General features: G+C 46.7%; 8 protein-coding genes across 11 annotated transcripts; 4 read left to right on the top strand and 4 right to left on the bottom strand.

Annotated features, from left to right (window-relative positions):
• Positions 1-10,118: 10,118 nt before the first annotated feature.
• Positions 10,119-11,122, bottom strand: LOC309570631 (olfactory receptor 10AC1-like; the record flags this gene model as incomplete). The annotated part of the gene is given in 2 exon segments (XM_082277603.1): positions 10,119-10,166; positions 10,169-11,122. Coding segments are annotated over 2 exon segments (1,002 nt in total).
• Positions 11,123-29,118: 17,996 nt separating this feature from the next.
• Positions 29,119-29,649, bottom strand: LOC309570769 (epidermal differentiation-specific protein-like; the record flags this gene model as incomplete). Its single annotated transcript, XM_082277783.1, has 1 exon — positions 29,119-29,649. One exon carries the CDS (start codon positions 29,647-29,649, stop codon positions 29,119-29,121), a length of 531 nt encoding a protein of 176 aa, XP_082133909.1.
• Positions 29,650-51,143: 21,494 nt separating this feature from the next.
• LOC309570768 (epidermal differentiation-specific protein-like) lies at positions 51,144-51,674 on the top strand (the record flags this gene model as incomplete). Its single annotated transcript, XM_082277782.1, has 1 exon — positions 51,144-51,674. One exon carries the CDS (start codon positions 51,144-51,146, stop codon positions 51,672-51,674), a length of 531 nt encoding a protein of 176 aa, XP_082133908.1.
• Positions 51,675-79,437: 27,763 nt separating this feature from the next.
• On the bottom strand, positions 79,438-90,624 carry PEX5 (peroxisomal biogenesis factor 5). 3 transcript variants are annotated; one of them, XM_082279052.1, is made up of 16 exons: positions 90,601-90,624; positions 90,125-90,328; positions 89,652-89,687; positions 89,327-89,459; positions 88,500-88,634; positions 87,370-87,475; positions 86,110-86,200; positions 85,627-85,743; positions 85,169-85,261; positions 84,873-84,992; positions 84,148-84,291; positions 81,986-82,056; positions 81,601-81,816; positions 81,297-81,462; positions 80,943-81,100; positions 79,438-80,581 (listed from the first exon to the last, which is right to left on the bottom strand). In XM_082279052.1, the coding sequence occupies exons 2-16, from the start codon at positions 90,272-90,274 to the stop codon at positions 80,380-80,382; spliced, it is 1,938 nt and encodes a 645-aa protein (XP_082135178.1). In that variant the 5' UTR covers positions 90,275-90,328; positions 90,601-90,624; the 3' UTR covers positions 79,438-80,379. The 3 variants fall into 3 exon arrangements, with proteins under 3 accessions (XP_082135178.1, XP_082135179.1, XP_082135180.1); XM_082279053.1 differs by lacking the exon at positions 90,601-90,624 and having other exon boundaries at positions 79,438-80,233; positions 80,333-80,581; positions 90,125-90,409; XM_082279054.1 differs by lacking the exons at positions 85,627-85,743; positions 90,601-90,624 and having other exon boundaries at positions 90,125-90,409.
• Positions 90,625-95,063: 4,439 nt separating this feature from the next.
• Positions 95,064-103,258, top strand: LOC309571565 (solute carrier family 25 member 33-like). 2 transcript variants are annotated; one of them, XM_082279190.1, is made up of 7 exons: positions 95,064-95,149; positions 99,291-99,467; positions 100,004-100,081; positions 100,381-100,481; positions 101,077-101,143; positions 101,344-101,627; positions 101,729-103,258. In XM_082279190.1, the coding sequence occupies exons 1-7, from the start codon at positions 95,109-95,111 to the stop codon at positions 101,926-101,928; spliced, it is 948 nt and encodes a 315-aa protein (XP_082135316.1). In that variant the 5' UTR covers positions 95,064-95,108; the 3' UTR covers positions 101,929-103,258. The 2 variants fall into 2 exon arrangements, with proteins under 2 accessions (XP_082135316.1, XP_082135317.1); XM_082279191.1 differs by lacking the exon at positions 95,064-95,149 and adding an exon at positions 95,433-95,562.
• Positions 103,259-103,757: 499 nt separating this feature from the next.
• CLSTN3 (calsyntenin 3) lies at positions 103,758-118,476 on the bottom strand (the record flags this gene model as incomplete). The annotated part of the gene is made up of 18 exons (XM_082278143.1): positions 103,758-103,928; positions 104,013-104,230; positions 105,611-105,746; positions 105,870-106,015; positions 106,598-106,768; positions 107,864-108,090; positions 108,541-108,689; positions 108,870-109,027; positions 109,810-109,866; positions 110,916-111,078; positions 111,158-111,270; positions 111,553-111,822; positions 112,420-112,605; positions 113,263-113,412; positions 113,719-113,927; positions 114,394-114,589; positions 115,555-115,677; positions 118,392-118,476. 18 exons carry the CDS (start codon positions 118,474-118,476, stop codon positions 103,758-103,760), a joined length of 2,928 nt encoding a protein of 975 aa, XP_082134269.1.
• Positions 118,477-119,349: 873 nt separating this feature from the next.
• RBP5 (retinol binding protein 5) lies at positions 119,350-120,966 on the top strand. The gene is made up of 4 exons (XM_082278214.1): positions 119,350-119,461; positions 119,722-119,900; positions 120,374-120,475; positions 120,842-120,966. The coding sequence occupies exons 1-4, from the start codon at positions 119,389-119,391 to the stop codon at positions 120,893-120,895; spliced, it is 408 nt and encodes a 135-aa protein (XP_082134340.1). The 5' UTR covers positions 119,350-119,388; the 3' UTR covers positions 120,896-120,966.
• Positions 120,967-126,557: 5,591 nt separating this feature from the next.
• On the top strand, positions 126,558-133,150 carry C1R (complement C1r; the record flags this gene model as incomplete). The annotated part of the gene is made up of 10 exons (XM_082279214.1): positions 126,558-126,821; positions 127,057-127,249; positions 127,433-127,576; positions 127,705-127,901; positions 128,380-128,527; positions 128,612-128,733; positions 129,310-129,388; positions 129,779-129,919; positions 131,734-131,808; positions 132,036-133,150. The coding sequence occupies 10 exons, from the start codon at positions 126,558-126,560 to the stop codon at positions 132,836-132,838; spliced, it is 2,166 nt and encodes a 721-aa protein (XP_082135340.1). The 3' UTR covers positions 132,839-133,150.
• Positions 133,151-134,451: the final 1,301 nt, after the last annotated feature.

Raw genomic sequence — 134,451 nt, 5'->3', positions numbered from 1 at the left:
GTTGGATGGGGCCCTGGAGCAATCTGGTCTAGTGGAAGGTCTCGTTCCAATCCCCATGGCGGGGCAGTTGGAAACAGATGATCTTCAAGGTCTTCTCCAACCCAAACCATTCTGTGATTCTGTGATCTGTGATAATGGGGCTAATACCACTGAGCCATCCTCACTGCATATGTTTAGGAAATCAATCGGTACACAGGGACAGCGGCCCATTTCATTCACAAGTAGGTCACAGAGCAACAGCGATACCACTTTGTCTGGCAGAATCGCTGTTTTCCATTTAGCCAGCTCCTCAGCATTGATGGACAGTGCCTGCTTTTCAGCAAGAAAGAAATCATGGGAGAGGAGGCAAGATAGAAGGATTCTTTTTCTCTGTGTAGGAAGACCTCATGGGACTCTTAGTTTTCTTCCTGAGGGACGTAAATATGAAAGAACTTGCCTTTGTTCTGTCTCTTCTGCCATCCATCAAGGATGTTACTCCCACCCATACAAAACTATTGCACCCCTCCCCACAAAATACAGGTGGTATTATTACACTTACACTTGCTGTATGGCTGCATTCCTCATGCTCTCTTCCTCCTCCTCCTCCCCATGGAAGGCTAAAGAAAGGACCTTGTCAGGTTGCTTAGAGAAGCTGGGGGATCTCCACCCTTGGAGATATTCCAGATTTGCCAGGACACAGCCATGAACAACATATCCACCTCTGGAATCAGCCCTGCTCTGAGGAGCATTTGGGACTATGGACTCTCTGAGGGCCTTTGCGTCTAATCTTTCAGTGAATTCTGTGATTCTCAAACCATACATCTTGAGAAAGCAAGACCTGTCCCAAGATGTCTGAACACAGGCAAGAGAAATCTCAGAATAAATGGTTGCAATACTAAGCTTTATATTTTACATAGCATATGAAGCAAAATATAGGTACAAATAATTCAAGTGTTAATGGCATTCACAGTAGTTATATCTTAAATTTTGTCCAGTTGAATCCTGTCTAAAGTTCTCTTTACCAGTCCACAGTCTAAGTCTCAAACTTTTATGTCCATGTTTCCCCCACATTTGAATGAGTCATACAAGATTTTCTGGTCTACAACCCATACCTTGAGTTTGCACTGGGGGAATGTATCCATTTCAGTCTTCATTTGTACAATTCTGTGCCTTCTTCAGTCTGTGATGTAGCAGTGGGGCAGACAGACCCACAGCAAACTTCTGTGTGGTGGGACAACAGAGGCGATGTGAAATGGGGAAGAACTATTTGCAGCTGCGGGATATGGCTCCAGGGCAGGCCAGGAGCTCATCTCCTCATCTCCTTCCTCAGGCAAAAAAAAAAAAAAAAAAAAAAATCAGTGTTGAGGCCTGACACTTGGTTCCTCAGGGCTAACAGAGTTTGCATCTGTAAAATCTCAGAAGTGACAAGTTCTGGAGTGAAGAGCCTCAGGATGCTCTTATCTCCCTTTTGTTGGTGTGCAGATACTGAGAACATTTGATCTACGGAGTAGGCAGGAAGAAATTTACTAGGGCTTACTGGAGAAGATGGCCTAAAAAAAAATTATTTTCTTTTTCTCCCCCTTGTAATGTTGGCAGATGGGGATCAGAAATTGGAGTTTTCCAAATAGTGGTGGTCAGAAATCATATGTATTGCTTTGTGGTTTTTCAGATTGGAGATCACCTAGTGTAGCTCACAGTCAGAATGTGTACAATGATAGTGAACCATAATATGATCTAATGTTACAGCAGGATCAGGATCTGAAGAAAATCTATAAACAAGTGGGAGCACACAGATGTAAAAACACCAAATGCCTAGAACTTTGCTGATATCTGTAAAAGCTCTGCTAGATTGCTTTCCCATGTGTCCTCTGCACCAAAATGCAGATCCAAAGGGAAAAAGGTGGAATATACACAGAGACTGTAGCCGGTAGAGTGAGTACCACATGTGCACTTTCATACAGCTCTGCTGAGTATTTCATTGACAGTGTTACTCTGTTTGTGCATCACAAGTTTGGGCTTTGTCTTTGGAAATTGCTGGGCAAAACTGATTCGCTGAGTGTCTTGTAAAAAACCACAAACAAACAAAAACACAAACAACAAGCAACTAAAACAAACAAATTCCAAACAAACAGCAAATAAACAAAACTGAAAGAACTTAATTATAAAATCTTTTTATGTTTTGTTTACAATCATATTCTATGATTCTGTGATTTACATCTCCACAGCCTCTCACTGTGAGCATCACAGGCTTCCCAGTGAGCATCCTGTCTCTGGCATGCATTTTGGTGGTAAGAAGATAACTGCATCTTTTCAGCTCACTCTCAGCATGTCTTTGGGCTGAATCTCATCCTGTCTTTCTTGTCCCTCTGAGTATTTCTGAATTGCAGTGCATATTTTTTCCTTCCATTTCCCAGTATCCTGTTTTGAGTATCACTGTGATTAGGTATCTAGCTGGAAAATATCACCACACAACACACCTGGGCTTTCCTCCCACAGCTATGTGGGCTTGTGGTGAGGGAAGTGAGGAGGAAGGCTGTGCACCAGGTCTTGTTTTGATGCGCTGTTGGGAAAGTCAAAGGGCACTCCCAAGGCTGAGTTGGGACGTGCTTCTTTTGAACTGCAGTTCAGACAGAACTGTCTCATATGATTCTTATAAATTGTTTACTGTGTTTGCCACTCCTCATATTTTAGAAAGAGTTTCAGCATTGTGCTGGTAAATGTCCTTACAGATGATGAATGAAACAGAACCTAGAAATAATCGCTGGAGTTTCTTACTTGATGCTACTCCCCAAATTATCAAAGCATACCTTTGGTACTGATAACTTGAATCTGTGCATCCTGAACTGGCTTTCAGTAAGGTATCATGGTAATATAGATGTATAGGTCTTCCAGAAGTCTCAAATACATTTTGAGGCAAGCCCCATTTCAGTCTAAAGAAGGAACTTGCTCTTGTTCTGTGGTCTCTGATTCACTCCTTTTATCCACTATCTACAACTCTAAGAATAATCTATGACAGCTCTGTAGAGCGTAAGACATGCTCTGTTTCAATGTTTTATTCCCTGTAGAGAATTCGTGCTTTCTGTCCTTTATTCTCACCTGCATGACGACAGTTAAATATTCTAGTGTTTTCATTTTTATCTTGGAAGGTTTTCTGGCTCTACTCCACCAGCAATTATTTTAGAATATTTCAAACAGCTGACTTCAGACTGTTTTTCTGCAGAAAATAGACTCCTGCCATTTAGTGGTTTAAGCTGTTGAATTAGTTTTGTATATGGACATTTTTCATTCAGAAACTCAGATTTTATTTTAAACAGATATTTTGAACTCCAGTGAAGGATTACAAGTGACTCCTCTGGATCAAAACGCAGCCATCCCTATCTTAGAGTCCTGAGGACCTGACTGCACAAAGTAGTCAAGCTGGTTATCTTTCTCCCTTGAGAAGAATTACAAGGGCAAGGGAATGAATGAAGCTGATAGAGACAAGGCGTAGATCTCAGTTTCCATACACAGAAGAAGCAGGGGACACTCCCTTATTCTTCCTCACATATGCAGAGATAAACACCCTTGGAGATGTACAAGCTTTGCCTGAAAGGCCCTGAGCAGCCTGATGCAGTTTTGGTGTTAACCCTGCAGTGAGCAGGTATTTGGGCTAAAGACCTCCAGTCATCCCTCCCTAGCTTAATCATCTTCTGCTCATTCAGTTCATCCTTGGTAGATGAGCAATCACATCTTCTTCCACCAGGAATGTAGACAGTTCTTTACCTGGGCTCCAGTCAAAGCAGGAGGGTAGCTTCCCAAATATATTCTCCACCTAACAGAGATGTCATACAGTACATGGACTAGAAGAAGTCCAGTATTCCTGAATAAAACTCCACTTACTTGATCATCGGCGACATATTAATAGGTGTTTCTCTACCTACTGTTGCCGTGGCTGGACACCTGACCAGACAGAGGAGCGTGTTTGTACTGCTGCCTAAACTGCAGGCTTGCTGGCTTTTGTCTCGGGATAAGCTTATCCTGCACATGGTCTGCCATGCTCTTATTTGGCTTGCAAAACAGGGCTGAGTTAAATTATTACATCATCCTGCAAACGAGGGGGAGGACCTTGCTTTTCCGCAGAAATTATCCGCGATAATTCTCTTGCCATATTATCCCAGCTCTGCTCCCCCTCGTGGTCCAGTGGCTGTGGAGCCCCAGAGGTCCCGGCTGCCTCCAGAAGAGCAGCCGAACAGGGCTTCACTTATGCTGAGGTGTGACATTTTGTATAGACAAGAGGGAAGCAATGAAGACCAAGTCATAACAGAATCTGATTCATGCTCCTATTCATAAAACTTCCCTAAGTGGTACAAATCTGGGTCACAAGAGTTAGTTACTTTCTATTAAACTATTACAGCACATTATATACTTATAAATCCAAAAAGTGCAGTTCTACACTTAACACTCCTCTTTGAGAGCACATTCTTCTGGGGCACCTTTGAAGATACTTATTTATCTTGGTGGCATTAAGATTTCACAAGAGGACCCAATTTCTCCTTGAGCATTAATAACACAACAGCATATGTATGATAAACATAAAATTTGACCCAGATAAATTTGATTTCTGGTAGAGATGCTGATGACTTATTCAACTACATTATAGAAAAGTAAGATTATAATACTTTTAGTAGTTGAATCAAAGCTCAAAATATAGCAACAGTAGCCTCTGCATGGCAAATACATACCTCTCTGTAATTTGTAATTTGTTCATATTTTCTAGCTGTTCTTTCCCACTCTTGGATTAATTATGTTCAAGCATGGAAATATCTCACTGACACTGAAAAGGCCTTACTAAGATACAATAAAAAGCCATATCACTAGTCACTTTGATAGTGTGATTTTAAATTTATTTTTTCTACTCTTACAGCTGAATGTGTGAGTTAATCAATCTTTTATTTTCTGGGGGTTTATAAAAGGTGTTTTAAAGCTTTTATGTCTATTTCTAATCTGTTTTTTCAATATATTTTTATGGTCCTCTTCTTAATAAATTACAGTTGCCCCCACAATCTAAACACAATAAGCTTGCCCATATTTGTTGCTGCTGTAGCTTGATCCTGATGTTGAAGAGTTGCTGTCCTGTGCAGAAATTATATAATTTCCACTGGTCACTGTGTTAGCAAGTGGTGTTCTTCCTGAGAGGTTTCAAGGAGGATGTCAGGAGAAGGTATTTGAAACAGACACCTTGCAGGTGGGAAGAGGGCATTGAATGTGTTAACATCTTCCCAACTCACCGCCAACTCTACTCCCAGTTAAGCCTCCCACTTGATTTTTTGAAACTTGAACTCTTTAATTAAATCAAAACATGAAAACTAAAATGAATGCTGAGAGCAACTGTACACCAAAACCACAATGAAACACAGCACGGATTTTAGGAGACCTGATTTTCAGCAGTGACTAGGCTAGAGGCCATATGCTGCTGAGCCATCAGTCTTCCTTCAACTTTACATGCCAATTTGTAGAACCAGACGGTCTTACATCTTTACATACCTATTTGTAAAACCAGACTGTCTCATATTCTTGCACTTAGGCAGGTGAAGCCAAGGGTACACACTGGGTGGGTATCGACCTTCCCATTCTCACTTTTTCCTGGACCTGCTTGGAAGACAACTGAGCACAATAGGATCTTTAAAGCCAAGAGCTTTAGGTTAGGGATACAGTGTTGGAATTATTAATAACACCTTCAGTCAGCTTTTTGATGTGGAGGTGCTTGTAAGGCAAGGTGAAACTAATTCTGAAACCAACCAGCTGGCAGGAACTTCACTTCATTCTTCAGCTCTGCTTTGGTCTCCTGATTAGTTTTTGTTCTATGTTCCTGGTTGCTTCCTGAAACAATCCATTAGAGGAAACTTAAGGCCTGTGCAAAAACCCAGTTGGTAAATAAAGAACTTGTAGAAATGTTTAATTCTGGGGAGAAATGGCAGATTATTTCAGTATATTTCTTTCCCATGAGCTTGTTTATGAGGGTGTGCACTGTATTTGTTTGATATCATATAGGAACCTATCCGATTTTATATGCTGGGTACGTAATTTCATATAATAGTAAAAAACAATCTCAGGAAGGACTCATCTCTCTTCTTTTGTAAGTCTTCAGTCTATAAATATCTGCAAGAGAAACTCCTGTAGCATTCTAGCCTTTATCATAGTAAAGTGTGTAAATAGTAAAGCACAGTAAATATTACTCCTTTGACATGTTCATAATGAACATGTAAGCAGAGGCCTTTTCTCAATAAAGCAAATGTTTGACAACCTTTCACCCTCATGATATTAACATCTACTTTCTAGGTTTTCTACTAAGCCCACATCCATTTCAGTTTACAATTCCATTGTTGTAAGTACCTGTATTAATTTCACCTTCCTGCTTCAGATCAAATGGCAAAAAAAAAAATCTGTTTGGGTAAATATAGGATTATTTGCAGGTTTTCTAAGCTTTTAAGGAATGTGAAAGAAAGAAAGGCTGGTGGACTCACTTTCCATGTAAGCCAAAATGGATAGGAAGGGATAACATGACTTTGTCAAAGGGAGATAAGTACACTGAAATTTCTTCTGAGCTCTTAAAACTGGACTTTTGCCAATTTTTCAACTTTCCTTGCCCATAATAAAAGCAAATCCCCTAAATAAACTTTTTATTTATACTCCTAGGAAAACAAAGAATTTTTTTTATGTAAGTGCACTTAATTCTTTAGGAGGTTGATTATTTGTAAGAACAACTTTTAGGAAATGTCTTACCCGGATTGCCAGCAAAACATAATAGTGTGAGGAAAAAAAAATTTTTAAAGCATTTTTTTCACTGGTTTCTCTGTATACTGAAAGGGCAGTTTCACTTGTATCCTTCCAGTATCACTGGTACTGGTAGTAGCTCTCAAGGAGGCACCTTGAAGTATCTCCCTGAGCAGAGGAACCTCTTTCAGTGGCATGTACCATTCAAGGTGCTGGACCTTGAGTACCCTGAATGCTGCTTAAAGTCTCTGCCATCAGCCTCCAAACTCTCTTCATTTTTGAGAACGTGGACAGCACTGATCCGATCTTACAGGTTGAGATCTTACAGGCTGGGCTCTGGTGCTCCACCATTGATAAGATCTGTGTTCTCACACAGTGTTTGCTCAGAGCCGCCTTTGCAAAATTAATTGCAGGGGTGAATACTCTGTTTTTATGGCTGTGTAAACCATGAAGTGGTTCTTAGTGATGTCCTAATTGGTTTCACTGGAAAACTTCGTGACATCTGTGTTTGCCAGATCTCAGGTGTCTGCAAATTTGGGAATGCAAGCATTCTTCTTCCAAGAAAGGACAAGACCATTTGTGAAATGTAGGTACCCAGCTGTACTCATTCACTGGGGAGTCTTGAATCCCTGCCCAACCCAAAAAACTACAACACCCATGGAAAGATCTTTTCCATACCCATCTTTGGTTGGAGGTAGAATGTGTACTTGTCCAAATCTGCCCTGCCTGATTGGGTCCTGCTGTTCCCTGTGAAGTTCTGAAAAGAACTTAGAAATTACCTTTTTAAAATTATTATTCTGTGCTTATGCCCTACATCAGGGATGGTGCTGCCTTACTTCACTTGAGCACTCTCCAGCTCTCAGCACACAGTGTACTGAGTCAACAGGACTGAAACAGCCTCTTGTTGAGTGGAAAAGGGACCTCAGGCCGGTCCAGTCAATTAAAAGATAACATTTTAGAAAGGAAGTTGTTCTGATATCTCTTATACATTGCTGCTGCTCTTACCTCATAAGCTACCCCTCTTCCCACTCTTACCCCTGAGTCCTTTCTACAAATCTGTACAATGCTCAACACAGCTGGCATGGGACGAGGGGAAAGGGTGCTGTGAATGGGTGTGGGAGTACTGATGGGGCTAGTCTTGGACTAATGGGTGTGGGAATACTGGTGAGAATGGTCTTGGGCTCTGGAATATCTCCTCACCCCACTCATCTGCAAGGACATTGGATGGAGAAAGTGTCTCCGCAGAAAGCCTCCACTGCTTGTTATAGTTCCCACATGTACCTCCGAACGAAAGAGCTGGGAGTCTAACCTGGCTGCTGTTTCAGTCATGTCAGCCCTTCCAAAGGCATTGTCTGTATCTCTGGAGTGAGGAGAGGTCTGCCAGGTGCCTCCGTTCCGCAGTGGTTCACGAGGAACATACTAGTTCAGGACACAGCCGTGCTATCTTCCCACAGCTGGCAGCAGATAACAGTTATCTCTCTGCTATCCCATGCCCACAGCTGCCAGAAATATGTGAGGGCTTCTACCAAGGCTTTGTTCAGTATTATAAACCTCAGTGTCTTTCTGTACTTCAGTTTTATTGCCAGGCATTTGGATATATCAGTACCTCCTAAAAGGCAGGTTAGAAACTTCTATTGTAAAATCCAACTAATCTCAGGAAGGACCTCTGGCTGTCTCAAGTCCAGCCAGCTGTTTGCAGCCGGATTAACTTCAAAGCTTGATTGGACTTGACAGGATTTAGAATTGATGCTTCATATTTTTCCTGTGCTCATTACAGTTGCTTAATAGTATTTGATAGGTACTTCTCTAATGTAAGCCTGAAGTACTTCTCTATCAGTAAGTAGTGGTCTTTCATTGAGACCCTCCCCTTCTCACTTTTGGAAGAGCTGGCAGGTGATTAAAATGTTCACTGCAGCTTTGATAATTTCAAATAACGCACCTCAGTGTTTGCCCACAGAGTAATTAGGTATTCATTGACATGAGAGCCAATATTCTGTGTTAATGTTTTAGGCAGGCTAGACTGTCAACTTGAAGAAGCTTTTAATGTCAATTTTAAATTCCACATTTCTCTTTTTTTCAGAAGGCTCCAAGTTAGCTTCCTTAGTTACAGTGCCAATTTCTTACATTTGTCAAATCCACTTACCATAATTTTTAATGACTGTAGCCCAGAGAAAGCAAATACCACTGTGCTCTCTCAATCTGCCCAGAGAGAGAGCTGAGGGCAGCTGGGGTGCTGAAATTCCTTTGGATTAGACAGAGGAACAGAAGCAAACATTTTAATTTTTTCTCAATGATAGGCTGTGTAAAGATGGATTCTGAATCATAGGGTCGTATGGCCTTTAAAGAGACACGGGGGAGGGAAGTATTAAATAAAATAATGAAGTTGCTTCTTTCCCCCTTCTTCCTGGCCAAAATTGATCTTCCCTAATTTGTCTGAATCACCCTGTTCCTCCTACACATAGGAAACCCATAAAATAACACTGCTTTGCACCTTCAGACTGATGCCTGCTGCAATCCAGCCTGTGCTGTAACACTCACTGGTTTTGCTATAGAAATTGCAGTAACTGTGGCAGCAGTATTATTACTCTTAGAGTTACAGATCTCAGCACTCCCCAGGCATTCTTACTTATATGGTGCAGTCTTTCCTCATAAAAGTCATATGATAAGGCAGGTATCTTAGCCTTTGTGTTGCCATAGGAGCAATCCAAACCTAAAGCATCTCCCTATAAAAGGAAATCGTGCTTCCTGCAAAACAGGCATAGGAAAGTCATACTCTTGTCAGACCGAAGGCATTTTAACTTTCAATATCTAGAATCATTCAAGGTTAGATGAGTTTGCACTAACAATCTTTCCATTTGTCATGGGATGGCAGAGTGCAGCCTTCTGCTAAATTTGGGGGAAACCACAGCTATTTTACCCTTCTTTCTAGCCATGGACCTTCTTCTTCTAACCTTCCTTTTAGCCCCTACAGATTTATTGTGCTATCAAACTTATCAGTCTAAAGTTTGTATTGATTACCCACTTTCTACTGTCATCTTGATAGAAAACTAATGAAACCAATACTTTAATACTGGTTTATTTGCTTTAAAAATTTTTGTGTTGATCTTCTGATTGTGCTGGGATGACTATGAATGTAAGCATGAATCTGTATGTGATCAGAGAAGCGAGACCACTGGTTGATCAAAGCTCTTCATCCTCACAAGTCACTAAAGCATTTTCCTTTACATCAAGTGTTACGTTTGGGATTTTTTTTGAGCAGAGATATCTTTTTCTCATAAATGTAGTGATGCATGTAGAATTCTGCCTGGATATTTGCCTCAGTGAACTCTATTGTGATCTGGTTATGGGGCTGTTTTCCAACAAGCACGTGCTTGTTCTACTAAAATTTACCACACACACACATCACGACTCTGGTAGTATCCCAGTTCACCCGAGCTATTTTTTTCCTCCTCAGCATTTTCCTGAGGATCCCTCTGATTTCCTTGCTCCTCAGGCTGTAAATGAGGGGATACATTAATGGAGTAAGATTGGTGTAGACCAGAGACACCACCTTGTCTCGAGCTGGTGAGTAACTGGACTTGGGACGAATGTAAATGAAAGTGGCACATCCGTAGTGCAGTAAGGTGATGGCCAGCTGTGAAATGCAGGTGGAAAAGGCCTTGCCCCTTCCCACAGAGGAGGCGATGTGTAACAAAGCCACAGCGATGCAAACATACGAGACCAGGATTAGGAGGAAGGGCAGCAGCAGGAGGAGAACGCAGGCAGCCAGCAGAGGCAGCTCGGGGGTGTAGCTCTGTGTACAGGCCAGGTGCAGCACGGCAGGGACATCGCAGAAGAAGTGGTCGATGCGGTGTGACTGACAGAAAGGCAGGCGGAAAACAGCCGCCGTCAAGCCCAGGGCAACCGCGAAGGCTCCCATGCCGCACGTGAGAGCCAGCCTGAGGCACAGGCCCTCGCTCATCACCGCCGCGTAGCGCAGGGGCTGGCAGATGGCCACGTAGCGGTCGTAGGACATGGCCGCCAGCAGGAAGCACTCAGCCCCCCCGAGGGCCACGAAGAGGTGCATCTGAGCAGCACAGCCCAGGAAGGAGATGGTGCTGCCGTCCACCGCTATCAGGCTGAGGAGCGCCTTGGGGACAATGACTAAAGTGTAGCAGAGCTCGACGGCAGAGAGTTGGCAGAGGAAGAAAAGCATGGGAGGACGTGAGGGCTCCATGACCACTGCGGCGAAGATCATCATATTCCCTGCCAATGTGAGCAAATGAACAATGAGAAAGATAAGGAAGAGCAGGACCCGCAGATGGAGCAGCTCAGAGAAGCCGAGCAGGAGGAATTCCATGGTTGCGCTGGTGCTCACATTGTCCCTCTCCATGCAGCCTTCACATGGCATCTACAGGAGAGAAACAGAAGAGAAACAGCTGAACTCGACCTGATGCCTGGCAATCAATTCCATATTGGAAATAATGTTGCAGTACTGTAGAACCAGTGTAGTAAAGCTTATTGGGTAGGGAGGAAGGCAATTTCATTGAAAAAAACCCCAAACTTCAAACCCGATTTCACTCAGCCACATTCAGCACACTCTCAGACCCATATTCTCCCAACTACCAAGGTTCTTGTGTCCAAATGATCTCCTTAGGATTCTTTGCCATGACATTGGTGACAAAGACTGTCAGCTGTTGGGTCCTCCTCTCTTCTGAGTTGTTCTTAGGTTTGTGACCATGTGCAGGTTTTGAACATGCACTAGATACCCTTTAGGAGTTGACACTGATTAGTGTCTCTGTCCTGTCCTGCTTTTAAGAGTCTTTATTGGACTGTCCCTCTTGATCTGAGTGTCCTAAGAAGGCATTTGGATATTGATGACCACCAACACCTAGGTCCTGCAGACATTGTGCTGCTGCTGCCTCTTGTGCGTCCACTCCCAGGCAGACCTGTTCATTCTCTATTCAGATCACTACTGCAATCCTCCACATCTGTGTCAGAGATGTACAAGGACAACCAGACAGTGAGCTGGAGCTTCTGTGCTACAGCCTGACTCCAGTTAAGTGGGAATTTGAGGTGTTCTCTGACTGGCTTTTCTCCACAGTGGATCTGCCTTAAGGTTCATGCAGAAACAGGGTTTCAGTGATTAGACATGAGGGTTCCAAAATTAGGGCTGACATTTTGGCTGCTTACATCTTTATGCCTGGCTCAGCCCTATGGCATCAGAGTTGAAGTAAACAAACTTCCATTCCCAAAACCAAAGATGTCCATGGCAACATACATACTCTATAACAGTCTGTTAAGGGAAACACAATGCTAATATCTTGGACTTGGAGACTGAGATCTTGCTTCTCACAGGAAGAACAGAAACCTCCTAGAAATGTGGAGTGATACAAAGCTATTTGAGCTGAAAAATCTCAGAAAGATAAGGATGTAGAGAGACATACAAAAATAAATTACATATACTGGTCATGGTTGAACAGTATTCATTGCTCACATATGCATCATTGAATACAATATTTACTACAAGGAATAATTCCAACTCTTTCTACATTTTGCTGTAAAACAGGAATAAAATCAGAGATTCCTTGAAGACTTATGCTTATATAAAAATCCCAGCAGTATTTAAGTGTGAAACAAACTGGAAAATTACATGAAATGTCATCAAAGACTAATAGAAGGAATGTGAAATTGCCATTAATAGACATGGGGATTTTCCTGCAAAAACATATTTCAAAAGAACTCAAGAAAAAATAATCAATACAATTGAGGAGGTGAATCTGTTTAAGCCTACAGACCTTTGCCTTTATTTTTGCCGCAAGGTTTCCTTGTGATTCAGTATCTCAGCAGGATTCAAAACATCTGGGGACTCAGGTGAATATGAAAATATCCGCAATGATATTACCTCAGGTGCAAAACTAGGAATTAATCTCTCTGCCTCAGAGCATAAGTCAGCAAAATTAACAAGCTAGGAAGAAAATACCAGAAGCTCCAAGACTAAAAAATAATGGACAGTCAGTGAAGACCAAGAAGGAGCTCTTTAGAGAACACAGAGAGAGCAGTGATCCTGCAAAAGCAGGTAAAAAGTGCTACTGCTAGACACAGTTTCCAGCAGTTATAAAGCCATGGTTAACTCCTACATCCACATTTTGCTGCTGCAAGACCTCCCCAACAGCAGTTCTAAGCAGTCTGGCTGTAAATCTTTCTTAACACTCTATGCAAGCAGAAGGTCTTCACTGAAAACAGGAGTAATGGGTTGGTGCATGGCTGTGGACTCAGTCACTGAGGACCAGCTGGGGCTCCCCTCACTCCAATTACTGAGGCTTTAAGAGAATTCTATTAAATACAACAGGGCTAAGAAGTGGGGAAGAAACAGAGGTTTCCCTTCCTTTCATTTGGAGCTGTTTGCTCCAGTGACAACCTACCTTCTCTGGGTTAAAAGGTAAGAAAACAGAGACTTTTTCCTCTTGATGATGTGTGCTGTTCAGTTTGGGCTGAGATTCTGTTTCTTGCCCAGTCTGGGGTCCCTCTGGCTGTGGGCCAAAGTTTTTTTTCAGTATCTCATAGCCATCCTCTGCTCTTCTGCAGGACCCAGCTCCTTATATACAATATGACACAGAAGTCTGTCCTGTTCCCTGCTGCCTCTGCCCTCCCTGCACCAAGGACAGGCAGTTCCATTCCTTCCAAGAAAGGGGGAGTTGCAGGTTTTCTGTAAATCAAGCAATAGGATGTAATTGCATCTTCAGAGGATGGCAGGGTTGCAGCACCCTCCTCTCTTGCTCTTTTCACTGAAGCAATTGGAAGTAGCTGATTATTGATAGGACTGTTTTGCACCTGGCATGGCAACATTTTAAGTAACAAAATGCATTGCTGCTCTTCTTAAATAAAAATAACTCTGTGGGTCTTTAAGTAAGTTTAAACTAAACTCACACTTAGAGGCAAAGCAAAACAGATATAAAAACTTTAAACGCATCTGTGTGTGGAGTTTTCACGCGTTCCAGTGACCCACTATTTCTCACTGACTCAGATGACATCACCATTCAGCAGTTGATAGGACTGAGATTATTTGAGCCCAGTTTATTTTTATTGCCATTGTTACATTCCCTCCTGGCCACTTACACTGAAATAATTAAAGACATCTGTAGCCTTATGCGAGTAGAAAAGAGAGGCCGAGTCAAGATTTTTGACTGCTAAAATGGATCTGCTTGGCAGAAGCATGTAAATATGGTACCTCAAGATTTTTCACAGGGCTTGGTTTAGAAGGAATCCTTTCAAAATATTCTTCTATAATATTTTATCTATGTGGCATAGTTATTTTGGAACAAAACTGCCTCATGCATCAGTCCAGTCTGGGACTGACTGTGTTGGGAAAAGGACTTGGGCTTCCAGTGGACAGCAAGAAACAGGAGCCAGGAAGAAGCAACAAAGACCAACCACTTACTGGGCTGCAATAGTAAGAATGTGTCCAGCAGGTGAAGGAAAGTGATTATTCCCCTTTGTCTGTCTTACATGTAGCCACATCTGGAATACGAAATACAACTAAAGTTGTATTTAAGTATTTTTACTCTATTTTAAGCCTGTCATTTAACTTTTTGGAATTAAAGCTGTGCCGGTGGAGTCTATCCTCTTTAGTTTCTCAACTCACTTCCTTAAATTTCAGATTTTTTTTTTTTTATTTCAACTTTCTTCCTTACACTTCTTACTGTTTAAGGTTCTGCAAACAACTTAGGGCACAGAATGTCATTTACAAAACTGAATTCTGAATCTGAATTGAATTCTAGTCACTGTTGTATAATACTGAACAAAAGAGCAACCCTGAAGCCTCTCTCGGTGACACGTTGTCTCTGCAGCTGTAACAGGAGCAAAATCGAGGTGCTGGTTATTTTCTAATTACACCTAGCAAATTGGGCGGATTATAAATGGAAGCAAATCTTTACAGTGAAGTCTATTTTAGTCAAATGCTTTGCAGAGTAAGACTGCTCCCTCTAGTAAACTCTGTGAGAATTTCAGAACACCGGCTGATTAATTAAACTCACGTAGAGTTTATCTTTGTGTTACAAAAGAAAATTGGGTGGTTCTGGGCCATTTCTTACTTTATACTCTTCTCTGACCCTAACTGCAGGAGACAATCTGCTGCCTTGGTAACAATGCAAAAGTAATTATCAGGAACTACTTTGACAAGTCTGTTCCAACTTTCTCATCTTCAGATGGTCCTTTCCTCCTGCTGGACTGGAGGTGAACCGAGGTGAGTCAGCACGTACCCAGTAACCAATACCACACAGTCAGCAGTTATATGCACTAATTTTTTTTTACCATAGTGCCCAGCCTTCCACTGAAATAAGTCAGGCAAATTACTGTTTCAGTTTGTGTGTGTGTGCAGATAAGCCATCATTTATTAACATGCAACTTACACCTACCCGCAACGTTTCAACACACTCCCACACGTTACCTCCAAAACACAGCTCCCCAAAGAGGGGAGTGCTAGCTGGAGTGAGCTGTGCAGCCCAGTGCCAGAACACACAGCAACCAGACAAACAACAAGCAGCAGAGGATGAGAATATGCATGTCAAAGCGACTCCGTACTTCCTCCTCTAGCCCACACCTTTCAGGTTCCCAGCATTTCCATTGCATCAGCTTACAGCCAAATTCATAATAGATTATTAAAAGCTGCACGCTGGCATTAGTGTTTGCATGTCTTGAGTCTGCAGCATGTTATAGAGCTGTATGTTCTGCCTTGCTGCAGAGTTCAGCCCTGCTCTCCTCCCCCGCACTCTTAACTGAGTGCTTTTTTTTCAGTACGTGCCTGCAAGGCTTTGGGACTGGCCTGCCTTAGCCCGAATTTGTATAAGGAGTTTCTTGGAATCCAGCTACGGTTAATGAATCACATCATATCAGCTTCTATCAGCAATTGCAACATACTTCAGAGGATATTCCCCTTGGTCTTCAGAAAAAGGGCCAGTGCTAGGCTTGCCCATCCACACCCGTGAATCGCCAGCCTGCTCCAAAGAAGGCAAGAGAAACTGGGAACCTCAGCGTAATCTGGAGCAATCTGGGCAAAATGGAAACAGCTGAGAGTGGTACCAGGAAAACTGGAGGAGAGGGACAGCTGGTCCCAGCAGTGGCCAGGGAAATGGCACTCTCAGCCCAGACAGCCCCGCAGCTCTGGCCTGACAGAGACACAAAGCTCTTCAGCAGGCTGAAAACAATGTTCAAGCAACATGAAGTAACTGGCCAGTGGTAAAAGAAAAGAAAGAGGATAAGAAAGATCGCAGATCTTTTTTGCATGCAAAAGCATGCTGATATTGATCCTCTGGGGGTATCATACTGCTGTAGAAAGCAAAGATTTTAGCTTTCACAGCTGCACTGATGTTCTGCTGCAGGTATGTTCAGTAGCAGAAGCTACTGTGTTATTCAGAAACATCATGGTGACTTATCTGATTAGAGAACTTAAGGCAGTTTTAAGGTGGATTGCTTGAATTGGTTTTGGTGGTTGATGAAATGTAAGATTCACTCTAATGAAAATGTTAAGAGCGGCAATGTAAAAATAAATGCTAATATCTTTTGAGAAAGTGCATTTGTGACTCCAGCAAGGCTGATTATGATCCTAACATGGCAGGGCTGAGGGCTGAAAATTACAGCATCTTGGCAGAGACTATTTAACAGGTATGGGATCCCTATTCTGTAGTAAACAGGAGTCAAGAAATGTTGTCTCCCACAGAGGCAAGACACTGAAACAGTTGGGCATAGCCTTTAGGAGGAGCAGTGAATCCTTATTCCCACAATGTTCAGAGTTTTCTAGAAACTGGGAACTGAAAGTGGCTGAGGTGGTAACAGCAGGATGGCTGGCATCAATTTGCTGTGGTGAGAAGAATCATCACGCTGCTCTCCTCAAGTTTCTGTTGTTTGGCTTGATAAACCATGCCTGGGAACTCAGTCTGGGAAAGATGCTCGACCATACACCAACCAAAACAGTGTTTTGCCAAAAAAAGGGCGGGCAGCCTGGCAGCTGACTACTCCTCATGATTTGTTAAAGGTGGGGCATTTCTTTCACCTCGTTGTACTTACTCATAGTCTAACCCAGCCAAAGGCATTGTCCTGCATCTCTGCTAAAAAAAATGTTTGTACAGATCAGTTAATAGTATCATAAACATGCGAGCTTTTCCCATTTGGAAAGAATTGAGTTACTAGAAGAAAGCTAGTTTAGAACTAGAGAGAGAAAGGAGAGAAAGGACAAATCTAAAATTGGAATTTATGAATGAAAGGATGAAAATATTTAACCTGAGAAGAACAAGTAAAAATGAAAAAGACAGACAAACTGAAAATTAGGCTACAGGCCCTGGAAAAGATTAACTAGAACTCCAGTAGTTAAGACAAGAAAGAAGGTGAGGGTAGTAAGAAGAATGATATTCTGAAGACAGATCTAAGTTTTCTTCTTGTATCTGAAGTTATTTTCAGATTCATTTGGACAACTTTGTGGATGTCTCTGTGGATCCAATTAAAAGTTTGGGTTTTAAGTACCTGCAGCCAGAAGGGCTCATCTGGAAGGAAACAGAGTAGCTGCAACTCTCATGGTCTTTGAAGGAGCTGAGCAGTGCTCAGCCCCTCTTGGGGCAGGGATGACAACAGTCTGGGGCCTTGCTGAGAGTCACTGGTGTTGACTTCAGAAAATCATGTATTTATTGTTCCCTATGCAAAGGTAAATGAGGCATTGTCTCACCTGCGCTCTTCCTTGGGGTGGCAGTGGCAGACACTCCACCTGGGGACATAGTTTGTTTTTACCTAATTTGTTCTGATGCAACTGCAGCCCTTGGGAGAAAAGCCAGAAAAACTCATTCTCTTATGAACTTCTCCACAGGAGACACCATCCCAAGCTGATGCTGCACACAATTCATCCTCAATGTACCCAGCTACCACTTATTTAAGCCTCCTCCTCCCATCTCATATTTGGTCATCTAGATTGACGTTTTTCTTCTGTGTCACTTAGAAGCCCAAATCTCATTTTCAGAATAGTGAGGTAAATAGCTATTAGACCAACACACTTTTCTGAAGAAGCTTATTGCAGAAAATAAACTCTGGAAACCAGCATCCCAAACTGAATGTACAAACTCCAGATGAACTGGAGCTTGTTCAGACAGAAGACCTGTAATAGACACTCAGTATGTGTGGTCAGAGACTGCAGATGGGCTGCAGGATCCATTCTGGCACTGAACTCAGGGGGTTGTTTCAAGCTGTGTTTCAAGAAAGTCAATTGGAGGTGAAAGAAAAGAGCAATCTGTCCCTAATTGTGGACAGAATCTGTGTTTTAGAAAACATAAATACAGCAGCTTGCTGGACTGGATAGCAGGGGAGCAGGTGCATCCAGCTGTTGCCTTCAGCATTCTTTAGCATCATTTCCACTTATTGTCTCACACAATGATGTTAATATTATCTACTTCTATTGTTTTGTTTCTTGTGTTCACAACATCTCTATATTCTTACGTAACGTTAGAGCAGAAGCTAAAACAACTCAGTGAGAATTCAGCAAACTATTCTTAGCACAAAGCCAAGCATTGCAGCACCACTGCAGAATACAGGATGAGATGCAGTAAAATGTTACTGGTCCAGGTGTCCATGAACACAGAATTACAGGAAATAGTTTCAGGACAAGTGGATGCAAGAGAGAAAGATTTTTAATAGCTTTTCTGCAAGAGGACCTGCTAGACATAGAGAGAGACTTATCAGCCTGCAGGGATCCCTGTCTACAGATATGTCATATATTAAATTTCTTCATTGTGCTTCATGGGTGACCAAAGCCCTTATCTGAAAGGAGACATCACATAGCACAACAGAATCATGAGCTGCTTGAAAGAACAGGGGAAAGAAGAGGACAGTAGGTCACAAGGGGCAAAAAGATGAGGCCCTTACCACCTTCTGTGAGTCTCAGTGAAGACATGGCAGTAACAGAGGACTCATGCTTGGCTGAGCTCTCTGGAAATCCCAGGAGCTGCACTTGATCCTTGTGGGGTCCCTTCCAACTCAGGATATTCTATTCTATTCTATTCTATTCTATTCTATTCTATTCTATTCCATAACCTTGTGTGGCACCATGCATTATAGTGCTGGCAAATGCCCTTCAGCTGTCAGTCCTGAGCCCTGTCCTGGGCAGGGGAACTGTGGGCACACCTGTAGTTATCAAGTACTGGTTGACCAGTACAACAGATCTAGGCCTTGGATGGGTGATATAAAGCCTGATACCTCTGGTGCCCCTAATGATTTCCAATCTGTATTTTCATGGATCTATTTGGTGCAAAGGCTTTTATTCAGAAATAAGCTGTTTGTTAGAGCACATGCCAGCTGATCAGCATATTTATGCCTTTTTCCTTTATATTCAAACACTGAGAAGAGCTTCCTCCATATTCCATTTTAGCAACTTTCTTTTATTAGCAAAACCTAATTTCCCCTGATTAGGGAACATAGGCTGAAGACCCTGTGACAGCCTGAGCAACAAACCAAGCTAAGTACTCAGCTGTTCTTTCAGGCTGATGAATGGGAAGTGTAATGAAACTGTGATCCCACAATGTTCTCCAGTGCTACAAAAGGTCTTCACTGAATCACAGAAACGTGGAACACCCAGCCTCCTGCTCAGAGCTGGAGTATCACTAACGCTGCATCCCATCATGATGGACTTTTCCAACAGAATCCTGGGAGCCTCCAAGGCTGGAGACTCCTTCACCACTCTGGATGTCAATTCCAGTGCTGTGCTGCCTGTTGGTGAAAAATTTTCCTAATTTCCAACCAGAATCCCCTGAGATGTGATTTAGAGCTACTGACCATTACTGTTGGTTTAATGGAGCTGTAACAAACCTCTGGTATTTGGGACTGGAAGTAGGGGGGCAAAGGGGAACAGGACAGAAAGGAGATAAAACAAGCTCAAGACAGTGAAAACAGCCTGTTAGCACAGCATAGAGACAGAGTAGCCTTCTTTAATCTTTTTTTGCAGAAAGTCACAAGGTGATAGAGTTGAAGGAACATAGGCACTGAAGACCTTCTTTGCAGTAAGCACCACGTAAATGCAATGCCTTCCTTTGAGCTGCTGTGCTCATTAGCCAGTGGTCTTTGTGCTAAGCAACTGCATTTGAGCTGGTACTGAAATGAAAAGCATGAAATCCACTGTCTTCTGTGGTACTAGGCAAGTGCTCAGCAGGCAGAGCCTTTAGCTATTGCATTGCTGATGCCTTGAGCTGAGCTGGCAGTAGGTATTGTTATTTGTTGGAGGTTTTGATGAGGAGTCTTTTGCTGCCTAAAATTTGGAACAGTATTAGTGTTGAATAAGTTAGGTCACTGAGATAGGAATCTTGATATGTGTTTCTCAGCACTACTACTGGACATTAAAATCAGAAGAACAACTTAACTGGAATTAAGTAATGCATGTAGTTGTATCTAAGAATTAACCTTTTTTTTCCAAACCAAGGCTTTACCCAACTTTACCCAAGATGGAGAAAAAATATCCATATTTTTCAAATCACTACTATGGCCTTGAGAAACCACAAGTCTCCTTTCAGAAGCTCCATGACTATTCCCAGTTGCTTTCCCAGACAACAACCTTCCTACAGATTTTTCTTTTCAGGGGTTCATATTAGATTCAATAGTACCCATTTTGTGCACAGAAACTGAGGACTGTGGAGCAATGGAAATGCCTGCATGGCAGGTGGAATGCAAGAAGGAAAATATAGCTCTGCTTGTCAATTAGTTACACATGCCAGGAAAGTACAAAGGCACAAGGCCACCCTGAAAAGCGTGAAGTCACTGGTAATAGAGATTTTTCATCATCCCCCAACATTAGGCCTTAGTCAAAAGTGGGAGCAGACCAAGCCTCTACTTGTCTCATGGAGTACTTCTTTAGAAGAGAAAACCTGTGGAAAAACATGAATTTTGACTATCCTGCTGCAGTGGAAGGTCAATAGTCTGAAAGGTGTGCTGACATCCAGGCAGATAAATGGGCTAAAAGCACTTTCTGCTACACTGAGGAAGAAAAAAAAATAGAGTCTGAAAATTCAGATAATAAGACAAAAGCAGAAGTATTTCCATGCAGTCAGATGTGTCTGTGATGTCTGATGTACTGACAACATTAGGCCAGCATTTACATCTCTACCCAGAAACAGTCTTCTCCGTTACGCTGAGTTTTTTTGAGATTCACTTCATTCCAGGAATGGCTTTGAAAGAGTGTATTACTTAAAACTGTAAACACAAGCTTTTTCTCCCCAGTGAAACTTAAAACCAAGCTGAGGCTGGCGGTAGGACTGGTAAGTATCTTAGCCACCACTGTGAAATACACATACATTGTTCTTGATGTCGCAACTCTGCAGTGCTGTAATTCTATTGCATTCAGATGGAAGACTTGGCAGTCTGTACTTGTTTTATGTGAGTGCTGGCAGTGTCAGCTGTGGGGGCTGAGGGCAGCCCCTGGTGCGTGGCAGCCGGTGCACTTGGCCGTGGCCGTGTCCTTCCCGTGCACATGTGCGTGCCTGTCTCTGGCTCACACAGCCAACCTCAGCACGGGCTGCCCCTGCAACCTGGGCAGCAGCTCCGGGAAAAGCAGCCCTGGGCAGAGACCCTGCAGCCTGGGCTCCAGCAGCCGAGCAGGAGGAGCTCCTGGGGCTGAGCCCTGCTCATCCTGACCTGTCCCTCCACATGGCACTCCTTGGAGAGTGGCTTGGCCAGAAAGAAACTCTGCAACTGGGGCTTTTCCACAAAGAAAACCACCCTCGTTTAACTTTAGTGCTCTTTCCTTTTACTTTCAGTCCTGGTCAGCTGCTTGTAGGAACTCTCATGGGCTTTCTTGGAAAAGCATCTTGTGTGCTGAAATCCACAAATCCTACAGATCAGCAGACATTATCTCAGTTCTCTTTTTCTTTCAGTTTTTGCAGGACCTTATTCTATTTTGCCATGTAAAAAGCAATGAAAAAGATCCTGAAAAAATTCCTTTCAAAAAGGAGAAAAAATAAGAGATTTACAGAAAAACGTAAAGAGCAACCACTGAAGGCCTCTAGCTCAATCTCCTGCTGACAACAGGGCTAACTCTAGTTAGGTGAAGTTCCTTAAGGCCTTGTCCAGGTGAGTTCTGTACACCACATCATAGAATCAGAGGATGGTTTGGGGTGGAAGGGAGGTTTGAAGATCATCTAGTTCCAATCCCCTGCCATGGGCACGGACACCTTCCACTAGATCAGGTTGTTCAAAGCCCCGTCCAACATGGCCTTGAACACTTCAGGGATGGGGCATCCACAACTTCTTTGGGCAACCTGGTCCTGCGCTTCACCACCCCCATTGTAAAATATATTGTCTGTGTATCACACCTAGATGTATTCTCTTTCTGTATAAGACCACTGACACTACAGATCGTGGTAAAAATGTCTCTTTCTCTCTTTCTTAGAAACCCTCTTTATATACTGAAAGGTCTCAATAAGATCTCTCCAGAGCCTTCCCTTCTCCAGGTGGAACAACCACCTCAGATTTTCTTCATAGCAGAAGTGTTCCAGACCTCTAACCATTTTGGGGGCCCTCCTCTGGACTTGTTGCAACGAGTCCATATTTTTCCTGTGCTGGATTCCAGAGCAGGACACAGCACTCCCTGTGGAGTCTCTTGAGAGCTGAGTAGAGGGGCAGAATAATCTCCATGACCTGCTGGCCACATTGCTTTGGATGCAGCCCAGGGTACAGTTGGCTTTCCGGGCTGCAAGTGCTCATTGTCAACTCATGACCAGCTTTTCATCTACCAGTATTCCCAATTCCTTCTCAACCATGCCACTTTCAGGTTCCTCAGTTGGTCTTTACCCTCATCTTTTCTGATGGTGGGAGGGACTTCATTCCCCCAGTACCTGTCTTGAATTTCAGAGGCTTCAGAGAGGTGGGAAGAGGGAACTGAGGAAAAGAAATTTTTGAGTACCTCAGCCTTCTCCGTATCAGTTGTCACCATTTCTCCTGTCTTATTTATTGGAGGGGTGGGATTAATCTTCCTTTTCTGGTCAATGTAGTCATAAAAGCCCTCCTTGTTATTCTTTCTAAATTCAGTTTCAGCTGTGCCTTGTCTTTCCTGATCCCATCCCTTTGTGTTTAGAGAACAGTTACATCAGTTAGGAACATGAAAAAACTCAGGGGACTCCTGAAGGAGATATCTTTTCTACACTTTGTACCTCTCTTTGGAGGAGTCAAAAAGCTGCATCTACTCAGCCATTGGTAGTGTAGGGAAGTCCTTAACTAAAGTAATGCATTGCTGTGACATTGCTGTGTCATTGCTGGACAGCCCCACACATGCTGGCTTCTACCAACTGTGCTCATTATAATCTCAGTAAATACATGTCACTCAACAATCTCACCCTTTAGGTGTTTGCACAAGGCATTATCCATCTTCATAACTGTCCTAGAATGATCTGTGGTTTGGGAGGTTTGGACACAGCATTGAGGGGAGATTTTTCTCTAGGAGTCAGTGCAGCACCGGACCAGGTGTGAGATAGTGACTTCTTCATCAATATTTTCAGCACTTGGCCAGATAAAGTCACAGTGACCTGATGTGGTGTTGAGGAAAGTCCCCCCCAGAGCAGAATTTCTGAGCAGTGCGCCACTGATTCAATGACACGGGTATCTGTGAACAACTGATAAATAAGAAGTGAACGCTTACTCGTGCTTACAGCTCTGGCTTCTCACACAGAGGGTGTCTTAATGTGCTTCCCTTCCCAGCTTGACCGGGAGCTATTTCCATCACCAATCCTTTATATTCCTGTCATATTCATTCACTGTCAGGTGAGAGCCTTATCCAATGGTAGATTGAAGTTCAGACCATGTCATCTTTGCTTAGTGTCAGTCCTTGACATCTTGTTAATTGTAATGGCAGTGCAATAGAGAGTTCTGATGAAATTCCAGGCAAATATAGCAGTTTTGTTCAAATACTGCAAGGATGGATTTAAAAAAATCCAACTGATAAAGACCTTACCATCCCCTCTCCTTCCCATTCTTTTTAGGCTATCCAGGAGCACAGTAAAAAAAAAAAAACTAACAAAAAAAAAAACCCACCGAAAACATGATGTTAGTGATTGCTAAAATTTATTTTTCTAGGAAGCAGATATTTAGGCTATAGTGACCATAATCATCTGATAACAGCCACGGCAGTCTGCAAGTAATAGTCCAGGTAAGGACTAATAATGCCAGCCTTCCATATAACTATATTCTTGAAGTGTTTGGTTTGCATTCTAACTTCTCTTGCAAGGACTGTGAGTAAAAGGAGTTTCTTGTTTTAAGTCTTCCCCTTTGTCTAAAACCTTCTTGCTACTGGCACTGCTGTCCCAGGGCCGAGGGCACAAGGCTGTTGCACATGATGGCAACCATTTCCTCAGGGCACACTGGTCCCAGCTTCACTGCCCACAACTTTCCAATCAGGGCCACCATAGCAGAGTGTCCCGTTCCCTCCCCACAACCCAAATTAAGGCCAAGTTTTGTTACTAGCAGCAAACCCACCCAACCATACAGAGGAAGCCCATTCAGGGTCAGCTCACTACAGCTGCGCCTTGGCCCTCTCCAGAGGATGGCAGCAGAGCACAAGCAACACTGAAGGACCTTTTCCCCCACCCTGGCTCATAGAAACACAGAACGGTTCGAGTTGGAAGGGACCTTAAAGAACAGCTTGTTCCACCCCCCCAAAGTTCAGACTCTGCTGAGCTCCCTGCTATTTCCAGGCTTGACCTAAGCAAGTTTTCCAAGGGATCCAGACATGACAGGATAAAGTGGTACTGACGAGTACAAAAAATCTGGATGCAATCCCAGGTAACATCAGGAGAAATTAAAGTGAGCAGTGCAAGAGGAGCAGAACCACCTCCAGCCACACGGCTGTCCCGGTGGATGCCCAGGGCAGGGGGGCTCCTTAACTGGGTCCCATCTCATTTCCCCAGCCCTGCAACTCCCCAGGCTATGCAAGGAGAGCTACTTTCCCACTTTTCTCAGAAAAAAAATGGGTTTTCAAGGGTTTGGAAAGGCTGACCTGACGCACCACAGGACTGCCTGCTGAAAATAAAATGTATTTATTTCAGCAAGCAATGGAAAGTGTGTTATGGATGATTAGACCAGCATAAAACAGGGGCTGGGCAAATTTGTGAGATAAGGAGCTTTCAGTATTAAATAAAGGTGAACATGCCTTGTACTGGTTGTAGATTGTTTTCCTTAAAGTTATCCCTTTTATAGTAAGCTATTTCCAGAGTAAAATGAAAATGCTATGTTTATAAATAATTACGACTGTATCAACAAAAATATGTCTACAACGGGGTTGCAGGATTGGTGGATAGGGGAAGAGTGTTTGACCTTATCTACTTCGCTTGTGCAAAGAGTTTGAAGCTGTATAGCACGACATCCTTATCTCTAAACTGGAGAGATATGAATCTGGTGGATGGACTGCTCTATGGATAAGGATCTGGCCGCATGGTCACACTCAAAGAGTTGTGGTCAAAGACTCAATGTCCAAACAGAGTGATAAGTAGCGTTCTTCAGGGGTTGGTATTGGGACTGGACTGTTCAACGTCTCTGTTGGCAACATGGACTGTGGGATTGGGTGCATCCTCAGTCAGTTTGCTGATAACGCCAATATCTGCGGTGCTCTCAAGATGCTGTAGGGAAGGGACACCATCCAGAGGGGTCTTGCCCGACTGGAGTGGTGAGCCTGTGTCAACCTCATGAAGTTCAACAAAGCCAGGTGCAACATCCAGCATGTGAGTTGGGGCAATCCTAAGCACAAACACGGGCTCAGCAGAAAATGGATTGAGCAGCTATGCAGGGAAGGACTTGGGGGTGCTGGCTGAAAAGAAGCTCAATGTGAGCTGGCAGCAAGCAGTCACAGCCCAGAAAGCCAAACATGTCCTGGGCTGCACCAAAAGCAGCGTGGCCAGCAGGGTGAGGGAGGAGATTCTGCCCCTCTATTCCACTCTGGTGAAACTCCAGCTGGAGTGGAGTGCTGCATCCAACTCTGGGACCCTGAGCATAAGAAGAACATGGACCTGTTGGAGAGGGTCAGAGGAGGCCATTAAGATGGTCAGAGAGTTGGAGCACCCCCACCATTAAAACAAGCCAAGACAGTTGGGGCTGCTCAGCCTGGAGAAGAGGCAGCTTTGGGGAGACCTTACGGCACCTTTCAGTGCCTAAAGGGATTACAAGAAAGCTGGAGAGTGACTTTTAAAAGGACGTGCAACGATAGCACAAGGTGTAATGGCTTTAAATGGAAAGAGGCCAGGTTTAGATTAGATATTAGGAAAAAAATTCTTTACTGTGAGGTGGTGACACACTGGAATATGAGAAGTTCTGGATGCCCTTTCCTTGGAAGTATTCAAGACAATGTTGGATGGGGCACTGAGCAATATGATTTGGTGGAAGGTGTTCCTGCCCATGGACTAGAGGATCCTTAAAGGCACCTTCCAGCCTGAACCATTCTGTGAGTTTATGATTCTATTAGTTACATGCTTATTTAGCCAAGGTACCCTTGCCTTGGACTTCCTCAGTCATCTTGATCTCCTAAGGCAGCAGTTTTACTTCCCATACTTAAATAATTGGCACTTGTCCACAGGCAACAGTGATTTTCCAGAGTATTCCTGTCACTCACACCTCCTGAAAGATGGTGTTGGAGATGTTTGCAAGATTGTGAGTCCATCTGATGAGCATTTCCAAGAGAAGATGTGCTGAGTACAGGATTCCCAGCAGCAGTTCATCACCTGTGTTCTTCTCTGTACACTTGTGGTCACTAACTCTGTTAGTATCTCCTGCCCTTGGTTCCTGAGTGACCACAGAAAGAGGGGGAGCATAAAGTGACAGGTAGACACCTGCCTTGCTGTCACTGGTCATCTCTTAAACATGCTAGAGATTTTCCTCTGGTATACATTTGCTATGATTTCCTGTGGGGAAGAGCCTTGATGGTGGGCTGTGGCTTCACTGATACTATCAGAAAGTTTGTTCCCAGCCTTTTCAGAGACATTTGACTGGGTTTGCTGCCTTGTTTATCACTTTGTCAGATTTGTGAGGTCTGGTAGTGCGCATGAACAACAGCGCATTCCATCTTGTGCTGCTGTTAAGGTCACCTCAAGATGCATTATTTTTGGGCCCGGGTGTCACTGCACTGGGAACTGCTCTAGATCAATAAGCTGCTTTATTCCCCTGTGTTGGGTTTGCACAGCCTGGTTTTTGTTGGGGGGGGGGGGGGTGGGCACAGAGGTGGATTTTGTGAGAAGCTGCTGGAAGCTTCCACCATGTACAGCAGAGCTAATCCCTGATGGTTCTGAAGATGGACAGGCTGCTGGCCAAATCTGGGGCAATGAGAGATGGTGGTAACACCTCTGTGATAACATATTTAAGAAGAAACCAAAACAAAGGTGGGGGAGCAGTTTTAATTCCAGCCAGAGAAGAGGAGGAGGTGAGAACATGTGAGGGAAAACAACAGGCCGACACCCAGGTCAGTGGAGAAGGAGGGGGAGGAGGTGCTCCAGGCATTGGAGCCGAGGTTCCTCTGCAGGCCATGGTGAGGACCATGGTGAGGCACCTGTGCCCCCGCAGCCCTTGGGGATCCATGGGGGATGCAGAGATCCACCCACAGCCCCTGAGGGAGGTGCCCATGCCAGAGTGGGTGGATGCCTGGAGGAGGCTGTGATCCAGTGGGACACGCGGTGGAGAGAGGGGCCCTTGCTTCCAGGCTGGAGCAGCCTCTCCTTGGAGGACTGCACCCCGGGGAAGAGCGGCCATCGCAGCAGTTTTGGGAGGGCTGTGTGCCTGTGGGGGAATTCACATTGCAGCAGGTGTGGCAGGACTGCTGCTTGTGAGAGTGGACCCACGTCTGAGAGTTTCTCAGAGAACTGTCTCCCGTGGGAAGGACCCCACAGTCTCACAGGGGAAGGACTCCTCTCCCAGAGCAGTGGAAGAAAACCACGGATGACGAACTGACCAACCCCCCATGCCCTGTCTCCCTGCACTGTTGGTGGGAAGGAGGGAGGGGTTGGGGGAAGAAAAGGTATTTGTAAGGGCTTATTTTACTTCTCATTATCCTGCTGTGATGTTAGAAATAAACTCACTTTGTACCTCTAAAAGTTTTGCCCTTGGAGTGTTTTCTCCCGGTTCTTAACTCATGAACCCTTTGTTAAATTTTTCTCTCCTCTGTCCAGCTGTTGCAGGGGAGGTTGCATGATCGGCTTTCATGGGTGCCTGGTGTTTGGTCAGTGTCAAACCATGACATCCCCACAGTTCACATTGCACTGAGAGGGTGTCTCACAGCACCAGGTCTAGTTTGAGTGCACTTGCCTCTGGGGCATAGAAGTCATAAACAGGCCAAGGGCCTGGGGGATCTACGACCAGTCTGTGCTGAGCTCTGGGGATGATGGTGTTTACCTAAGTGAGCTGCACTCTGCTAATCCGTGGGACTGTGTGAACAGGGATAGGCCATTGGGACCACACAAATGACAAAGGCAAGTTGCTCCAAGGAGGGGAATTCCTTATAGGAATAATCTGCTGCAGCTGTGCACATTTGACTGTGTCACTTTTATTTTCCTGACGACCTCTACAGGTCCCTGAAAGAAGAACTCTCATTACTGCTTTTGTCAGCAATATGCTTGGCATTTTTTGAGATTTGATTTACCAGGATAGGGAATCTCATTTAAGTTTTGCCATAGTATTGCTCTGTTGAATCCATAGGTCAAATAAGGAACTTCCAAGAAAATACAGCAGCAGAAGGGGGAGGAATACTCTGACAAATAAAACCAAGAAGAAATTAAAGGAAGCATCAATAACTGAATTGAAAGTGAGGCAGCTGTTTAAAAAAATCAGACAAGTTTTACCATTGGGATCAAGCATTCGGCCAATTCAAATTTATGAAAAGAGTTTGTTTGGTTATGTAATTTGGGCAGTAGAAGACTGTATCATCGGTATGATCAATGTCTTGAGATACAGTCAAACATGATGTTTAGGTACAGTCTGCAGGTACAATCTGCAGAGTTTGGCCAGGATCACAGCAATAATCAACATGCTCACCAAGACTTCAGCGCTGGTTGAGTCAAGCCTGGACCCACTGTTAATGAACAGGGAAACTGGAAGATAAATCCTTTCAGGAGACCTCTGCTGAAAACATCTAAAAGTGACTGCACGGAACATTCTCTGGATACGCAGAGACATCTCATCATGAAAGGGCAATATTTATCTACATGAAACAGTACATAAAACAGACCCACTGTTGCTTGCAAGAGCTTCTTTAATGGCACCAAGACAAAATGGATTACAGACAATGGCAGAAGCCATGGTATTGCAAGGGCATTTTAAAACAAATCACAAAGAAAGTGAAAAAAGCAGAGGCAGAGATCTAGGTCTCAAATTTCTTGCCAGGGATGCATCTTTCCTCAGCTTTAGGAGATTTGCATTCTAATAAGAACGGCCAGGACGAAGGGGACGCAGGAAGGAAAGCTTGTCATTGAAATTGATTGCCTTGTAATTTGGAAGGTTTTCATGATCTCGAGCAATGTATTGAATTCCACTTCCATCACTGTGCTCACACAGCAGCCAGGCACCTCTCTGGACTTTGTGGGAAGACATGATGTCATTGTCATGTCCTGCAGCCAGGTTAGTTGCTTCTGTTATGACTCTGCTCTTCCCTTGATAGTTGGTATGCTCATAGAGAGTGATCTGGGGATTGCTCAGATCTTCAGTGATCATCTGCAGAGAACTGATCCTGTTATTCATCCTTGAACTAAAAAAGCTATGGTCTCCCTCCTCAAGTACCAGCAATTGGCCTCCATAGTTTGAATGCTCATAAGCCACCCAGGGCTGGCCAATGACTTTTGCCGAGGAGGCAATATCATTCCAATCAGCATCTCTTAGATTGGCAATGTCAGAGGTGAATTCTTTGGACAAGCCCTGGAAGTTGGCACGCTCATAAAGGATGATTTTTCCCATCTCAGTAAGACTTCTAGAATTTTAATTTCTTCCTTTAGGAGCTGGATGACAGCCTGAATGAAAGGAAGACAGAAAACAAGCAACGCTTGTAAAGAAGCCTTTTGGACCTCGAAACAAAATAATGGACAGCCAGGATGGAGAAAGGGAAAAAGGAAAAATAAAACATTTTGAACAAAGAATAAACATAGAAGGAGCTGGAAAAGAGTGAGATCATGACATGTGTGTGTTGGTTTAGGTGTATGCCCAAGAGTAAGTTGTAAAATACTCTCACATTCACCCCTCACAATTGTGCATCGCTGGCCCCCTCCACCCTCTCCCTTGGTAAGGTCTGTCTGTCCTGCAGCAGCCATCTCCTCATCCCCTGGAAGATGGGCTCAGTCTCTGCACATGCAGACAGCAGACCCTCATGGATGTGCTGCAGCTCTCACCCAACTCTGAAGCCTCCTTCCCTTCCCCTGCATTTCACAGCAGCTGCCCAAGAAACCCTTCCAGTTCTCCTGCACAGTGTGCCTCTCACCTGGATGTCAGCTGCAGGGCTGGGGAGAGCTGAGGGTGATTCCTCCAGTGCAGGGCTGTGTTTGTGAAGGGTGTCTCACCTGCCTCCATTTATAACTTGCACAGGAGTCTTGTGCAACACCCCACTCCAAGGAACTGAAAGTGTCTAATATTACCCCCAGGGATCAAAACTCATTATCCGGTGTATTTTAGTTTCGGTGGTCCTACAAACAGACATCTTCTTCCTCTTGTTCAAAAGTCTGTTGAAGCATGAGAGACTTGATGACATGGGGGAAGTTCAGTTCTTGTTTGTCCTTCTCCTCCAGAAGACAATGGAAGCAGAGTAATAAAAAGTTATTGAAATAGCTTGTGACACAGGTGGTGTAGAATGTTTCTGCCTGCTGCTGTTTACATTTTTGCTTTTTTGGGAAGAACATTGAACACACAAACTTGGTTTTCCTAAGAGTTTTTCTGGGAGATATCCGGGTGGCAGAGAGGGCATTTAGGTAGCTTTTTTCTTTTTCAATTCCCTTTTCTCCTTAGGATCCCCCGTCAATATTGTTGGAAAAGGTCTCCAAGATCATCAAGTCCGAACTTCAACTGAATGCCACTATGCCCACTAATCCATATTGCAAATGTAACTTCTACTTGTGTTTTGAACACTTCCAATGGTGGTGACTCCACCACTTCCCTGGGTTGCCCATTCCAAAGCTTAATCACTCTTGCTGTGAGGAAATTTTTCTTAGTATCCAACATGAACCTCTCTATGCACAACTGGAGGGCATTTCTCCTTGTCCCTCCCTTGCCTGGGAGAAGGGCCAAACCCCTATCTTGCCATAAGCTCAGGTATTGTCAAGAGAAAACATATCTCCCCTCAGCCTCCTTTTCTCCAGGATAAACACCCCAGCTCCCTCAGCAGCTCCTCATCAGACCTGTGCTCCAGACCCTTCACCAGCTCCATTGTCCGTCTCTGGACTCGCTCCAGAACCTCAACATTTTTCTTGCAGTGAGGGGCCCGAAATTGAACACAGGATTCCAGGTGTGCCCTCACCAGTGATGAGTGCAGTGCAACAATCACTGCCCTGGTCTCTCTGGGCACACCGTTGCTGATACAGGCCAGGATGCCATTGACCACCTTGGACACCTCAACACGCAGATGGCTGATGTGCAGCCCTCTGAAACTTTGGATGCCCCATCCCACAAAGGGTTCTTCAGTGCCCTTTCCAACCCAGACCATTCTTTGATTCTGTGACATATGTAATCACATATATATTTATGTAGAGTAATAGATGTACATGGTACTATCATATATAATAATCAAAACCACCAATATTATCTCAAAACCACACAGAAAGTCACAGTTTGAAACCCAGAAACATGATGTAAATAGAGACCTTCTGGCATGATGTAAAACCAGCTTCAGAGTCAGAGTTTTAAAGCAGAAGCATAGCAAAAGACCACCACAGATCTTTGCAGACATTTATTTTGTACTACATACTGAATATTGTAAATGGTGCTTTCTACTGTCAGTCTTGAATTTAAACACTTGAATATGGTTAGACATGGTGTTTTTTTCACAGAGACATCAAGCTGTAATCGTGTTGTCCTAAATTTATCTCAAAACATTCTCCCAATTCAGTCTGAAGTAAATGCTTCAGATAATATTTCTTTCTAATGTTTTTCCTGTATCAACTGTTTCCATTTCTGTCTACGGACCACCAATATTGTTTCTCCTCATTTCCCCATCCTCCTTTATTTTCTTCTCTGCATGGGTACAAATTATCTCTGACATCAATTACTGGTTCTCCCAAATGCCAGATTATGCTTTCAGTGACTCCTACTGGAACTCTGCTTTGGAGAAAACAGCATCCCATAAACTCCTCTGCAGGGAATTCTGTAGTGTGTGTCCCCAGGACTCAACCCATCCTCTCTCTGGTCACTGTCTTTCAAGGGGCTTTGATTCCACTCGTTCTGCTCTGGTCTACCTGACCAATTGCCAAGCACAAGAAAGGTCATCTAATGAGTTATTGAACTGAATTAAACTAACAATGAACTGTAGAATTTGCTGTATTTCTGCACTTTCCCTGTAAAACTGCCTTATCAGTAGGACTTTACTTTGCAAGATCATGCTAGTGAAGATTGTGCTTCCTCTCTGCTGGTTTTGAAATTAACTAACGGGCAGCCTGGACAAGATTACAAAGTCATCACTAGAACACTTCCCAGAGACAACTCTGAACCCTTGTTCCTTTTTCACTATTAAAAATAGTTCTAGTTTATGTTTTCACAAAATGTTTTAGGCTGTCACTTAAAATTTTCATGAAAATCTACATTTGCATCAAATGAATTTTTAGCACAAAAGTAACACAAAATCAAGCTGGATTGTTTGTTTGTTTGTTTGTTTGGGTGGTTTTTAATTTCTGCTTGCCTTTTTTGTTGTGAGACACTACAATGTCCACTCACAGGAAACTGCAGTAGCCCGACCACTATCACAAATGGAAGGCAGGGAAAAGTTAGAGAGAACTCTGAGACCTGGCTCACTGGGTGGTCAGGATGGGTCTAAGAGCATCTTCCCCAAGCTTTGAGTACTGTGTGGCACAGAGCAGTGTGTGGTGTTTAGGCAGGGAAGCCATGGCTGGACTTGCATTAACACCTCAGCTACAACAGAGGCAGGGACACGTGGTAGAGAGGCTGCTACAGGACATGGGGTCTGCAAGACCAGATTGAAGAGGCGTGGATCCTGCAGAGGCCTAGACCAAGATGGATTGTTCTGTTGGGCCTTGCTGTCCCTTCTCCTTCAGTCACCAGCTCTACAGGTGTCTCCTTCTGTCCTGCTGAGACAAACCTTGCTCTTCTTGTCTGCAGGCTTCCAGCACTTTTGATATTTAAAGTGTGGGAAGGCAAGCTTGTAAGAGTATGTGGAGTATGACAGCCTCTGTTCCATTCACTTTATCAAACAAAGACATTTTCAGCTGAAGAAGAGTCATAACGGTGTGATTGGTCGGCAAAGTTCAAGCTGGAGTAGGCAGCAAGTAGGGCATGGATGCGGTCAGGGATTTCAGACAGGCAGGAGACTCGTGCTGGGATTCAAGGCAGCCACGACTGCCAGAACAGCAAGGAGAGCAGTGTGTGGTGTGTGTGTGGGCTGGCTGCAAGCACCAAGCTGCACTAGCCAGGGAGGAGAAGACACCAAAGTGTCCTTTGGTCAGAGAGCCCAGGGGCAGGTATGAGAGTGGACAGGCTGAGGGCTCTCAGTCCTGTTGGAAGCACCTGTGAAGGTGCTTGTGGCTGTGGAGAGTGAGGGTGTGCAGGTCTCCTCTAGTGGGCTTCCGTGTGGATGATCTGCAGAGGAGGAAGGAGACGGGGCTGTCTGCTCTTCCATTCAGTGGGAGTGCTGGCAGTGTCAGCTGTGGGGGCTGAGGGCAGCCCCTGGTGCGTGGCAGCCGGTGCACTTGGCCGTGGCCGTGTCCTTCCTGTGCACATGTGCGTGCCTGTCTCTGGCTCACACAGCCAACCTCAGCACGGGCTGCCCCTGCAACCTGGGCAGCGGCTCCGGGAAAAGCAGCCCTGGGCAGAGACCCTGCAGCCTGGGCTCCAGCAGCCGAGCAGGAGGAGCTCCTGGGGCTGAGCCCTGCTCATCCTGGCCTGTCCCTCCACATGGCACTCCTTGGAGAGTGGCTTGGCCAGAAAGAAACTCTGCAACTGGGGCTTTTCCACAAAGAAAACCACCCTCGTTTAACTTTAGTGCTCTTTCCTTTTACTTTCAGTCCTGGTCTGCTGCTTGTAGGAACTCTCATGGGCTTTCTTGGAAAAGCATCTTGTGTGTTGAAATCCCACAGACCCACAGATGCTCTCTCAGTTCTCTTTTTCTTGCACTTGTGGTTGGCTGCTATTCTACTTCTATTCTCTCAAAAGCAGCCAAACAGCTTCCTGAAAAATTCCCTTCCAAAAATCCCAAATTCACTGAGAAACCCTGAACACTAAACAGAGGAGAGACAAATTGCTGGGACGCATGAATCAAATCTCTGAGTGCAGGGACAACACAAAGGAGCTCATTAGACCCATTGAGTCAATGTCAGTGCACAGAAATCCCCATCAGGACAGCGTCAGTCTGACACGGCTGAATAGAAGGGATGGACAGGGGACACTGATCATCTTCACTTGTAGCAAGATTCCTCAGGAGCAATCTGGCTCAGGAAACACTGGGATTTGCCAGTCTTGGTCCTTATGTGATGAGCTTGAATGATCCAAGAAGCCGGGAGAATTGTAGGATTGCTGGACAATTGAAGTTGGAAGTGACCTTTGGTTGCCATTGGGTCCAGTCTGCTGCTTAACACAGGGACAGCTGTGAGGTGAATTATGTTTGCTGGTGGCTTTATCCACTCAGGTCTTGAAAACCCCTGAGTATGGAGACAACCCAACTTCTCCAGGTGCTGTGATTTAAAATTTGCTGACCTCATTGTGAAATTGTTTCTCAGGCATGGAAGAGACAAGGCTAAGGGTTCTCCGAGGTGCACAGCAAAAGGACATCTGGAAAGAGTCTTAAATGGCAACAGGGAAGCTCTAAATGAAAATAAGGGGGGAAAAAAAACCCTAAGTGTTTTTCAGCATTGGTTGGCAGATGGGCCAGAGATCCTGGGGAATCTCCACTCTTGTAGCTGTTCAGAAATGAACATGGCCATGTGTAACCTGGTCATGTTTCCAAGTAGCTCTGCTGTGAGTAAGAGCCTGGACTAGGGAAATCCCTTCCACACTAAATCTTGCTGTCAGTGATTCTAAGGAAGATTTAGAGGCCTTTGTCACTCTCTGCCTGATTTCATCCTTTGTTCAATTTCAATGAAGAAGTGTCATCATCAAGTCATGTGTACAATAACTTGGGGATTACTTGTTGGACATTTATGAATTCCGTTTCTCCAATGTCAGACTTCCCTCCCCGTTTCTCCACAGGCTCTCACCTGCTCTCTTGTCAAATGTAATCCCCATATTGAAGGCTCAAAGTCCTTCTCCACCTTCACTTCATCCTCCTATTACTGAAAAACTTTCAAGAATCCTTTGCTAGAATTTTGGACCTGACACTTCCGCATTTGTTTAGATGCTGTCTTTGATTAATAAAACCCAAACCTCTGCAATTGCAAATGCAAATTTCCTGAAATATTCCCTTCCATATCCCTCCTTAAACCTTTTCTGTTTTGTAGGATTGCACTCCTCTCTGGTGCATGGGTAGCTGTGACTAGGACATTCCAAGGAGTGTGTATGGACTCCTCGAAGAATTTAGGCTGGAAGGAACCTCCAGGGTTTTCTACATCAGGCTGCTGCTCATGGCAGGATGGAGAATGGGGAGATTGTCCCACTCTGGTTATGAAGCCAGAGGAGAGAAAGCAGTGTGGAACAGGAAGGTTTGTTACTGTAGTGTTGTGGAAACACTTTCTGCAAGGGGCTGAGGGAAGAGGAGATGCTGGGAAGAGGCCACGGCTGTGTCGGTGGGAGAGAACGAGAGAAGAGAGGCTGCAGGAAGGCAATGGGAGCTGATAGAGGCAGCAAGTGTCACCACAGGTAACACAGTTGGGCATGGCAGCCACAGACACACAGACAGACGGACAGAACTGTCCTGAGCTGATGGCGTATTACTGAACCAAGGAAGGGCAAGCATGTGGCTGAGCAAGAGCCTCTCCAGGGGGACAGACTGTAAGACAGTCACAGATGTTTGGAATTAAGCATTGCATGTTACCTTATTTATCTTCTATTCTGGACTTCTCTTTTCTTCCTTTGGTAAGAATAGGGTTCCCTCAGCCGTGTCTTTCATGCCTGCAGGTATGGGCAATGAGCTACCTGACCACCCAAAAGCTTTAGTGACTTTTCCAGGTTTCCAGGTAAATCTCATGCTCATAGCAACTCCTTCAAGATTTCACCAGGATCTTGCTCATCTTGGCAGAATGGTCAAGTTTACAAATTGAAAGCAATGAAAACATGTGAAAGAAGTAAGGCAGGTAACAGGAGACAGCTGTAGCAATGCATAACAAGCCAATCACACAGGTATTCGTAGATATTTTTATTTGAATATAAGTGACTGCCTCCTGGCATTTATCCAATAAGCAAAAATATAAGGAATCATTATAGGGGATAAATGCAAGTGACAGAAATCTCTATGTCCTTCTCTCCCTCATTCACTAATGTTTTCTGAACTTTCTTAGACACTGCAGTGAGAGTAGTTAGTCTTTTGCAAGTATAGTAAACTTTATGAAGTTAAGATAGCCAGGCTCTGATATCCCTGAAGAAAAAGAAATCCCTTTACCTGGATTTTCCAAGGTTAATAGTAACTCACTCCTTTGGGCATTTGTATCTTCCACTTAAAAGAAGGAGAAATAAGCCCAAGGCACCAATTTCAGGGCAGTGTCTACTACCAAGAAAAGACAAAAGATTAACTGAATGCTTACAAGTTACACCCTAAAGTGAGACGTTGCAAGAATCTTCAGGTCATAGTGTCTGTGACAGTGAACACATTCATGTATTACCCACTCTATAACTAATACACAACAAATCAGAGAGCCTGACCTGAAACGAGGGCAGAGTGAACTGTATTGCTAAATTTGTACAACCTAACATCACAAAATCACAGAACAATTTGGGCTGAAAGGGATCTTAAACAGCATCTAGTGGCAACCCCCTGGTTCAGAAAGGCCAAGTGCAGCTCCTGTGTGACCAACGCAGTGACCAACGCAAGGAAATCGGGGCAAAGAGGAGCTCAGCACCGAGGCAGATAAACACTGCAGTGCAGAGCTGCCGTGTGACAGCTGCCACAACACCCAGCTCGGGGCGTGCAGCTGTCATTAGACAGTGATGGAGGAGGGCTGAGACTCTGCTCGTCCAGGTGAACTTGCACATGGCCACACAGATCAGGGAATACCCTGTCATTCCTCCTCCCTTACCGAGATACTACCAGTTTAAAAACACGAGGCAGTTTTTTCCACTGGGATCAGCCAATCAGGCAATTCAAAGTTATGAGAACCTACTGTTTGATTATGTGATTAAGAGCAGTAGAGGACTTTATCACCAGCATGATCCATCACTCTGATTGACTGTAGAAGATACAATCAAAAGTGTGATATTTAGATAACACTGCATGGGAGAAATTGTCCAGGACCACAGCAATAATCAACATGCTCATCAAGACTTTAGCACTGGTTGAGTCAAGCCTGAACCCACTGTTACTGAACTGTGAAAATGGAAGGAGACAAAACTGTCCAGGAGACATCCAGAAAAAATATTTGCAAGTGACTGCATGAACCATTCTCTGGGTACACAGAGGCATCTCTTCATGAAAGAGCAATATTTATCTATTCTATAGACACATAAAACAGACTCACTGCTGATTGCAAAAGGTTCTTTAATGGCACCAACACAAAATGGATTACAGACAATGGCAGAGATCACAGTACCAAAAGGACATTGTAAAGCAAATTAAAAAGAAAGTGATGCTGGCCCTGCACTTATATTTTCTGTTTCACTTAGCAGCAGAGACAACATGCAATGCTACAGCATTCCATAGCACGGGACTCTGGGATGCCACCTGAGGGTGCATTAGGTTACACATCCCTGGCATGCCTCTTAACTTGGACACACTTTCATACGACCAAGTGTGATAATCCTTTCATTTATGGGGCAGGAGAGGAGTGCAAGGCAGGATAGAGAAGTACAGATTTACAATGCAGCACAGCAGAAAGCTCCCAGGGAAAAAAGGCCACACAAGCAGAAGTAGAAACCAAGATCTCAAATTTCTTGCTGGGGCTGCATCTTTCCTCAGCTTTGGAGGATTTGCATTCTAATAAGAACGGCCAGGACGAAGGGGACGCAGGTAGGAAAGCTTGTCATTGAGGTAGATTGCTGAGTAATGTGGAAGGTGTTCATTTTCTCGTGCAATGTATTGAATTCCACTTCCATCACTGTGCTCACACAGCAGCCAGGCACCTCTCTGGACTTTGTGGGAAGACATGATGTCATTGTCGAATCCTGCAGCCAGGTTGGTTGCTTGTCTTATTACCCTGCTCTTCCCTTGATAGTTGGTATGCTCATAGAGAGTGATCTGGGGGTTGTGCAGATCTTCAGTAATCATCTGCAGAGAACTGATCCTATCATTCATCGTTCTACCAACAAAGTTGTGATCTCCCTCCTCAAGTACCAGTAACCTGCCTGTATAATTTATGTGCTCATAAGCCACCCAAGGCTGGCCAATTACTTTCACTGAGGAGATAATATCATTAAAATCCAAATATCCCAGACTGGAAATGTCAGAAGTGATTTCTCTGGACACACCCCTGAAGTTGGCATGCTCATAAATGATGATTTTTCCCATCTCAGTAAGATTCCTGGAGATGAGAGTTCTTGCTGTAGGCTTTGGATGACAGCCTGCATGAAAGGAAGACAGAAAACAAGCAATGCTTGTAAGACTTTACACAAAATGATGGCAAGAATGAGGAAATAAAGCAAATGTAAAATATTTTTAACAATTAATAAATGTAACAGCAGCTGGAAAGAAGTGAGGGCATGACATAGAAGCTTGTATTTGGAGGGAAAAAGTAAAATGAGATATGTGCCCACAACTTCCCAGTTTGAAGTAGTTGTGTGTGTTGGTTTAGGTGTATGCCCAAGAGTAAGCTCACTCACATTCATGTGCACTCTCACATTCACCCCTCACAATTGTGCATCACTGGCCCCCTCCACCCTCTCCCTTGGTAAGGTCTGTCTGTCCTGCAGCAGCCATCTCCTCATCCCCTGGAAGATGGGCTCAGTCTCTGCACATGCAGACAGCAGACCCTCATGGATGTGCTGCAGCTCTCACCCAACTCTGAAGCCTCCTTCCCTTCCCCTGCATTTCACAGCAGCTGCCCAAGAAACCCTTCCAGTTCTCCTGCACAAAGTGTGCCTCTCACCTTGATGTCAGCTGCAGGGCTGGGGAGAGCTGAGGGTGATTCCTCCAGTGCAGGGCTGCTGTTTGTGAAGGGCATCTCACCTGCCTCCATTTATAACTTGCACAGGAGTCTTGTGCAACACCCCATTCCACAGAACTGGGAAGTGGTATCATGCTCAGGGATCAAAACTCATTAACTATTTTATTTTAGTTTAGATGTTCCTACAGTCAGACATCTCATTGCTCTCATTCAAAAGTCCATTGGAATGCGAGGGACTTGATGACATGGGGGAAGTTCAGTTCTTGTTTGTCCTTCTCCTCCAGAAGACAATGGAAGCAGAGTAATAAAAAGTTATTGAAATAACTTGTGACACAGGTGGTGTAGAATGTTTCTGCCTGCTGCTGTTTACATTTTTGCTTTTTTGGGAAGAACATTGAACACACAACCTTAGTTTTCCTAAGAGTTTTGATGGAAGATTTCCAAGTGACAGAGGTGGCATTTATGTAACTTTTCAGTTTTTCTTTTCCCTCTTCCCCTTACAGTCCTTGTACCATTAATGCTGGAAAAGCCACCAAGATAATCAAATCCAGCCTTCAACCAAATGCCACCATGCCCACTAAACCATATTGCAAAGGGCCATTTCTATTTGTGTTTTGAGCATTTTTGGGGATGGTGACTGTACCACTTCCCTGGGTAGCCCATTCCAAGGCTTAACCATCTTTCAGGGAAGAAAAGTTTCCTACTATCCAACATCAACATCTCCATGCACAACTGGAGGGCATTTCCCCTTGTCCCACCACTAGTTGCCTGGAGAAGAGACAAACCCCCATCTTGCCACAAGCTCCTTTCAGGTACTGTCAGAGGAAAACATATCTCCCCTGAGCCTCCTTTTCTCCAGGATAAACACCCCAGCTCCCTCAGCAGCTCCTCATCAGACCTGTGCTCCAGACCCTTCACCAGCTCCACTCCCCTTCTCCGGAGTCTCTTCAGAACCTCAATGTCCTTCTGCTAGTGAGGGACCCAAAATGAACACAGGATTCCAGGTGCAGACTCAGAAGTGCTGAGTACAAGGGGATAGTCACTGCCCTGCTCCTGCTGGCCACACCGTTGCTGATACGGGCCAGGTGCCATTGGCCTTCTTGGACACCTGGGCACAGCTGGCTCATGCTCAGCCATCTAAAGCTGTGGATGCTCCGTTTCTTGAAGGGCTCTTCAGTGTCCCTTCCAAGACAAGCCGTTCTCTGATTCTGTGACATATGTATTCATGTGTATATTTATGAATAGTTACAGATGTACATGGTCCCATCGTAGATGATAATCACAAGCATCAATATTGTTATCTCAAAATCAGACAGAAGATCACAGTTTGATACCCAGAAAAGGAATGTGAATCGAGAGTTACTGGTATGCTCTAAAACCAGCTTCAGAGTCAGAATTTTAAAGCAGAAGCATGGCAAAAGACCACCACAGATCTTTGCAGACATTTATTTTGTACTACATACTGAATATTGTAAATGGTGCTTTCTACTGTCAGTCTTGAATTTAAACACTTGAATATGGTTAGACATGGTGTTTCTTTCCATATGATTGTGCTAAATATGACTCCAAACATTCTCCCAATTCAGTCTGAAGTAAATGCTTCACATAATATCTCTCTCTAATATTTTCCCTGTATCAACTGTTTCCATTTCTGCCTATGGACCACAGACATTTCCTCATCCTCCTTTATTTTCTTCTCTGCATGGGTACAAATTATCTCTGACATCAATTACTGGTTCTCCCAAATGCCAGATTATGCTTTCAGTGACTCCTACCGGAACTCTGCTTTGGAGAAAACAGCATCCCATAAACTCCTCTGCAGGGAATTCTGTAGTGTGTGTCCCCAGGACTCAACCCATCCTCTCTCTGGTCACTGTCTTTCAAGGGGCTTTGATTCCACTCGTTCTGCTCTGGTCTACCTGACCAATTGCCAAGCACAAGAAAGGTCATCTAATGAGTTATTGAACTGAATTAAACTAACAATGAACTGTAGAATTTGCTGTATTTCTGCACTTTCCCTGTAAAACTGCCTTTGGTCACTTATCAGTAGGACCTTACTTTGCAAGATCATGCTAGTGAAGATTGTGCTTCCTCTCTGCTGGTTTTGAAATTAACTAACAGCCAAGCAGGAGGAGCTCCTGGGGCTGGGCCCTGCTCATCCTGGCCTGTCCCTCCACATGGCACTCCTTGGAGAGTGGCTTGGCCAGAAAGAAACTCTGCAACTGGGGCTTTTCCACAAAGAAAACCACCCTCGTTTAACTTTAGTGCTCTTTCCTTTTACTTTCAGTCCTGGTCTGCTGCTTGTAGGAACTCTCATGGGCTTTCTTGGAAAAGCATCTTGTGTGTTGAAATCCCACAGACCCACAGATGCTCTCTCAGTTCTCTTTTTCTTGCACTTGTGGTTGGCTGCTATTCTACTCTCTCAAAAGCAGCCAAACAGCTTCCTGAAAAATTCCCTTCCAAAAATCCCAAATTCACTGAGAAACCCTGAACACTAAACAGAGGAGAGACAAATTGCTGGGACACATGAATCAAATCTCTGAGGAGCTCATTAGACCCATTGAGTCAATGTCAGTGCACAGAAATCCCCATCAGGACAGCGTCAGTCTGACACGGCTGAATAGAAGGGATGGACAGGGGACACTGATCATCTTCACTTGTAGCAAGATTCCTCAGGAACAATCTGGCTCAGGAAACACTGGGATTTGCCAGTCTTGGTCCTTATGTGATGAGCTTGAATGATCCAAGAAGCCGGGAGAATTGTAGGATTGCTGGACAATTGAAGTTGGAAGTGACCTTTGGTTGCCATTGGGTCCAGTCTGCTGCTTAACACAGGGACAGCTGTGAGGTGAATTATGTTTGCTGGTGGCTTTATCCACTCAGGTCTTGAAAACCCCTGAGTATGGAGACAACCCAACTTCTCCAGGTGCTGTGATTTAAAATTTGCTGACCTCATTGTGAAATTGTTTCTCAGGCATGGAAGAGACAAGGCTAAGGGTTCTCCGAGGTGCACAGCAAAAGGACATCTGGAAAGAGTCTTAAATGGCAACAGGGAAGCTCTAAATGAAAATAAGGGGGAAAAAATAAAAGCAAACCCTAAGTGTTTTTCAGCATTGGCAGAAGGGCCAGAGATCCTGAGGAATTTCCACCTTTGCAGTTGTTCAGAAATCTCTTGAAGATGGCCATGAATAACCTGATGATGCTCTGCTGTGAACAAGGGCTTGGACTAGGGAAGTTCCTTCCACACTAAATCTTTCTGTCAGTAATTCTAAGGAAGATTTAGAGGCCTTTGTTGCTCTCTGCCTGATTTCATCCATTGTTCAATTTCAGTAAAATTTTCATTGTCAAGTCATATGTACAATAACTTCAAATTATTTCTTGGACCTTTATAAACACCTTTTCCCAACATCAGACTTCCCTTCCAATTCCTCCACAGGCTCTCAATCATTTCAAATGTTTCTACTACCAAGAAAAGACGGAAGATTACGTTATGCTTGTATATAATACCTTGAAATGCAACATTGCAAGAATCTTCAGGTCATAGTGTCAGAAACTGGGAAATGACATCAACAAGGATATTCTTGCATCTTTATTTTTTTTCCATTGTATGAAACCACTTCATAATCTTGAACTCTTTCCATATATGTGGTGTTCTTTCACTGTCCTTCACAATATTCAGGTGTTATCCACTATGTGCCTAAGAAGCAGCTAGAGAGGCACTATTCTTCTACCCTTTAATGCCACAACCATAAACCATCCAGCCTTAGCTGTAAAAATGTTAAAGCTTTAGCAGAGACTTCTGTTTACACAGCCCTCCACAACAGAATAGGGTAGATTTCCTCCTCAGTCACCCTTGGAAAGCACAGGATTTTGTGGATACTTGGAGATATATAGACTCATTGTGCTGATGTTCAAAATTTAAGAGTATTGCAGAAGAGGTACTGCAAATGTGAAAAAAGGCATATGAAACTGAGAGACTGAAACTGGGATCTGAAACCACAGCAAGGTTCACTGTATTGCTGAATTTGCACATCCTAGAATCACAAAATCACAGAATGATTTTTGGCTGGGAGAGATCTTAAACACTATCTAGTTGCAACCCCCTGCCATGGGCAGGGATATGTTCCACTAGACCAGGTTGCCCAGAGCCCTGTCCAACATGGCCTTTGAGAAATGGAGCACCCATAGCTTCTCTGGGCAACCTGTATCAGTGCCTCACCACCCTCATCATATAAATATTCTGTCGAATGTATAATTGAAACCTCCCCTCTCTAGGTTTCAAAGATCCCTCTAAAAATCTGCAGAGCTGCATGCAGTACTCCAGGCAGGATCTCACCATAGTGGATTACAGGGGAAGAACCTCCTCCCTTGACCTGCTGACTACACCCTTTGGCAGACCAGGGTGCGCTTAGCTTTCCAGGCTGCAAGCTCACAGTTCTGGTCCATGTCCAGTTTTTCATCCAGCAATGACCCCAGTTCCTTCTCAGCAGTGCTGTCCCCAGTCCACTCATCCCCAGACTGATCTGATCCTGCAGATCAGGAGGTGAAGGCTCTGCTGAAGCTGTGCTGGCTGTCTCCAATCACCCCCCTGTCCTCCATGTGCCTACAAATACCACTGCAGAAGTAATTTGAGATATGTGATTGTTGGCCACCCACACATGAATGGCCTTGTCAGGGTGAGTGGAAACCAGTAACAAATGGTGTCCCCCAAGGGCTCCTGCTGGCACCAGACTGCTCCATGTCTTCATCTGTGGCACAGGCAGTGGGATCGAGTGCACCCTGGGCACGTTTGCAGATGACACCGAGCTGAGGGGTGCGATTGATAGGCTGAGGGAAGGGACCACGGAGAGGGACCTTGGCAAGCTCCAGCACCGGCACCATGTGCACCTCGTGAGGTTCAGAAAGGCCAAGTGCAGCTCCTGTGTGACCAACGCAGCGACCAACGCAAGGAAATCGGGGCAAAGAGGAGCTCAGCACCGAGGCAGATAAACACTGCAGTGCAGAGCTGCCGTGTGACAGCTGCCACAACACCCAGCTCGGGGCGTGCAGCTGTCATTAGACAGTGATGGAGGAGGGCTGAGACTCTGCTCGTCCAGGTGAACTTGCACATGGCCACACAGATCAGGGAATTCCTCCACCTCCCTTATCAAGATACTACCGGTTTAGAAGCACAAGACTGGTTTAACCATTAGGATTAATGAGTTCAAATTAGTGAAAACATTCTGTTTGATTGTGTGATTAAGAGCAGTAGAAGACTGTATCATCTCTCCAACTACTGTCTTGAGATACAACCAAGCATGTGATATTTAGGTACAATCTGCAGGTGAGAGTTTGGCCAGGATCAGCAATAATCTACATGCTCACCAAAACTTTAGCACTGGTTGAGTCGAGTCTGAACCCACTGTCACTGACCAGGGAAAATGGAAGGAGATAAAACCTTTCAGGAGACCTCCATGAAAAAGATGTCAATTTTCTGAATTTTTCACATTTTCCGAACACATTTCCTGAACACACAGAGACATCTCTCCATGACAGGGCAGTGTTGTTCTACACCAATCAGACCATAAAACAGACCCACCGTTGCTTCCAAGAAAATCTTTATTGGCACCAATCTAAAAGACATTACAGACAATGGCAGAGGCCAGGGTACCAGAAGGGCTTTGTAAAGCAAATCACAAAGGAAGGGACACAAGCAGAGGCAGAGAACAAGGTCTCACATTTCTTGCTGGGGCTGCATCTTTTCTCAGCGTTGCAGGATCTGCAGTCTAACAGCCACAGCCGGGGCGAAGGGGACGCAGGAAGGAAAGCTTGTCATTGAAATTGATTGCCTTGTAATTTGGAAGGTGTTCGTTTTCTCGTGCAATGTATTGAATTCCACTTCCATCACTGTGCTCACTCAGCAGCCAGGCACCTCTCTGGACTTTGTGGGAAGACATGATGTCATTGTCATGTCCTGCAGCCAGATTGGTTGCTTCTCTTATTATCCTGCTCCTCCCTTGATAATCAACATGTTCATAGAGAGTGATCTGGGGGTTGTGCAGATCTTCAGTGATCAGCTGCAGAGAACTGATCTTATCATTCCACTTTTCACCAACAAAGTTATATTCTCCCTCCTCAAATAACAGAAATTGGCCGCCATAGTTGACATGCTCATAAGCCACCCAGGGCTGGCCAATGACTTTCACTGAGGAGACAATATCATTCCAATCAGCATCTTTTAGATTGGAAATGTTGGTGTGGAATTCTTTGGACAAACCCTGGAAGTTGGCATGCTCATAAACGATGATTTTTCCCATCGCAGTGGGACTTGGGGAGTGTGGATTCCTTGCTGTAGGAACTGGATGACAGCCTGCATGGAAGGAAGACAGAAAACAAGCAATGCTTGTAAGAAGCCTTTAGACACCAGGCACAAAATGATGGGAAGCGTGGTGGAGAAAAGGAAAAGCAGAACATTTTTAGCAGAGGATAAACATAGCAGCAGCTGGAAAGGAGTGAGGGCATGACATAGAAATTTCAGTTTGCAGGGAAAACATAAACTTACATATGTGCCTACAACTGCCCAGTTTGAAGTAGTTGTGTGTGTTGGTTTAGGTGTATGCCCAAGAGTAAGTCATAAAATATTTTCATGGTCACCCCTCAGAATCACAAATCACTGGCCCCCTCCACCCTCTCCCTTGGTAAGGTCTGTCTGTCCTGCAGCAGCCATCTCCTCATCCCCTGGAAGATGGGCTCAGTCTCTGCACATGCAGACAGCAGACCCTCATGGATGTGCTGCAGCTCTCACCCAACTCTGAAGCCTCCTTCCCTTCCCCTGCATTTCACAGCAGCTGCCCAAGAAACCCTTCCAGTTCTCCTGCACAAAGTGTGCCTCTCACCTTGATGTCAGCTGCAGGGCTGGGGAGAGCTGAGGGTGATTCCTCCAGTGCAGGGCTGTTGTTTGTGAAGGGCATCTCACCTGCCTCCATTTATAACTTGCACAGGAGTCTTGTGCAACACCTCAACTGACAGAATGAAAAGTGACTGAAACCCTCCAAAAGCCAGATCAGCCACAGTACTTGAAACGCACCAAAGCACATTGTGACACATGGGCTGTGGAAGTTTCCTGCTTGTGGCAGTTTATATACTTGCTCTCCTGGCATGTGCTTAAAATTAACAAGGAGTATGTATGGGAGACATCCAGGTCACAGAGATGGCATTGAAGTACGAGATGTGAAAAAAAAAACCCTTTTTTCCTCAAGATCATGGTATCATTAAGATTGGAAAAGGCCTCCAAGATCACCAAGCCCAGCCTTTGCCCAAATATCACCATACCCAATACACCGTATTGCAAATATCACTTCTACTTCTCTCCCCTGGTTTCATAACCAGTTTGGGACAATCTCCTCAACTCCTCAAGGTTCCTTCCAGCCTAAATTCTTCGAGGAGTCCATACACTCTCCGTGGAATGTCCTAGTCACAGCTACCCATGCACCAGAGAGGAGTGCAATCCTACAAAACAGAAAGGAAATTGTTTGAGGAGGGACACAGGTGGGAATATTTCAGGAAATTTGCATTTGCTATTGCAGAGGTTTGGGTTTTATTAATCAAAGACAGCATCTAAACAAATGCGGAAGTGTCAGGTCCAAAATTCTAGCAAAGGATTCTTGAAAGTTTTTCAGTAATAGGAGGATGAAGTGAAGGTGGAGAAGGACTTTGAGCCTTCAATATGGGGGATTACATTTGACAAGAGAGCAGGTGAGATCCTGTGGAGGAACGGGGAGGGAAGTCTGACATTGGAGAAACAGAATTCATAAATGTCCAACAAGTAATCCCCAAGTTACTGTCCACATGACTTGATGATGACACTTCTTCATTGAAATTGAACAAAGGATGAAATCAGGCAGAGAGTGACAAAGGCCTCTAAATCTTCCTTAGAATCACTGACAGCAAGATTTAGTGTGGAAGGGATTTCCCTAGTCCAGGCTCTTACTCACAGCAGAGCTACTTGGAAACATGACCAGGTTACACATGGCCATGTTCATTTCTGAACAGCTACAAGAGTGGAGATTCCCCAGGATCTCTGGCCCATCTGCCAACCAATGCTGAAAAACACTTAGGGTTTTTTTTCCCCCCTTATTTTCATTTAGAGCTTCCCTGTTGCCATTTAAGACTCTTTCCAGATGTCCTTTTGCTGTGCACCTCGGAGAACCCTTAGCCTTGTCTCTTCCATGCCTGAGAAACAATTTCACAATGAGGTCAGCAAATTTTAAATCACAGCACCTGGAGAAGTTGGGTTGTCTCCATACTCAGGGGTTTTCAAGACCTGAGTGGATAAAGCCACCAGCAAACATAATTCACCTCACAGCTGTCCCTGTGTTAAGCAGCAGACTGGACCCAATGGCAACCAAAGGTCACTTCCAACTTCAATTGTCCAGCAATCCTACAATTCTCCCGGCTTCTTGGATCATTCAAGCTCATCACATAAGGACCAAGACTGGCAAATCCCAGTGTTTCCTGAGCCAGATTGTTCCTGAGGAATCTTGCTACAAGTGAAGATGATCAGTGTCCCCTGTCCATCCCTTCTATTCAGCCGTGTCAGACTGACGCTGTCCTGATGGGGATTTCTGTGCACTGACATTGACTCAATGGGTCTAATGAGCTCCTTTGTGTTGTCCCTGCACTCAGAGATTTGATTCATGCGTCCCAGCAATTTGTCTCTCCTCTGTTTAGTGTTCAGGGTTTCTCAGTGAATTTGGGATTTTTGGAAGGGAATTTTTCAGGAAGCTGTTTGGCTGCTTTTGAGAGAATAGAAGTAGAATAGCAGCCAACCACAAGTGCAAGAAAAAGAGAACTGAGAGAGCATCTGTGGGTCTGTGGGATTTCAACACACAAGATGCTTTTCCAAGAAAGCCCATGAGAGTTCCTACAAGCAGCAGACCAGGACTGAAAGTAAAAGGAAAGAGCACTAAAGTTAAACGAGGGTGGTTTTCTTTGTGGAAAAGCCCCAGTTGCAGAGTTTCTTTCTGGCCAAGCCACTCTCCAAGGAGTGCCATGTGGAGGGACAGGCCAGGATGAGCAGGGCTCAGCCCCAGGAGCTCCTCCTGCTCGGCTGCTGGAGCCCAGGCTGCAGGGTCTCTGCCCAGGGCTGCTTTTCCCGGAGCCGCTGCCCAGGTTGCAGGGGCAGCCCGTGCTGAGGTTGGCTGTGTGAGCCAGAGACAGGCACGCACATGTGCACGGGAAGGACACGGCCACGGCCAAGTGCACCGGCTGCCACGCACCAGGGGCTGCCCTCAGCCCCCACAGCTGACACTGCCAGCACTCCCACTGAATGGAAGAGCAGACAGCCCCGTCTCCTTCCTCCTCTGCAGATCATCCACACGGAAGCCCACTAGAGGAGACCTGCACACCCTCACTCTCCACAGCCACAAGCACCTTCACAGGTGCTTCCAACAGGACTGAGAGCCCTCAGCCTGTCCACTCTCATACCTGCCCCTGGGCTCTCTGACCAAAGGACACTTTGGTGTCTTCTCCTCCCTGGCTAGTGCAGCTTGGTGCTTGCAGCCAGCCCACACACACACCACACACTGCTCTCCTTGCTGTTCTGGCAGTCGTGGCTGCCTTGAATCCCAGCACGAGTCTCCTGCCTGTCTGAAATCCCTGACCGCATCCATGCCCTACTTGCTGCCTACTCCAGCTTGAACTTTGCCGGCCAATCACACCGTTATGACTCTCCTTCAGCTGAAAATGTCTTTGTTTGATAAAGTGAATGGAACAGAGGCTGTCATACTCCACATACTCTTACAAGCTTGCCTTCCCACACTTTAAATATCAAAAGTGCTGGAAGCCTGCAGACAAGAAGAGCAAGGTTTGTCTCAGCAGGACAGAAGGAGACACCTGTAGAGCTGGTGACTGAAGGAGAAGGGACAGCAAGGCCCAACAGAACAATCCGTCTTGGTCTAGGCCTCTGCAGGATCCACGCCTCTTCAATCTGGTCTTGCAGACCCCATGTCCTGTAGCAGCCTCTCTACCACGTGTCCCTGCCTCTGTTGTAGCTGAGGTGTTAATGCAAGTCCAGCCATGGCTTCCCTGCCTAAACACCACACACTGCTCTGTGCCACACAGTACTCAAAGCTTGGGGAAGATGCTCTTAGACCCATCCTGACCACCCAGTGAGCCAGGTCTCAGAGTTCTCTCTAACTTTTCCCTGCCTTCCATTTGTGATAGTGGTCGGGCTACTGCAGTTTCCTGTGAGTGGACATTGTAGTGTCTCACAACAAAAAAGGCAAGCAGAAATTAAAAACCACCCGAACAAACAAACAAACAAACAATCCAGCTTGATTTTGTGTTACTTTTGTGCTAAAAATTCATTTGATGCAAATGTAGATTTTCATGAAAATTTTAAGTGACAGCCTAAAACATTTTGTGAAAACATAAACTAGAACTATTTTTAATAGTGAAAAAGGAACAAGGGTTCAGAGTTGTCTCTGGGAAGTGTTCTAGTGATGACTTTGTAATCTTGTCCAGGCTGCCCGTTAGTTAATTTCAAAACCAGCAGAGAGGAAGCACAATCTTCACTAGCATGATCTTGCAAAGTAAAGTCCTACTGATACGGCAGAGAAATGCAGGGGAAGGGAAGGAGGCTTCAGAGTTGGGTGAGAGCTGCAGCACATCCATGAGGGTCTGCTGTCTGCATGTGCAGAGACTGAGCCCATCTTCCAGGGGATGAGGAGATGGCTGCTGCAGGACAGACAGACCTTACCAAGGGAGAGGGTGGAGGGGTCAGTGATTTGTGATTCTGAGGGGTGACCATGAAAATATTCTACAAATTTATCTCGGCCATGGGATCTTTATGTTGCATCAGCAAAATTCAATGGGTTGTTATTAATACTTTTCTACAGGTAGAGAGTCATTACAGTAGTGCTTGGTCAGTGAGTCCAAGTTCAGGTTCCCTCAGCTTCCATAGGTGCTTTTATAACTGTGAAAAAATACATGGTTTTAATCACATAATGGGGTTTTTTTAAGTGAGGTTTAAGTGATTCAGGTTTGTAAATTATGATGCACATGTCTTGCAGTATTAGTATGGCTTTTAATCTTGCTACGCATATCTGTCTTCTCCCATCCCTTCTCAGAATCAGCTAGAGGAATGGCTTCTTTTCTCCCATATATATTTGCCCTGCAATGTAAATCTTTGCCTCAGTAGCTGTTACATGATTTAGAGAGGGAGCTGTTACCATAACTGACTGTGCATTACTATTCCTGCAGCTGGTACTAATAAACACTGTGGCTTTTTAACCAAACCCGGATGACTGTGTGGAATTAGATGTGTGTACTGGTAATTGTGTCAGAAAAAGACATTTCAAACCTGAAACTTAGTCTGATTTAAAGAGCTGATGCTTACAACTTGATTGCTTCTCAGTGTATGTCAAGAGCCGGAATCTCTTGATTTCAGTAAAATTCCATATAAAAAGAGAAAGAAGGTGTTTCAGTGAATTTAAAGTTCATTTCTGCCTTTAAAAAATAGGTTATTTCCCCCTCTTTGAAATGAAGAATGCACTTTCTTTTAGACATTAATTGCCTGTCTCACTACTTTCATATTGCATTCTATGTGGCGCATGAAGCCTAGTCCAAACCATGAGTGCCAACTCCTAAGGTATTTCTCAAGTGCAGCATCAATTATCAGCTGAAAGATTTGTCACTAGTTGTATATTTTATTTCATTTATATATTTAAGTATTATGGGTATTCCAATAAGATGTTAAACAAAATGCTCAGGTGTCACTTGCATGTATAGCTATTAAATGAAACTGGACTGTTTTGGTGTACAAGCCTCATTTTACTTTTTTCCTCCAAATTGAAACTTCTATGTCATGTCCTCTCTCCTGCGCAGCTGCTGCAATTTTTATCCTCTGCTAAAACTGTTTTACGTTTCCTCTTTACCTTTTCTCCCATGTGTCTGCAGCATTTTGTGCCTGGTGTGTAAAAGCCTCTTACAAGCATTGCTTGCTTTCTGTTTTCATTTTCTGTAGGCTGCCATCCAACTCCTACAGCAGAAAATCCAAACCCCAGAAGCCCTGCTGAGATGGGAAAAATCATCGTTTACGAGCATGCCAACTTCCAGGGTTTGTCCAAAGAATTCCACACCAACATTGCCAACCTAAAAGACGCAGATTGGAACGATTGCATCTCCTCAGTGAGAGTAATCGGCCATCCTTGGGTGGCTTATCAGCACGAAAACTATAAAGGACAGTTACTGGTACTTGAGGAGGGAGATCACAACTTCATTGGTAAAAAGATGAATGATAGGATCAGTTCCCTGCAGGTGATCACTGAAGATCTGCACAACCCCCAGATCACTCTCTACGAACATGCTGATTATCAAGGGAGGAGCAGGATAATAAGAGAAGCAACCAACTTGGCTAGGGGACATGACAATAACAGCACATCTTCCCACAAAGTCCAGAAAGGTGTCTGGCTGCTGTGCGAGCACAGTGATGGAGGTGGATTTCAGTACATTGCTCGAGAACACGAACACCTTCCAAATTACAAGGCAATCAAGTTCAATGACAAGCTTTCCTTCCTGCGTCCCCTTCGCCCCGGCTGTGGCTGTTAGAATCCAAATCCTGCAATGCTGAGAAAAAAAGCAGCCCCAGCAAGAAATGTGAGACCTTGTTCTCTGCCTCTGCTTGTGTCACTTTTTCCCAGTGTCACAGGACCACCGAATGTGAGAGCTCTCTGCCATGCTGCACTGCAGATCTGTGCATGACTATCCTGCCCTGCACTCTTGTCCTGCTCCACAAATGGCCTCTGCCATTGTCTGTAATCCATTCTGTGTTGGTGCCAATAAAGAATCTCTTGCAATCAGCACTGGGCTGTTTCATGCACTGTTTAGTGTAGATAAATATTGCCCTTTTAAGATGAGATGTCTCTGTATGTCCAGAAAATGTTTTGTGCAGTCACTTGGCAAACATTTTTCATGGATCTCTCCTGTAGAATTTTGTCTCCTTCCAGTTTCCCTGGTCAGAAGCACTGCAACCAGACTAAAGATCTTGGTAAGCATTTGGATTATTGCTGTGATGCTGCCCCAACTCTTGCCTGTAGCTTGTATTTAACTATCCCATGAATTCTTGTATCTCAAGGCATTGATCATAGAATCCAAGAATCCTATGAAGTCTGGGGGTGGAAAGTTCCTTAAAGATCATCTCATTCCAACCCTCCTGCCACAGGCAGGGACACCTTCCACTAGACCACCTTGCTCAAAGTCCCATCCAGCCTGGCCTTGAATACTTCCAGGGATGGGGAATCCACAACCTCTCTAAACAACCTGTTTCAGTACCTCATCACCCTCACAAGTAAAGAACTTCTTCATAACATCTAATCTAAATCTCTCCTCTTTTAATTCAAAATCATTCCACCCTCATCCTATTACTGGCTGCCCACTTACAAAGTGGCTCCCGCTCTTTCTTATAAGTCCCCTTCAAGAACTGGAAGGCCACAAGGAGGTGTCCCTGGAGCCTTCTCTTCTTCAGGCTGAACAAGCCCAGATTTCTCACCCTATCTTCATGGGACAGGTGCTCCCACCTTCTGACCATCTCCCAGTCTGTGCTCATGTCTGGCATTGACCCAACCCAGGTGCAGCACCTTGCACTTGGGCTTGTGGAACCTCAGGAGGTAACTATGGAATCACTTCCCAAGTCTGTCCAGGTCCCTCTGGATGGAATCCCACCCTTTTGTTGTGCCAACTGCACCCCTCAGCTTTGTGTCATCTGCAAACTTGCTGAGGGTGTCACTGATAAAGATCTTAAGAAGCACTGGTTCCAGGACAGAGTCCTGATGGACACCAGTAATCACTGGTCTCCCCCTGGACATAGAGCCATTGACCATAACTCTCTGGCTGTGTGGCCATTTCCCAAACAGTCCACCCTTCAAACCCATGTATCTCCAGTTTGGAGATAAGGATGTCACATGGGACCACATCAAAGGTCTTAAGCAAGTCGAGGTACATGACCTTGGTTGCTCTCCCCTTGCTGATGGCTTCAATCCCTCCATCACAGATGGCCACCAGATTGGTCAGGCATGATCTGCCCTTAGCAAAGCCATGCTGGCTGTCTTTAACCTTCTTCTTGCCTTGCATGTGCCTTAACAGTGCTTCCACGGGCATCTGCTCCATGATCTTCCCAGAAGCAGAGGTGAGGGTCACGGGTCTGCAGTTCCCCAGATCTTCCTTTCTTTACTCTTTAAAAATAAGAGTGATCTTTCCCCTTTCTCCATTCACCAACGATTTTATCTGAATGCCATGACTTTTCAAATATGATGGATGGTAGCTTGGCAACAATCAGCCAGTTCCCTCATGAATTTCCAGGACCCTGGGATGCATGTCATCTGGTCCCATAGACTTGTGTCTGTTCAGTTTTGTCAAGTGGTCTCAAGCCTGCTCTTCACTTACAGTGGAAGGGACTTTGCTCCCCCAGTCACCACCTGCAGCTTCAGTGACTCCAGAGACATGGGAAACCTGACTGCCGGTGAAGACTGAGGCAAGGAACCCATTGAGTACCTCAGCCTTCTCCATACCCATTGCCACCAGTTCTTCCTTCTTGTTTATTGGCGGGGAGTGGGGGTTACACTCCACTTGGCCTTTATTTTCTGCCCAGCGTTGTTAGAGAAGCCCTTGAGTGGGAGTCTGCACAGGCAGGCAACTGGGACAGCTCCAGGCTTGTGGCTAGAACACCAAGAGTAAAGTTATTTCCACTTCAATTGGCTTATGAGCACCCAAATTACACAGGCCAGTTATTATTGGTGCCTGGGGAGGGAGAACACAGCTTTGCTGGGGAAAAGATGAAGGATAGGATCAGCTTTCTGCAGCTGATTGCTGGAAATCTGCACGATCCGCACGTGAAGCCCAGAACATGCTGTGCTGTCAACTGCTGGGCTTTGTCCCACTTGGAACCAAACACTGCAGGCTGTGCTGACGTAGCAGCCACTCGTGCTCCTCTGCTTGGCTCGGGTGGGCACATGCAATGGGGATAGCTCAGAATCCATGTGTTTTGGGACACTTCTTACTGCTTTCAAGCCACTTTCAGGCTTCCGTGCTCTGCTCACCAAAGCGGGATTTCCAAATTCAATTCCAAAAGCATCTGGCATTCCCCCTACTCTAGAACACGTGTTTTATAGTGGCAAGTCAAGTGGCAAATGTTGCCTTCTGCCCAAAACCATTTGTGGAAGAAATGATTTTGGAAGTCCTGTTGAAGTGCCTTGGTCAGGTCTGAGAGATCCCTTTTAGAATCTCAGCATGATAATGATGTTACATAGGCACTGTTAATAGGAGAGAGGTTATTTCAGGTGTCTCAATTTATATTTCCTAGGAAATACACTTAATGATACTTCCTTTGTGAAAACCACCATTTCTTAGAGAGGAAAGAAGGTATTCTCTTATTTTCTTGGCAGATGTAACTGAGAAGTTCCTTACAGCCAGGAGGTCTCTGAAGCAGAGATCTCGGAGTTTTCCCTCTGTTTCTTTTGGGCAAAGAGAATATGACATTACCTCCCAAAGCTGCTGTTACTCTGATTTTAATCAGTTGACATTCCCATCTGGCTCTGTCTCTCCTGGTCACCAGAGGGGATTTTCTTCACTTTGGGGGTTGTGAGGAGGTCATCTAGTTGCACTTGGGATGCAGTGCACTGCAGGCCAGCTGGCAGTTTCTACACTGCTCAGGTAGCAGTAGCCTTGGAATCATGTTCTCTGGTCATCCTCACCCCTCACCCTCATGGCAGACTTCAAGAGGCCTCTCAGAAGGATACATCACCAACCCTGGCATCCCCTGCTGTACTTCTCACCTGATGTTTATCCCATAAAAACACGCTGTGCAACAGTCTTGCCCAGGAAAGACTAGAGCACTGTCACCTCCATCTGCCTGCCACCCCAGGGATAAACTCTATCTGGCGGTCCCCAACCCTGCTAAACTACACACGGTGTTAAAAAGACTAAAACGACTGCCTGCAAAACCAACAATCAGCAAAAACCTTCTCAGAGGGGACTATTAATCCACAGAGCAAAAGGGCATTAGAAAAGAATGCAGTGGAAGGAAGGCTTGTAACTAGTGGTATTCCAAAAGGAGATGTCTAGAGGAGAAAGCTCAGACACCATGGCTGTAACAGAGAGGTGATACACACACAGACTCAACTTTTGTCAGCTTGATCAGAAACGTTGGCAGAACAGGTTCAGGCATGTTTGGGTAAACACGGAATATAAAACTTGGGCTTAAAGTCAGACCTTGTATGCCCAGAAGAAGGTGATGTTACACTTTAACCACTTATGTTATTTCTTGATGATGCCTGTGTTCCTGTGTTTCAGGGCTCTGGCGCAGCTCCTTTGGATCAGCCTTGCGAATGAGCCGCTGTGACTCTTCACCTGCAGTGGCAGCTCCATCGCCCAAGCAGCCCACCATCAGAGGAGGGGAGGGAAACCAGCAGACAGGATATTCTGCTGTCTAATTTATGGGTTTTTTTGGCTGCATGATTTAACATTCACTTGGGGAAGCTCAAGCTGTTTTCCATGTACAGAATTCTCAAACTTGCCGTTTGCAAGCTAGCAAGTTTTCACTGTGGCTTTCTGCCCCGCTCATTTCATCTGGCACTGGAATTCCCACAGCATGAATTTACAGCATCTTTTAATGTAGCCAGCACTGAAAAGCCATTGTGAGAAGCAGGGCTGAAGCAACTTGGTTTTTTTCCCCATACGCATCTTCAAACACATCTTCTCTTTACCCAACAACACAGCTGCCCCACTTTCAATTCAGTTGCTGATGCTTCCTTTCATTTCTTCTTGGTTTTCTTTGTCAGAATATTCCTCCCCCTCCTGCTGCTGTGTTTTCTTGGCAGTGCCTTATTGACTCTGGGTTAATCAGAGCAATACTATGGCAAAACAAATGAGATTCTCCATCCTTGTAAATCAAATCTCAAAAAATGCAAAGCTTGTTGCTGACAAAAGCAGTAATGAGAGGTTTTCCTTCAGAGATGTGTAGAGATCATCAGGAAAATAGTTGTGACACAGTGAAATGTGTGCAGCTGGTTGTTCCTGTAAGGAATTCCCCTCCTTGGAGCAAACTTGGTTTTGTCATTTATACGGTCCCAAAGCCCAATCCACTGAGCAGTCTCCCCACCAAATCCACATGTTTCTAATTTAGAGAGAAGGATGTTGTGGGGGACCATGTCAAAGGCCTTGCAGAAATCCAGGTAGATGACATCTGCAGCCTTCCCTTGTCCACTGGAATAGTCACTCCGTTGTAGAAGGCCAGTAGGTTGCTCAGACTGGACTTTCCTTTGCTGAAGCTGTGCCGGCTGTCTCAAATTACTTCCCTGTCCTTCAGGTGCCTACAGATACAAACACAGAAAGAGATAACAAGCAGGAAGCAGTTTGATTATTTAATTGTTGACACATCTCCTTGCTGAATCACCCTAACTGAGCAAGTCAATGGTTAAGTGAGTAGGTGATACTCTGATAAAAATAAGAGATCTTTATAGACCTCTTCTCCCTTGAGGAAGTACCATCTCTTGGAGCAGTAGTGCTATGCTGCTGGCATGTAAATGCCTGCGCTGCCATGCACACAGTGAGTACATGATCAACCTTACCAGCATCAATGGAAACCATGAGCAAATGGTGACCCCCAAGGGTCTGTACTGGCACCAGTGCTGTTAAATACCTTCCTTGATGTCACACACATGGGCTCAGACGCACCCTCAGCAAGTTTGCAGGCGACACCAAGCTGAGTGGTGCACTGCTGTGCTGGAGGGAAGGGACTCTTAAGAAGGACCTTGAGAAACTTGAGAAATGGCCCAAAGTGGGCCCCCATAAATTTCAGCAAGGCCGAGTGCAAGACCCTGCAACTGGATGTCAGGGCAATCACTGGGAGCAGTGCAGGCTGAGGAATGAATGGGCTGAGGGCAGCTCTCTGGAGAAGGAACTGAGGACGCTGGTGGATGAAAACCTGGACATGACCTGACAATGAGCACTTGGCACCTAGAACACCAACAGTATCCTGGGCTGCATAAAGTGTCGTCTGCAGGAGGAGCAAGGTGATTCTTCCCTTCTAATCTGCTGTGGTGAGACTCTACCTGGAGTGCTGCATGCAGCTGTGGGGCTTCCTGAACAAGAGAGATACAGACCTGTAGAGCAGGTGTGGAGGTGGGCCATGAAAATGGTCAGAGGGTTGGAGAACCTCCTGCAAAGAAAAGCAGAGATACTTGATGTTGTTCAGCCTAGAGAAGACAATGCTTCTGGAAGACCTTCTTGGGGCATTTCAAACTATAAAGGGAGGGCTTATAAGAAAAGCAGAGAGAGAGACATATTTCCTATGGCTTTTCAAGATGAAAGAGCGAAGGTTTAGGTTAGACATTAGGAAGAAATTCTTCACTGTGAGGGTGGTGAGGCACTGGAAAAGGTCGTCTAGAGAAGGTGTGGATGCCCCATCCTTGGATCTTCCCCCTCCATCAGTTTGTAGGCAACACCAAGCTGGGTGTGAGTGTTGATGTGCTGGAGGGTAGGAAGGCTCTGCAGAGGGATCAATGGACTGAGGCCGATTGGATGAAGCTCAACAAGGCCAAGGGCTGAGTCCTGCCCTGCGGTCACAAAAACCCCATACAATGGAAGACAGCAACTGAGCATGAGCCAGCAGTGCCCAGGTGGCTGAGAAGGCCAATGGCACCTGGGCTGTATCAGAGATAGAGGGGCCAGCAGGAGCAGGGCAGGGATTGTCCCCTGTACTCAGCACTGGTGAGGCCACACCTCGAGTGCTGTGTCCAGTTCTGGGCCCCTCACTGCAAGAAAGACACCGAGGTGCTGGAGTGAGTCCAGAGAAGGGAACTGTTCAAGGATATGGAGCATGGGTCTGATGAGCAGCTGCCAAAGGAGACAGGGGTGTTCCAATTACTGTGGTTCAGAGGGCTTCCGGAGGAGAAGGACAAACAAGAACTGAACTTCCCCCATGTCATCAAGTCCCTCGCATTCCAATGGACTTTTGAATGAGAGCAACGAGATGTCTGACTGTAGGAACATCTAAACTAAAATAAAATAGTTAATGAGTTTTGATCCCTGAGCATGATAATGACCATCTCCCAGTTCTGTGGAGTGGGATGTTGCACAAGACTTCTGAGCAAGCTATAAATGGAGGCAGGTGAGACACCCTTCACAAACAGCAGCCCTGCACTGGAGGAATCACCCTCAGCTCTCCCCAGCCCTGCAGCTGACATCAAGGTGAGAGGCACACTTTGTGCAGGAGAACTGGAAGGGTTTCTTGGGCAGCTGCTGTGAAATGCAGGGGAAGGGAAGGAGGCTTCAGAGTTGGGTGAGAGCTGCAGCACATCCATGAGGGTCTGCTGTCTGCATGTGCAGAGACTCAGCCCATCTTCCAGGGGATGAGGAGATGGCTGCTGCAGGACAGACAGACCTTACCAAGGGAGAGGGTGGAGGGGTCAGTGATTTGTGATTCTGAGGGGTGACCATGAAAATATTTTATGACTTACTCTTGGGCATACACCTAAACCTTGAAAGCATTTTTCCTGAATGTCTCCTGGACAATTTTGTCTCCTTCCAGTTTCACTGGTCAGTAACAGTGGGTTCAGGCTTGACTCAAAAAGTCTTGGTGAGCATGTAGATTATTGCTGATCCTGGCCAAACTCTCACCTGCAGATTGTACCTAAATATCACATGCTTGGTTGTATCTCAAGACAGTAGTTGGAGGGATGATACAGTCTTCTACTGCTCTTAATCACACAATCAAACAGAATGTTTTCACTAATTTGAACTCATTAATCCTAATGGTTAAACCAGTCTTGTGCTTCTAAACCGGTAGTATCTTGATAAGGGAGGAGGAATTCCCTGATCTGTGTGGCCATGTGCAAGTTCACCTGGACGAGCAGAGTCTCAGCCCTCCTCCATCACTGTCTAATGACAGCTGCACGCCCCGAGCTGGGTGTTGTGGCAGCTGTCACACGGCAGCTCTGCACTGCAGTGTTTATCTGCCTCGGTGCTGAGCTCCTCTTTGCCCCGATTTCCTTGCATTGGTCACTGCGTTGGTCACACAGGAGCTGCACTTGGCCTTTCTGAACCTCACGAGGTGCACATGGTGCCGGTGCTGGAGCTTGCCAAGGCCCCTCTGGATGGTCCCTGAGGACAGTTCTGTCTGTGTGTCTGTGGCTGCCATGCCCAGCTGATGCTGTGTTACCTGTGGTGACACTTGCTGCCTCTATCAGCTCCCATTGCCTTCCTGCAGCCTCTCTTCTCTCGTTCTCTCCCACCGACACAGCTGTGGCCTCTTCCCAGCATCTCCTCTTCCCTCAGCCCCTTGCAGGAAGTGTTTCCACAGCACTACAGTAACAAACCTTCCTGTTCCACACTGCTTTCTCTCCCCTGGATTCATAACCATGGTGTGGGACAATCTCCCCATTCTCCATCCTGCCATGAGCAGCAGCCTGATGTAGAAAACCCTGGAGGTTCCTTCCAGCCTAAATGCTTCTAGAAGTCCATACGCTCTCCTTGGAATGTCCTAGGCACAGCTACCCATGCACCAGAGAGGAATGCAATCCTACAAAACAGAAAAGGTTTAAGGAGGCATATGGAAGGGAATATTTCAAGAAATTTGCATTTGCTATTGCAGAGGTTTGGGTTTTATTAATCAAAGACAGCATCTAAACAAATGCGGAAGTGTCAGGTCCAAAATTCTAGCAAAGGATTCTTGACAGTTTTTCAGTAATAGGAGGATGAAGTGAAGGTGGAGAAGGACTTTGAGCCTTCAATATGGGGATTACATTTGACAAGAGAGCAGGTGGGAGCCTGTGGAGGAATGGGGTGGGACACTGGAGAAATGGAATTCATAAATGTCCAACAAGTAATCCCCAAGTTATTGTCCACATGACTTGATGATGAAACTTCTTCATTGAAATTGAACAATGAGTGAAATTAGGCAGAGAGTGACAAAGGCTTTTAAAACTTTCTTAGAATTCTTGACAGCAAGATTTAGTGTGGAAGGGACTTCTCTAGTCCAAGCCCTTGTTCTCAGCAGAGCTACCTTGAAACATCAGGTTACTCATGGCCATCTTCAAGAGATTTCTGAACAGCTACAAGAGTGGAGATTCCCCAGGATCTCTGGTCCTTCTGCCAGTGCTAATAACAACTTAGTGTTATTTTTTTTCCCTTATTTTCAGTCAGAGCTTCCCTGTTTCCAGTTACGACTCTTTCCAGTTGTCCTTTTTCTGTGCCCCTCTCTGAGAACGGTTAGCCTTGTCTTCTCCAGACTGAACAGGACCAGGCCCCTGAACCTCTCCTGGTTCATGGGATGCTCCAGTGCCATCCAGTGGCCTGTATGGGGCTCTCACCAATTTGTTCGCATTTATCTTTTAATGGGGCATCTAAAACAGCTGCAGTATTCCAGGCATGGCCTCAGTTCAGAGGAGATAGGAGTAAACTCTTCCCTTCTCTAGTCCCCCAGTTCTCATGCCGTGCAGCATGTAACTGCCCTTCAACCTCTTGTCCACCAACAGAATGGAGTGAGAAAGAGGCCATTCAGACACAACTAAAATTAATTTCTCAGTGGTTGTATATACTAAATATTGTCATGCCTGAGGTAGGGTAAAACCTTTACAGAAAGAGTGACTAGAACAGCTGCTCTTTAAAATGAGTCTAAAAAAGGAGTAAGTTGGGTTGAAAAGAACCAAATCAGGAGAATCCTTTGCTCAGAGACTACATAAAAGTTGGAATTAGGTGACCAGGATGCTTTTCTGCTTCCTCAGAGCATGCTCCAAAGAGTTTAGATGTGTGAATCAAGTGAGTCAACCCTGTGAGTGTGAGAGGGCAAGTGACTGAAATCATTAGGAAAGCAAGGATGGCCAAGCAACAACCTCAGTGTTTAGAGAAGCATGTGAGATAAGATCCATGAAACACTAGACCACTCCTGCAGCTTCACTTCTTAACAGAACCAATTTGGAATCTTCTTATGCTTTCCTTGGTTTGGCAGCAAACTCTTCTCCTAACTGGCAAACCTACAGTGAAATTTTGCTTAGAGGTTGCAGTCACTGATGAGACAGGACAAAGAAAGTCAAGAAATGGGGCAGACCTGTTGGATCTCAAATACTTCAAGCAATTAATTGTTCTCTGCAGTTAAATTCATAATAAAGCTGCTGCATGCAAACAGAAATACGGTAACTTTTCTATTTGGGGGAAGCAGGGAAAGTTCTTGTGAGAGGCCAAAGCTACAAAGCTCTGATCTTTTCTCAACACTCAGGATACATTTTCTTTCCCTGATAGACAATTTTTCAGGAATTCAGAGAAAGGCTGGACCAGGAATGAAATAGTGGATGGCACCTGTGATGTGTCCTAGATGTGATTCTTACCCTAAATGAGACAGAAATCTAGAAGTCATTGGGAGCAGTATGTATGTGTGTTGCAGGAGGGAGAGGCATCTGTGTGTTTTTCCTGAGAAGCTCTGAAGAAAGAGGGAGGGGAAGAGAGTGGTATTTCCACAACAGACTCACCAATAAATCTGTTGAGAGCATGCACATCTGTAATGTGAGGTAGACAGCTGAGACCCCTTATTTATAGCAAGATTCCTCAGGAACACTATGGCTCAGGAAATACTAGGATTTCCCAGTCTTGATCCTTAAGTCATGAGCTTGAATGAACCTGCGAGCAAGGAGGATTGCGGGATCATAAGACAATTCAGGTCAAAAGTGACCTCTGGATGCCATCAGGTCCAGACTGCTGCTTAACAAGGCCAGAGACCCTGGGGAATCTCCACTCTTGTAGCTGTTCAGAAATCTCTTGAAGATGGCCATGTGTAACCTGGTCATGTTTCCAAGTAGCTCTGCTGTGAGTAAGAGCCTGGACTAGAGAAGTCCTTCCATGCTAAATCTTTCTGTCAGTAATTCTAAGGAAGATTTAGAGGCCTTTGTCACTCTCTGCCTGATTTCATCCTTTGTTCAATTTCAATGAAGAAGTTTCATCATCAAGTCATGTGGACAGTAACTTGGGGATTACTTGTTGGACATTTATGAATCCCATCTCTCCAGTGTCAGACTTCCCTCCCCATTCCTCCACAGGCTCTCACCTGCTCTCTTGTCAAATGTAATCCCCCATATTGAAGGCTCAAAGTCCTTCTCCACCTTCACTTCATCCTCCTATTACTGAAAAACTTTCAAGAATCCTTTGCTAGAATTTTGGACCTGACACTTCCGCATTTGTTTAGATGCTGTCTTTGACTGAAAAAAAAAAAAAAACCACAACCTAGCAAAACTTTGCGAGAGGAAGTGCAAATTTCATGACAAATTCCCATCCATATCTCTCCTTGAACATTTTCCTTTCTGTTTTGTAGGATTGCACTCCTCTCTGGTGCATGGGTAGCTGTGCCTAGGACATTCCAAGGAGAGCGTATGGACTTCTAGAAGCATTTAGGCTGGAAGGAACCTCCAGGGTTTTCTACATCAGGCTGCTGCTCATGGCAGGATGGAGAATGGGGAGATTGTCCCACACCATGGTTATGAATCCAGGGGAGAGAAAGCAGTGTGGAACAGGAAGGTTTGTTACTGTAGTGCTGTGGAAACACTTCCTGCAAGGGGCTGAGGGAAGAGGAGATGCTGGGAAGAGGCCACAGCTGTGTCGGTGGGAGAGAACGAGAGAAGAGAGGCTGCAGGAAGGCAATGGGAGCTGATAGAGGCAGCAAGTGTCACCACAGGTAACACAGCATCAGCTGGGCATGGCAGCCACAGACACACAGACAGAACTGTCCTCAGGGACCATCCAGAGGGGCCTTGGCAAGCTCCAGCACCGGCACCATGTGCACCTCGTGAGGTTCAGAAAGGCCAAGTGCAGCTCCTGTGTGACCAACGCAGTGACCAATGCAAGGAAATCGGGGCAAAGAGGAGCTCAGCACCGAGGCAGATAAACACTGCAGTGCAGAGCTGCCGTGTGACAGCTGCCACAACACCCAGCTCGGGGCGTGCAGCTGTCATTAGACAGTGATGGAGGAGGGCTGAGACTCTGCTCGTCCAGGTGAACTTGCACATGGCCACACAGATCAGGGAATTCCTCCTCCCTTATCAAGATACTACCGGTTTAGAAGCACAAGACTGGTTTAACCATTAGGATTAATGAGTTCAAATTAGTGAAAACATTCTGTTTGATTGTGTGATTAAGAGCAGTAGAAGACTGTATCATCCCTCCAACTACTGTCTTGAGATACAACCAAGCATGTGATATTTAGGTACAATCTGCAGGTGAGAGTTTGGCCAGGATCAGCAATAATCTACATGCTCACCAAGACTTTTTGAGTCAAGCCTGAACCCACTGTTACTGACCAGTGAAACTGGAAGGAGACAAAATTGTCCAGGAGACATTCAGGAAAAATGCTTTCAAGGTTTAGGTGTATGCCCAAGAGTAAGTCATAAAATATTTTCATGGTCACCCCTCAGAATCACAAATCACTGACCCCTCCACCCTCTCCCTTGGTAAGGTCTGTCTGTCCTGCAGCAGCCATCTCCTCATCCCCTGGAAGATGGGCTGAGTCTCTGCACATGCAGACAGCAGACCCTCATGGATGTGCTGCAGCTCTCACCCAACTCTGAAGCCTCCTTCCCTTCCCCTGCATTTCACAGCAGCTGCCCAAGAAACCCTTCCAGTTCTCCTGCACAAAGTGTGCCTCTCACCTTGATGTCAGCTGCAGGGCTGGGGAGAGCTGAGGGTGATTCCTCCAGTGCAGGGCTGCTGTTTGTGAAGGGTGTCTCACCTGCCTCCATTTATAGCTTGCTCAGAAGTCTTGTGCAACATCCCACTCCACAGAACTGGGAGATGGTCATTATCATGCTCAGGGATCAAAACTCATTAACTATTTTATTTTAGTTTAGATGTTCCTACAGTCAGACATCTCGTTGCTCTCATTCAAAAGTCCATTGGAATGCGAGGGACTTGATGACATGGGGGAAGTTCAGTTCTTGTTTGTCCTTCTCCTCCGGAAGCCCTCTGAACCACAGTAATTGGAACACCCCTGTCTCCTTTGGCAGCTGCTCATCAGACCCATGCTCCATATCCTTGAACAGTTCCCTTCTCTGGACTCACTCCAGCACCTCGGTGTCTTTCTTGCAGTGAGGGGCCCAGAACTGGACACAGCACTCGAGGTGTGGCCTCACCAGTGCTGAGTACAGGGGACAATCCCTGCCCTGCTCCTGCTGGCCCCTCTATCTCTGATACAGCCCAGGTGCCATTGGCCTTCTCAGCCACCTGGGCACTGCTGGCTCATGCTCAGTTGCTGTCTTCCATTGTATGGGGTTTTTGTGACCGCAGGGCAGGACTCAGCCCTTGGCCTTGTTGAGCTTCATCCAATCGGCCTCAGTCCATTGATCCCTCTGCAGAGCCTTCCTACCCTCCAGCACATCAACACTCACACCCAGCTTGGTGTTGCCTACAAACTGATGGAGGGGGAAGATCCAAGGATGGGGCATCCACACCTTCTCTAGACGACCTTTTCCAGTGCCTCACCACCCTCACAGTGAAGAATTTCTTCCTAATGTCTAACCTAAACCTTCGCTCTTTCATCTTGAAAAGCCATAGGAAATATGTCTCTCTCTCTGCTTTTCTTATAAGCCCTCCCTTTATAGTTTGAAATGCCCCAAGAAGGTCTTCCAGAAGCATTGTCTTCTCTAGGCTGAACAACATCAAGTATCTCTGCTTTTCTTTGCAGGAGGTTCTCCAACCCTCTGACCATTTTCATGGCCCACCTCCACACCTGCTCTACAGGTCTGTATCTCTCTTGTTCAGGAAGCCCCACAGCTGCATGCAGCACTCCAGGTAGAGTCTCACCACAGCAGATTAGAAGGGAAGAATCACCTTGCTCCTCCTGCAGACGACACTTTATGCAGCCCAGGATACTGTTGGTGTTCTAGGTGCCAAGTGCTCATTGTCAGGTCATGTCCAGGTTTTCATCCACCAGCGTCCTCAGTTCCTTCTCCAGAGAGCTGCCCTCAGCCCATTCATTCCTCAGCCTGCACTGCTCCCAGTGATTGCCCTGACATCCAGTTGCAGGGTCTTGCACTCGGCCTTGCTGAAATTTATGGGGGCCCACTTTGGGCCATTTCTCAAGTTTCTCAAGGTCCTTCTTAAGAGTCCCTTCCCTCCAGCACAGCAGTGCACCACTCAGCTTGGTGTCGCCTGCAAACTTGCTGAGGGTGCGTCTGAGCCCATGTGTGTGACATCAAGGAAGGTATTTAACAGCACTGGTGCCAGTACAGACCCTTGGGGGTCACCATTTGCTCATGGTTTCCATTGATGCTGGTAAGGTTGATCATGTACTCACTGTGTGCATGGCAGCGCAGGCATTTACATGCCAGCAGCATAGCACTACTGCTCCAAGAGATGGTACTTCCTCAAGGGAGAAGAGGTCTATAAAGATCTCTTATTTTTATCAGAGTATCACCTACTCACTTAACCATTGACTTGCTCAGTTAGGGTGATTCAGCAAGGAGATGTGTCAACAATTAAATAATCAAACTGCTTCCTGCTTGTTATCTCTTTCTGTGTTTGTATCTGTAGGCACCTGAAGGACAGGGAAGTAATTTGAGACAGCCGGCACAGCTTCAGCAAAGGAAAGTCCAGTCTGAGCAACCTACTGGCCTTCTACAACGGAGTGACTATTCCAGTGGACAAGGGAAGGCTGCAGATGTCATCTACCTGGATTTCTGCAAGGCCTTTGACATGGTCCCCCACAACATCCTTCTCTCTAAATTAGAAACATGTGGATTTGGTGGGGAGACTGCTCAGTGGATTGGGCTTTGGGACCGTATAAATGACAAAACCAAGTTTGCTCCAAGGAGGGGAATTCCTTACAGGAACAACCAGCTGCACACATTTCACTGTGTCACAACTATTTTCCTGATGATCTCTACACATCTCTGAAGGAAAACCTCTCATTACTGCTTTTGTCAGCAACAAGCTTTGCATTTTTTGAGATTTGATTTACAAGGATGGAGAATCTCATTTGTTTTGCCATAGTATTGCTCTGATTAACCCAGAGTCAATAAGGCACTGCCAAGAAAACACAGCAGCAGGAGGGGGAGGAATATTCTGACAAAGAAAACCAAGAAGAAATGAAAGGAAGCATCAGCAACTGAATTGAAAGTGGGGCAGCTGTGTTGTTGGGTAAAGAGAAGATGTGTTTGAAGATGCGTATGGGGAAAAAAACCAAGTTGCTTCAGCCCTGCTTCTCACAATGGCTTTTCAGTGCTGGCTACATTAAAAGATGCTGTAAATTCATGCTGTGGGAATTCCAGTGCCAGATGAAATGAGCGGGGCAGAAAGCCACAGTGAAAACTTGCTAGCTTGCAAACGGCAAGTTTGAGAATTCTGTACATGGAAAACAGCTTGAGCTTCCCCAAGTGAATGTTAAATCATGCAGCCAAAAAAACCCATAAATTAGACAGCAGAATATCCTGTCTGCTGGTTTCCCTCCCCTCCTCTGATGGTGGGCTGCTTGGGCGATGGAGCTGCCACTGCAGGTGAAGAGTCACAGCGGCTCATTCGCAAGGCTGATCCAAAGGAGCTGCGCCAGAGCCCTGAAACACAGGAACACAGGCATCATCAAGAAATAACATAAGTGGTTAAAGTGTAACATCACCTTCTTCTGGGCATACAAGGTCTGACTTTAAGCCCAAGTTTTATATTCCGTGTTTACCCAAACATGCCTGAACCTGTTCTGCCAACGTTTCTGATCAAGCTGACAAAAGTTGAGTCTGTGTGTGTATCACCTCTCTGTTACAGCCATGGTGTCTGAGCTTTCTCCTCTAGACATCTCCTTTTGGAATACCACTAGTTACAAGCCTTCCTTCCACTGCATTCTTTTCTAATGCCCTTTTGCTCTGTGGATTAATAGTCCCCTCTGAGAAGGTTTTTGCTGATTGTTGGTTTTGCAGGCAGTCGTTTTAGTCTTTTTAACACCGTGTGTAGTTTAGCAGGGTTGGGGACCGCCAGATAGAGTTTATCCCTGGGGTGGCAGGCAGATGGAGGTGACAGTGCTCTAGTCTTTCCTGGGCAAGACTGTTGCACAGCGTGTTTTTATGGGATAAACATCAGGTGAGAAGTACAGCAGGGGATGCCAGGGTTGGTGATGTATCCTTCTGAGAGGCCTCTTGAAGTCTGCCATGAGGGTGAGGGGTGAGGATGACCAGAGAACATGATTCCAAGGCTACTGCTACCTGAGCAGTGTAGAAACTGCCAGCTGGCCTGCAGTGCACTGCATCCCAAGTGCAACTAGATGACCTCCTCACAACCCCCAAAGTGAAGAAAATCCCCTCTGGTGACCAGGAGAGACAGAGCCAGATGGGAATGTCAACTGATTAAAATCAGAGTAACAGCAGCTTTGGGAGGTAATGTCATATTCTCTTTGCCCAAAAGAAACAGAGGGAAAACTCCGAGATCTCTGCTTCAGAGACCTCCTGGCTGTAAGGAACTTCTCAGTTACATCTGCCAAGAAAATAAGAGAATACCTTCTTTCCTCTCTAAGAAATGGTGGTTTTCACAAAGGAAGTATCATTAAGTGTATTTCCTAGGAAATATAAATTGAGACACCTGAAATAACCTCTCTCCTATTAACAGTGCCTATGTAACATCATTATCATGCTGAGATTCTAAAAGGGATCTCTCAGACCTGACCAAGGCACTTCAACAGGACTTCCAAAATCATTTCTTCCACAAATGGTTTTGGGCAGAAGGCAACATTTGCCACTTGACTTGCCACTATAAAACACGTGTTCTAGAGTAGGGGGAATGCCAGATGCTTTTGGAATTGAATTTGGAAATCCCGCTTTGGTGAGCAGAGCACGGAAGCCTGAAAGTGGCTTGAAAGCAGTAAGAAGTGTCCCAAAACACATGGATTCTGAGCTATCCCCATTGCATGTGCCCACCCGAGCCAAGCAGAGGAGCACGAGTGGCTGCTACATCAGCACAGCCTGCAGTGTTTGGTTCCAAGTGGGACAAAGCCCAGCAGTTGACAGCACAGCATGTTCTGGGCTTCACGTGCGGATCGTGCAGATTTCCAGCAATCAGCTGCAGAAAGCTGATCCTATCCTTCATCTTTTCCCCAGCAAAGCTGTGTTCTCCCTCCCCAGGCACCAATAATAACTGGCCTGTGTAATTTGGGTGCTCATAAGCCAATTGAAGTGGAAATAACTTTACTCTTGGTGTTCTAGCCACAAGCCTGGAGCTGTCCCAGTTGCCTGCCTGTGCAGACTCCCACTCAAGGGCTTCTCTAACAACGCTGGGCAGAAAATAAAGGCCAAGTGGAGTGTAACCCCCACTCCCCGCCAATAAACAAGAAGGAAGAACTGGTGGCAATGGGTATGGAGAAGGCTGAGGTACTCAATGGGTTCCTTGCCTCAGTCTTCACCGGCAGTCAGGTTTCCCATGTCTCTGGAGTCACTGAAGCTGCAGGTGGTGACTGGGGGAGCAAAGTCCCTTCCACTGTAAGTGAAGAGCAGGCTTGAGACCACTTGACAAAACTGAACAGACACAAGTCTATGGGACCAGATGACATGCATCCCAGGGTCCTGGAAATTCATGAGGGAACTGGCTGATTGTTGCCAAGCTACCATCCATCATATTTGAAAAGTCATGGCATTCAGATAAAATCGTTGGTGAATGGAGAAAGGGGAAAGATCACTCTTATTTTTAAAGAGTAAAGAAAGGAAGATCTGGGGAACTGCAGACCCGTGACCCTCACCTCTGCTTCTGGGAAGATCATGGAGCAGATGCCCGTGGAAGCACTGTTAAGGCACATGCAAGGCAAGAAGAAGGTTAAAGACAGCCAGCATGGCTTTGCTAAGGGCAGATCATGCCTGACCAATCTGGTGGCCATCTGTGATGGAGGGATTGAAGCCATCAGCAAGGGGAGAGCAACCAAGGTCATGTACCTCGACTTGCTTAAGACCTTTGATGTGGTCCCATGTGACATCCTTATCTCCAAACTGGAGATACATGGGTTTGAAGGGTGGACTGTTTGGGAAATGGCCACACAGCCAGAGAGTTATGGTCAATGGCTCTATGTCCAGGGGGAGACCAGTGATTACTGGTGTCCATCAGGACTCTGTCCTGGAACCAGTGCTTCTTAAGATCTTTATCAGTGACACCCTCAGCAAGTTTGCAGATGACACAAAGCTGAGGGGTGCAGTTGGCACAACAAAAGGGTGGGATTCCATCCAGAGGGACCTGGACAGACTTGGGAAGTGATTCCATAGTTACCTCCTGAGGTTCCACAAGCCCAAGTGCAAGGTGCTGCACCTGGGTTGGGTCAATGCCAGACATGAGCACAGACTGGGAGATGGTCAGAAGGTGGGAGCACCTGTCCCATGAAGATAGGGTGAGAAATCTGGGCTTGTTCAGCCTGAAGAAGAGAAGGCTCCAGGGACACCTCCTTGTGGCCTTCCAGTTCTTGAAGGGGACTTATAAGAAAGAGCGGGAGCCACTTTGTAAGTGGGCAGCCAGTAATAGGATGAGGGTGGAATGATTTTGAATTAAAAGAGGAGAGATTTAGATTAGATGTTATGAAGAAGTTCTTTACTTGTGAGGGTGATGAGGTACTGAAACAGGTTGTTTAGAGAGGTTGTGGATTCCCCATCCCTGGAAGTATTCAAGGCCAGGCTGGATGGGACTTTGAGCAAGGTGGTCTAGTGGAAGGTGTCCCTGCCTGTGGCAGGAGGGTTGGAATGAGATGATCTTTAAGGAACTTTCCACCCCCAGACTTCATAGGATTCTTGGATTCTATGATCAATGCCTTGAGATACAAGAATTCATGGGATAGTTAAATACAAGCTACAGGCAAGAGTTGGGGCAGCATCACAGCAATAATCCAAATGCTTACCAAGATCTTTAGTCTGGTTGCAGTGCTTCTGACCAGGGAAACTGGAAGGAGACAAAATTCTACAGGAGAGATCCATGAAAAATGTTTGCCAAGTGACTGCACAAAACATTTTCTGGACATACAGAGACATCTCATCTTAAAAGGGCAATATTTATCTACACTAAACAGTGCATGAAACAGCCCAGTGCTGATTGCAAGAGATTCTTTATTGGCACCAACACAGAATGGATTACAGACAATGGCAGAGGCCATTTGTGGAGCAGGACAAGAGTGCAGGGCAGGATAGTCATGCACAGATCTGCAGTGCAGCATGGCAGAGAGCTCTCACATTCGGTGGTCCTGTGACACTGGGAAAAAGTGACACAAGCAGAGGCAGAGAACAAGGTCTCACATTTCTTGCTGGGGCTGCTTTTTTTCTCAGCATTGCAGGATTTGGATTCTAACAGCCACAGCCGGGGCGAAGGGGACGCAGGAAGGAAAGCTTGTCATTGAACTTGATTGCCTTGTAATTTGGAAGGTGTTCGTGTTCTCGAGCAATGTACTGAAATCCACCTCCATCACTGTGCTCACACAGCAGCCAGACACCTTTCTGGACTTTGTGGGAAGATGTGCTGTTATTGTCATGTCCCCTAGCCAAGTTGGTTGCTTCTCTTATTATCCTGCTCCTCCCTTGATAATCAGCATGTTCGTAGAGAGTGATCTGGGGGTTGTGCAGATCTTCAGTGATCACCTGCAGGGAACTGATCCTATCATTCATCTTTTTACCAATGAAGTTGTGATCTCCCTCCTCAAGTACCAGTAACTGTCCTTTATAGTTTTCGTGCTGATAAGCCACCCAAGGATGGCCGATTACTCTCACTGAGGAGATGCAATCGTTCCAATCTGCGTCTTTTAGGTTGGCAATGTTGGTGTGGAATTCTTTGGACAAACCCTGGAAGTTGGCATGCTCGTAAACGATGATTTTTCCCATCTCAGCAGGGCTTCTGGGGTTTGGATTTTCTGCTGTAGGAGTTGGATGGCAGCCTACAGAAAATGAAAACAGAAAGCAAGCAATGCTTGTAAGAGGCTTTTACACACCAGGCACAAAATGCTGCAGACACATGGGAGAAAAGGTAAAGAGGAAACGTAAAACAGTTTTAGCAGAGGATAAAAATTGCAGCAGCTGCGCAGGAGAGAGGACATGACATAGAAGTTTCAATTTGGAGGAAAAAAGTAAAATGAGGCTTGTACACCAAAACAGTCCAGTTTCATTTAATAGCTATACATGCAAGTGACACCTGAGCATTTTGTTTAACATCTTATTGGAATACCCATAATACTTAAATATATAAATGAAATAAAATATACAACTAGTGACAAATCTTTCAGCTGATAATTGATGCTGCACTTGAGAAATACCTTAGGAGTTGGCACTCATGGTTTGGACTAGGCTTCATGCGCCACATAGAATGCAATATGAAAGTAGTGAGACAGGCAATTAATGTCTAAAAGAAAGTGCATTCTTCATTTCAAAGAGGGGGAAATAACCTATTTTTTAAAGGCAGAAATGAACTTTAAATTCACTGAAACACCTTCTTTCTCTTTTTATATGGAATTTTACTGAAATCAAGAGATTCCGGCTCTTGACATACACTGAGAAGCAATCAAGTTGTAAGCATCAGCTCTTTAAATCAGACTAAGTTTCAGGTTTGAAATGTCTTTTTCTGACACAATTACCAGTACACACATCTAATTCCACACAGTCATCCGGGTTTGGTTAAAAAGCCACAGTGTTTATTAGTACCAGCTGCAGGAATAGTAATGCACAGTCAGTTATGGTAACAGCTCCCTCTCTAAATCATGTAACAGCTACTGAGGCAAAGATTTACATTGCAGGGCAAATATATATGGGAGAAAAGAAGCCATTCCTCTAGCTGATTCTGAGAAGGGATGGGAGAAGACAGATATGCGTAGCAAGATTAAAAGCCATACTAATACTGCAAGACATGTGCATCATAATTTACAAACCTGAATCACTTAAACCTCACTTAAAAAAACCCCATTATGTGATTAAAACCATGTATTTTTTCACAGTTATAAAAGCACCTATGGAAGCTGAGGGAACCTGAACTTGGACTCACTGACCAAGCACTACTGTAATGACTCTCTACCTGTAGAAAAGTATTAATAACAACCCATTGAATTTTGCTGATGCAACATAAAGATCCCATGGCCGAGATAAATTTGTAGAATATTTTCATGGTCACCCCTCAGAATCACAAATCACTGACCCCTCCACCCTCTCCCTTGGTAAGGTCTGTCTGTCCTGCAGCAGCCATCTCCTCATCCCCTGGAAGATGGGCTCAGTCTCTGCACATGCAGACAGCAGACCCTCACGGATGTGCTGCAGCTCTCACCCAACTCTGAAGCCTCCTTCCCTTCCCCTGCATTTCACAGCAGCTGCCCAAGAAACCCTTCCAGTTCTCCTGCACAAAGTGTGCCTCTCACCTTGATGTCAGCTGCAGGGCTGGGGAGAGCTGAGGGCGATTCCTCCAGTGCAGGGCTGCTGTTTGTGAAGGGCGTCTCACCTGCCTCCATTTATAACTTGCTCAGAAGTCTTGTGCAACACCCCAGTCAACAGAACTGAGAAATGGCCAATAAGTGAACAAAAATCATTAACTATTTTATTTTAATTTTGATCTTTCTATGAGCAGTCATGTTATTGCTCTGGGTCAAAAGTCTATTGACGCATAAGCCCTTCATAAAACCCTAGAACTTTGGTTCTTGTTTGTCCTTCTCCTCCAGAAGCCAGATGAATTACAGTAATAAAAATGTATCAAAGTACTTTGTCACGCTGAGGCTGTAGAATTTTTCTATCTATTGCAGTTTATGTTTTGTTTACCTTTGAAGTAACTATAGTAAACAACGTTAATTTTCCAATGGGCTTTGTTGGGAGATATCCACTTGACAGAGATAGCATTTAAGTAGGGTTTTATTAAATTCTCTTCCTCCTTCTCACCTACATAGCCATTTGAGCAGCTACAGGGATGCAGAGCTGCTAAAGCAGGGCCAGGAGGCTCTGGCAGAGCTACAGTGGCAATTTTTTTCTTTTTGTCTCGTTGCAGGTTCACTCTGTAATACATTTTCAGGCAGGTTCATTGGCTAGCATGCCAGAAAGCTGTTCTGGAGCAGGAGAAAGCAATAGGATCTTCATTAGTTCACTTGGGGCACCCCTGCTCTGTCAGATAGGAAGTAACTGGAGAAGATGGGGAGCTGGGAAGGGAGACGGTTCATCCCTGCAAAACAAGCAGCCTGTACACCAAATCCAGCCAAATCCTCATGCTGAATCTCTTCCACTGGTGCTTGGTGTGCCAGATAACAAAACTAAGGCCAGCATAAAAATACTTGAGGCTTTGGGTTTTTTTTCCTTGGGGTCCATTGTTTTTGCTGCTCTGAAGAAGCTGGAAGCAGAGCAGTCGAAATTTGCATTTTGAGGTTTTGAAGAGAAGCAGGCCCTCACTTTATAGCAACAGCTAGATGAGAAGTCCCTTCTCTAAATAGGCAAATCACACCTTTAGAGCATGTTTTTGTGTGCTGCAGTGACCTCAGCCTACAGTTCAGTGCTGCCGGAAAGGGGAAAGACTCATTCCACTCCTGAACCATTGTGTCCACTGTCTGGTAAGGGAAGGGAGGAAGAATAAGCACACCAGTGTAAGGAATTCTTGAAAGAGGAACTAAAACATGCTAGACTAGAATGGATTTATGCTGCCATTGAACAACATTCGTTCTTCTTAGCTTGATAGTATGTTTTACTCACTAAATTATTTAGTTGTGTTTCTGAAAAAAAAAAAGAATCATGTGTAATGACATAATTAATCATGAACTAAACAATCCCATCTTTTTCAGCACCTGCAGACTCAGAAAAGCCCTTTGACCAATTATATGAGCCATGAAGGCGTCACAAAGACCGAGTCTGAGTGTATCTCAACTCTGGTACAGAGTGATGCAGTCAACCATGAACTCCTGAGTCCTCCACGTACCCCCTGCAGAGCACCAAAGCTGGCAGTGGGACTTTTCAGGACTTCAAGGAAAATCAAAAGGCTATATATGATGGAATGATATGTGATGGAATCCTTTACCACATTTTTTTGTGCTAAAACAAAAACATGGTAAAGGATCTCTGAACAAATACTCCCAGATTCACAGAAAGAAATGAGTTCCTGGTTCTAATTGACCATCTGTCCTAGTGTTACTGGATTGAAAACCAAATGGGTTTTAATGTCATTAATCTCACCTATATGGTGCTTTATGCACAAGGAAGTAAGTCACTGCACAAAGCAGAACACCACAGGGTGGGGCTGGGGGGTTGATTGGAAGTATTTATGGAGTTTTCTTTGTGGGTTGGGTTTGTTTGCTCTTTTTCCTTATGGATCACAGCATGGTTTGGGTTGAAAGGGTCCATAAAGATCATCCAGTTCCAACTCCCCTGGCATGGGCAGGGACACCTTCCACTAGAGCAGGTGCTCAAAGTCCCACCCAACCTGGCCTTGAACTCTTCCAGGGATGGGGAATTCTGAACTTCTCTGGGCAATGTTCCTGTGCCTCACCACATTCACAGTAAAGAACTGTTCCTAATATCCAATCTAAACCTGCCCTCTTTCAGCTTGAAGTCATTCCCCCTTGTCCTCCCACTGTGTGTCCTTGTCAAAAAATCTCTCTCCAGCTCTCTTTTAGCCTCCTCAGGTACTAAAAGGCCACACAGTAAGGTCACCCCAAAGCCTTGTCCAGGCTGAACAACCACAACTCTCTCAACCTTTCCTCACAGGAGAGGTGCTCCAGCCCTCTGATTGTCTTTATGTCTCTCCTCTGAACTCATTCCAACAGGTCCAAGTCCTGGGACTTGTGCTGAGATCCCCATAGCTGGACACAATACTTCAGGCAGAGCAAATTTATGGGAAATGATGTTCCCCAAAATTCCTCTTATCCTGTTCCTGCAGAAACAGCAGTATCTCAAAATCTGAAAAAGAAAGCAAGTGACAAAAATGGAAAGGTAAGAGGACAATAAACCCCTGCTCCTCTATTGCCCTCAGCAGACAAAAAGCAATAGAAGGAGCAAGATTAATGATGACACACTGATTCTTTAAAAATGTGCAGTTATGCAAAAAAACACTTCAACAAGTGAAGAATAAAGACTAAAATATTTTTATCTTTTTCATAAAACTGGGTTTTTTTTCGGGGGGGGGTGTTTCTTTCTTTCTTTGTTTAGAGGCTGTTTACTACTAGATTGCAGGGTGATAAAACAATTTCACTTAAAGTTGTGGATGCCACATATGCACCCACTTCACAGTGCTGGAAAAGGTTAAATGGTGGAAAAATCTAATTAACAACAAACTCCTTCACCCACCAGATCCTGTTGTGTTCCTGTCCTACTCTACCACAGCAGATACCTTAGTTTGTATCTCAGTAATTACTTGTCTGTTTTTACTCTTTACTTTAAAACAAAAAGATTTTTAAAAAATAAATTCATATGTGAAGTACACCTCCCCAGTTTCTGTTTGTTATTTTTGTCTGGCAGTTTTGGACTCAAGGCAGCAGAACGCGGGTTCCTTTATTTTGGAGGGTGTTTTGTGGTTGGAGAGGGTGGTTTTTTGGGTTTTACACACAGCAGTTGTTAGAGCTAGTTATGTAATTCTTCATCACAAAAATAAAGGTTTTTTCCCTCTTTTCACTCTCCAGCTTCTGTTTCTCAAGCAAAACAGCCCCCAAAAATGCAATATAGGAACAGGCCACCAGACCACAGAACCCAAAGTTGTGGACAGCCCACACAATAATTAATGCATTCACTACCAAGCACTTCAGGGAGAAAGAAAAAAAGGTCTCTTTTTTTGCCTAGCCTGTATCTCACACAAACTCCCTTTTTTTTTCTTTCCTCTCTTTGCTGCACTTCCCAACTGCTAATCTTCAGTAAAGCAAACTGAACACCACTTTTTCAGCAAAAAGAGAGATGATAGAATCCTATTGGATGAATGCTGCATATTCAGTCACAACACTGGGAGTGAGCTCCACAGAAATTGTGCTGGAAAGAGAGGCGCAGCAAAAACAGACTAACAAAAGCCTTGTAAGTCCCACTTGACAACACACAGATGTCAGAAAGCAAAGTGAAGATCATTTCTAATTATTATTTCCTTTCCCAAGTCTCCTCTTCCCAGATGAAGGAAAAGGAAACAGTTTGTCTATGAATAACTGCTAGTTTAAAACGTCAGAAACCCAGCTGGGTTGTTTTCTGGGTTTTTAAAATAAACGTACAAATGGTTTTCCATGGAATGGTTGCTAAGCTGGACTCCACGAAGACCCATGCTCTGTACCAGGGAGAAGCCAGGGGAAGGCATCACAGACTCCCAAAAGGTTCTAGCTTCACAGCACCACGTTTTGCGTCTACAGCTGCACGTTTAGGAAGTTCCTCGAGCACTTTGTTCCTTTCGTGTTTAATTAGCAAGACGTGCTCCTAAACCCTTTAGCGTCCCGGTCCCAGCAGGTGTGACAGACACGGACCTGCTCTCCACTCAACGCTAGGTGTCACTTCTGCTTCAGAAATGCAACGGAGCAACGGCAACACTACCAAAAAACCCCAACCCACCCGGCACCAGATTTTTCAGGGGATCTCTGTGCCTACAACTCTTCCTAAAGTCGCGGACAGGTACAGAGTTTTAAAATTTTACGTCAAACTACGCATCTAAAAAACATCAGGAAATACCAGACAATGCTTTGCCATACTCAGCACGGCAGTGACAGAGAAGTTTCTCTTCTCTCTTATGGGTGCTAAGGAACATTTTCCTACATGAACAAGGGACCACCACCTGGAGAAGCTGCCAGAGCCTGCTCTGACAAAGAGGCCTGGCTGGCGAGCCTGTCTCTGGTGCCGCTTTGCTGCTGCAGGTGGGAGAGCTGCTGTGCTGCTTTCTGTCCTTCCCTGCCTGCCAAAAGATCTCTGAGCATCAGGGGCCGACTCAGAGGAGAGAAAGTGGCAGAGTGTGTGTGGTCCCGGCTCTGAGGCAGGCTAGGGTATGAAGGAAGTGCTGGCAAGAACGCAGTAAAAATAGAAAAGATACAGAAGTGTGGGGTACAGAGGTAGGGAAAAGGGTTCCCCCCTGGGGACACGTGGACTGTAGTAGGACCATTTTATTTGCTATGTCTCACAGGACCTGAAGTAGGAGACCACAAAGGAAGAGACAGCAGGCTTAAAAAACAAAATAAAATACTTTAGGTATTTAAACACAGTTCTCGTGTGCATCCAGACGACATGGTAAAGACCAAAGGCACCATGTAGCTTAAAAATCAGCAAGTCGCAGGCTGGGAAAAAATTCACCAAAGGCTCTTAAACAAACATACTGATGCAACTTCTGAGTCAGACAGTATTTCAAACAACAGATTCCTAGAGAGTATGAGAATTTCTTGCTTGCCTGATGCTCTTTCCGTGAAGCCTCACTTCAGGTCACCACCCCTAGAGCATTCCTCTAGAGACAGACTGGTCTGAACACACACTTTCCAGACCACAAAGACTTCAGCACACACAGGCACAATAGCTAGGAGCCTGGGACCCAAAACCTGAACTCACAGAAAACTCAGAATCATAATGAGGCTCAGCAGCTCAAGAGAGGAAACTGCAGTGATGAAGCAGAATAAACAAGGACAGCACAACCACTTCCTTGACAAGGATGGAAGCTAATGAGGAGCGCTGTGGCTAGAGGTATAGGGACCTGAAAGCACATTTTCATTTCCTGGCTGGTTGCTAAAGCCATCACCAAGAGATTCTATGACTTCTTGGGGTCTTAAGCAGCAAATAAATAAAACACTGAAGGAAGAAATACAGCAGAAACATATCAAGATGCATGGGTGGAAAAACATGTTCTGAATGACCCTCTGACCACTCACTTATGGCCCTATGAAAGGTTAATTTGTGTCCTGTAATGCCCAAGAATTTGGTAAAGGTCATGCTGCGATCTCTTACAAATTTTTAGAGCTGATAGGCCCTGCAACTGTTCTGTGCATTGGGAAAAGTGAAAAAATTGGAGAGCACAATCATTTATAAGGCCCTTAGCTCCCCGATCTACCACTAGGGTTAGGCCTGTTGTGAGCAGGGGGTGGAACAGGGACATGCAAATATCCATCACTGTCTTTATGTGAATCTAAAATGTTTGGTACCTGCTACCCCCCCTGCTGTACAACTGGACTTGGTAACAGAAAACACAGATGTGGCTGGAAATGCAAACTAGGATCATGATATGGACAGAGCACCAGCACAAGCTGGGTTTGGACACCAGAGGCAGGGTTGCAGAACAGACAAAAACTGTGCACTGGAACCAGAATGCAGATCCAGTCAGCCAGCTGGTGTTCATTGCATCAACACTCCACTTCCAAAGGCAGCTCTTAACAGGACAGTCAGACAGGACCTGGACAGAGGCAGCTCAGTCTTCACTCAGCTCCCCTGGGAGACAGCCTCAGCAAAACGTAGCTGTGAGATGATTTAACAGGGACAGGGGAAAAAGTGAGAACAATTTCCAGGGAAAGTGAACAAATGGTAACAGCCAACCCACCTGCAGGGACAGGGGGAAATGTGGGATAGGGAAGGACACCAACACAAAGTCAAGAGGTTAAGCGACACTGCAAGGGAAATTGAGGCAACTAGGAAACCTAGGAGAGGAGAAGCACTAATGAAATCAGGATGAGAAAAGGGGAAGGCCAAGCAATGGTAATGGGAACATGAACAGAGAGGAATGTGCTGCACCAAAGAAGCAAAGGAAAACAATGGTGAGAGCAACAGCAGAGAACTGGGGAAGGCAGAACACCAAGACAGCAGGTGAGGCACTGCATAGGCATTAATGTTTTCTTTCACCAAGAAAGAATCTGGCACGGGACTGCGATCAGTAAAAACCAAAACACATCTCTGACCAGCAGTGTGGGTGAGCAGGACACAGAAGCAGTTTCCCTTCCTTTCAGACAGCAAAAGCAGCAAGTTGTTTTGCATGCACTACAGCAATGTCAGAACAGTGCATGTAGGCCTCAGTGCCCCAGGGCTGGATGGGAGATACAGGGGAAAATAAAGCTCAGAAAACATGCAGCAAATACTACTCTCTGCACACACTTTCTGCTCCAGCCACAAAACAAGCCTGTAGGTGGAGGTATGAAGAAACAGGTGCTGATGGAAGAGGAAGGGGCAGCACTTCCGGCTTAAGCCCCCAGCCTTGGCTACTGCAGCAGTCAGATTCCTTACAGAGGTGATAAAATGTAACACAACTTCCCTCAGAAGATGAAAAAAAGTGCATCACTGACCTCTAAACCTAAGCAAAGAAAAAGAGAGCTTTTGGCACAGGGAAGCTCTTCTGCTGGCTCACTGAACTGAAGCCTAGGGCTACAGCAAAATGAGGCCCTTTAAGCTTCACCTGGCATGCGAGCTGCCAATAAAGCAAAACCCGGGTCAAAACGGGAGACAGAAACAGAGAGAGACTCTAATCTATCTTTTGAAAAGCAGTGGGCTTGTACCTTTATTATACAAAATACTTTACAATTAAAAAACAATTTTCCCCAATAGAATCATATACAGATATTTATAATTAACAAGATTCAGTTACACACAAGATGGGGGCTTTTGCACAAAGGAAAACAATGACAGATGAGCAAGAGAAAATTAAGACTTGACCCCTTCCCCCACCGTATTTTGGGAGAGGTTACATTTTAGACTTTTATTCCCATCACTTTCTCTCAAGCCAGAACTCTGGGATCTCCCCTTACCCTGACAGGGTAAGGGCCTCCCCCATGTCCCCAGCATCAGTACAATACTCTTGTCTTAAAAGGTTCATGAAGAGACACTGAGAAAGTAGCATCTGGCTGTACCATGAAGTTACCAGTGGCCAGAAAAGGGGACTACTGCCCCAGTTTTCCCTAGCAACCCACATATACACACATGCAAGCACATACATGGGGAAGCATGCTCAAACCCCAGAATTTTTCACCCTTTTGGGTGAAACAGCAATCCCACCCTCCAAAGCAGCCTGAACTCAAGACACACCCTTGCAGGCAGTCTCTGCAGAATGGCTCTCACAGCCAAGGTCTCACAGCCAAGCTGGGCACTACTGCAAATGCAGCCTGGCAAGAGGGCGGGATGCTGCTGCCTTCCTCACTTTGATCATCTGTGAACCAGCAGTGTCAGTCGTCATGGAGGTCATGGAGGTGATAATGTGAACCGCTCAGAAATGCTCAGGCCACAACAGACAGGTGGGGGAAGTTGGGCACTTCACCAGGGGGGGTACTTGAAAAAAAAAAAAACAGTTGTCAATGATCTGCCCTACCAGGGCAAAGATGTGTGTGAACCCTTGTGAACATTTTCTCCCTAAGAAAGGTCACTCACTGCTGGGCTAGGCAACTGCTGCACTCGCAGGGGAGCCTATCCCAGAGTCACTGCTGGAGGCCAAATGCCTGAAGCAGTGTGGGCAGGTCACGGGCATCAGCTGCCCCATACAGGTCACTCTGGCCCAGCATGGAGAGGGCCATGCGCAGGGTGCTCCAGATGTTGTCAGACATAGCTCCTTGTTGCCCCCGCGGACCTCGGCTCTTCTGCTGCATGTGCAAAGCCTCTAAGAAGTGCTCCACAGCCTCGCTGTCAACAGAACACACACATGCTTAGTGGAGAAGATGGTACATCTCATACTCTCTTCCCCCTTTGCTTCTAAACTATTTCTCCTCCAGAACAGTTTCCTCCTCTTCACCAGATCCTACCCTGCTCCAGAACCAGAGGTCCCCCTTTTCCCTCTAAAAGAATCCCGAGTCCAGATGGCCTCTACTCCACCTGTAACTGCATGACACTTGGATCTCTGGGCAGAGTCCACACACTCACTCTGCTCTCCTGCGCCAAGAGAAGGCTGCAGGCAGTGTGGCCCCACCTTCGTAACCTACGGCCATCTGTCTCCCACAAGCACACAAACTCGTGGGCCACAGCAGAGCTGCCATCCTGTGCTCACCGGTGGGCACCTAAGTTGATGCAGCTGATGCCCAGGTTGTAGCGAGAGCGGATATATCCCGGCTGGAGCTCCAGTGCCCGACGGTACGCGGCCACAGCTTCTTCACTCCGATTGCCGTTGGCCAGGGTGGCACCGAGCTTGTTCCACAGAAGGTGGTCCTGGAGGAAGGGGCACAGAGAAAGGGCTGAGATGAATTAGATCTCTTTAAGCTCCAAGTCAACGCTTCCTTCCACGTGTTTGTGTTATTCTTCCACTCCAAATATGCACCTCTCGTACACGCAGCACCTCCACCCAAACCTTCACCCATAAATCTCCAAGTACCTCCAGCACCCCCCAAGTCTGCCCCTTTCTTACATTGGGGCGCACACTGAGAGCAGCACTGAAGCAATCCACAGCCTTCTCATACTCGCCACTGAGGTTGAAAAGAACACCCAGGCCACACTGGACATCAGGATCCACAGCTGAGGGGTTGCTGCGCACAGCTGCTAAGAACAGCTCCTTCACCTCCATGAACAGTGAGCTGGAAAAGCACAGAACAGGATATTGGTGTACTGTGGAGAGAGCTGGCCTTGGGTTGCTCACTCTGCTCCTGCCTGGACCAGTCTGAGCCTCCAAGAAGCCTTTCAGACAAAGGCTGAAATTTGTAACCATAACTCACTCAGACAGCAGGGAACTTAGGACATGCTTGGAAGGCCCCAGGTTTGTCCCCGAGACGCTCTCCTCTGGTTCCTTGTCCAGCAGGTGGGCATAGTCCGGTTTATGGCGCAGCCAGTCCCGCAGGGTCTCACACGCCTGCTTCTGCAGGGACTCGTTGGTGAAGCTGACTGCTAAAGCCATAAGTGCTGTGAGGTTCCCAGGCTGCAGCTCCAGGCACCTGCAGGGCGAAGAATGAGAAGTGACTGCGGTATTAAATCAGTGTAGGAGACACGCAGAGAGAGGAGGTGACACAATCGAGACAGAGCACCCTGTGACAGCCGTATGGTCCTTGTGGCACCATGCACTCCACAAGGAGCCACACTCAGCAGCTCTGCAGCAACACTCACCGTCTGAGGGCACTGATCGCCAAAAGCTCCTGTTCGTTCTCTGCTTGGGTGGTTCCCAGATATTGCCAGGCCTGGGGAAGACATAGATGTACAAAGTCAGACTTACAGAGGAAAAAATCAGCCAATAAGTCACAAACACAGCGATTAAATCCAGTATATTATCCCACACAGTTTTAGAGTGAGATCAAATAGACCAAAGTATACACATTAGCCACAGGTGTAAGTTCCTCTCAAAAGATACACAGATGTCATGGCACATAGGTCCTCAAAGACAATAAAATTGGCATTGGTATAGTGAACAAAAGTGAATGTCTACCTGGAAATCTATCATAAAGCAACTGCTGGTAGTTTTACATTTTTAAATCACAGACTCTCCACTTTTTAACTTCTAACTGTGGTCAAACTGCAGAGGAAGGAGGAAAATGCAGATCTCCTATTTCCCAAGAACAAAATGGCATAGCAGCAGTGCTAATAATGAGACCCCCGAGGCAGGCAGCTGTATGTACTTGTGCAGTGGTCCACTAGCAAGTAGTAACCTTGCAGAGTTGACTGTCAGACCTGAAAGTAGAAGCACTGTTACTTTACTGAATTTCCAATCATCATGACACCAGTACATGAAAATGACTTCCACCTCCAAGAAGCTGATAAAAGGAATATTTAACTAGGCACTAAATCCAAAGTATCTGTTCACTTTATGTTGTTAACCACACCCCTGGGTCCAAAATAGGCTAGATAGGTGGTGGGACTGTCAGTACGATGGACCTGCTTTGTGAATATAAGTCAGAAAATGAGGTATACACTGCCTCAAGAAAGGAAATTGTTTCACTAGCAAAGACACAGAAACCCTGCACAAGCCACCACAAGCAGAAGGCAATCTACTCTCTTGAATCTCTCATGCCTCACCATACATAGCTAGCTACAATTCAAGCAGAGCTGAGCAGTGGTAACTGCAGTGTTCTGCCAGCAGCAGACCTGATGAGATTCAAGGTAAAGTTGTGACTTGGACCAAAGCAAACATGACATTTCCTTCAGAGCAATTGTTCACGTCTATTTGATCACTGTACCATTTGTGAAGTCTTGACTTCTCCTGTACTTTTTGTAGTCACAGTAGAAGAATTCAGAATGTTTCCAATACAGCTAGCCAGAACTGGCCCAAGATTCTTCCCCTAAGGTTTCAACTACCTCTCCATCATGCTCAGCCTGCAGCCCACACTGCCTATGAGAAGAAAGCGACAGTGCTAAGAGACTAACCCCACCTTTTGACCACTTTAAAGCTAAAGCAGATCTTCAAACCTTCTGCTTACTTTTCACCTATTACCAGTACCCTAGAAAGTTAGATGCCTATTCCCAGAAGCCAAGAACCTCGTTCCAAAATGCCACTCTCATTTAAGTCTAAGGGTAATCAAATTATGTATGTCCAGTCATATATAATTAGCAGGGCTTGAACAAGACACACTGAAAATTCAGCAGCCCTGTATCCCTGAGGCAGGCACTCCAGAAACAGACAACATGCATGTATTTATGTTCTTGCTGAGAATATCCACGTCCTCTACCCCTGGAAAAAGGCACATGGACTATTCCATTTCCCAATTCATCCTGCAGAAAATGAAGTGATTTATGGAAAAAAGTATTCACTTAGCAAGGAGCTGGAACTCTGTCTTCAGTGTAAAAATCCTTCTTTGGCTCACAACGTCAATTAAGGCTGTGAAAACACCCAAGCCACCTCTCTCAACCCTTTTGGGTCACATCTTCATCTAACACCTAGATGAAAGACTTAGTCAGAACCGCAGTCTAATGAGCTTCTCAGAATTAGAATTTAATAGATACGGAAAGCAGTGACCTGCCATAAGCTTACAATGCCAATAAAGACTTTCACAGAAGCCACTTGAGAGATGAGAACTCCTTGTCTTGGCTCCATGCACAGTCTCGTGTGCTCCAAAGATTTTACACGGCTCTGGGCCATGTGACTTTGTGCTTCCTGTAACAGATCTTAAGTCAGAAACCTTGCTCAGAGGCTCCCTGAGGATTCACACACATCAGCTAGAAACTCAGAGCCGCAAAAAAATGAGGCATTTTCATATACCCTGCACAGGTCCTAACACTGAAGTGAGATTTCTACACCCACCCTGACAGCTCAGCCCGTTATCTCTGCTGCCACTCACCTCCATATGATCTGGCTTCTGTTGCACTGCAGCCTCAAAGAGCAGGACAGCATTGGGGAGGTCCCCTTCCTCCAAGCGCTTCCGCCCCTCTTCAAATGCATCCGGGTGATCCCTCATGGGATTATCTTCCTCAAACTGGTAACCCTAGCAGGGCAGACACACAGGGGCTAAAGCTAGGAGACAGGCTTAGGGAGAAGTGCACTCTCTACAGCACAGCAGTCTAGTCTTGCTGCATCAGGAACACTCCAGCTGCAGACTAGCCAGCACCTAGTCCTCATTGCTATAAGGCAGCAGATCAGAGAACAGTGGTGGTTCTTCCTGCTTGCTCTGTGCTGGAGAAATCCCCCAAACCAGACCTGGAATAAGTTGCTAGAGAGACAAAACATTTAGTGTGGATCTTATTAGCTTGGAGGGGCATGGGGGAGGGGGGCAGGGATGGGGCCAGGGGACACAACACTTCAACTCATTGTGAGGAACCCCTGTATTCACTGGTATTTGGTGCTGGACAAGAACCAGACAGCATTTGCAGACAAGCCCAAGTGAAAACAGTATTTAACCCCTAGCTGATCTGGGACGAGAGTGCAAGTGACAGCAAAACATCAGTGTGAGAAGGAACCCCAGCAGCATTTAGGGTCCGTGGAACTCACAGCGAGGCAAACACACTGCCAGTCTCCCCAAGGCAGCCCATCACAGTGCTAGGGCTGAGAGACCCTGTTCTCCCCTACCTTGTCATATGATGAGGAGTTGAGGTCTTCATATTCAGAGAGCCAAGGGTGAGCCTCTGCATCTCTCTTGGCCATCTCCTCACATTCTGCCTGGAGTTTGTCCCAGAACTCCACATCTGACTGAAGGGAGAACAAAGTGTGACTGGAATACCTCAGCCATAAACTCAGGTCTATAGACATGCCAGAGAACTCCCTCTTGAATGTTTCCAGCCCTCCTCAGAGCATGCAAAGGAGAGAGATAACCCTACCACGGGCTCTCAATTGGCACCCCAGCCCTCCTTCTCAGCCAGCTTTACCTCCACAGCAGCCTTTGCCTGCTCAAATTCCGTATCAAGAGTTGACATGTTCCCAGATCGCGCAAATTGATCCACCCAGGCATCGGATGCCCCCTGGGAGTTTGGAAACAGAAACACACCTTTCTTTTTAGAATTTGGCAACCTCAGGGCACATCCCAAAACAGCAGGAGGGTGTGTGACAACCCTTCCTCCCCATCAGTAAGAACTGATGGCCTATGAAGTGGAAACGAATTCATCTCAATCTCCTCTTCCTCCCAGATGCTGTGGGAGATGAGAAAATTCCAACTGTCCAAATACATTCCCAGCTTCTGGCTAGACTCTACTAAGAGCCCAACAGCCCCTCCCTTGTCTCCCTCAGCACTGCTGAGAGCTGGACTTGCCATTTTCCTTTGCTCCCAGACTGTGCACTGTGGCAAAATGCTTTCTTCCTTCAGAGCATACAGGCCTGGGGCTCCTACCTGCTGCTGTATAAACTCAGCTGCCCATTGCTCTGCCTGATCTTGGTCTCTGTGGGTCACCTGATTAGCTTCGATCGATACCCTCCCATCTCCGATCTGGCGGACAAACTTTAGGAACTGCAGCAGAGAAATGAAACAAGGGTGGAGCTGGGCAGGTGCTGTGCCCACAAGCCCTCTGCCCATGCCCCCCTCCTTCACTAAGAGGGCTTCTCTCTGCAGAGCGAGCACAAAAGGCCCGGAAAGGTGGGAAGGACTGGACTTCACAAGAGTGGAGATGGATAATATCTAAAGTGTATTGTAGGGTTCAACTCCCAGGAATCAGGGAAGAAATGGAAACATGGGACAACAGGAGGCTTTATTCCTTTACTGTCTTCACCCTTCCCAATTCCCCACACCCCTTATTCACAGTAATATAATTATTACTAATTACATAATTACTAATTCACAGTAATAATTAATCTCAGCCCCAGTCAGATTTCTCACCTCAGTGTTCTTGAGTTTCGGATCATCCACTTTAGAGAGGAAATCAGTAACAGTTTTCTTAAGATCATCCTCAGGTTGGTATTCCTCATACCTGTGTTCCAAGGCAGTAAAAAGGGAAAGAGATAGTCTGATACCAGGCAACAGCAAACTCTTTCACTAACAACAGTCTACACAATGGGCCAGACGAGTACTGAGGGACACAACCCCTCCTCAAAGATTCTGGACTTCTCCTAAGTGATTCAGTAGCATTATCCATCTGCAAAAATTCAAAATTACTACTAAGTTAACTGTGCAAGTGACTGACCCAAACAGCAGCAGAATTAAACAATTACAGAGTCAGCACAGTTCTGCAGAGCAGTCTGGATTCCTTGCCAAGCTCACATGCCATCAGACACTGCAAGTTTTAGCACTACCAGAAACAAGGTCACATATCCAGGAACAAAGAAAGTAGGTCATGCCCACTGAAGAGGAAAACAGTGTCTTGGAAAAGCATCAGCTCTGCAGAGCATTGAGGGCTTACAGCAAAGACACAACTCAATATAATTTGTCTGGCTTACAGCAGGATAGGACCAGTTCTAGGTGTTACCACTACATTCAGCCTTGGGAAAGTCTTTGGAACTGATGGCAATAACTCAGGAATGTCCAATATTTGCAGAAAGCTATCAGAGAAGGCAAGAGACAGGAGGCTCCAACCCAAATACACAATTTTTTTTAAGGAAAGATCTAATTATTCTTGTGTGTTTTGTTTCTTTAATCAAAAAACTTGACTGTACTCAACATACACCTACAGAGAGATGATCCATCTTTAATCTACCACAAAAAAACACATTAAAATAGTATGTAGAAGGCTGAGCCTAGAAATATGTCAAGGAAAGGCTGGAAGTAGTTTGTCAGATAGGAAGAATTACATTATGAAAGTTTACAATCAGTAGAGTCCAGTAAAAAGCATCTGTTGCAGAAAGAAAGTTTCTGAACTCACTCCTGAAGTTACTTTAAGGAGCTTTGCATTAGGCATGAGATTAAGTTAGCCTACATGATCGAAGTATCTTCCTGGAATGAGAGAACAGAAAAGCTACACTCTTAAAAACTTCAGTTTGCAAGCATTGTTTCCTCCTCTCTCTGAAACCAAAGGCCTGAAAACACCAGTCTAGGTTAAATGACTCAAAAGCATTCAGGCCACAGCAGATTTCTATCACCTCTCCAAACTTCACCCACCCAAGTGCCTAGCAGCAACAGCTGGTCTTGAGAAGTCAGACTCACCATTTATCTGCCAAAGACTGATCTTCTGATTCCCCAAGCCACAGCTTCTCCTCTGACTGCTCTAGGTACTCTTCTGCCCACTTGGCAGGAGACACAGACAATGGATCTGCATGGGAAGAATGGGGAGAGAAGTAAGACAGGCAGACCACCACACCTTTGTTTATGCTTGCTTCTTCTACCTTTGTTTATTCTGATCTAAAAATCAAGCCTTAGGTTCAGACAGTGAATTAATACAAATGCCACTGTGTTGACAATAAACTTATGGTTTTCTACTTTAATATCACAACTTATTCATCTGCTCCCTGTGGGACACTATGTAGGTCAAGAAAATTAGCAATGCATTACAAGTCTCCGTCAAAAGCACAGCCTACAAAGCATTAGGTTTTCATGAGAACTTTCTCACAGACCTTTGTAGATTCTAATTGATAGCCCCAGAGCTATAAAGAGTGAAGGTCAAAGAGTGGGAGTACCCAGCCTTCTACACTGGCCACTCCTGGAGAAGAGAACAGCATCTACTTAAATCTTGTCCATAATTTCCAGATTAGGGCATGGATGGCAACAGGACCCTATTCCAGACCCAGTTCTATACACAGTGCAGGATGGTTTTTCAAATAAAGCTTAACCTTTGGGCCAGAAACACTCACTTTGCACATTTCCAGGCTGTAACATCCCTCTACCTCCATGCAACTGACACAAAATATTTGGCCAAAACCCACTAAAGAGTATTTACCTTTGTACCAAAGGCAAATTTAGCCTTACAAGAGGGAATTAGAAAACATGTAAACAAGAAGCAGCACCAGGCCATCTCCGACTTGCATCAGTTGAATCATAACTTTCATAAGAGCAGTTTAAATACCATGCTTCTCCTAAATAGTCTAAGTAACCAAAGCTAAAACCAGAAGACCCTTACACCTAAATAAAAGCTTCCATGCCACATTGTTCATAATTTGACTTAACCATGACACCATCACAAAGCAGCTTTCCCACCCTCCACCCCAGTAAAGCTGCTACAGGAAACACTGACTGCTGGGCCCAAAGCAATACTCCAATTTCACATTCAGTAGCTCTTCACTGTACACAGGCATGTGACTGGACATATCTTGACAGTAATTCCGAAAAGGACACATCACCTGTCACTTCAGCAATGAACTCCTGTGACCAGTCAGCCTCATTGTAATCTGAAGAGACATCACCAGCATTATCTGCTGCAGCCAAGAATTCCTGGGTCCAGTTTTCAGACAGTGCCAAGGCTGCCACACCTGGAGCTACACGAAGAAAAAAAAACAGAAGTGAGGATTGGAGCACTCAAAGGCACCATTTATGTGCTCCAGGCCAGCCCTAATCACCACTGATCCTCCTCTTTGTTGTAATAAAATCACAGAAATATTTCACTTGGAAGGAGTCTCTGGAGGTTGCTAGAGTTCTCACAGCAGATTAACGTGAAAGCTAGAGATGAAGTTGCTCGGGGCATTCATCAGGTAACTTCTGAATTTGTCCATGGCTGGCAATTCCCCAGCCTCCCTAGGCACCTGTTCCAGTACTGAACTACCTCCTCCATGGGAGGAAATGTTTCCACATACCTAGTCAGTTCCCCTTTCCACAAAACGTGTCCATTACGCCTTGTCCTTCTCCTGACTGTTGCTGTGTAGATCCTGACCACGGCAGCTGAAGACAGCAGCGAGACACTCCACCCCTGCCCCTCAGACTCCTCTTCCCCAGGTTAAAATGTCCAGTTCCCTCAGCCTTAATTCTTACAATATGTATTCCTGTCCCTGACTATTTTACTGATCTCCGATGAACTTGTTCCAGTAGATCAGTGTACTGGGAAGCCTAAATCCAGAAACAATACCCCAGATACAATCTCAGAAGGGCTCAATAGATAGGAACCACCCTGCTAGGAGCTCAACCACAACATCAAGATCTTTTCCAGCTCTCCACCTACTTCAGCTCCCCTCACCTCGCTGAGGGGCCTGTCGGAAGCTTGACTGTTCAATCTCTTGCATCTCAGCCAACAGGTCATCCATCTTAAAGGTCTGGGGTGCACGGGACAGCAAAGGGGCATTCTGCGTTTGCAGAAACTCTCCAACCAGCTGCCAAAGACAGAGATGGATTACAAACACTGCACAGAAGATGAACAGGCAGAGCCATGGAGCGTGAGAGAAGGGCACGTCTAAAGGAAATATTAGCATCAGGTAAGGGGTAAAATAACAAACTGTGTTGACAAGAAAAGCTTTAAGAAGATTAATCAAAAGCTATAAGGCGATGAACCAATCTGTTCTTACCTCATCTTCAGTGGCTACTCCCAGTGGTTTGGATACCTGCAGGGAATAGTGGGCAATTGCGTCAACATTTTTGATCCCATACCCCTCTCCACACACACAGAGCATGACCCAATTAGATTATATCTTCCTCTTCCTTGAGCTTAGGCTGTCAACATTTTCTTGCATTAGCTGCCTGCTAAAGGAGCAGGAACACTTTGAGGGATCCTGTCCAGCCCCGTCCCACTACTGTCTGGCTTAGGGCCTGTGACAGCAAGGCACACAGCTCCCCACAGCCACCAACACCCGCTGCATGCCTACAAACATGCCCTCACCCCACAGCCCTGCTTCGGGTGACCCCTGGGCCTTTTTCCGCAAAAAAAAACCACAACACGACACCAACTGCACCGACAGTCCCCCTCCCTGCTCACCCCCAGCCCGAGCTGACCGACCCAGCACCCGGCAGGACCCAGCCCAGCAAGGGGAGCAACACTCACGGCTGCGGCTTCGGGCGCCCCGGGGGGCCAGGCCAGCGGGCCCTGCAGTCCTTCCTGCCGCAGGGCTTTGTCCTGGGTGAAGTGCCCCGCCAGCTTCATCAGGGGGTTGGAGCCCCCGCACTCCGGCTCCACCAGCTCCCTCATGGCCATGGCGCCGGGCAGGGAGGGAGAGAGGGTCGGCGCCGAACCCCGCCGCGCCTGCACCTGGCGCCGGGGCGGCACAGGCAGCGGGTGAGCGCCGGGCGGAGCGACCGCCTGACCCCGACCCGGCTGCCACCCGCCAGCGCCGCCTCCCCCGCGGGCCCGGCCCGGGAGAGGACTGACACCCGCCCGCCGGGACAGCAAGGCCCCGACCCCGAGCCCCGCGCCCCGAGCCCCAGCCCGGCCGTCCCCAGGCCCGCTCTGCCCGGCGCCGCCCGCCCCGCGCCCGCAGCCGGGCCCGCAGGGGCCGCGGGGCTCCCCCGCCCGCTCCGTACCTGGGGCCGCCGGGGCGCGCTCGGCTCGCGCGGCGGGGCGGGGCGGGGCCAGCCTTAAAGGGACAGGCGCCGGAGCGCCTTAAAGGGGCAGAGTGCCAGCGCCGCCGCGCCGCCGCCGGGATCCGTCCCCGGGACGCGTCCGCCCGGGGGCTATACGGCCGCCGGCCTCGCCTCGCACTGCTCCCGCAGCTCCGGAGCCGGCTCCCGAGGGATGTGCCCCTCTGCTGGCCGTGAAACAGTGTGTAGATATATATGGTGCGTACTATACGCATCTCTTTGTATTCGCGAATATACATAAATATATACATACATATATATATATATATATTCCACGAGATGTGTATGGCATGTAGGTATGAGATATGTATGTATGTGTATCTACGAGATACGTATATGGTATGTACCACATACATCTCGTTGTATTTGTGAGTATACATAAATATATATATTCATCTATATATTCAACGAGATGTATGTGGTATATACACGTATATATGTGTAGATGAGCATATACTGTATTAGCACACGTTTGTCCAGCTGATGGACTGATATTTTACTGTCTGCTCTGGGATCACTAAAATGTTGCAGCTGGCAGCCACAGGTTGAAAGTGCGCGCATTTAGCTGAAAAGAATGTGATAGCTTCAGATAAGCCATAGAAATGTCAACTCCTTCTCAGCCTTGATCCTTCCACATCCATGGTTCCAAAGGACAAACCACCTGGAAAATCAGAGCTCATTTGTGTATAGCCTCTGAAAGAATAGGAAAGGCACAAAGAGGGGGTTGCATGATGTGTTCTGCCTCCCGTGACATTAGAGTGCTAGAAATAAATTGTTTTCAGAATCAAATCCCATCTTCTCCTTTTCAAAGGAATATGCTTCTCTGCAGAGTCCTCTCCAGATTTGTCATGTTCACTTCATCTGTCCAAAATGTGACATCTGGTGCGGTTTTAGACACAATTCTTTGACAGTAGATCTTCCTGCCTGCTCTCCTTACAGCTTTGAAATGCATATGACATCTACAGCCAGTTCTGTGCTAGCAAGTAGTATGTATTGCTCAACAGGAGTTTCTTTCAAGTTATAAGAATGGGGGCTGGAAATACAACATCCACACCAAACATGTTTGGGGAGCTTTACTTTGGATTGGGTCTTCCTTGGTGCCGTGGACTGCACACCAATTAGTGGTTGACATGCATGAGGTGTGCCCTGTGTGCAGCTTAGCACCACCAAAAAGGAATCCCGTTTGCACACCAACTCTGTCCTGCAGGACAAACCCAAGCCCAGCAAGCAGGGATTACTGGAAGATTCATTGTGAAAGCACACTTCTGGCATCCTGGAAGGCTAAAACAAGACTCACCTGCTATTACCAAATGCCTGTCCTACGTAGGCTCAGTGTGATCAAGGGTTAGCAGGAGCACTTGAAGAGAGAGGGATGGAGAAGGCTGTGGGGCAGAATCCCAAATTACTTTCAAGAAGAAGACATGGGCAATGCTGCTCCTAAGTAAAACCAATAGACCCCACAAAGACAGGGAGAAGGGGAGTGTAGGCATTGACATAAGGCATGGACAGAAATCCAAAAGCCATCACAGACTGAGCAGTGATGAAGACATGAAGAAGTTTTGATTTATAAACATTTGCAACAAGGTTTTGGGGTAATCAGCCTATACCAGCTTGGCTTTCTGGTTCAGGACAGGGATAGGGAAACACTGCTCTGTACAAAGAGCCCCCACAGCCTGCCAAGGCTGAGCAGCAAGAGCAGCCCCATAGGGAATGTGCCCAGGGTCATCGCTGATGCCTGCAGGGACAAGAAACACTACAGTAAAATGTATCCTCTCTTGTCTTCCCCTCTTTCTCTTTTCCTGGAGAGACAGTTAATTTTCCCTGTTCCTGAGCTGCCTGCAGGCTCACCAAGATTCTTGCAAACAGCATTCATCATTGAACCAGTTCCAACATTGAGCAATCATTTGATCTGCTGAAAATGTGGTGGTATCATTTGCACCAGGCTGGAGACAGCCTGTAGGAGGCCTTCAGAAAGCATCTTCTTTAACAAAGTCATAGTTTGCCATTGCTTAAGAGTGAGGCATGGGTGCCCCTTCCACCTGCAGATACAGAAAGACCTCACAGAGCAAGATTTTTGAGGTCTTAGACCCAGCGCAAAGGAGATGGAAGGAAAAGCTGGCCCTTTATCCCTGAGTCCCAAAAGACTGTGATGCAACTGGAAGGACCAGAAGTGGCAGTGGTGGAAGAGCATCCAAGACAACAACAGCTATAGATGTTGGTGGATAAATATCCTGCTGAAGCCACAACTCTTCCTGTTTGCAGGCAGAAAGAAAAGGGTCTGATCTAAAGTCAACAGGAAAAGAAGGAGAGTCAATGGACCCCTGCAAGTGAAGTGTAAATAATTTGGCAACAAGAACTAAAATATTAGAAGCCCCCAATAACTCTTGGAGAGATGAGAAGCAAACAATACAGCTCCTGAAAAGGCTCGTCCAGGCTCTGCATCCTTCAGCTGTTCTGAATACCAGTAGTCTGCTGGAGGCTGTGGACCTGATGGGGACAAGTAAGAAAATGGAGATCTCTGTCTAACTATTCCCCATCATAACTTTGGGAAATTCATTATTTCTTTCCAAGTGCAGAACTTAACACATGCTTTTATTAAATGGTGTTCTACACTTTCAGGCTATTTCTGCCATTGATCAAGATCATTTGAATATGAATTTTCTCTGTCCAACTCCTCTCAGGTTAATGTTGTCTGCAAATTTTAATACGCATAATTTTCTAGTCCACTGTATAAATTACTGAGAAAAACACTACTAGCACACTGAAAACAGATCTCTGCAGGAGTCCTTGATACTTCTCTCCAGACAGACAGCATAGCATCAAAAACTAATCTTAGAATTTTCCAATCATCATCAGACTCTCCCAACAGCGATTTCAGTAGATCCAGTTTCCCATGTTTCCTAATGTGCTTATTAAACTGTCAGATGAAACAGAGTAAAAATCCTACTGAAGTCAAAATATTTAACATCTGTTGTTACTTCCTTGCCCACAAGGCCTGTTAGTCTGCCATGAAAGATTGCTTTGGCTTGATTTCTGGTTTTTTTTTTTTTTTTTTTTTTGCAAATGGAAAATGTGAGTTGTCTATGTAATGTTTATTTGTTCCAGTATTCACAGGGGAAGGCAGTAAAATTACACTGGTTGGCCAGTAATTCATCCGATTTTTTTTTTTAAATAATAGCCAATGTATTTGGGCTTTTCCAGTCTTCTGAACCTCTCTATTGTCAAGATATCTCAAAGATAATGGCCAGTGGGCCATTCTCTAGTTCTCCAACCCTCACAGGATGAAGTTCATCAGCCCTAATTGGTCTGAAAACATTGACTTTGCCTAAGTGCTTAGAAATCTAGAATGACTTTTGCCCCACTTGGAATTGGTGCTATTTAAGATATCCCCCTAGCCACCACCACAGTGAAGGCAAGTGAAAAATGCTTGGAACTTCTAGGTATCTTTAATCAATTACCAATTTCACCAGACAGCCAGTCTTTTTACTGGTCTTCCCCTCATTGCCCAGGTAGTGACAGGTGCTATTGATGAGCTGATAGTTCTGTTCTTTTCCATCACATTTCCTTTTCAAAGTATCTTTGTACTTAATTGGACTCAGTTGTCTCCCTTAATTCCTTCTCCTCTAGACTAAACACTGCAATTTTTTTCAATCCTTCTGCTTGAATGGCCAAGGTAGTTATTCCCCTCTGTGGGTTCACTCCCACATTTTCCTCTATTGTAGCAGTATGGTACCCAAACTGGACACAGTCCTGTGTCACTCAGTGCTGTGAGTGATGTCACAGCAGTACAGAGCTGTTCTGACAGCTTCTTTCATCCGACCTGCAGGCTATCCTCCTAAACACATAAACTGATCTGATGTGTGCCTTTTTGGCAACAGCATCATGTTGATGTACATTCTGCTTTTTTTAAGGAAGATGATATTCAATGAACTCTGACGCCTTCTGAAACTGCGCATTTGCAAAAGCAACAGAGGATCTCTTGCCCCTGAATATTCCCTTTCTCACACTGCTCCTCCGAACTTCAAAGTCATGGGTCTAATTTATTCAGAGGGTTGGGGTTTTTCTGTGGAGAGCATTGGCCCGTTTTCATATGAACCCAAACATCCGAGGAAGCATCCCGTGAGAGAGGACGAGAGTCAGGAACGACTTGGCTCTGCTCTTGGACCCATCGCTTTCCCGTGGTGAAAGAAATCAGTTTGCCACCTCTGCCTTGGCTCCCCTACGTGCAAAACAAAGACGAGTTTGTTTAAGTTTGGGGGTCGGTTTGGGGGCGGGGAGGTGTTGGTTCGTTTCTAGTGAAAGAGCCTGAGCGGCCGGGCCATGGGAGCTGTGTGCATTAGCACCGCACACCCGCCCGCAGGAGCCCCCGCTCCCCTCGCAGCGCCCCGCCCGCCCCTGCCGGGCGCCTCCTCCTCCGGGCGGGCGGGGGCCAGTGCGGCGGGGCCGGGGCCATGTCGCAGCACAGCACGCTGCTCCACCTGCTCGCCGGAGGGTGAGTGGCCCCGGGAGGCGGCCGGGGGCAGGAGGGCGCCCTGGGGTGGGATTCGGGCCGCGGGTCCAGCAGGGAGCCGGGGCAGAGCAGCCCCCGCCCTGCCCCGCCAGTGCCCCGCCGTCCTCGCCCGCGCGGGTCCGGATCGGGCTCGGCGCTACGGAGCAGCGGCGGGGTGAATGTCTGGCTCCGCGGCTAGGGAAGACGGAGAGCCTCCCTGGGGGCACGGGGTTTCAGCCAGCCTGAGCTTGCCGGGCACGGGGGACGAGGGAAGCGGGGTGCTGAACGAGAGGCCTCCTCAGCGGGGCAAATGGTGGAGCATCCATGTGTTCGGGAGGGCGGCCAGCTCTCTCCATCAGCGCGTGGCTGAGATTCCTGTGTGGCTTTTCTGGCTTTAAATAGTGCGGCTGTTTCTGGTGAGTCAGGTGTTTGGATCCCAGCGGTGCCTCTCTGCATTCGAAGCGTGCCCTTGAGCAAGTCATTTCCCACGTGGCGTTTCCCCCTTCCTCTCTTTAAAGTCGCAAAGCAATGAGCTCCAAGTTTATGGTGCCCTAAAGCAGAAGATAATGTGGTCCTCCGGACTTTGCTGAGTAACTGCAGAAGTCCTCTGCTTAGGCAGCCATCTAATCCCTTTCCAAATCCCACCAACCTGCTGGAGTCCGTGTGACAGTGAAGCCTCTGATACAGCATGTACAATAAGGCACATAATTCAATTGCTTTTAATTAGTAAATTTCCAGTTTTCTGCAGCTAATGCAGTTCTTGTGCTATGTCAGTCTTTGCATATGTGTACTTGTCCTCTCTGTTCCCATTTTATTTTGTATATGTTGTTCTCTTTCATTAATGTGTCCTTTGAACTATATAATAATTGCATCTTAGACTTTCTTAATATATTTTTATTTCTTAGCTTTCTTCTTAAGCTTTTCTTCGCCTTTTCCCACCATGGTTCCTGAAAAACTGAGAGTTTGGCTAGTGACAAGAATGTCACCAGTGGGAACTTAGTCTGTGTCCTGTCCTCATCCATTAAGCGATACTCCTGAATTACAGCTAATTAACACCCTGGGAATAATAACGTGAATAAGACATGAATTAGAAGTTCAGTTCATTGCTGCACTGTATTTAATATTACTGGTTTATGTAATGAAACAAAACAGGGTCTCATTCATGAAGAAAACAGTTGTTCACTTTATCTTGCAGTATAAGTTTCGAAAGAAACTTGTGAGAGGTTTGTTCAAAACTAATGCAAGAACATAGTTCTTACCACAGTGTGCAGTTAAACTGTGGGACTCCTGGCCACAGGATAGTAGAGGGTAAAGGCTTCTTACGTGTACAGGAAGCATTTTAAAAAGATGAATGAAAAAGAATGTGTTGAAGGCTATTAAAAGCAAGGTAACATTTCCAGCTGAGGAAATCCCTGAGCTGAAAACTGTGGGAAGATGGGAGAGTGCTCTGGAGGTGAGTATTTCTCCTGCTTTTCTGTAGGTGACCTTTATTTGTTCGTGTCCTAGGCAGAAGCCTGGTTTAACTGCAGGTTTGTCTGACCCAGCATTGCTATTCTTACATGAAGATCTTCAAGCCATCTCAATTTTTGGCTAGCCTATGTAAGAGCTAACGTGAATTACCAGTAAACCTTGTCACCTCTGTGCATGTGCTTATACACTTTTTAGATCATTGAAAAAATGTTAACAGTGTCTTTTGTATTTCTCAACTAATCCTCTTTTTCTGTCACCTCAAACTTTCCAGTTTTCCCTTTAAAATGTGAAAGCAAGATCTAGAGGCAAATACCATTTTCTAAGATAAAATTACCCGCCTTCTCCAATTAGCAGTTTTTGCCACGGCTTTGCTCTGGGAGTACATCCTGTACTCATTTTCAACTGCTGCTCTTCATCCTATTTTGCAGGAATTGCTTTAGTTCCTGCTTCTAGAGTAATGACACACAATTTTCCATTTCTCCTAAAACAGAAGAATTTTGCAGACCTATGTCTTTCACACAGTGTAAGCAGCTGTATCATCATGTAATGCACAGTAATACATCACAGTTGAGATTTCTTCTAGTTTTGAACAACTGGTACGCCTCATTTCCTCAGCTTTAATTAATTGGGGTTCTTTTTTCCTCTTTAGTCTTGCCATTGAGCCGTAGTGGCTCGGAGGTCCCCCTTCACCTCAGACTCTCTTTCTGCTGATTAAGTGGTCTCCATGATAAGGAGCAACAATTTCTTTAATTGCTATTATTGCTTTTATAATACTTCTGTATTATCTGTATGTGTCAGTAGCTTCAGGAACTTGATCTCAGGAAACTTTTATATATACTGGAAGTCTGGGGACTTCTTGAAGAAATAAGATCTTAAGAGAACATTGTATAAACTTTTGCCTCCTTATGCACTATTAGAGAGAAGAATTTTTAGTAAACCAAGCAATTGCTTCTCTAAATGTTTTCCTGATGTATTGTTTGCTCAGCTTTTAGATAAGGAGTTGAAACTGCCCTATTCAGACCTTTTAGACCTTGATCTGTCACCACTGTACTCAAATCTCCTCCTGAACTGGAGACTGCACTTCTGGTCAGAAAAACAACAGGCATGTAGGTCTGGAGCCTGTATCAGACAAATTAATAGAATCTGTGGTAAACAACAGGACTGTTGGGCCCCTAAGTGAATCTGGTTTATATGGGAAGAATCAACGTGGCCTTTGTAAAAGGAGACTCTGCCTCATTACAACTCTGCAACTCTGGATTGCTGTGTAGGCTGTGTGTTGGTGTCAGTGCTTGATCAGCTTGTTCACCCACAGGACCTGAGCCTGGATGTTCACTGCTTTGCTGTGTGTTGTCTTCTGAGCAGGAGCTAAATTCTGGAGTCACATCACCAGACTCCCACCACTCATCATATGCCTCCTGAGGGAAATTGCTGCTGATGGACTGCTCTGCAAGTCGTCACCACCACTGTGTACATCTGCCAAGGGCTTGACAAAGCAACATGAGTGTTATGGAATAGCATAGCTAGTTGCTGGCATCACTAGCTGCATAATCTCCTAGCTGCTGTATCTTCAGCTCTTGGATGTCAGTCCAATAGGCATCCAAGCCTCTCTCTCTTTTTTTTTTACCCCCCTTCCTGTTGGCAATGATAATGAAGCCCTAGGAGCAAAGGCTGTGGGAATACTGTATATGTGCATTGAGCTGTACAGACTTTCTCAAAATAATTCTTCAGAACTCTTGCCATTTGCTGTCCTGCCTTGTCATATGTAAATCTGATGATACACCTGACTCCTCCCTGATACCTTGTAGTTCTTTGGCTGGCTTTTCTTTCTTTGGAGCAGAGTGAGCTTTTTTTTTTAAGCCTCCATCTCTTGTGAAACAAAGCAACTTTGGCTGTAGCAGATGTGAACAATCGTCCATTTGTCAAAGCCTCTTGCATGGCTTACATGCAAATTGATCTCAAAATGGTTTTTTAGGTACAGAGCATCCTCTAGAAGAGCAGAGTTATCAGTCAAAAGATTTAGAGGGGCAGAAGCTGAGAACCAAATGTATCAGTTCTGACTTGCCCCTGGGTGGTAAAAAGGAAAAAAGGGGATATGTGTCCTTTCAGCATTCCTGCGGTGTGACGAGACGATTGATGGAGATGGTTCATGAGTTCCAGAAATAGGTTCTGCCTGCTGAAGGTCAGGGTCCTCTTACATTAAGCAAGCCGGGCTTGGAGAGAGCCTGGCTGTTGGCAGAAAATACAGATCTTGCTTACAGGGCCTTGCAAATGTGGGTCTGACCTAGTTATGGATTAAAGACGCACAGGCAAGCTGAGGGGTGGGAGAGCTCTGTGCGGCTGTGGCGGGGTGTGAGCCACGGTGCCTGGTGACCTCAGCAGAAGGCTTTGCAGTGAGGTTGGGCAGCAGAAATGTTTGCTCTGGGGGACTGCTGAGTCCCCATGGACTTGGGACTCTCTGTCTCAAGTCCTGAGTAAGGTTTCAGAGTGAGGCTGCCAGATGATGTCCCAAGCTGATCTGTTACATTAATCAGTGTCAGAGCAGGAGATCATGTGTGGCACAGACTGGGGTACCTAACCTCCTCTCCCAGAGGGGAGAAGTTGTGGACAAGCAGGGTCAGAATTATTGCCCTATTATGGCACAGAGGTCATTCTTAAATGTGCTGCTGTGCCCTAGATGTGGTGGCACAGCTGGAGCCATCCTGACCTGCCCCCTGGAAGTGGTGAAGACACGTCTACAGTCATCCCAGCTGGCACTGCGGTCTCTGTGCCTCCCAGAGATACAGCTGCCGGGGATGAGTGTGAGGCTGGTGAATCCTACCCCACCATCTCCTGGAGTGCTCCAGTTGCTGAGGTGAGTAGGACAGGTCAGTGTGCCTGTTAACACCAGGGAGGTGATGGTTTGGTTGTCAGGTAGAGGGGGTGAGGGGGGAGAGAAAGAGAATTGAGCTGAGGCTCTGGAAGCCACAAGTGCAATAGAAAGTTTGATCAGAGCACAGGTACATCTGCTTCTCACTGGTGATCTGTGCTCTGCAAGGCAGCTTTGGAGACTGAGAGAAATTTCTCGGCTAGTGGTTTGATCAGACCCAGAGGGATGGCATAATCAAGAACAGGATGCAATGACTAGTGAAAAGTATCCCTGCCCACAGCAGGGTAGTTGGAACTAGATGATCTTTAAGGCTACTTCCAACCCAAGCCGTGCTATGATTCTATGACTGAAGGAGAGAGGAGAAGTGGCTGGAGAGGAAATGAGAGCAGGGCAGAAAAAGGATAATGTGAGAGGTGAGGAGAGGGTGCTACAAGAAATACTGAAGAACAAAGAAGGAGGAGGAACAGGAGAGCCCCCAGCTTAGTTATTCTGCTGATTTCTCTGTTCATGTCCTTCTGTAGGGCCATCCTTGAGAAGGAAGGTGTGCGGTCCTTGTTCCGTGGTCTGGGTCCAAACCTCGCTGGGGTTGCTCCTTCCCGGTGAGTACTGCTCCATGATGGTGCCTCATGTTGTACACTTTTGAAGGGACCTGTGTCATACCTGTTGCTCCACTTTCTGAAAGCAGTTTGGGCGTTGCGCTCATGTGCCACAGAACCCCTTCATGCAGACATTTTCTGGAGCTTCTGGCCATAGTGTTAAGATGATTGCTGTGGGCCAGGTATAAGTGGTATCTGACAAACCTGTGCTGGGAGTAAGAAAAGTTGGAGCAAGACTCCACAGTAGTGTCTCTGCTCCTCAGAGGGGAGCTGTAACCTCTTCTGTATTTTTTTCCAAGCAGGGCTATATATTTTGCTGCCTATTCTGGTGTTAAGGAGAGGCTTAATACTGTCCTGGTACCAGAGTCCAAGAAAGTACACATGTTAGCAGCAGCCTGTGCAGGTGAGCCTTTTCTGTCTCAAATCAAAGACAAGTGGTCTTTCTGTCTGGAAGTGCCTAAGTGTTTCACTCCTTCTCTATTGCTGCTCTGAAGTTTTCTCCCTCCACATCTGGAGAAGTGAGTTCCTTGGGTAACCAAAATGTTTTCTCATTCTTCATTCCTCTTAGCCTCATCTCTTGAAGTCTAGTCTTTACCCCTTCAGCTGCTATCAGGATCTCTATTCTGCTGTGAGAGGGAGAAGGCAGTGTGTAATTTAGACCACTCACAGAACCATTTTTCTTGATATAACCCAGTTCTCTAACAAAATCCTCCACTCTTGCAAAATTAGCCCGCTGTTTCCTGCCTCTTTGTAACACCCGGGCCTGTAGTAGGGTTTTGTTGGAGGCAGAGGAGCTAATCACCACTAGACAAAGGCTGGAACAGGGGAGGAGGAGAATCAAATAGTCTGCCCTAAGTATCTCTTCTCAAGGTCATTCTCAAATTGCAAATGCCTGCAGCGTGCCAAGCAGAGCTCAGAGAGCTGATAGATCAGCACCTCTTCACAAACCGTCAGCGTGATGCTGGCACTCACGGCTGTCTTCCTCTTCTGTTCCCCAGGCATTAGCTCAGCCACACTCACCAACCCCATCTGGTTAGTGAAAACCAGGATGCAGCTGGAAGCGAGGTAAGGCAGGGCAGCAGTGCAGAGCCACTCCGTGTCATATCAGGATTGGTTTGGGAGTGGTGGTGGGCAGGGAGAAGTCTGTGATTTCTCATCAGAACATGGCAAGCCACAGGCTGGGCAAGAGCCTTATGGCTGTGTTGACAACAGCACTGTAGGTCAGGGGTGCAGCATGCTGTCCTAACCCTCTCCCTTCTTTACAGGGTGAAGGGGGAGATGGCCAGCAATGCTCTCCAGTGTGCCATGCACGTGTACCGCACTGAAGGCCTGCGTGGATTTTACCGTGGGGTCACTGCCTCCTATGCTGGAGTGTCAGAGACCATCATACACTTTGTCATCTATGAAGCACTGAAACAGGAGCTGAGGAACAGCCAGCATTCCCATTCCCCAGCACTCGCACTTCCACCAAACAACCATGATTTCTTTGGACTAATGGGCGCTGCTGCTGTCTCCAAAACATGTGCTACATGCATTGCCTATCCACACGGTGAGTGGGTCCACTCTCCTTGCTTCTGTTCCCCTTGAGGGGAGATGCCATGCCTCTAGGATGCATCTGCTAATATATAGCTTCCCTTCTTGTCTCTCCAGAGGTCATTCGGACACGGTTGCGAGAGGAAGGGTCACGGTACCGTTCCTTTACACAGACTCTGCAGCTCGTGGTCCGTGAGGAGGGACCCTTGGCTTTATACCGGGGGCTCCTGGCGCACCTGATCCGCCAGATCCCAAACGCGGCCATCATGATGGCTACCTATGAAGTCATCGTACATTTGGCCTCCTCCACCTTGTGAGCTGTAGCACTTGGCTGAGGCTGCTGGGGAGGTACAGGGACATTGTGGTCCCGAGACCTGGTCTTTTTCAGTGCTCTGAGAGGTGGTGCTTTCTGTCGCAGGTCAGATCTGGGTCAGGCATTCTCAGGACGCAGCAACTAGTTTGTGCCAAGTTTTTTGCTGAAATGTGCACAATGTAGCCTTTTTTTTCTTTCTGGAGACTTGAATTATTCCAGTGCATCAAGATGTCAGGGCACTGGTTTGACAGTGCCTCTTGTAAATTCCCTTGATGAAACAAGGGTATGGAACTTACTGGGAAGGAGACAAAGCAGAAAGTGTAAGTGTCGTAGCCCCAGCACGTTCACTTCTTTTGGACTGAGTAACAGCCATATGTGGGCACAGCTGGGCATGAAGACAGGCTAGAGCTGAGACATCTGAGAGAACTGCAGCAAGCAGAGATCTTGTGCTGCAACTTTTCATGCCCTCAGAGGGGCTCTTCCACTCTCACCTACTGTACTGCCTCCTTGCCCCTAAGGAGGATTTCTCAACCTTGGCTGCCAACAAATCGCAGAATTTTCCTTTGGGTCCTTCACATGTTGTAGCCATTTCCCAGGCAGCTGACAGGCCCTGTTTGTCTTGCAGCATCTGAAAAGCCAGACCAGGTAGATCCAGGGAAGAACCACAACCTGCTCTGAAGCACTGTCCTAACAATTCATGCTACTGCTGGGCTCAGAGCCATGCTTTGCTAGTATCTGTTGTGTTTCCATCCCCTCCATTCTCAGCAGAAAGAGGAAGACGTCTCCTTCCCCCAGAAGTGCTGGGGCTGTTCTACAAGCTGGAACCCCTGGTATAAAAAATACTCTATCATACTGATAAAGAAAGCAGAGCAGGTGCAAAGACAGATGAGGCTAAGGAGATTTAGCCTGTTTCTATTGATACACTAAGTGTATGGAAAGAGCCTTATTTATTTTTTTTCCTGTATTCAAGAATTCAGTTTGCTGCACATGCTACATTTGCCTGTGACAGGCTTGAGTGCCTTCTGTTCCTTTGTGGGTTCCTAGCCCTGAGTCCTGAGGAAGGCTACATTGTGTTTACAAAGAGTATTTTGTCTCTCAAAAAGGCAGGGGCTAGGGTCATGAGTGATGTGTTTTTCTTGTTTCATCACATATGCTAAAAAATGTAACTCTTCCCCGAGATAAGGTAGTAATTTCAGCAAATACATGCTCTGGACAAGCTCCAGTTTCACATTAGAGGCTACACTATTTCTTTGTCTGGTTGTAGTGACAAACTGCAGAAGTCCTGAATGTTTTATTTGAAATCCATTTATTTTAAAATCCACTTTGTTTCCTCATCTTTCTTACCTTCATTCATTTAGTATTAGGAGTATTGACAATTTTACAAAGCGACACAAAGCTGCAGTGGTTTGTTGTTTTTTTTTTTTTTTTTTGCATGAAACGAGAATAAACCTCAAATGACAACATTGAAAAAATATACAATATATATATATAATATCTGGGGAGGGGCTGTGAGAAACCCCACTCTGAGCCCTGTGGCTGGCTCTGCCTTTCAGATTTCCGTTCTTTCCGACATCTGCATCACAGTTTGAACTGTGCCACTTTCATGTGTAAGTGCCCTAACACCTGTGTCTGGAGAGCCAGATGGGGGGTCAATAATGTGGGGAATGTCCACAACGAGAATGGCAGAAGGTGAAGGAACATGAGAGGCAGAAATGGTAAGTGAGGGAGGAGCACATGTGTACACGGTGGGGGAGGAAAGAAGTTGAAAGTAAGACACCTCCTCCTTCCTGCCATATGTTTCGGGGGGATCCACTGGGTGGGTGTTTAAAGCTCCTAGTAGCGGTGAGAGACGTCACTTTTGCCGATGATGTGCCGGTCATTCATGTCACTGCTGTCCGGGGAGTCGGGTGTCTCCGAGTCGGTGCTGTCCTCATCATCCTCCATGCCCTCGCCAGCTCTGCCCTCCACACTTCCTGCTGCCCTCTCCTGACAGCTCTGGTAGGACTGGGGAAGTGAGACATGGGGTAAGGAGAAGGGTATGACAACCCAGCTGCCCACCCAGCCCTGGCCACAGTGGCAGCTCCTCACCTCCATGGGGTTGACGATGATGGTGAGGGCCGAGTCGTCCCAGAACATGTCGCTCTCTTTGCCTGCAGTGCTGGTGTGCCCCGACTCGGCAGCCCCAGGGACCTCTTGCCCCACTCCCCGCCGGTGCAGGGAGTGGATGCGCAGGATGCCGAGGATCACCATAAGTGCCAGGAAGCCCACACACACCACGATGATGACAGTGGCAGCACTGGGGACCACTTTGAAGAAAGAAAGCGAGAAGTTGTGTCTAGAGTCTGTCACAGAAACGTGCATTTCCAACCTGACATGCAGGAACTGAGGTTCCTGGGCAGAGTTCGGGTTTTAGTCTGTGCAGGAACATATCCTGACTTTTCTGTGCCCCTGGGCACAGGCAGTTCCTGTGATGTCAGCCTGGCCTGTAGACTGCACATCTTTATCTGCAGAATTCACCAGAATACGTTGCACAGCATGTATCTGTATCCTGCTCTTAGGAGGGAGAAATGTGTGCTGGGGACAGCCTCTAAGGGCTCGATGATGATTTTCAGAGGGTGTGATTTCTGTGCAAGCAGTAGAGAAACTAAGAAGCCAAAAGATGCCTTTGTTGCACATGGAGCAGATGTGAATGCTATGATGGACTTCTAATTAGGGCCATGGCACAAGCCTGGCTTCTCCACAGGAGAAAACCTGAAATTCATCTAAGACCCTTAGCCCAACTCCCATGTGTTTGTTTTAGGCCTGTAGACTGAGTTTTAACTCCCCAGACAACCACCTTCCCTACAAAATCTCTCCAGGCCCTCCATGAATTTGCTTATGGTTCTGTTCAGCAGGGACAAGTTTGCTGCTGCCATCAGGCAGAGCTGGGGAAGGGAGAGGCAAAGGCTGGCACATACACAGGCTGCCCCTGCAGTGCCAGCAGCAGGGCTGGACCAGCTTGGGATCAGCTACTGCAGCAAGCTGCAGCAAAAGCTAGCTCAAAGGTGCCTTGTTTGTTCCCTACAGCAGGGGACCAAAATGTCTGTAACAAGTCCCAGAGCTTTCACAGCCCAGGAAAAACTGATTGGAGTGTGGTCATGCCTGTGGCACAGGGCTACCAGGACAAACAAACATCTAGTCTAGCTTTCAGGCTTCTCTCTCCTCTGTTTTGGGGGCAACAATTCTCCTCTTGTCTATCATCTCCTGTATTTTCCTGCTTTGCTGACCACCACCTACTCCCATCTCTTTTTTTAGAGCAGTGCCAGTCTTGACTCACTTTTCTCTCCTGCTGTTGAAGCTTCTTTCTGAAATTGCACAAGCCCACACAGCACCTTTTCAAGGTGCATGAATGAAGTCAGCTTAGTTATTCTTTTTAGACCCTCTGCACTGTAGATTTTAGTCTGCTTCTACACCAAGAAAACAATATCCCACAAGAGGAGGATTGTTGCACCATGCTCTAAAATACAGTTTGACAAAGACTGCAGTCCACTGGCTAATGACGAGTAGAACAGGACAGTATGATGAGAACCTGATAATGGGTACAGGGAGCCTGAGAGGAATCCTCTGCTACAGGTTCTGCCAGGGTATCAGAAAGTCAGCATCCTGATCTAAAGGAATAAACCCAAAAGGTAGTGAGTGTTACATACTTGGGCTGTTGTGGGTGCTTGCCAAACTGTGCCCAGACAGCTCTGCGGGTAAATGGTGGCCTCGGTGCACGAACTGCTGGGAGCTCAGAATATGGCTGGGATGAGCGGCTCGGTTCATGCTGTGGAGAACATTCACCTGCAGAAAGACCAGAGTGAGGGGACTCAACCCTGTGTCCATGGCACATTCCATGCATTCCCATGCACCGTGTCCTCTCCGTGCACGAGGAGGAACCTCCGTGTGCATGCATCGGTCTTGTACCTCGACAGTGAACTCATTGCTGGAGTAGCGTCCGTTCATCTCCGTGCAGGACAGGTGAAACTTCCGTTCATAGAGGGCAGCACCGTGGTTGATGTGGTAGGAGACCTGGCGGAGGATCTCCTCGTAAACTGCAATGCTCTCCACGCCTGAGACAAGGAGAGAGGGGTGGGGTGAGGAAGCTCCTGCTCCAAAGTCACCTGGCATCCTAACCCTGCAGCAACTAGAAGCTATAGAGGGATGCAAGGCAATGCTGGGTTCATGAATTTTGGGAAGGGCTTGGACATGGAGCTGGCTGCTAAGGACCTGATGGAATCCCTGCTTGCATCGCGAAAACAAGTGGAAGGGAAGGAGAGCAACAGCCCTCTTAGGTTCTGGAGAGTACAATAGTGTTGTAGGAGTCCAAAAGCTGTGGGATATGGTGTCCTCCAGTCGTGTCATGCAAAATGCTACTGATACCTGAGAACACCAAACCCCAAGGAGTACATCAGGAGGAGTGATACAAGCCTGGGTGAGAGCTGACACCATGTCCCAGTACTCTGTGCTGGAGGACAAGCCACCTCCCCAAGGAAATGGTCTGGGACTTCCAAAAGCCAGGAGTTCAAGAAGTGGTTACATCTCAGTGTCACCAAGTACACCAACACTTCTCTAACATCAAGTCCTTCTCCCAGATGCCTGACAGGCGGTGACAGAGGCATAACTGGATAGCTGTGACCACAGAGAGGACATACCTGTGATGGTCAGGTAGGCAGAGGTGTTAACGAGCTCCAGGCCCCGCTGCTGCAGCAGTGCCCCATCCAGGAGCAGGTACTCCCTCTCTGGGTCCAAGTCATCTCCTACCAATGAGATCTCGCAGCCATCCAGGTTGTGCACAATCTCATCTGACATTCGTGTGTCTGTCACTGAGATGCAAACAGAAAGATGATATGGCCAGAAAGCCAGACAGCCATCAGCGAAGGAGGGAGTTACTCAGAGGGGTACCTGCTTACCTAAGAGTGCTCACATCATATGTAATTACTTCTCCACCTAGCACTGACCTTAAGTAAAATCACTGTCAGTCTAATTACTTGTTGCGGGATGGTTCTAATGACATTATTTATGCACATAATAAAGTCACTTTATTTTGGAACAACATACTATTATCAGTCTGGTTCATGATAACACATCTTGGCTGTAAGGACTTTGTTGACAATGACAGTGTGCAAATTAGGAGCAACGCTCACACACTCCCAGGCCCTGCATGCTTTTGAAAGCTTTTCCCTGTCTCGCACTGCTGGTTACCATGGTTGAGATCTTATCTTCTTTAAAATAGCAACCACATTCAAAAAAACTAACTGCTTTCAGCAGGATTGAGAACAATCTGCTCTTAAGTCAAGGAACTCATCATTGTATGAGGAAAGGCAAAGCTTCTGAACAGAAAAGTAGGAGCAAAAATTCCCATTACCAGAGCAGATATGAAAGAAGCGAATGGACACGTAGAGCATAGACTGCAGAGAAATAATCTGAGCATGATGGGAAGAAATTGAAGAACACGATTCTGTAGGGTGTGAGGAAACTGACTGGGGAATTCACAGGAATAAGTGATGCAGGAAGAGATGGAAGGGAGCAAGAAGTAAGGAATGAGCAGAAGAGAAGGAAGTAGGATGAGACTAAGTAAGTGCAGGAGTAGAGAGAGTAACAGGCAGGACATCCATCCAGCGCTGGATTCAATAAAGAGAAATGTAGGTAAAATGTAAAAGGGATTAGGAATGAGCAGCCTGGGAAAGAATTAGGGGAGAGTGAGGCAAAGGAAGTTAGTGGATAGAAAAAGTACAGGGAGGAGCAGAAAGGGATAAGAGCTGATTAGCCTACATATTGACAGACAATGTGCCTTGCTTCTAAATTTGTAAACTCCCTCTTTTGGGTGTAATTATAGGGGCTCTACTTCCTCTGCAGGACGGCAACTCTTGTAGGTTTTTCCAGTTTGTCTCTTACACATTGCTCTGTACTCCACTCACCGGTACCATGCCAGTTCTCATCCTTTTTGGCCTCCACCTGGTGAGAAATAGAGCAGGTGATCTGGAGGTTGGGGAACAGGGGAATTCCTTCCGGAGCCTCAAAGTCTGACGCAGGATGAGCAAAGTGGGCATTGCCACTCAGCAGGATCTGGGGGGCATCAGGCTGTAGCACCACAACGTAGCCTTCCACATCAGGAATGGAGACACAGGACTCCTCACTGAAACACCTGAAGGAGAGCAGTAGAAAACATCAGTTGGCCCAAGCTTCCAACAACAACATTATAAAAGAACACCTCCTGCCCATTACTTCCAGGGAAGGGAATATCCTTTTTCCAGCAGTCTTCCTAAAGCTCCCCTACAGCCTGCTGTGCAAGGCAGAGATGTGTGGTAGGAGTGACACCACTGGGTTTCCAGTGACTTGGTCACACCAGCAAACACAGTGGTCATATCTCTGTGAGTGGAGGCAGAAGTTCTGCAAAGGCACTAGGAACCAATACTACAGTATCCATTTGGATATTGGATAATTTAACATTTATTTTCAGGAAAACTTTTACCCATTTTGAGACCATCTTAAAAAACAAGTATTTTAAAATACAAGGTGAGTGGGTGTAACTTTAGTCAAAAAAGAGGCAACCCTCTTGCTGAACTGAGCCAGAGGTGCTGCTTTGCCCACTCACTTGACAGCAGTGGTGAGCCTGAGTGGCCGGACACCGGGGGTAGCAAAGCGCAGTGAATTCATGTAAGCCACGTGCTGGATTGCATGGTTGAAGGTTTCCACGTCATCACCCTCCAAGGTGAGCAGGGACTGAGAGGGGTTCACATGAACCTAGAGGTAGAAGAGAAGAAAATACTCAGGTTCCTTGGCAAATGACAGGAGTCCAGGCTGAGAGAGACACAAAGGAGAAAGGTGGGGAGCTGTCTGAGGTGGGGAGCAGGCAAAGTCCTGGGAAGCAAGGCTGGGGAGGAGAGTGGAGGAGACCCATGCAAGCTGGGCAGATGGGCATACCTTCATCCCTTTGCCCAGACTGTCGAAGTCACTGTAATCAAGCCCCTCACGGCAGGCATACAGGCATTCAATAACCTCCCGGCTCTCCAAGCTACCAGGGCGCACAGTGAAGCCAGCCAAGTAACCATGGAAGTAGTGGTGTATCGACAGAGGATCTCCTGAGGGAAACATGGGAGGTGGAGGGTGTGAGAGACATGGCGAGGAAGAGAGCAAAACCACAAAAGCAACAGTGTGAGGGCCACACAGAGGTAAGGGAGGTAGAGGGAAACAGAGAGGGGCACGGGGCGTGGAAAAGCCCAGACAACAAAAGCAACAATGTGAAGGTCATACAGAAGTTAATGCAGGTACAGAGGGACAGAGGGTTGCACAGGATATGGAAAAGCAAAGACAACAAGAAGACAGGGGATGCTGAAGCAAGGAGATGACAATTTTTGAAAAAGATGGGGGAAAGCGAGAAAAACAGACCAATAAAAAGACAAGGGCAGTGAACAGTGGGTAGCATAGAGAAGGTTCTGTCAAACTGCTGAATGCCAGATTGAAACAATTTCTTGTCCCCTTCTCACTCTGCTTCCTGTGAGGGCTTGTAAAAGAAACTACACATTCCACAGATCGTTAGGGATGAGGTGACATCTCCTGATGTCTCTAATGGCTATTGTGTTCTTCAGAGACCAGCTTTAATGATCAGGCATGAGGACTCTTTTCTCCACACGAAAAGCATACTCCATCACTCAAAGCAGGCTGCAGTCCTTCCATCAGCCTTTTCATGCTCCAGAGGTACCAAGGTATCAAGGACCAATCTGCCAAATAAGGGGTTTCCTCCCAGGGGGGTGGGAGGTGGCAGGACAGGACTGGGGAAGCTGTATGAGGAAGGCACCATGCAAGAAGTGATAGTCATGCACAGTCAAGAGAGGAAGAGACCCATCTTCTGCCTTTTCCCTACCTTGCACAGAATCGGTGGAGTTCTCACTTCCTTTGATTTTCTCTCTGTTTTTCTCCTCTGCAAAAGGAGAACATCCGGATGAGCAATAAGGCGTTGGAAGATGGTAGTTACAGGGTCAGGCAAGTATCTATACAAGTGCCTGTATCAGCCAGTCCACAAGCACAGCTCTGTGCACCCTTCAGCCCTAGAGGCAGCACATCACAGATGACAGAGGGCAGAGTTCCTCTCATGAAGCGGATGGTAAGACTGTAGGACGAGTAGCTGACTTAAGGCAGAAACTATAGTGTTTGGAGTTTTTTAATCCTTTCCCAGTGTTATCTATTTTGGGAATTAGCCATGTTCCCAACAAGCTATGTTCTCAACATCCCTTAGAAACTCAGCTGCAGGAGAGGGTCCCAAGCTGACCAATATTTGCTGTCTGCAAAACACCAATCAAGAGAGCACAGAGCTGTGGGAAGATCTCTGACCTCAGAGAAGCAGCAGAACAGCAAATATTTGATCTTGCTAGAAACTTCCGCCAGAGCGAAGGCAAGCAGTAGGCGAATTCCTTTCAGTCTGTCCTGCTTCAGTTTTGCAGGAGAACTGAAGGATCTGAGAAATGCAGCCTTGCATCTCCACAGAATACATTTTAATCTGGTAGTGGCCTAACTTTGTTCCTAATCTGATTTTTGTCTTTCAACCCAATTCTTGTACAGAAAGATTTGTGACTACTTCATATAGATCCTCAAGACAGAGAAATCCCCATCAATACAGTCAGCAGCATAAATAGTACTGCCTGCTTTCTGGGGAAGGGCTTTGACAGAAATGCCAGTGCCTGAATGAGGTACAAAGTTTCAACTTTCCCCTGCCTGAAAGTTGGTTAGCCATTGCATATTCCATGGTTGTTGTCCAGGAAGCTGTCAGTGACACTTGTCCCTGAGCTGTTATTACCTTGGTCCACAAGGAAGGAAGGAGCCACACTGGCTTTGGTGCCAAGGAGGCAAGATGGCTGCAGTGTGGTTTGCATCATTTAGTATTGGGTGGTGTTTCTTTCATCTCCTCTGGGTCTCCCTCCACCCCCTCTTTTCCCACATGGGAAGAGCATGGTTTGGGGAGTGGGCACTCACCAGTCCAGCAGGCCCCGATCATGATCGAGGGCTCCGGCCGTGGGGGGTGGATGAGGCCGTTGTCGTGGATCAGGGCAGGGTCGTAGGAGACGCCATCCACGTAAAGCGTGACCGTGGGGAACTCCAGGTTGAGGGCGTAATGGTGCCACTCATCATCACAGACCTACGGCAGACAGCAGAGCATGGGATCAGCAAAGGGCAGAAGGAGAAGGGACACGGGGAGGAGGCAAACCCTTCCTCACCTGCTCAAGCTTCCAGAGGAATTTCACAGGCCTTGCACTTTCCAGCAATGGCCAGTAGAGGAAAGAAATCCGGCAGCCATGCACAGCCAGAGAGTAGTGCGAGTAGCCATCCTCTGCCAGGGACAAGCACAGGAGTTACATGAGCACTCCAAGCAGTCCCAGTAGCCAGAACCCAGAAGCCCACGCTGCCATGCATGACTGGCACTCAGCATCACGTGCTCACAGGAGTCTTGAGCACTCCCAGAAAAAGGGACACCTAAAGCTGTGTTCCTAAGGAGGCACCCCTGCCCAAGTCCTGCTTTGGAACACCAGAGATTTACCCCTGCAGGGACAATCCCTTCTAAGGAGTTAAGAGGCAGTGGGCAGCAGTGTCACCACCCCAGGAGAAGTCTCACCACTCTGCACTGTACTGCAGATCACCGTCTCCTCTTCCCGCCTGCCTTTGCCAGGCACCACGGCATGCTTCATCCACACTGACAGGGTGAAGTGGTCACTCAGCCCCTCGTGGCCATTCGGTCCATTCACCAGAGGCACCTGGGCAGCCTGGCTGCCATTGAACCAGTAGATGAGGCTGCTGTCCTGGCTGTAGTGCACCGAGAGCCGCGCCGTCCAGTTTGCTGTGGGGCTAGGCACTGGCAGCAGGTCAATCTCTCCTGAGGCAGCACCTACCAAGAAGGGGAGGAGTCAGGAATGTTGGCATGGGAAAATAAGGAGCCTGCAAACTGGGGATCAGATGAGATGGGCACTGGAAGCCTCATTTTAATATCTCGGTGCCCAGGGAGAGGAAGAGTTGCCTAAAGGCCTTTCTCCTATCTGGAGAAGGGTGGTGACTTTTTGTTCAGTGCTGAGGGAAGTCCCACAGACTCTGCATACTGGGACAATGCACAGAAATCTCTCCCTTCCCAGCAAGGAAAGCACAAGTAGCTCCTTATAAAACTAGAAAGTTGTGGAAGTGTTCAGTACCAGGTTGGATGGGACTCTGGAAGGTGTCCCTGTCTCCAGCAGGGATGTTGGAACTAGAGGATCTTTAAGGTTCCTTCCAGCCCAAACCATTCCACGATTCCATGAGATGTGGGCAGGAACACCCATTGCCCCTCAATGCAACACCCAAGCTCGGTGTCCTCCCACCCGAGTGACCACAGCAGACATGAGGAATGTGTCCCCCAGCTATGTGAGGCACAGCTACCACTGTGAACCCCTCCAAAGGGAGGGGCAGGGTTCTGTGCCACAGCCACCCTCAGCCCAGGAAAGAACCAATTCACCGCAGAGTTTGCGCAGTGACTTCTCGGAGTAGTTATCCCGGTCACAGCCCTTGGCCACGTGGTTTGTCTGCAGCTCCACCGTGGCCTGGATATTCCACAGTGGCTCATCACAGGTCTCCAGGTGAATGGTGGGGAAGAGCGCGAGGCTGCCTGCACCAGGGGTGTACTCAATCCTTTTGTTCCAGCCTAATGGGAAGGAGTAAAGGAGAGGGATTAGGAACTGCCAAAGACACAGGGCCAGAACACCTGGCATACACACAAGTGGCATCTATGGACTAGTCCAAATTTTTGGCCCTTTCCACATTGGAAATACAGCTTTATGCAGCTGGCACCAGTGCATGGAAGATTTCCTAGAAGCACAGAGTCCAAGGTCCCAGCTTCTACAGCTAATACTGGTGTGTCATCACTCTGTGGTTAGACAGCCTCTTTTATCAGGCAGAGCAGGTATTTAGCTGTGTTGATTTCCCCTTAATTCTAATTGATTAAGGTGAACCTACACCTTTTCCACCACCCCTGGAAAAGCCAAATATCCTCAAGAGCAGCAGCCCCAAAAACAGTCTTTGTTGAATACAGTCTATGAGCCTTATCAAACGCATGGCAGTTCACAGTAATTCAAGGAATGATTTTCCAATGCCAGAATTTACCTTTCAGTGGCTTTGCAACAGACTCAGACATCTACTGCATCCCCTGATGGGATGGGTTGGTGCCAGAACTGAACCATATATATGGGCATACAGATTTATATGTGTATGCCCATATATACAAACATGTGTGATGAGCAGGACTGAGCAGTAGCTGAGCAAAGGAGAAGGGAAGAGATAACTGTGTTTGGAGGTTTCATACCCTGCCAGCTGGGCTTGCACGTGGGTTTCACCTGGATTTCCACTTCAGCATCATCAGATGCCCTCTTCTTCCCACAGTCATAGGCTGTCACTGTGAATTTGTAGACCCGATCTGCACTGTACTGCAGCTTCTCCGTGTTCTCAATGTTCCCTGGTTTGCAAAACAAAGAGATCAAGGTAAAGGACAAGCAGTCTTCTCAAAGACATTCCTTCTAAAAATCACTGGTATCTTTGATCAATGACAAAAACAACCAAAAAGGAGTTGAGTCACCCTGCCCAGTGTCACTCTGTAACAAGTTATAGCACCTCACAAAATGGATGCTGCTGCTCTCACCAGCACAGATCAGCAGCGCTGGAAAATTTATATAGCACAGCTCTGCCTTCAAATGGGGCTGGCAGAGAAGGAGCAGAGCAGGAAAACAGGAGTGATGTGCACATGGTGGGTGAGGATTCTTACCGTCATTGTCAATGAGAAAGGGAATATTGGGGGTCAGGATCTCATAGTAGCAGATCTGGCTGTACTGCGGGGAGCAGTCCCCATCGATGGCCTCCACCCGCAAGATGCGGTCATACAGCTTTCCCTCTGTCACTGCCACGCGATACAGCTTCTCCACAAAGACGGGAGCAAACTCATTCACATCGTTTACTCGAACGTGCACTGTGGCCCTGATGCAGAGAGACATCAATAAGAACCGATGGGCTGATTAGGAGCCATGTACCACCTAAATCTCAAAGTCATTCCTTTAAAGTGCACCACTCTCATTTCCTGCTGCCAAAAGCAAGGACAAGGAAAGACACCTTGATTTCCGTGCAGCAATGCTGTCACACAGTTGCTTGGACAATGGTTTCCAACCACTCAGAAAGAGCAAAAGTAATAATAATGCAATCTGGACCTCCTACCTACATGCAGCACCACTCTTAGAAACTGCTGTCAAACAGCCCTCATTTCTGTATTCACTCATGTGACAGTCAGTGAACATTTCTCTTTGGGTCTTCTTAACATGTTGAGTTACAATATCATGGCTAGAGAAGAATACTTCTGGTTAAAGGAAGTGTTTCCACAGCAATTTTCCTTTGCACTTTTGTGACAGATCACATTTTGTAGCAGGCAGCAATGTCTGCATGAACTTACTTGTGTGATTTTTTGGTATTTGCTCCATCAGGTCCCTCTCCACAGTCATAGGCCTGGATGGTGAATGTGTGCTCCTTATGTGCTTCACAATCCACTGGCTCCTTGGCCCGGATCAGCCCCTCTCCTGTAGCTTTGTCCAGGATCACAGCTTCAAAAGGTACCCCTGACCCATGGATCCTGAAGCCACAGATTTCACCTAGTACACACAAAAACAGAGAGGAAGGGGAGAAAGAAAAGGACCTATGGAAAGCACATTACACCCCTTGCCTTCCTTTCCCATATTTTCTTCCTTTTTAACTCACACTTCCCATTCCCCCTCATTATCATCCTTCATTTTGAGCAGTTTTTGGTTCCCTAGGAGTTCCTCCTGCTATCCCTTACAGCTATTAATGGTGCAGATTGCCATCTACTGGAGACTGCTCCCACGGCAAGGAGTCCTGACCAGCATCACAAAAGATTGGAGGTTACAAGGCTCAAGCTACATTTATTAGTTCTACACAGCCACAGTGCTGAAGGAGCACCTTATGTCTCCTCCTCATCCCTCAGGGAGGCAAAACAGGCCATATACTGCAGATAGACAGCCAGAGCACGAAGATCCATGATGTCTCATCCACCCACACACGCAGGATGCGCAGAGTACCGCAGGGAACTGCAGATAGGGTCACCTAAATCCTAAAATTCAGCTCACAGGGACCACATTTACTCTCCCAAAGCTGAGGAAGAATGCGTGAGGGAACTGCAGGCATGGCCTAAGTAAGCACTAGGACTACAACCACTGAAAGTGTCGTCTGTTGTTCCAGGGATTTGTGCTCACTGTGAGGGGACGTGGCACTGCCAAGGAAGTGTGCCCTACCAGCTTTCTCCAGGGCTCACAGACACAGCGCTGTGCATGTGATCTTTGGAAATAGCAGAACTGCGTCAAAAAGTAGCTGGCTCCACCCTCAGTTTCTCTCCCTAAGGAAACAGCTCACAGCATCCTAAATCAAGCTGTGCCCAAATTGCCTCCAGACTTCACTAGGGACCTCCTCCGGAACAACGTCTGGAGGTGATCATTTCCTGAAGAGGGGTAGGATCCAGCACAGGAATGAATGTCACTGTGTCCCTGCCTCTCCATAAGTCTGTCTCTGCCTTCCACCCTTCCCAGAGCAGTTCCCCACCTACCTGCATAGCGCAGTGGGGCATCTTTGTCCAGGGCGAACAGCGGCGGGTTGAGCAGGACGGTGTTGTCGTTCTCCATAACAATGCCCTGATACTCGGCTTCAATCCATGGTTTGTGCTTGTTTGCTGAGGCAGGTTTGGGGTAAAGGATGGAGGACAGGAATGTGTTAGCCACCAATTGCAGATTCAGTAGGAAAAGAGAAGAATTTCATCCCCTGGCAAGTAACAACCACCGCTCGCCACCTTCTTCTCTAGAAATAAAAACGTCTAAAATAGGCTGGGAGAAAAAAGTTATCTTTATTTAGTTCTACTCATGGGACACCTCATCAGAAACAATGTGTTCCTCCTTGTGTCCTCATTACTTATTAGAAATACGTGGAGAGACATCTGGGTGCCCAGAAAAGCTGGAGCAGTTAAAAAAAAAAGTGAACTCAAGAGGCAGAAGTAGCCTCAGCCTGGAGACAGATTCCAAATGCTATACCCTTTAGCTCAATGAAGCCATAACGAAAAGATCCAGCCTACATCTTCTCTTGGGGTGTTCCCAGGGGACAAGTCTTGCGTGCAGCTGTTATCACTTGTGCCTTGCACCCTCTAGACTAAGGCCCAGGACCTACACACACACGCCTAGGTACACCTTCAGTCAGCCATCCAATGCACGTAACAACCTATTCTGAGAGTCCCTTGCTCCTTCCTTCCCCACTCCATGGTGAGCACCATATTCCTTCGGCCCCTCCTTGCTAATCCCGTTGGCTGGAGCCCAGCCAGGCTTGGCATGGAGGCAGCAGCCAGCAGGAGGCTCTGAAAAATGTCACAGGCCCAGAAATAGCAAATTAATCTTTATCACACAGGCTCCGGGGTAAGGAAAGGGAAAAATAAAGAGGAGGGGAGGGGAGGGGATAGGAGGTGAAAGAGAAAAAAAATCATTACAAACTACGAACCCCTCCCCCATGCCCACTCCCTGCCAAATGGGCCTCAGAGATTATATTACATGGCCTAGTTACAACCCCCATTCCCACATAATCCCCCACTCTCCCACCCCCTGGAGACCAAGATTTATTACAACCCAGCAGTACTTTGAGCACAGCATGGCTCAGAGCTGGTGGGGAGTAGGATACAGAGCCATTCCCCTCAAGGGCTAATTCCAGTAAGAGCCATTCCAATATGTTAAATCCATCCTCTGCAGCACAGTGTCCTCTGGAAGGCCATACTGGCATGGCCTCATGTGTTGACTCAAAAGGGGCAGCATCCTGTGCAACCAAGCATTTGTGCATTTCGGGGCCAGGGGTTGCTGCCAGGGGTGGCTGGTGGGCCAGCAGGCAGGCTGACAGGTCAGCGAGGGGATGCCCCAGCAGGGCAGAGCGGGCAGAGCCAGCCTGGCATGGCAGCGAAGAGCGTGGGTTGGCACTTCTCCACCACTGTATTGATTGAGATTATAAAGCATTGCGTAGGAAATCCAGAGAAGCATCCATCCTGCTCAGTATGCAGGTGGAATCCTCCCTGTGTGCAAGTGCCCGCGTCTCCCCCTGCCCCTCCATTGTCCCCACCGGATTCCATTCTGTTCTGGCTCTATCCATGCGCCACACCACCGAGGTGGGGATCCAGAGCTATAAATGCCAAATGTGCCCTGTTGCTGGGGTAACAAGCTGATGGTACAGAGATAAATCTTTTGCTGCATCCACCTGCAACTTGGGAATCACCAATCTGATTTCTTGGGAAATGAGTTGTTGGGAGAAGAGAAAAACATATTAGGAATATTTTTAGGATACAGACTCCTACCAGGATACAGACTCCTACCAGCTTCAACAAAGCTCCCGTCAATCTAATATAATTTGCCAAAGGTGGGTAGATGTTTCCGTGTGCAAATTCACAAAGGAGAGGGAAAATCCAGAGCATGAGGGGCCTTTCCTTGCCACCGGGCCCCATGGAAGCAGAGCAGAACAAATAAATGCCCCAGCCAACGTCAGGGTACACACAGCTCTGTGGTGCACCCGCCCCGTAGCCCTGACTCTTCCAAGGCACAGAAAGCACCGTGTCACATTCCCCGATGACCCCAGAGTCCCTCAAATGTTTACAGATTTTCCCAGCCTGTCAGATCACCAACACACTTACTGCCCTCAGATGAATCTCTCGTGCTTGTCACTACAGCCACAGATCTAGAAACCTACATCTTTCTCCACCACCCTATGCGCTCAATGAACATCTGCATTCCGAACATTACAGCTGTAGCGCTGAGGTGGTTTGGGGGTCTTTTATCTTTATCACATAAAATACACAAAAGCAACCTGCATCATTAACGCAGAACTATACAACAGTTCCTACGGACAGATTGTAGATGGATGAACTAGGACTGGAAGATGGAGATAGGGAATGTGTTTTATGAACTGCAGGGCTCTGTGGAGAAACAACACAATCTCTCTCAGCATGCTAGGGAAGGGATGGGAATGTAAATCCACCCAGCGATAACTAAACAAAAGCAAGACAAGTGGGTGGAAAACGGGAAAACGCGAGGGGAGCGCTGAGAGACGAAAGAATGGAGAAAAAAGCGGTGGTAGGATGACGATGGACAAAGTAGAGAATGGGGATAGGATGGCATGAGGGCGCCCGAAGGGGCGAAGAAAGCCGGGGCCGCCGGGGACCGCCGGGGACCGCGGAGATGCCCCGACGAAAACGTGCCGGGCGAAGGCGGCGAGCAGCGCGGAGCCGCACCGCCACCGCGGGAACCGGACGGACGAGCCGCGGCCGACGTGTCCCTCCAGAGCCCCTCCGCGGGGGCAGCCGCGGGGTCCCAGCGGAGCGCCCGCCGCCGCCCGGGACCGTGCCCGCGGCGCTCCGCCGCTCACCTTTGTTGGAGGCGCTGCCGGGCAGCGCAGCGCAGAGGCAGAGCAGAGGGAGAAGGACGGCGGCGCGGGGCCGAGGGTCGCCCATCGCGGCGGCGGCGGCGGCGGGTCCCGGCAGGACCCACGCCCTCGCTCCCGCGGCGGCGGCGCGCAGGGACGGCGGCACCTCCCGGAGCCGCGCCCCGCCCGGCCCCGCCCCGCACTGCAGCATGACGTCACGGGCCGCGGGGGGCGCAGCCAATGCGCGCGGCCGCCGCGCCAGGTGCTGCGGGACGGGGATGCGGGATCGGCATGCGGGATCGGCATGCGGGATCGGCATGCGGGATCGGCATGCGGGCGGGGCGCGCCCGCCGCTCCTCTCCTCCCCACTGCGGGCCGGGCAGGGCGCGGAGCGCGGCGACGGCCGCGGGCGCCTGTCCAGGGAAGGGGGGGCTTCAACACCGGGGCGGCTGCCGAGGGACGCGGAGAGTGTGGAGATCGGGGGGATGCGGGGGCGAGGGTCTGCACACCGCACCCGGAGCCCGGGCACGGGCCCGGCAGAGCGGAGCTGCCAGCCTGCCGCCGCCTCTCCTCGACGGGGTGTCCGCGCCGTGGGGAGCGCAGGCCGGGGCACTGCTCCGACGAAGCTCGCAGGCACCAGCGTCACGGTGTGAGGAAGGGCCAGAGAGGGAGAGTTCCTTGGCGCTGGTTGGAATCCCAGAGTTTAATACGAGCAGCCCCCGAGGAGGGCGGACGGTGAGGAGGTGACACGCCGTCCTTACGTCCTGCCCAGCCGAGGCGGAGATGCCGGAGCAGGGGCCGTCCCGGCCCTTTCCGCGCCCCCCGCCGCGGGGACTCTTACTGCGGCGGGGGGCGCGGGGATCGGGCCGCCCCGCAGCGCTTCCCGCACCGCGGGAGAGCGACCGGCCCGCCCGGAGAGCCACTTTGGTCCCCGCTCCGCGCCTGCCCCGCTGCTTGCGCTCCTTCCTCCGCGCCGTCCGCCCCGTCCCTCTGCCCCGGGATGCCTCCCAACCTCACCGGCTATTACCGCTTCGTCTCCCAGGAGAACATGGACAATTACCTGCGGGCTTTAGGTAACGCTCCCTTCTCTGTCACGCTCCCTGCTCTCCTTTAGCTCCGTTTTGTGTCTCCAAAAAGTTAAGAGTCGGAAAGGGGAAAGAGGAAGGGAGTTGGGAACTCTCTGGTCTTTCTGTCTCCTATCATCACTTTGGCGCTGTGGTGGTAGGGGAAATGAGGTACCATGGTTGATGTTCCCTGGCTAAAAGAGTGGAGGAGCTCTACTGGATGAGGGGCCCAGGTTGTCCACACATCTCCCCTCTCTCTCATCCTCCAGATATCAACGTCGTCTTGCGAAAGCTGGTCTGCCTACTGAAGCCGGACAAAGAGATTATCCACACGGGAGATCACATGGTCATCCGCACCATCACCTCCCTGCGGGACTATGTTATGGATTTTGACGTGGGAGTCCAGTTTGAGGAAGACCTGGGACCCGTGGATGGACGCAAGTGCCAGGTGAGAAACCGAAACAGAGCAGTTTCACAGGGGAGTGGGGTGTGCTAAGAAGTTCAGGGACTTGCTCAGCTTTTGACTCAATAACTGGTTGAGAACCAAGCCTAGAGCTGGCATGCCCCTGCAGGTCCAGGAGTAAGTGGTTCTATGAGTGAATCACTCACTGCAAAGAGAATGAGCAGCAAAGAGCCAGAAACCAGTACTCTGGGAGCCAGAGGATATTATCCTCTGGAGCAAAGTCCTGAAAAGATAGAATGTCAGCTCCTTTGGCAGAACTCTGTTGTTGCACTCGGAAGCCAGAGGGTCATTCACCTCCCACAAAGACCATCAGTCCCAAGCAGCCACTAAAGAAACACCAGATTGGGGATTGCATTTGAAATCGTGTCTGAGAGGAACAGCCAGTGTCATCGCTGGAAACATGTGTTGCCCTGATCCGCTTGTCTCAGGACCATGTCTTCCCCTCTCCTTTCTTTCAGACAACCGTCTCCTGGGAGGGGGATCAGCTGGTGTGTGAGCAACTAGGAGAGAAGAGGAACCGCGGCTGGAGGCACTGGTTGGAGGGGGACCGGCTGCATCTGGTGAGGAGGGGTCCAGTGCAGCTTGCAAAATCCCGATCACAGCGAGTGGGGGGGGACATAATGCAGGTGCTGTGGGCTCTGAGCCCTGCAGTTTTCCTCCACCTTCTCTCAGACTTCATCCCCGGCTCTGCAGGGGCAGCCACCGCTTCACACAAACATCCGCCTTCAGGGTTTAAAAGTTAAATAGTTCAACAAAGGCGATGTCCCTTCCCTGCCCTGCAGCCGGACCTTCTGGGGCTTTGGGAGGGTCAGCTGTGCATCAGCGTGTGGCCTGTGAGGCTCCAGCCAGCAGCGGGAGGGCTGGCAGAACAGGGGAGAGACACGAGGGGATCCAACCTAAACTCCTCTTTGGCCCCCTTTTCCCAGCGCATGACTGCTGAAGATGAGGTCTGCGTCCAGGTTTTCCAGAAGGTGAAGTGAGCGCTCCCCGCAGAGATGCCCGGACGGGACCCGCGCTCCCCAGTGCCAGAAAGAAAAAGAAACAAGACCCGAGCGAGCCGAGCCGCCCGTAGCAGCGTGTTTTCTTGAGCCTCGCCCACCGGGCCGGCCGGGGGTCACGGCGGGGCCGGGCCGGCGGGGAGCGGGAGGCGGGGAGCGGGGTGGGCCGGGCGGGGAGGGCGCTGGGCCGCCGGCGGCGCGGAGGCTCCTTTCAGAATAAGAGCGGGCGCGGAGGAGCGGGGCGGGGGCTGCCCCGCCGCCGGCCCGGCCCCCGCAGCTCCGCGCTCCTCCTGCCGCCCCCACCGCTGCTGAACCCCGCGATGCCCTCCGGGGATGGGGGGGTCAGTGCCCGAGTGGGCAAGGGTAGCTCAGGCTGCCCCTTCTCCTGCAGCCACCAATACCTGCCGTCTTTTCTGGTCCTCTGGGGATGCTACATTCTTCCCGGGATGCTGGGGTCATAGAATCATGGAATGGTTTGGGTTGTAAGGAGGTTAAAGATCATTTAGTTCCAGGCCTCCCCTTTCCTTCCCCCCCCCCCCCCCCCCCAGCCATGGAATTCAGGAAGAATTTCTTCAGGGAAGGTGTTTTCAAGCATTGGGATGGGCTGCCCAGGGAGGTGGTGGAGTCACCATCTCGGAGGTGTTCACGAAACGATTGGATGTGGCACTTACTGCCATGGTCTATTTAAAAAGGTTGATGATCAGTCAAAGGTTGGACTTGATGATCTTGGAGGTCTTTTCCAGTCTAAGTGATTCTGTGATTCTGTGATGCATTTCACTTAGGTCAAGTTGCTTAAAGCCTCATCCAACCTGACGCTGAACACTTCCAGGGATGGGGCAGCCACAGCTTCTTGGGATCCTCAAGGAGGATGGGTAAAAAGCAGAATTTGTCCTTCAGAGTCTAGGATTCTCATGTGATAGTGTGAAGTGTGAGGGCTGGAGTAACCAGCCACATGTTCACTGGGTTCCTGAGAAGGTCCCATGGGTGAGGAAGGGTCCGGATCTCTTCCTGGAGTAAGAAACCACAGCCACCACCTCTAGCCCAAACACTCCTTCTGGCATTCTTGGCAGGGTCTCCTCATGACCATCGTAGCTCCACTGGTTCTCAGCTATCTGCAGTTGGAGACCAAGGGGCAGAACCAAAGGAGGTGAGGTCTCCTGAAAAGCCAGACCCATGCCACAAAGAGAGGTGTTCTTTAATGATGACACCTGATGGGATGGGCACGAGTCCACAGGCAGTTACTTCTGAAAAATGCTTGTGGTTGCCCCCCAACAAAAGGTTGAAGGGGAGGGTACACAAAAACATGCAGCTACTGACACCACAGAGAACCAAGAGATTTGCAGATTTTGAAAATATAAGCCCTTTTTTAAGCTGAAAAAATGGGTTTTTTCTGCCAGCAGCTCATTTAAAAATAGTGTTTTCTGGAGAGCTTCTTTTCAGAGAACTGCAAAAATGAGTGCCATGAGAAAAGCATTACTTCAGAACATGTGATAAGCAAAGGGTTGGGGAGCTGCAGCTGTGCCTGTAGTGTCAACCTCTGACTCTTTACAGTTGTATCTGAGGACATAGGAGGCAGCAGCACCCTGTCAATATCCATAACCCACAATCTGAGTGCCGCAATCAAACCCAGTGAGCAATCAGAGCCATGCCTCCAGCGTGTCTGCTCTGTGCTGACCTCCTTAACCCATCACTCCTTCTATTATAAAGAACCTCTACATGATCTTTGTTGTATCATGAAGTTGCAAAAGGCAGTGGTTTGACTGACAGCAGCTAGAGCTGGTCCCACTGTTGCCCTCTTCACACTCTTCCATCCTCTGAGCTGCTTCTGATGCCCAGCACCAAGCTCGCCTCACCATGTCCAGGTTGGTGTCTTCCAGACTGTGTGATCAACAACTAATCAGCTCATTCCAGGCCCTGCACCACAAGCTGGTACAAACTCTGCTCTCCTGAGCCTACATTCCAGCTGGATAGCAGACACTATTGCCTTCAGGTGATTAGCCAGACTCTCCCACTGGCCTGCCAGCCATCCACATAATTTTCCTGTAAGCCTGTGAGGTGATAGGGCAAGTAGATTGCTTCTGACTCATTGCCAGCCATCATATATCCATGACAGCCTCTCTTCTTGAGGAAGCGTCTGATTGTGCCAGAGCCATAGATAAGAATCATACTCACTTGATGTGGTCCACACTAATGGTAGTCATAGGAGATAGTGCTGGAACCTATTCTAGGGCTTCAGGTAGTAACTACCAGCATTAATAATTCAGTTTTTTTCTTTTGTAATCATGCTATAGGTGTGATGCCTAAGTCAGATGGTGACTTTACCCAGCAGTACTGTATTGCTGAGACACGAGGCTATGGGAAGTGAGGATGCCACTGTAAGGCAGAGGAAAGGTGTGATATAGGGAGGTCACAAGTGGGAGGAGGTGTGACGTTGGTGAGTGGCTGCAGAACTGTGTACCCCTCAGGGTATTACACTTGGCTTTACTCCTTGATTTAGAAGACACAGAAACAGGCTGCCAAGATGCTGCTGTTGCTCACCATCTCATACCAGGGAAAAACCCACTCTTAGAGTTCTGAACCTTCTTTTGGTCTCTGTCATTCTCTCCCTATCAGCTAGAGCTGCAGGAGCAACATGATTTGTCTGAAAGAGTGCTGAGCCATTGGATAGCACGGGCCTGACTGCATGAAAGCCAAGCCCAATGGCAAAGTGTCCTAGACGGCTCAAACTTTGGGTACTTTGGGCAGTCAAACCAAGGGGGTTGAAGGTAGAGTGCCCTGGGAAACCAGCTCAGTATTTATAGGTGAGCCTGGATCTGCAGCCCTGCAGTGCTGTAGGGTAGGTGGTGTAGCTGTAGGAGGCCAAACAGAGGTACTTCTCTGTCCTCCTTGCTTCAGGTTTGAGGATAAAGTGTCCAGCTCCTTCTTCTCTGTGGATGAGAGGGTCTGGTCCACATGTCAGACGATAATTTCACAGCTTCTGAGGCTGTAGAGCAGGTTTCCTTCCAATGACCTCCTCCAAGACACAGTATTCAAAGAAGGGTTCTTGCTCCACGAGAGGATGTTGGCATCTTTGACCATGCTGAAGATCTACAGTTTCTTTACTTTGCTCTGATATTGTCTGGGTTTATTGTCCAGACCACTTGTAATGCAGGTGAGGCAAGCAGACAGCAAACAGGTGATCGTTTAGGCATTCTGGTTTCTACGTGTGTTCCGTGGTCCTACAGGAATTCCCCCCCTAAGAAAAGGTGGGCACATACGTCCTTCCAAGGTAAAACCGGTACCATGGTATTTCCTGGCTCCAGCCTAACGTGAAGAAGAGGATTGCGCAGAGCATCTGAAGGGGAACGCCACCAGTGGGAGCACTGGAGTAGGATTGAGGATGTAGGTGTGTCCCCAGCCAACCAACAGCGCTTCTCCAGGCGGTGTACTCTCCTGTTATCCCAGATGATGTTACCGGGACGGGAGAAGGAAACGAAGATACGGGAGATACGCTTTGAAAGTGTGGCAGAACACTCCCAGTAAGTGCCCCCTAGATAGGAGATTGCTTGTCAAGGACACAGTGAAGTTATCCACTTCCTTACAAATGATCCCCAGGGGCCTCTGTCTATCCGTGCTTTGCCAGGGAACACTCTTCCCACCAGTGACCTGCTCATAACTGATCTCTCCAAGAGAAGTGTCCAGTACTTCCCAGCTACTTTCTGAGTAAGAAACCACTGTAGCATGGCACAGCACAGCAGTGAGCCTGCCCAGTGTGTTCATCATGCAGAGGACATACTTGGACATCAGGAAGTACTGGGATAATGTCCCCTGTTTAATCTTAAATCTGGTATGTGGGGCCATATGGTGTTATTACAGTGGCATTAATTATATGTTTACATGATCTTTTTCAGATCATAATTCAAAGGTGTTTGATGAGCAGGTTCTCTAGTACACTTCCATAAATATCCCAAAGACGCTTTCTTTATTCTTTTTAGCACTATTTTCATCTTAATTCAATAAGTTTTTGGAGCTGTGAATTACTTCCTGTGATTTCAATGCAAGACACTTCCTAACCTCTCCAGAACAACTCATAATTCTAAGGAAAAACACTAAAACGGTGGTTTATCTCTTACACCAAAGCCTGAAAGCCAAGAAATTTTAAACTTCATAAAGTTGGAGACACAAATATGTGTCTTGGGCACTATGTTGCTAAAAGCCTGAAAGGGGTTTTTAAGTTGCTATATTTTCTCATTTCGCCATTAAATAGAGGACCTTATTTATCTATCTATCTTGTTTCTCCTAAAAATGCTTGCAGAAGAAACATCAAGAAGGGTCCTTGAAAAGGGATTTGTTCTCAGAATGCCTTTAATTCTGTTGACTTCTTCATTTTTCTTAATATCTCTTTAACACAAATGCCTGAGGTTTCTTGCTTTCCTTGAAGATGATCCCAGTTCCCATCCCCCCAAAAAATCTCTGAAGTTCTCTTCAGCAGGTCAGAATTGAGAAAACATATCTTTTTTGACAGATTGATTTTTAAAAGTTTAAATTAACTTGTGAAGACTAAAAACTTTCTCATCATTCTATACCAGAAAACAGCCCAGAAGGATTGGGTGGGGACTTCCTAGGAGGACATTTTCGGGGGCAACAAACTCGGAGAAGTTTCTGGATTGCAGACCAAACCCTCGGTGGGGTCTCTAGCAATCGTTTTCCTGCCTCCTGGGCCAGACGAGGGAGCTGGGGGCACCCCCGGCGCATCCCCGGGTCCGTGTTCGCGGAGCGGGGCTGCGGCGCTCGGCAGCAGAGGGCAGCAGAGGCGGCGGCGCCGGGACCTGGCCCGGTGCCGGGTTGTTCGCAGTCCGGCTTTCTATTCCCCGCTCCTGCCTCCCTCGCTCCCTCCTCCTCCTCCTCCCCCCGTCCCGCCCGCCCCTGGCTCCCCGCCGGCCGCCGCTCCGAGCTCCGCCGGGCAGCACGGGCAGGGGCGAGCGCACGGAGATGTGAGTCGGGGCTCTGGGGAGGGACGCGCCGGCACAGCCTTGCGGGGGGCGGTCGGGGGGGTTAGACCCTTCCAGGGAGGAGAAGAGGTCAACGGGGCCAAGCTGCTGCTCTGGGCAGTGAGCTTGTTTCGGAGGAACACAGAGGGCAAGAGGGGAGATGTGAAGAATGAGGGGGGAAAAAAATGTGAGTGTCAATTTTTGGAGGGCAGAGATGGAGGCATGACTGGGAAGAGGGCTGCCCAGGAGGCGCTAGCAGGATTGCTCCACAGCAAACCCAGCTTGAGATCTTCAGATCCTCACCAAGGATCCTAAACTAGTGATAACCCAAAATGACCCGCTGGCCCAGGGCCAAGGGGGACCAAACTTCTCCTGGCTCTATAAGAATCAGCTCTACAACTTCTGGGAATGTGCAGACCTTACTCAGGGAATTCACCCGTGCTCCTTCGCACTGCTTCCTGGGTTGATGAATTTCTCTGGCCGGGTCACAATGGCTTGCTGGAACCTTGTTAGTGCTGGTGTCTTCATTTCAGCTGCCCTTCTTGTTCCTGAGTGATCCGAGCCAGGAGTTGGTACTGCAACTGTGTAGGCCTTCTGTGTTTGCCGTTTGCTTTAGACAGTGCACAAGCCAGTTGCGAAGTCTCCCCTGACTTTGAATGACCTAATTTTGTGCAATGTCATCGTTTATTTGTCATGTTCACAGGTATGTTCTTTGTCTCCCATGGGCCTTCCTCTTTTTTGGGGTGATCGGTTCCAGTCCAGTCCCAAGAAGGTCTCCCCTATTTGGGGAGATCAGATCCCCCAGTTACCCCAAGCCATATCCCAACAATAACATCAGCAGCTGGGATATCCAGGTCCCAAAAGGCTATGTGGTGAAGCTGACCTTCAAATACTTTGACCTGGAGCCATCTGAGTCCTGCTTCTATGACTATGTTAAGGTACGTCCATAGATACGTGGGCCAAGGGGTCCCTGGAGATGGGAATCCAGTGGCCACCACATGCAATGGCTCTTCATTCACCAGGCCTCCTCTGATACTTCCCACGAAGGAAAGGGAAGGAGTTAAAGATAGAAATGGGAGGAGCAAGCACTGACAACTCATGGTTGGGTAATATCAATGTGTGGAGCAGACTCAGTCTTGGGAGGCTGCACTGATTTCACCTTATCTTTGACAGATCAAAGCAGACAAGCAGGACTTGGGCCGATATTGTGGCCGGCTTGAGTCAACCACAGGCAATCACCCTGGAAAAAAGGAGTTTGTGTCTAAGGGGAACAAGATGCACCTAGTATTTCACTCTGATTTCTCCAATGAAGACAATGGCACAGTGATTCCCTACAGGGGCTTCCTGGCATATTACAAAGCTGTGGGTGAGTAGGAAATACCCTCAGCATGGAGAAGTAAAAGCCTGTGTGGCTCCAACCAATTTTCCTCCTTGCCAGGCAGATAAAGAGAAGCTTTAGGCAAGGATGTGGATCTCTAAGTACTTTCAGTCTAGAGCAGGGAGGTTTAACACTTTCCTCCCCTTGCCCCTTCACTTCCTGTGTCTTCAGATCTGGATGAGTGTGACCCTAACAATGCTGCCAAGAACGATGAAAGGCCTCAGTGCCAGCACTTCTGTCACAACTATGTGGGTGGCTACTTCTGTTCTTGCCGGATTGGCTACCAGCTTCAGAGTGACCACCACTCCTGCAAAGGTAAAGAGAAATTTTAAAGAATCAGAGGGTTCCAGAGAAGGGTGGGAGAAGTGACTTAGGAAGCAGATGACGGGACTGCAGAAGGCACAGCCCCACGATGTGACCTCTACTTTCTTCCTCTTCGCCAGTGGAGTGCAGCAGTGAGTTGTTCACAGAGACATCTGGGTATCTGAGCAGCCCTGAGTACCCCCAGCCCTATCCCGAAGACCTCCGGTGTAACTACAGCATCCGTCTGCAGAACGGCCTGTCTATCACCCTCAAGTTCTTGCAACCCTTTGAGATTGATGATCACCAGCAAGTCCAGTGTCCTTATGACCAGCTCAAGGTACTGAGATTAGCAGACTCTCCTCCCAACCCTGCTGCCAGACCTAGACAGGAATCGTGGGGACACCACTGTTCAGATGAGAAATACGGGATCAATACAAGCAGAATGCCCCAGCACAAAGGACTGAGCTCCTGTCTCTCCCTCAGTGCATTCAATTACCACTGTCCTGAGGTCAGAGGCTGTGGGTCATAGGCCCCTGTGAGTGAAGAAAAAAAACCCCATCCTTCTTCCAGTTTTTTTGATTTAAGGGATTCAGGGATTGACAGCTCTGATTCCCAGATAAGGGAGAAGCAGAGCTTGTGGTAGGTCAGTCTGTTGTTCTGATCTGTCAGTGTAAGCACCAGCAAAGATGGGTCAGACAACCAGCCCTATTCACCATCATAGGCACTCTGGTAAACTTGGTCTGGATGGAAACAGGCATTCTGAGGCAAAGAGGCATGTGTGTTTCTGTCCCTGTGATATATGTTTTCCTCATCAGATCCAAGCACGAGGGAGAGAGATTGGTGAATTCTGTGGCAGGGAACCACCTGGCATCATTGAAACCAACAGCAATGAGGTAGACATACTCTTCCTCACTGATGAGTCGGGGTTCAGCCGTGGCTGGAAGATCCACTACACCTCCGAGAGTAAGAGAATTATCCCCCAGAGGCTGCTACAGCCTATTGACACTGTTTGCTAATCCCAGCTCAATCTGTCCCACTGTCTAACAGAAATACGGTGCCCACAGCCCGTCCCACGGGATCGGTTTACCATCATCAGAGACCTGCAGCCTGTGTATCAGTTTCAGGACTATTTTGTTGTCAGCTGCAAGACTGGGTATAACCTGATGGAGGTGAGATCCTTTCTCCACTCCCTTCAGCCATATTCTATTTTGTCTTCAGTTTGTGTCTTTCACCTTTCAGTAAAACTTCCTTTGGAGATCTCACTCATGGCAACCTCTTCTAACTTCTGTTTCTTCTTTGCTTCTCTCGGCTTTCTTCTCATGGTTTCTCTTTTCCTAGCTTTCTTCCTTATGCAGTTACTCTTTCATGCAGCCCTGGTAGAAGATGAAAGACAAAGATCCCAGGAAAAGCTGGTAAACAAGATGGCCTCTTTGGAAGGATATGAAATCAGACTCAAAGCAGATGTTACCTGCCTCCCTTGCCATCCTATTGCCAGGGCTGGGTAGCACCTCTGACTTGTCATGGTTTTATAGTTGCTGGCTGCTGGTATCCTGGCCTGCTATGAAGAATGTGTAGCCTGTGGCAAATACAGGATAAAGGGAAGTCAGGAGGAGACAGCAACTGGAAAAGTCTGCACAGGGGCAAATATTGGACAGCAGGGAAAAGATGGGCACATAGAATATTTTAATGTGGGGAAGGAATGAAAGGCTCTGTACAACCAACAGGTGTTTTTCTTTCCCGTGTAGGGTGACCGAAAGCTGGTGTCCTTCACGGCTGTCTGCCAGGCTGATGGCACGTGGCACCAACCTATGCCCCGCTGTGAAAGTGAGTGATCTGAGAACTGGGGTAACATCCCCTGCTGTGGCTTTCCTTCTCCAGAAACATGGGACGTTCAGCCTCTCTGACTCAATTTGTTTGTGCCATACCCTCATGGGTGTGCTGTCTGGAAGGAACTGTGGAGGTCCACCGTTGCTTCACATTTTTCTGCTTGCAAAAATTCAAATGTTTTTCCTCCCTTACAAAAATGCATAAAATATCACTCAAAAATTGCTATGATGATGCAGCATCTAAAAGCAAAATATCCTTATCTGGGATCTATTTTGGAGCAATTTCTCTGCCCACTGTCCTAACTGGTCCTTCACATCATGGCTCCAATGCCCAGACTTGCAGGCAGTCTGTCTTTGATTCATGTCTTCTTTTTTTTCTTTGTGGTAGTTGTGAACTGTGGCAGCCCTAAAAACCTGACTAATGGTGTATTCAGCTACGTAAATGAATCTGCAAACAACGAGTACCAGTCAGTGATCTCATACCAGTGCAATGAGCCCTATTACCACATCGTCACTGGAACTGGAGGTGGTGAGTCCTAATCCCACACAGACACTGAAACCTGTGCCTGGAAGGCCCTCTCACGCCTCCAGTTAGAATTGCCTCTTCTCCCCAGGCTTAGGGCTCATGCTTTCCTCCTGTGAAGACTCTCCAATCTTTCATTGACCTGCAGCATATCTCTGGAGTCTTCTTGTCTCAGCCTACTCTCACTTCATTCCCAGAGTCCGTCACATCCCTCTTCCATGCTCCCCTTAACTTTTGCAGAAGGTCTTATTCTCTCAGCTGTAGTCATGGTTCATTCTTTTCTAGTGGATTTCATTCTTTTCTAATGGATTTCATTCTTTCACTGAAATTTGAGGCATGGTGTCTGGGAATCACCAAAATTCAAAAAACTCACTGCATCAGTCCGAGTTGCTACACATGCAAATAAATAAACACACACTTCGCTCCACTGTAATGCTGTTTAGCTCTTTGGAATATTGTTCAGCTGCAGAGATATCTAAGAGCTAAATAACATACTTACAGAAAAGTCTATTTTAATGCAGCAGGTCAGAAAAACTAAGTCATCATTCAGTACCATTCACATGCCTTCTTTTTACACTCGAGACATTGCCTGATGATGCAGGACCTTGGATTCCAAGAACAGCATAAGGAGTTCATGATGTCCTTGCCTTGGCTGTTCATTCAGCCTCCACCGAAAAAAAGAAAAAAAAAAAAAGAAGAAAAAAAAGAAAGAAAAAAAAGAAAGAAAAAAAAAGAAAGAAAGAAAAAAAAGAAAGAAAAAAAAAAGAAAGAAAGAAAAAAAAGAAAATTTTTAAAAAGGTAGATTTCTAATCTGAATCAGTTTCTGGATACAGTTGCCAGCATGAACACACAGTTGTGCTGCATGCTGTAGAGAGGTGACATGCTATTACTGAGGCCAGGAGCAAGCAGCTAAAGAGTTCTTTAAGTTGGTACTAATGTTCAATTTGATTATTCTTGCATCTAAGTTTAACTCCTTCATATAGAGTCAGAGCTCAGTCTCATCAGAAAAAATTCAGGAGCAAGTATTCATTCAGTTTCTGCCAAATTCTGCTGGGGAGTCACCATAATTTAGTCAATTTTGAAGAGAACAGCAAACACTTTCTTAGAAGCATTTATTTTAGTATTAAGAAAAATTGTATAAAAATTATATTTAGTCAGTGGCACAAACCTTCTAAGAAAAGCAAGAGTGTTGGAGGTAGTGGAGTTTGTGTTGAGAGGTGACAAGTGAGTTTAGCTGACCTGCAACTTAGGCTCAGAAATAGACTCTGAGCATGTACAGTAACTGACTCATCTGGTTCCCATTCCTGGAACAAACCACCCTGTCCTACTCTCTGCAAACTACCAACACCAGGAACTTGAATCTAAAATTCATGCTTTTACTACTTCTCTCCCTTCTTTGGGCTAAATAGGGTCAAACAGTGCTCTGTGTACCTGTGGACACGGTGAAGATAAGACTTCATGCAGATGGCCCTTCAAGCTTTTCTTCTCCAGGAATAGTGCCTGAGCTTTACTGCTCCTCTGGAACTGAGGTGCTTCAAGATGTACAGATGGAAACATTCCATACCCTACCACAGGCAGCTTTTCCCAGGAAAGAGAGAGTGCTTTGGGATGGAAGGGCCGAGGAACCTCTTGAAAACATTCTATTCTATTCTATTCTATTCTATTCTATTCTATTCTATTCTATTCTAGTCTAGTCTAGTCTAGTCTAGTCTAGTCTAGTCTAGTCTAGTCTATTCTAATCCATTCCATTCCATTCCATTCTTTTTTCCCACCCCATGTCTGAAGGCCTGGGCCTCATTGCCTTCCCTCTCATCCTACAGACAGATTCACTTGTTCTCCTGAGGGAACCTGGCTGGATCAAGATGGCCAGAAGAGAATTCCATCCTGCTTGCCAGGTCAGTAAAAACTCTGACTTTGTCTGGTGTTTACTGACTCATGCTTAAAATCAGTACAAAACTGGGACAACATGCAGGGAGGGGAGTGAGGATAATGGTATCAGTCAGGGGCATCAGGGAAGACTATCCAGAAAGCCAAAATAAAGTGAAATCAAACAGTGATGGTGAGGAAAGACAGAGAAAAGCCAGGGCAACAGAGGGTGTCATGTTCTTGTGTTTCTCCACAGTGTGTGGGAAGCCCATCCATCCTGTTGTTGAAGTGCAGCGGATCTTGGGTGGCAAATTAGCAGGAAGAGGCAATTTTCCTTGGCAGGCTCTGACTGGCATCAATGGACGAGGGGGTGGAGCACTCCTGGGCGACCGCTGGATCCTGACCGCTGCCCACACCATCTTCCCCAAAGGAGGAGTACGGAACAATGTGAGCCTGGAGCAGCTGGCAGAGGAGGCTGACATTTTCCTCGGCCACACCAATGTAGACGAGCTCCACAAGATGGGTAACCACCCTGTACGTAGGATCTTTATCCATCCAGATTACAACCCTAAAGATGAGCACAACTTCAATGGGGACATAGCCCTGCTGGAGCTGAAAAACCCAGTAACCCTGGGCCCTACATTACTGCCCATCTGTCTCCCAGACACTACCAACACCTCATTCTACACACATGGGCACATGGGCTACGTGAGCGGCTTTGGTGTGGATAAAAACCGCATCTCAAGCAATTTGAAGTACGTGAGCTTACCAGCAGTTGCTCGAGAGAAGTGTCAGAGTTGGCTGGACAGTAATAAGAAAGGTATCCCTATGGTTTTCTCTGAGAACATGTTCTGTGCTGGCTTCCTTGAAGGCAAGCAGGATACCTGCCAAGGGGATAGTGGGAGCGTCTTCACGGTGTTAGACAGGGAAAGCGGTCGCTGGGTGGCCACTGGCATAGTTTCTTGGGGGATCGGCTGTGCCACGGGCTATGGCTTCTACACCAAGATCCTCAGCTACGTGGACTGGATCAATGGGATAGTAAAGGAGGACAGGCCCTAGGTACTGCTGTCCTACTAACTGAAGCATCATTGGTGGCATATCGATTTCCAGACACAGCAAATCATATCCAAAGCTTTTGACGATGCCCCAAAGGCTTTTCAAGCACGCAAAGCACATAACCTTCATGATGAGCACTTCTGAAAGCTGCCATGCTGTTTGATTGTACCATTGGCAGCTTGTGGGACGCCTTTGTGGATGTTCTTCATACAAATCTTATAACCGGATGAAGCCTTAATCGTATCAGGAAATCTCATGACAGCAAACATGTTATGGTTTGAAATGCTGATGATATCATGAGACTACTGCAGTCTACTTTTGTACTCTATTTTGTGGGAAGGTTGCAGGGAAGAAGACTTCCTTGAAGGATGGGGTGGTTTCTGCTGAGTACAGTGTGCGGAAGCCCATTGGCATCAGTGAGATTCTATGAATATTAAAATACTTGCTGGATAAACCGGGTGCTTTATAGTTTTTTGTCTTTGTTTTTAACCACAGCTGAATATTTCTCACCACTAAAAGCAACTTATGGACTTTCTATAGAGATCGCTTTACCTACCACTAAAATGTTTCCAGTTCTGCAGTGGCCTGTGGCAGTTGCTTATCTGTCCCAAAACTACCATTAGATTACCCCATCTGAAACCCCAGGTGGCTTCAAGGGAGGCAAAAATAACTTTCCTGTGTGATGCTACATTCCAAAAACAGGGAAGACAACAACCAGTCTCATGGAGAAGAGAGCCCAAGAACATTTACTGATCAGAATCTGAGGATGGATTTTTTTTTTTATACTATATGAAATAAAGCTTTAACTGCAGGACAGCAGCTCTAAAATGATGCTGACTCAGAGAAAAGGTGACCTCTCTTGTGTTGTGGGTATTCCCTGGAGTTGTCTTCTTGACTAGATTTTCTACAGCAAAATAACCTACTGTGTTCTTATGAGTCACTGAGAGAAACAAGATGTAAGATCCTTGATCACTAGTCCAACAATCCAATAATGTTTTGTTTGTTACACAAAACTGAAGGTGCTTGAGCTGAGTGCAGGATTCTGTATGAAATCTCCCAAGAGCTGTACACATCCTCCTCACCATTTCCAAAACTCTCAGAAAAACTTAGCCTGGAAGAAGATGTCTCTGTCCAATCCACTGCTGACACTGGAGCTAACTTCAGAACTTCAGGGCCTTACCTGGGCAAGTTATCGAGTGATCTAGGGGCAGAGATTCCCCAGTCTGTTGTGGCACTTGTTCCAGTGCTGACCCACATCCTAGGAAAAAGCCAAACTGGAAATTTAGGTATCTGAATAGAGAAGTTAGATCCCCCTCTTAGCTTCCTCCTTTTCAAGCTGAACAAACTCAGTATTTCAGTGAATGCCATCTGTACCTGTTCCCTGATCATCTCAGTGGAAGGATGTCTGTTAGTGATTTAGGACATTCTGGAGCAGAAAATACCCCTAACACATGTCAAGTAATATTCCTTCCCTAAATCAAGAGAAGGTAGTGTTTTGGGAGAAAAATCAAGCTTTATTTCTTTTCTAACTCAATACAATTTGAAAAAAAAATAAAGCCTGAGGACAGGTGAATGAAATTATTTTGAAGATGTCTGTTCTGCTCAGCTTAATTCAG

The sequence above is a fragment of the Coloeus monedula genome (genome assembly GCF_965178545.1).
Source record: "Coloeus monedula genome assembly, chromosome: 3".
In the NCBI taxonomy this organism is placed as follows: Eukaryota; Metazoa; Chordata; class Aves; order Passeriformes; family Corvidae; genus Coloeus; species Coloeus monedula.
This window is presented reverse-complemented; position numbering and strand designations above follow the sequence as displayed.

Coding starts and splice junctions, on each gene's coding strand:
- RBP5 (XM_082278214.1), top strand. CDS start 119,389: ATGCCTCCCAACCTCACCGGCTATTACCGCTTCGTCTCCCAGGAGAAC. Junction 119,462..119,721: donor CAATTACCTGCGGGCTTTAG/GTAACGCTCCCT, acceptor CTCATCCTCCAG/ATATCAACGTCGTCTTGCGA. Junction 119,901..120,373: donor TGGATGGACGCAAGTGCCAG/GTGAGAAACCGA, acceptor CCTTTCTTTCAG/ACAACCGTCTCCTGGGAGGG.
- PEX5 (XM_082279052.1), bottom strand. CDS start 90,274: ATGGCCATGAGGGAGCTGGTGGAGCCGGAGTGCGGGGGCTCCAACCCC. Junction 89,460..89,651: donor GAGTAGCCACTGAAGATGAG/GTAAGAACAGAT, acceptor TGTCTTTGGCAG/CTGGTTGGAGAGTTTCTGCA. Junction 81,463..81,600: donor CTAAGTTCCCTGCTGTCTGA/GTGAGTTATGGT, acceptor GTGCTTTTCCAG/CTCACTGTTCATGGAGGTGA.
- LOC309571565 (XM_082279190.1), top strand. CDS start 95,109: ATGTCGCAGCACAGCACGCTGCTCCACCTGCTCGCCGGAGG. Junction 100,082..100,380: donor GCTGGGGTTGCTCCTTCCCG/GTGAGTACTGCT, acceptor TTTTCCAAGCAG/GGCTATATATTTTGCTGCCT. Junction 101,144..101,343: donor AGGATGCAGCTGGAAGCGAG/GTAAGGCAGGGC, acceptor CCTTCTTTACAG/GGTGAAGGGGGAGATGGCCA.